The sequence below is a fragment of the Punica granatum genome, chromosome 3, assembly GCF_007655135.1.
Source record: "Punica granatum isolate Tunisia-2019 chromosome 3, ASM765513v2, whole genome shotgun sequence".
NCBI classification, from domain to species: Eukaryota; Viridiplantae; Streptophyta; class Magnoliopsida; order Myrtales; family Lythraceae; genus Punica; species Punica granatum.
The window spans coordinates 34,535,283-34,657,691 of NC_045129.1; the positions used below are offsets into that span (position 1 = coordinate 34,535,283).

At 37.0% G+C, this 122,409-nt stretch overlaps 13 protein-coding genes and 1 non-coding gene across 17 annotated transcripts; 6 read left to right on the forward strand and 8 right to left on the reverse strand.

Moving 5' to 3' along the window:
- Positions 1-10,637: 10,637 nt before the first annotated feature.
- On the reverse strand, positions 10,638-11,840 carry LOC116199217. The gene has a single exon (XM_031529501.1). It carries the CDS (start codon positions 11,788-11,790, stop codon positions 10,963-10,965), a length of 828 nt encoding a protein of 275 aa, XP_031385361.1. The 5' UTR covers positions 11,791-11,840; the 3' UTR covers positions 10,638-10,962.
- A 6,383-nt stretch (positions 11,841-18,223) lies between these two features.
- LOC116202060 (probable protein S-acyltransferase 7) lies at positions 18,224-21,599 on the forward strand. 2 transcript variants are annotated; one of them, XM_031533572.1, is made up of 6 exons: positions 18,224-18,370; positions 18,500-18,729; positions 19,188-19,370; positions 20,017-20,325; positions 20,410-20,643; positions 20,740-21,599. In XM_031533572.1, the coding sequence occupies exons 2-6, from the start codon at positions 18,625-18,627 to the stop codon at positions 21,184-21,186; spliced, it is 1,278 nt and encodes a 425-aa protein (XP_031389432.1). In that variant the 5' UTR covers positions 18,224-18,370; positions 18,500-18,624; the 3' UTR covers positions 21,187-21,599. The 2 variants fall into 2 exon arrangements, with proteins under 2 accessions (XP_031389432.1, XP_031389431.1); XM_031533571.1 differs by lacking the exon at positions 18,224-18,370 and having other exon boundaries at positions 18,377-18,729.
- Positions 21,600-23,868: 2,269 nt separating this feature from the next.
- On the reverse strand, positions 23,869-26,149 carry LOC116199070 (zinc finger protein GAI-ASSOCIATED FACTOR 1-like). The gene is made up of 3 exons (XM_031529364.1): positions 25,907-26,149; positions 25,010-25,406; positions 23,869-24,858 (listed from the first exon to the last, which is right to left on the reverse strand). Exons 1-3 carry the CDS (start codon positions 26,082-26,084, stop codon positions 24,057-24,059), a joined length of 1,377 nt encoding a protein of 458 aa, XP_031385224.1. The 5' UTR covers positions 26,085-26,149; the 3' UTR covers positions 23,869-24,056.
- A 2,751-nt stretch (positions 26,150-28,900) lies between these two features.
- On the reverse strand, positions 28,901-30,087 carry LOC116201482 (ethylene-responsive transcription factor LEP). The gene has a single exon (XM_031532732.1). The coding sequence runs from the start codon at positions 30,030-30,032 to the stop codon at positions 29,160-29,162; it is 873 nt and encodes a 290-aa protein (XP_031388592.1). The 5' UTR covers positions 30,033-30,087; the 3' UTR covers positions 28,901-29,159.
- Positions 30,088-41,474: 11,387 nt separating this feature from the next.
- Positions 41,475-42,665, reverse strand: LOC116198766 (40S ribosomal protein S27-2-like). Its single transcript, XM_031528998.1, has 4 exons — positions 42,505-42,665; positions 42,277-42,378; positions 41,898-41,926; positions 41,475-41,779 (listed from the first exon to the last, which is right to left on the reverse strand). Exons 1-4 carry the CDS (start codon positions 42,637-42,639, stop codon positions 41,653-41,655), a joined length of 393 nt encoding a protein of 130 aa, XP_031384858.1. The 5' UTR covers positions 42,640-42,665; the 3' UTR covers positions 41,475-41,652.
- Positions 42,666-42,879: 214 nt separating this feature from the next.
- Positions 42,880-45,090, forward strand: LOC116198574 (mediator-associated protein 2). Of its 2 annotated transcripts, none has more exons than XM_031528757.1 (5): positions 42,880-43,022; positions 43,191-43,353; positions 43,643-43,721; positions 43,910-43,993; positions 44,274-45,090. In XM_031528757.1, the coding sequence occupies exons 2-5, from the start codon at positions 43,219-43,221 to the stop codon at positions 44,684-44,686; spliced, it is 711 nt and encodes a 236-aa protein (XP_031384617.1). In that variant the 5' UTR covers positions 42,880-43,022; positions 43,191-43,218; the 3' UTR covers positions 44,687-45,090. The 2 variants fall into 2 exon arrangements, with proteins under 2 accessions (XP_031384617.1, XP_031384618.1); XM_031528758.1 differs by having other exon boundaries at positions 43,643-43,712.
- Positions 45,091-46,611: 1,521 nt separating this feature from the next.
- Positions 46,612-49,557, forward strand: LOC116200779 (sterol 14-demethylase). Its single transcript, XM_031531679.1, has 3 exons — positions 46,612-46,768; positions 47,138-47,628; positions 48,327-49,557. The coding sequence occupies exons 2-3, from the start codon at positions 47,155-47,157 to the stop codon at positions 49,323-49,325; spliced, it is 1,473 nt and encodes a 490-aa protein (XP_031387539.1). The 5' UTR covers positions 46,612-46,768; positions 47,138-47,154; the 3' UTR covers positions 49,326-49,557.
- Positions 49,558-51,370: 1,813 nt separating this feature from the next.
- On the reverse strand, positions 51,371-53,519 carry LOC116201489 (cytochrome b-c1 complex subunit Rieske-4, mitochondrial-like). Its single transcript, XM_031532739.1, has 2 exons — positions 53,221-53,519; positions 51,371-52,301 (listed from the first exon to the last, which is right to left on the reverse strand). The coding sequence occupies exons 1-2, from the start codon at positions 53,399-53,401 to the stop codon at positions 51,658-51,660; spliced, it is 825 nt and encodes a 274-aa protein (XP_031388599.1). The 5' UTR covers positions 53,402-53,519; the 3' UTR covers positions 51,371-51,657.
- A 90-nt stretch (positions 53,520-53,609) lies between these two features.
- On the forward strand, positions 53,610-53,682 carry TRNAK-UUU. Its single transcript has one exon. It is a non-coding gene; the product is annotated as a tRNA-Lys (tRNA).
- Positions 53,683-75,481: 21,799 nt separating this feature from the next.
- Positions 75,482-80,016, forward strand: LOC116200153 (E3 ubiquitin-protein ligase ORTHRUS 2). The gene is made up of 9 exons (XM_031530874.1): positions 75,482-76,241; positions 76,452-76,987; positions 77,642-77,767; positions 77,994-78,093; positions 78,168-78,229; positions 78,343-78,445; positions 78,589-78,727; positions 78,814-79,028; positions 79,314-80,016. The coding sequence occupies exons 1-9, from the start codon at positions 75,798-75,800 to the stop codon at positions 79,635-79,637; spliced, it is 2,049 nt and encodes a 682-aa protein (XP_031386734.1). The 5' UTR covers positions 75,482-75,797; the 3' UTR covers positions 79,638-80,016.
- A 1,021-nt stretch (positions 80,017-81,037) lies between these two features.
- LOC116200154 lies at positions 81,038-83,414 on the reverse strand. Its single transcript, XM_031530876.1, has 5 exons — positions 83,099-83,414; positions 82,121-82,484; positions 81,792-81,862; positions 81,519-81,617; positions 81,038-81,428 (listed from the first exon to the last, which is right to left on the reverse strand). The coding sequence occupies exons 1-5, from the start codon at positions 83,300-83,302 to the stop codon at positions 81,318-81,320; spliced, it is 849 nt and encodes a 282-aa protein (XP_031386736.1). The 5' UTR covers positions 83,303-83,414; the 3' UTR covers positions 81,038-81,317.
- A 4,880-nt stretch (positions 83,415-88,294) lies between these two features.
- Positions 88,295-91,522, reverse strand: LOC116201421 (ethylene-responsive transcription factor ERF113-like). Its single transcript, XM_031532663.1, has 2 exons — positions 91,081-91,522; positions 88,295-89,144 (listed from the first exon to the last, which is right to left on the reverse strand). Exons 1-2 carry the CDS (start codon positions 91,196-91,198, stop codon positions 88,588-88,590), a joined length of 675 nt encoding a protein of 224 aa, XP_031388523.1. The 5' UTR covers positions 91,199-91,522; the 3' UTR covers positions 88,295-88,587.
- Positions 91,523-101,382: 9,860 nt separating this feature from the next.
- Positions 101,383-106,008, forward strand: LOC116200799 (OVARIAN TUMOR DOMAIN-containing deubiquitinating enzyme 1). Its single transcript, XM_031531709.1, has 9 exons — positions 101,383-101,739; positions 102,058-102,311; positions 103,223-103,288; positions 103,380-103,463; positions 103,587-103,709; positions 104,370-104,422; positions 104,563-104,612; positions 104,686-104,786; positions 105,207-106,008. Exons 2-9 carry the CDS (start codon positions 102,144-102,146, stop codon positions 105,474-105,476), a joined length of 915 nt encoding a protein of 304 aa, XP_031387569.1. The 5' UTR covers positions 101,383-101,739; positions 102,058-102,143; the 3' UTR covers positions 105,477-106,008.
- Positions 106,009-106,558: 550 nt separating this feature from the next.
- On the reverse strand, positions 106,559-114,804 carry LOC116200798 (protein MEI2-like 4). 2 transcript variants are annotated; one of them, XM_031531708.1, is made up of 15 exons: positions 114,116-114,804; positions 113,477-113,724; positions 113,197-113,242; positions 111,238-111,573; positions 110,545-110,945; positions 110,309-110,467; positions 110,036-110,152; positions 109,802-109,950; positions 109,565-109,659; positions 109,098-109,481; positions 108,228-108,891; positions 108,058-108,142; positions 107,850-107,918; positions 107,591-107,770; positions 106,559-107,168 (listed from the first exon to the last, which is right to left on the reverse strand). In XM_031531708.1, exons 2-15 carry the CDS (start codon positions 113,552-113,554, stop codon positions 107,004-107,006), a joined length of 2,928 nt encoding a protein of 975 aa, XP_031387568.1. In that variant the 5' UTR covers positions 113,555-113,724; positions 114,116-114,804; the 3' UTR covers positions 106,559-107,003. The 2 variants fall into 2 exon arrangements, with proteins under 2 accessions (XP_031387568.1, XP_031387567.1); XM_031531707.1 differs by having other exon boundaries at positions 111,238-111,579; positions 114,116-114,802.
- Positions 114,805-122,409: the final 7,605 nt, after the last annotated feature.

Below are 122,409 nucleotides of genomic sequence, written 5' to 3' on the forward strand. Positions count from 1 at the left end.
TTAAAACTCTAAAAAATCACTTTTAGAAACATATAAGCAGACGCATATAGAAAATTTGCCTCTAGATAATTTCTTAGAAAGCAAAAGATTTAATTGCTTCTAAATCCAATCATATTTGCCCATATATATTATTTTAGAGATAAAAACAATTGTATATAAATTTAATTCTCATTTACCTTCAACTTAATAAACTTTATCTACAAAGTGAGTAGATAAATTGTTGAAATTTTGAAGGATTAATTTTACTTAAACATAGAAATTTATTTGATATGAATTAAAGGATATTCAAATTACTTTCTGCAAAAGTAGGAGATGTCTTTTATTTATTTATAGGTGTACATTATTTTTTGCAAATATGAAATTAAACAGAATAGTAAGCTAATAATTTTTTTGTGTATCTTACATCATCTATTATATATATATATATATATATTTATATATATTATTTTTTATATGAATTTTTGTTACAGAAATAATCTTGAAATTTACCATCCTGAGGAAAAAGAAAAGATTAACGAAATATATTGGGATGTTTGATTTACTTTTACATTTATATATTAATTATTTTATTAATTTAAAATAATTATATAAATAAAAAATTTACATATTTATATGGGCTTCGCACTTTATTACGAGATATAAATTGAATTTGTAATTTAATTCAAATATACACTTTTTTCGGTGGAATAATTCAAATATACACTTTACTATTAATTAACACTTATGTTATAGTACTAATTAGTTGTTTTTATTAATTGTTACTAATTTGTCTCTATAGATCTAAAATGTTACAGTTAAATGAAGCAATTTACTCATTGGAGTTTCCACAGATTGCTTGCAGAATGTTGAGCCTTGCGTGACGGCTTGCTCTAGGCTAAGGAGAAAGGCATCCAATCTCTCGAAGTAGAGTTGGATGCCAAGGTAATATGTGATCTTGTTATAGGACGTACTCATGATAATCTTGCTCTTATGCCGATTATTCTTGATTGCAGGACTCTGATCCAGCAATTTGCGAGCATCCGTATAAGCCATATCTGCTAGTTTCACGGGGCGCAACGGAAACGAAAAAGGAACAGAAATTCAAAATTTCCTACCCGTGAAACTAATTCCATGACCTACTAGAAGAATAAGAGTAAATAAAAGCGTACCTGGAATATTTAAAATTGTCGACCAAGCGTCCCACGCGTGACGCCTCTACCGGTGTCCACACCGACTTTGTCGACGAGTCTTCGAGATCGGCGGTGCTAGCGACCAACACTCGAAAGAAACACCGATGCAACACCCGAAATTTTTAAGACTAATGGACCTAATTTGAGTTGAACAATTCAACCCAAATTATATATATTTTATATGCACACATATATGCACGTACATATATATATTAGCATATATATATAATATGTGTGCGCTTTTATATATAAGCATATATATATAATATGTGAAAGTAATCTGCCCCTTTTTTTTATAAGCAACAGGGGAAGGAAGAAAACCAATTCTAGCCGATGTGGGACAAGGAAAATCAAGGCTCCAAGTGACATGTGTCCAAGTAAATGTCATTAAACCATTGGCCCATGTGTCACCGCATTAATCGTGCATCAATTTAGTCCATTTAATCTAATAAATCGGGTCTAATTAATCGACAAATTTAATCTCATTAAATATCCGATTAATTAGTCACATCCTAAATCATCTAATCTCTATTAGACGATTTTATTTGTTTCAAAATATCTCGTCAATTTAGTCGTAGTGTGTGACCCTGTAGGTTCCCAATTACGTTGATAGTAATATCAAAATCTCTATTTCAATATTACAAACAGTGAGCGGCATCTAGCAATGCATCACCGTTACTCAAGTAATCGGAAAGTCAATTTCTCGACGAACCTCGTGACCTATATTACCGTGTAATATAATCCATTGTCCCCTATATCTCTATTGAGCCCAAGGCATGGTCGATGACATCCTTGTATGGCTCAATATTTCTCTTTCTTGGTTTACCGGTTAAGTCTATCAGAACAAATGAGCTCGATATCGTTATATCGACTCATTTGGGTATGCATACACTTTTAGACTTAACCACCAAGTGGCCGTGAGATATCGCTCCCGTTTCGTAGGAGGGACAAATTCTATTTTGATCACTCACATTCCTCTCCATGCTCTGTGGTATACCCAATAACTGTCTTTATAACCATCCTGTTACAGTGGCGTTTGACAGTATCAAAGTATATGACATTACATGTAGGAATCTATGGTGACCTCAAGTCAAAGGACCATTACACTATAGTCACTTTGAGATATGCTAATGACAGTCACGTAACAACCCATGTAGCAATCTCATGGTGGGTCATTCCAATACACATTACTCTTAATGTATACATGTGGTGTGATTTGATATCTCCATATCCATGACCTATGAGACTTGGTCATCAATCAACACTCACACTAGTCTAACCGTATTATCGTTGTCCTAATTAACGATAATACTTTGACTATGGACATTTAGGAATAATGTTCATTAATTATAGGATCTCACAATCAAGTCACACTTGATGCCTATTGAACCTACTATTCCAAGGACATTATTGTGTAAAATCATATTTAGCGCAATCTACACAATAACAGATATGCCTCGTAATATAATGAAATAGATATCATATTACAGAACTGATTATAGATTGCCTCTAGGGCATACACCAATTCCCAACAATCTCCCACTTGCACTAGAGCCAATCTGGCATCTGTCTAATGCCAATAGATCTAGTGTGAGCCTCGTGCTTGCGCTGCACAAGAGGCTTCGTAAGTGGATCTGCGAGATTCTCATCTGTTGGTATTCTGCATATCTTCACATCTCCTCTGTCGATGATCTCGCGAATGAGATGGAAGCGTCTGAGTATATGTTTGGATCGCTGGTGAGACCTGGGTTCCTTAGCTTGCGCAATGGCTCCATTGTTGTCACAATAGAGATCCACTGGGTCTGCGATGCTAGGAACCACAACAAGTTCTGTCACGAACTTCTTGATCCAAACGGCCTCTTTTGCAGCGTTAGAGGCAGCAATATACTCGGCCTCTGTGGTAGAATCGGCTACTGTCTCCTGTTTGGAACTCTTCCAACTCACAGCACCTCCATTCAGGCAAAACACATACCCTGACTGCGATCTACTGTCGTCCTTATCGGTCTGGAAGCTAGCATCGGTGTAACCTCTTACAACGAGCTCTTCTTCGCTTCCATATACCAAAAACATCTCCTTAGTCCTTCGTAAGTACTTAAGGATGTTCTTTACTGCAATCCAGTGTCTTTCACCTGGATCTGATTGGTATCGACTCGTCATACTCAAAGCATACGAGACATCTGATCGAGTGCACAACATAGCATACATGATGGATCCAATAGCTGACGCATATGGAATCCTATTCATGCGGTCCCTCTCTTCTCGAGTAGAAGGACACTGAGCCTTCGAAAGGCTTATGCCATGTAACATAGGCAGCGACCCTTTCTTAGAATCCTGCATGCTAAATCGCCGAAGCACTTTATCTATGTATGCACTCTGACTTAAGCCAAGCAGTCTCCTGGATCTATCTCTATAGATCCTGATACCTAGCACGTAGGTAGCTTCGCCTAAGTCCTTCATAGAGAAACACCTTCCCAACCAAGTCTTCACAGACTGTAAGGAAGGAATGTCATTCCCGATCAGAAGTATGTCATCTACATATAACACCAGGAAGATTACTATGCTCCCACTAACCTTCTTGTAAACACAGGGTTCATCTTCATTCTTGATGAAGCCAAACTCTTTGATTGCATCATCAAAACGAAGATTCCAGCTCCTAGAAGCTTGCTTCAGCCCATAAATAGACCGTTGTAGCTTACAAACTTTTCTGGCACTATGTGGATCGACAAAACCCTCAGGTTGCGTCATATACACATCCTCGAGGAGATTCCCGTTCAGGAAAGCAGTTTTGACATCCATTTGCCAGATCTCATAATCATAATAAGCTGCAATTGCAAGCAAGATCCTGATGGATTTAAGCATAGCTACCGGGGAAAAGGTTTCGTCATAGTCAACACCATGAACTTGTCTGAAACCTTTTGCCACAAGTCGGCCCTTAAAGGTAATCACATTACCGTCCATGTCAATCTTCTTCTTGAAGACCCACTTACACCCAATGGGTTTTGCCCCTTCAGGTGGATCAACCAAAGTCCATACTTGGTTAGTGTACATGGACTCCATCTCAGATCTCATGGCCACCAGCCATTTCTCAGAGTCAGAGCCTATTACGGCTTCCGCATAGGTTGTAGGCTCATCATTATCTATGAGCAATACGTCATTGTCTTGAGTCACGAGAAATCCATATCTCTCGGGCTCATGACGTATCCTACTAGACCTACGAGGCTCATGTGTCACCTGTGTAGAAGATTGTGCCACAACAACTTGTGATACTTGTTCTGCAACATTGCCCGTCGATTGGTCAATGTCATTTTGTGGTAGAACTTCCCCAAGTTCTAATTTCCTCCCACTAGTTCCTTTGAAGAGAAACTCTTTCTCAAGGAATACCGCAGTTCGAGCGACAAACACTTTGCCCTCGATGGGATTATAGAAATAGTATCCTCGAGTTTCCTTAGGATACCCCACAAAGTAACATTTGTCCGATTTAGGGCCAAGCTTATCCGAAGATAATCTCTTCACATAAGCTTCGCAACCCCATATCTTTAGAAAAGACATCTTGGGACGCTTCCCATACCACATCTCATATGGTGTCCTTTCAACTGATTTCGACGGAGCATTGTTTAATATGAGAGCAGCTGTCTGTAGAGCATATCCCCAGAAGGAGTCAGGTAAGTTTGCATGACTCATCAAAGATCGAACCATATCTAATAAAGTTCGATTCCTCCTCTCAGCTACACCATTCCATTGTGGTGTTCCAGGTGGAGTCAGTTGAGATAAAATCCCACACTGTTTAAGATAGTCAGCGAACTCATAGCTCAAATATTCACCTCCTCGATCTGATCGAAGAACTTTAATGCTCTTACCCAACTGATTCTCCACTTCATTCTTAAATTCTTTAAACTTTTCAAAGGATTCAGATTTGTGTTTCATCAAAAACATATCCAAATCTACTGAAATCATCAGTAAATGTAATAAAGTAGAGATACCCACCTCTAGCAAGCTTGTTCACTGGTCCACATACATCGGTATGTATGAGAGCCAAAAGATCACTAGCTCGCTCACCTTTTCCGGTAAAAGGGGCCTTAGTCATTTTCCCCATTAAGCAAGGTTCGCATGTCTCGATCGATTCTAAATCAAACGAGTCCAGTAATCCATCCTTATGGAGTCTAGAGATGCGATTCTCGCTAATATGGCCTAAACGACAATGCCAGAGGTAAGTCGGGTTCGAATCATTAGATTTGAGCCGTTTGGTTTCCACATTATAAATAGGCGTATCTAGATCAAGAACATACAGACCATTACTTAAATGTGCACTGCCATAATATACATCATTCATGTACATAGAACAACACTTGTTCTTTATAGTGAAACAAAATCCCTTCTTGTCCAAACAAGAAACAGATATTATGTTTCTACTAATAGCAGGTACATAATAACAGTCGTTAAGATCTAATACAAGCCCAGTAGGTAAAACTAGGTGATAAGTCCCTACAGTTAATGTAGCAACTCTTGCTCCATTTCCAACTCGTAGGTCCACCTCGCCCTTTGTCAACGATCTACTGTCCTTTAGGTCCTGCATATTTCCACAAATATGAGCACCACATCCGGTATCTAATACCCAAGATGTAGAAGTAGTAGATACATTAATCTCTATAACATGGATACCTGAAGTGGAAGTCTCACTTCCCTTCTTCTTCTTCAACTCTTCCAAGTATATCTTACAATTCCGCTTCCAATGTCCAGTGTTGCCACAATGGAAGCAGTAATCATTCTTCGCCACCTTGGCTTTAGGCTTCAACGCACCCAAGTCAAAATTGGATGCACCTTTAGCCTTCTTGCCTTTGCTCTTGCTCTTGCCCTTTCTTTTGGTCCCTTGGACCATTAGAACGGACGTCCCCTTGCTGATATCATGCTCAGCTGTTCTCAACATGTTAAGCAGTTCAGGCAATGGTTTATTGTAGTCATTCATATTATAGCTCATAATGAACTGACTATAACTGCTGGGCAGCGACTGTAGGACTAAATCTGTGGCCAACTCTTGACCAAGAGGAAATCCCAGTCTTCCCAGAGTCTCAACGTACCCAATCATCTTGAGTACATGAAGACCCACCGGGCTACCCTCAGTCAACCTTGCTTGAAAAAGTGCTTTAGAGATCTCGAATCTCTCATGTCGGGCCTGCTCTTGATAGAGCTGCCTGAGATGCACGATCATATCGTACGCCTTCATGTTCTCGTGTTGCTTCTGAAGCTCCGAGTCCATGGTGACTAACATGAGACATCCGACGTTTACGGCATCATCATGATGCTTACTATAAGCATCTTTCTCAGCTTGGGGGGCATCGTCAGGCGGTGGCGCAAGAAGAGGTTGCTCTAAGACATATAGCTTCTTTTCTTGGGTGAGAACAATTCTCAAGTTTCGATACCAACCAAGGAAATTATTCCCTGACAGTTTGTCCTTATCAAGGACGGATCGCAAACAGAAAGTACTAGAAGTGCTCCCTGCCATGGTAACTACCATAGAAATATACAAAATAAGTATTATGACACAACAATATTTAATGAGGACTTTATAAATATTGCTCGCACTATTTATATCAAATCAATGACCCTCAACATTGATTCAGAGAATATCATTCTCATAGTAGCTCAAGATCCATATCTCACCAAGCTCTGAGTCAGCGAGGGCTGATTCACCCAGAACTGGCTATTTAGGTAGGGAACTCACTTTCCCAATTGCATTACATGCAACTCTTGATTAGTTGAGTGAATAACTCCTTATTCAAATCTATCTTATAGATCGATGCCCAACTACATGCCTCTGAACTCCTAATCCTATTAGGCTTGCTCAGTTAAGTCCGACCCACTGGTAAACACAACGTCTTACTAGGATAGATAAGGGCATCCTGCGAAGGCAAGGTCTACACACTCATCGATCTTGGTCTTGACGAGCGTTACACGGTGGAAGGATATGGACTTAATATTTTGAGGGATTTGATTAACATTTAATCGATCTCACTATACACTATTATGTAACTATTACATAATAGTCCATACGTATAACTATTATACTAACACAACTAGGACATAGTCCATGTCTAACAGTCATGCACCGCAAATATCAAACATAATCATACTAGTACCAAGCATAAAATCATATTTTATGCTATTATCTACTCAGATTCTAACTAGCTAGGCTTTGATACCAATTGCTAGTTTCACGGGGCGCAACGGAAACGAAAAAGGAACAGAAATTCAAAATTTCCTACCCGTGAAACTAATTCCATGACCTACTAGAAGAATAAGAGTAAATAAAAGCGTACCTGGAATATTTAAAATTGTCGACCAAGCGTCCCACGCGTGACGCCTCTACCGGTGTCCACACCGACTTTGTCGACGAGTCTTCGAGATCGGCGGTGCTAGCGACCAACACTCGAAAGAAACACCGATGCAACACCCGAAATTTTTAAGACTAATGGACCTAATTTGAGTTGAACAATTCAACCCAAATTATATATATTTTATATGCACACATATATGCACGTACATATATATATTAGCATATATATATAATATGTGTGCGCTTTTATATATAAGCATATATATATAATATGTGAAAGTAATCTGCCCCTTTTTTTTATAAGCAACAGGGGAAGGAAGAAAACCAATTCTAGCCGATGTGGGACAAGGAAAATCAAGGCTCCAAGTGACATGTGTCCAAGTAAATGTCATTAAACCATTGGCCCATGTGTCACCGCATTAATCGTGCATCAATTTAGTCCATTTAATCTAATAAATCGGGTCTAATTAATCGACAAATTTAATCTCATTAAATATCCGATTAATTAGTCACATCCTAAATCATCTAATCTCTATTAGACGATTTTATTTGTTTCAAAATATCTCGTCAATTTAGTCGTAGTGTGTGACCCTGTAGGTTCCCAATTACGTTGATAGTAATATCAAAATCTCTATTTCAATATTACAAACAGTGAGCGGCATCTAGCAATGCATCACCGTTACTCAAGTAATCGGAAAGTCAATTTCTCGACGAACCTCGTGACCTATATTACCGTGTAATATAATCCATTGTCCCCTATATCTCTATTGAGCCCAAGGCATGGTCGATGACATCCTTGTATGGCTCAATATTTCTCTTTCTTGGTTTACCGGTTAAGTCTATCAGAACAAATGAGCTCGATATCGTTATATCGACTCATTTGGGTATGCATACACTTTTAGACTTAACCACCAAGTGGCCGTGAGATATCGCTCCCGTTTCGTAGGAGGGACAAATTCTATTTTGATCACTCACATTCCTCTCCATGCTCTGTGGTATACCCAATAACTGTCTTTATAACCATCCTGTTACAGTGGCGTTTGACAGTATCAAAGTATATGACATTACATGTAGGAATCTATGGTGACCTCAAGTCAAAGGACCATTACACTATAGTCACTTTGAGATATGCTAATGACAGTCACGTAACAACCCATGTAGCAATCTCATGGTGGGTCATTCCAATACACATTACTCTTAATGTATACATGTGGTGTGATTTGATATCTCCATATCCATGACCTATGAGACTTGGTCATCAATCAACACTCACACTAGTCTAACCGTATTATCGTTGTCCTAATTAACGATAATACTTTGACTATGGACATTTAGGAATAATGTTCATTAATTATAGGATCTCACAATCAAGTCACACTTGATGCCTATTGAACCTACTATTCCAAGGACATTATTGTGTAAAATCATATTTAGCGCAATCTACACAATAACAGATATGCCTCGTAATATAATGAAATAGATATCATATTACAGAACTGATTATAGATTGCCTCTAGGGCATACACCAATTCCCAACAATATCTACCCCTACCGGGGTGTTAGACTTGCTCTATGCTGATGTAGTAGGATCGACTAAGGCTCGCATGATCTGTATGACTCGTTCTGAGGAGCATGATGTTGGGTAATTTTTAGTAATATTATCCCGTTACTACCAAAAAATTACTTTGACTGTACGATGCCATTGCCTTGACATTATAGAATTTCCAAGATAAGCCATTGTTGTGTTCTTTGAAATTTGAGGATGGTCATTACGGACTTTGACATCTTTTGTAGAGAAAGTACATCATCATGATGTATATTACATAAATTATTTCCAAAATTTTATTCAGTAGCCGGATCTCCAACACTATGTTATCTTTTTTGGATTGTATCGTACTCCAATTCATTTTATAGAAGACGGACTTTGTAAACAGTCAATTACGCATGCCTGGTGAGCTCGGGGCTCGTGAGTCCCCTACCTAGGTTTGTGTCACAAACCTAGATCCAGGTTCGTCAAACTAGGGGTCAAGAGCCCTTGATTCGTAGAGAGAGAAAGCTCGCCAACTCAAGGGTGGAGAGCCCGTGATTCTTGGTTTGACGAGCCCCCCGCCCGGGTTCATAACCTTAACGTGTACCCAGATTCATGCTCCTGAGCCTTAGGCGTGGCAGGAGAGGTCCTTTGGCTCGCCGAAGCTCTGGCGAACCAGAGAGGAAGATCAACAGTAGTTCATCCTTTTTTTTTAAATTTGATTTTATATTTTTGTAGAAAATATTTTAATAAATATATTTTAAATTCTACCAAAATGACGTCGTTTTTTTTTGTACGAACTTTTGTTTTTCTTTTGGGTGGAAAAAAAGGAGAAAAAGGAAAATGAAGAAAGACTCATTTAGTGTAGCGTTATACCAAATTGAAGTAACAATGACCAATCATTTAATGGCATTAGCATCTTTAGTCAACAGAATGTCGTTAAGAATTAAAATAATGTGACGAAAGACCAAATTGATGTACCCATGGGACCCATACGATGCGATTTTTTTTATTGAGGGATCTAACTAATGTAAGAAGGACCAATTTGATGCAATTTTGTAAATTGAGGGACCTAAATGATATAACAAGGACCAAATTGATGTAAATTAACAAACTCAAGGACCAAATTGATGTAAAAAATAAGTCAGAGACCAATTGACATAATTTTCGAACATCGGGATCAAATTGCCTATTTACTCAAATGAAAATTCTGATCAGGCCCTGACCCAATTAGGCAAATCTTATCGTCGGAAGTGGATATAATAAGAGTTTTACTGGCCAATTGGGACAGTCGATATTGACTCAGTCTATGTAGACCGCGTCTTGACGAGACAAATCCGATAAAAATTCTAATCGGGGTAAAAAAGTCGTAATATTCATGTTTGGGCCTTCTCGAATGCCCCGATAACTTCTTAATCACTTCCAAGTCCTTTTTTTTTTATCAAGTCTATTGATCTTGCAACCAAACAAAAGAAAAGTTCTGCCGATCTATCTACCTACATTGAAAGTTCATAACATTTTTGTGCTAATCAAAATCATTCAACCCCAAAAGTAACCTCAAAAGTATCCTGAAAGCTAAAGTCATTGCTGCAATTATATTTATCAACGATTAACCAACAAAAACTAAGTTCATCGTGACATATCATCGCCTAATTTGATACAACTGCAATACGACCTATATAGCACCAGAAAATTGAATAACACTGGAGATCAACTAAGACATGGAAACAACATCTGGCACCTATGCCGATCGACGTAAAAAAAACCATGTAAGAACTGCATATAAGACCTGTTACAGAGAGATTAAGTGCCGTACTAACTTTTCTAGTAACGCGATATTAATCTAGCTAGCAAGGTCCTCGATAAAGTGACAGTATGTAGATGCATGGCTCCGGCAGGCTGGCCGAATCGATCAGTCATCGTCTCTTTGGTTATCAGACCCTGAATTGGTTGTGCCCCCAAAGAGAGTATCCATAACCAGTGACCTCCATCTTGCTTGGATATTGTCGTGGAACATTTTCCGGCACGGGCGCCGGAGGGTACATCTCGTAACTATATATGTCCTGTCTATTACTTTGGGCATAGAAAACATTGTCATATGGAGCCGTTTGCTGGGACAGCATCAGCGGGAGCAGAGACACAGGCTGAGTATCAGCGATATCGATTCGAGGATATGATATATCCTTCGGTTTCGTCTGAATAACTTCTGGCGAGGAGAACCTAAGTTCATGAACCCTTGGCGTAGGTTCGACAGTGCGGAACTTCTGGTTGTCAGTCGCGCTGGTTTCAGTGGACGACTTTCCATTCACTTTGTACGAGAAGTTCAATACCCCATTGGCCCGCCCATCGCCCGTCTTAACCTGGTAGCTCAGGAACCTCCTGGCTCCGTGGAACTCCTCGACAAGGTCCCTTAACGGGACCCGGGTCTCACCGACCGTCCTATTTCCGAAGACGGTGCCCTCGCACCGGACCTCAAACCTAACAAATACATCTTCCGAGAGCTTCTCATCGGCTGGGGAGGACTTAAATGGCTCGAGGTTGAAGCTCATCGTGTGGTTCCAGTCCGGGTTCCGGTCCCCGACTCGGTCGACCAACGTCTTCTGGCGTTGAGGCTGGCAGCTGGTGTGTCTACCATTCGAGTTGGCGGGGTCGGAGAAGATGGAGACGGCGGCGTAGAGGGAGAGCTTCTGGAAGAAGTTGAAGGCTTTGAGGTCTCGGCAGGAGAGGACGGTGAGCTCTAAGTCTAAGGTGGAAGCCGCCATGAAAATGTGTTGTGGGCTGCTGAGACTCTTGATCAGGAAGGGAAGAGTGTATTCAATTGTATATATTATATTCTTTAGAAGGTTCCCAATTGAGATTTTTAACGGGAGACTCAATCAAAATAAATAAATAAATATATATATCTTTATCATTTTTTCTGTTATAAAAAAAAGTCACGAAACCTAGTACAAAAATTAAGATAGCAAAATAAAAGTGAAAGAGAAATGACACTAATGAGAAATGAATTCAAAATCTCTTAATTTTAATCCGCGATCTAACCTTCTTTATAATTAAAAAAAATAGATTTAGAAAAAGGATGTAGTGAAGGCATCACGACATCGACATGTAGTGCACTTCACTGTGTTGTGTTGTCAGTGGATATATTTTTTTTCGTGTCACCTTGTATTTAGAAATCCAATAAATTCCGACTAATTCAAGTTTAAAATAAAATTCTCTTGCTAGTGAGTTTTTTCGTCCATTATACTTCAATTCAGCTGGTAAATTTCAGTTGCAGTGCACATATGGGTTTCAGAACCTACTATAGAAGCATCTTGCGTACTCAAGGCCGAACAGACACCTTAATGGGGATTAGTTTTAGCTAATACGTCGAGGAAGCATCGCTGAAAAGAAAAAAAGCATTGGGAGGGGGGATAACGAGCGACAGAAAATCTCATCAATGACTATCTTATTTATAACCTCTGATGATTTTATAAGAAAAAGTGTGCTATTATACCGCACTCATTTTCTCAGTCGAATTTAATTAGGAGAAAGTGAATTGAACAAACATTATTGGTGGGGTAGGAGGGAGGGAATATCTATCACGCGTGCCTGAAATCTAAGGTACTTCACCTGCCCGGCCCCCCTTCATTTTTTCATGCCATGGGGGCACGTCCTACCGAATCAAATTTGAGGTCGCGGTCTAATTAGACATTGCGTACGTCAATTCCACAGGGGATGTCGAATGACTTTACCCATCGATTTCCGTCAATTTCATGCATGGTTGATGACCACATCTTCGGCCTTGTGGTATGGTGCAGATGGAGACAGTGAGAGAGATGCAGACCATGACGTCCGATGGAGGGCATGGGTATTAGAAGCGTCAAATGAGAAAAATTTAACGGGACGACCCTCTCCATAATGTACCATAAAAGCAGCGAATTGAATTTCGGGTTTCCAAGGACAGTTGATGTTCCATTTTCACAAGGCTAATGCGCACCGGGAGGGTTGGTAATGGAAAACGGGTGGAAAAATTAGGCTTGATTTTGATGAAGTTGACAACGAACGAATTTTAATTCATAAGTCAATTAGTCAAGTCAACGTGTGTGAATGGGGTTTTGCTAGTTAGGGGGTGGTTGTCCTGTCTAAGTCATTTGGTCTATTTTAAGGTTTTCATATTTCAAATAGAAATAGGGTTACGGTGCGTTTAATTTTAGAGTTGAGTTGAGTTTTGATTTTAATTGAATTGTAATGTTTGTATTGTTGAATTATGAGAAAAAATATGAAAAAGTAATGAATAGTTAAGAGAATTTAGTATTAAAAATTGAATTGAGTATAATAAAGTTGTATACAGATTTATGTATGGGCTCACCTTTTTTATTTTGAAGACTTGATTTTTATTGTGTAATGAGTAGAGTTAAAGTTAGAGTTAAAATTTTAAAATTTAATTGCGAAACCAAACGGAGCAGACTCTTCCACTATTTGACGCCATATAGTTCATAAGTGATACCGTCGTCACGTGAAGTTGGGGCCACCTTTGCTATTTCATTTTCGACTCCTTGTCATTCAACTTTGTTCGACGGGCACGTTATTGTTGTATTGGCTCACAGACTAAATATTCAATGAGTACTGCTCATTTATTCTGACTGATTTAATGACCAATCAAAATACATGTAAGTGAAAATTTGTGGAATCACTGCGAACCATTTTTACCACTAACATGTATTTTTATAGATGTCACACAACTATTTAATTAAATAATACTTACCGAATATTTATTCTGATTCACAACTATTTATTGTTTTTGCCGAATGTGTCAAGTATATCACAGCCATCTCACGATCCATTTGCTGAAAAAGCTACTTATCTCTAAGGATAATGTATCATAATGTCTATGAATGCCCACATACATGGAAAAAATTCGAGTTTCGCAATTTTGAACCGTTTTCATGCCTTTTGCCTCGTTTAATTTTCATTTACATGAATCAGGGCTAATATGCTGGGCTAGCTAAAAGAATAATATGAAACGATTTCCATCTCTGAGAAAGCAATCAATTATGCTAAAGTTACTTTTTATAAGCGTCCAAACCAGGGGACTGACTGGCAGTCTGGTGTCTTCCCCAATTTTGCTGGATAGATTGACAGCCTTCCCTGCCATAGGTTCTAATCCTATTTGTCGGCCTGGTTCCAGCAATGGTTTTGACTATCATTACACTTCAAGACTCCCCTGTTTTGTTCTGTTTAATGTTGTCGTCATCATCAGATAGTTGAAATCTACGTGGATATATAACTTGAGATCCTTTCATGATTTTTTGAGGTCAATGTGGAATGACATGGGGTTTTGATTGGAATACTAACGGTGTATTTAATTTCAGAGTTAAAATAATTTTAATTTTAATTATGAAATGAACAAATGAGATAGAGATTATAAATTTGATTTGAGAAACATATATTTTTATTGTATAATGTGTTGAATTAAAATTAAAATTAAAATTTTTATAATTTTAATTTTGAAACCAAATAGAGTGAGGAGATTGCTACATTTGTTTTTGTGCTTATTTGTTGGTGTTTTCGCAACCTTTATTTCCATGTAGCCTGCCAAGAAGACCCCTCTATCTTTTCTGATCATGTAATCTTTTCTTGAATGATTTTGCTTGTATTTGTTTTATGTTATGAATGAATGCTCTTGATTTTAAGAAAAAGAATACTACTTTTATAAGCGTCATCCGTCATGCCTTCAGTTTTTTTTTTTATTAATTTCATAATTGAACATATAAGCTCAACTATTAGTCTTCAGGGAGATATTCCGACTCAAGTTCCAGAAAGTCTGACATAGTTCTTTTTGTTTTTTTTTGTTTTTTCGTACATCTTAGTATTCGAAAATTCATTGGACCCCGATTAATCTAGTTCGGTCCATTGAGAGGGTAAAACTCTCACGATATAGATTTTATTTATTCACAAGATTTGAACACGAGACCTTACTTAAAGAGAATAGGTACCGAACCGCTTGAACCAATTCATATTAGTTGAACTGTAACATAATCATTTGAACTATAAGTTGAGAGAATTATGAGTCTAATAATGGTCACTAAAAGGAAAAAGAAAAAGAAAAAGAGGGATGCCTGAATTCTACTGACGAGAATCAAATACAAAACTCGTGGTTCAAGAAAATTAACAAAGAAATGATGCGAAGTCCCTATGAGACCTCTGATGGCAAGTGAGGTGGTTTTCTCCACCTACACTACCTACATTTTTTTTCTAATTTCCAATTTTTCTAATTTTTTTTTATTTGTGACGTTAAAAATGCCCCAATTTCGTTTTTGGAAAACACAATGTTACGTTGCACCAATTGGTTGAAACTAAGGAACTTGAGCTTTGGCTTGGCCATGACCAATTTATGAATTTCATAGTCCAATGCCGCGTGTAAAATTCGTATGCTTAAATTAGCTCGACTTTTTAATTAATTATTTATTTTGAATTTTAATATTTTGTAGTAATTTCTTGATTTGGTAGCGAGTGAGGTGATTATTCTCACCCGCTGGCCCACTTTTTTTTTTTTTGAAATTATAACATTTTTTAGTTAAGTATATAAAAAATGTATTTCAATCAATTGCAAATTTAAATAGGCTTTTCTTATTTGTGAAATGAGAAATGTCCTAAATTTATACCGATGAAACTCAAGGTTATCTACTCATTAGCTGAGACTAATCATCGCTTAGACTTTGATGTGGCCATGACCACTTAATGAATTTCAAAAGTCCTACATTACAAACAAGTTCGTCTACTTAAAATAAGTTGGACGACTTATTAATTTATTTATTTTAAATATTTTTGTGGTAATTTATTTAATTACTGTCAGCACTCCATTTTGGTCTACCAACGCTCAAAAGCTCTCAAGTAGGTCTCAACCAAGATCCCCACTATCTATCAGGCAAGTTCCCGTGCACTATTCACAGTCGGATCAATCGAGTCAACTAGAAGGCCCCAAGAGTGACTGTGCGCACCTGAATTTCGTCTCGTCAAGACCCGCACGCGTGGGCACTGATAGCAAGGCTTAGGAGTATTCACCTTTCCGTGGGACACGTGACGGATGCACGTGGGAATGAGTCGCTACTACCAGGTTTACAACCCGGAGGTTAAGGGCGATGAGTTGGGTCTAAGGATAAGGAATACACTTAGTTTACTAAGATATATGGTCTTGTAGAACCAGAAGTTTCGAGTTTGGGGGTGGTTCCGTTATCGCGCACATATATATGAGCCTATTTAACTCTTAAAGTATACATCTACAACTAGATGAGAATTATCGAAGTTATGCTTCTCTCTAGATGCAAGTGAGTTGATTAAATTTATACTTTGATTTTTCTTTCATTTTTATCGAATTTTTCCATGCATTCATAATGTGAGTTTCATGTCTCGAAAGATATTGTTATTCCTATACACAAGTTCTCGGAAAGTAAGTTCTTATATCACTAAACGCGAAGATTGTTTGTTTATTTTATTATATTTTTGTTTCACTTTTGATTCTCCAAGCTATTTTTCTTTTTAATTTTGAATTATATTTTTTTTTCAAATTGTTGGAACTATCACGTGCAACACACTGCCTTCACAACTAGTTATTATTAAGATCATGACTTTCTAATTAGAAATATTGATGCATTTTTGGACTCGCAACTGATATGGACCGAGCAAATTAACTAATGGACTGGGCCTTCGACATGGACATGAATCTGATAAACCAAGCCCACAAACTTCCCCTCTCTCTCTCTCTCTCTCTAAAAGCTCTCTCTTTCTCTATACCAGGACCATGCCGGAGCTCGCTCCTCCGCCATGTCTCAGCCCTCCTCTCCTCTACTCCGACGACATTATGGTGGCTGCACCATCAGCAGCAAAGCGCGGGTAAGAATTGCTAGTACCGCATTGTACCCAAAGATGTATCTATAGAACATAAGATATATATGATATTACCATTGTATGGGCCTCATGTAGCCAAGATATTGGAGCCCGGCCCAGGAGCGGTTCAATTTCGTGGGTTATTGCTTGGGCTTTCGTCAAATGTTATTTTCACGTGGAAGAAGAAAGATATAATTGTCCAATAAAAAAAGGAAAAAAGAAAAGGAAAGGAAATGAAAGAGCAGCCAAAAGTAAAAGGGCAAAAATGTAACAAACGAGATAGAATTATGACAAGAAGAGGAAAAAAAGAAAAAGAATAAAAGGTCGCGGTGGGTCCATCGTATAAAGAAGGGGGGAAGAAAGTCCAAAAGAGGGTCAAAAGTGAATTCCATTGACAGCGACGCATTTGACGAAAGAAGCTGTCTGTTTAGAGAAAAATATAAAACGAGTATTATTCATTTATTTTGAATTAGTAAAATTTAATTAAAATATTTATAAGTGAAAATTTATAAATTTATTGTGAGATTAATTTTTCATTTTTAGATATTTTTTTAGTGTTAGGCATCTAGATAAAATACTCACTCAAAATTTTTACAACCCGTTTGGTGTTAGGGTCTATTTTTAAAATTTTAACTCTAATTTTAATTCTACTTACTATACAATAAAAGTCAATAATACAATTACTACTTTTTTTAATTTTTTTTAATTTTTTTTAACCATTCAATTCAATTTTTAATACTAAATTTTCTCAATTATTCATTACTTTTTCACACCTTTTCTCATAATTCAACAATACAATCATTACAACCCAATTAAAATTAAAATTCAACTCTACTTAATTTTAAAATCAAACACATACTCGTTGACCTTTTGATTCTGATCTGACATGTTCCCTGCCAAATTAGAGGCAGCCTGATTTATTCTGAAAGAATATATAATTATTATTTTTTTATAAGTAAAAGGGATTGGGCGTAATTATATGAGCCGAAACTCTGCCTTAGAATGTTTAATTTGAACCATAGCTATACTAGGATTTGAGAGTCTAGGCTCGCTACTGCGACCTCAATGCAGTATCAGAGGAAACATCACTCATCCACAAGTTTATAGTCGTAGTAGTACTATCGCGAGCGGGTTCAACAGCGAATTAGAAATAATTTTGTAAAATCCTTTGTTATGAACTAACTAATCAGATTTTCATCATACATTATTATTTTTCTTAAATGTTAATAGTTATAAACAAATTAAGCTGGTTTTACACAAAATTAGCAATATATTTTTTTCTAAGAAATACTTGAATATGGGAAGCATTGCTTCTTTGTTGTTGATATGGTTTTCGTTGTTATTACTCATAGTTATCGTTGATATGCTTCTTTATGTATATATAGATATGGAATAGATTATAGATTATGGTTTTATATGGTTTTATGCTTTTTGGTTGGTTGTTATCGAGAAATTGGGTAATCTAATCGTTGGGGGGTAATCTTCTTCTTCTTCTTCTTCTTCGTCTCGCTCGTTCGTTCGTTCGTTCGTCCTTCTTCTTCTTCCCTCTCCTCCTTCCTCCCTCCGGTCATTTCATTGCATTTTTTACGTGTCACGCGCCTGCAGATCGGAGAGGTCGAAGGGCGGAGGGCCGTACGTAGCTCAGGATTTGGTCTCCGAGGCGTAGGATTATCGGCGGCGAGAGGAGGGCTGAGCGGAGGAGATCGGATGCGGTGAAGGCGCGGGGGAAAATGTACGCGCCTCCGCTGCCTCCCCAGCTCTCCGATTCCAACCGGCGTATCATCGAGGCAGACGCCCCCTCTTTGCGTGCCTACCAAGTCTGGAAAGGAAACAATGTATGCTATCGCCGTGATCCTTCTCTCCCCATTTCAACAATCTTGCTTCTCTTCTGTTCATCTCTGTCTCACCATGGCATTGGCGACGATGTTGCTCGTTCTGTCGTGTCATTCATTCTGCCACTCCCTCTGCATTTCGATTTTCCGCATGTCTTTCCTGATTGTTGGCTCAGCTTCAGCTCCCATGCTGTTTCAATGTCCGGTTTTCTTGTTTCTGACATCATGGAGAGTTGGCGTTGTTAACAAAGCCTCTGAGATTTTGAGTTTACCATGAGTTGCTTGCTTTTGTTCTGTAGTTTTAATGCTCCTTAACCATGCTGGTTTTAGTACTGCCAAAGCCGACTTTTACTTAGGTTCAATCATGACGAGATTTTAATGCTGATACTTTCGATGCATTATCATGACCTTACTATCGTTAACGACCAAAGACAGTTGAAATTTTTCCACGTCGATTGCAGAGGTTCTGCTTTGGAGGTCGAGTTATCTTTGGTCCGGATGCAAGGTCACTATTCCTGACCATCTCCCTCATTCTGGTTCCGGTGATTCTGTTCTGTGCCTTTGTTTCTCAAAGGCTCATCCGGGAGTTCCACCATCATTGGGGCAGTGTAATTGTAGCTATCTGTGTCATCTTCGCAGCATATGTAAGTTCCTACGACAGAACTGGGGGATTTGCGAAAATTTCGACCTCCCTAACTAGATTTTTCCAACTTTTCGTGTACCCTGAAGTAAATAAGCCTTAACATCGATGTAAGAGGAGTCGCAGGACGACACGCCGCTATCCATCGTTTAATTGTAAAAAAATATTTTTTTCTCGGAGTCTAACTGGACTATAGATAATCCTTTTGATTAAATGACACGCAGTGACATTATTAAGTACCGGAGTTCCTATGAAAAGCTTGACAAGATAACGAAGTAGCTGTTTAGTTTATGGAACATGCAGTTTTTGTTGCATTTTCTAATATTCTCAGGGGTTTGACTAAGAGATCCTTAGCGTAAAAAGGAAAAAGATGCGCCTTTTGGCTTATCTGAAGAGTTCATTTGGCCGGATTAAATTTTCCTATATCCTGGGATTTATGAATATCACTCTTAGAGATTTTTACACCAGGTAAAGTTGTTGCGTATGGATGCTAGTGTGAACCGACTTAAAATTTTTTAGTATCTGGAAAAAAGATATGATGCCATAGATCAACCTTCAATTCCTGTATCCTGCTCTTTGTTTTTGTTTGGAGTATAGATGATATCTCTCCATTCATTTTCATCATCATGCTGTCGACTTGTCAATGGCAGATTATCTTTCTCATCCTCCTTACATCTGGAAGAGATCCTGGAATTATTCCTCGTAATCGACACCCTCCGGACCCGGAAGATGAAACTGAAGGTTCCACCCTTTCTGCAGATTGGCCAAGTAGTCTTGGTGGAGCTCCAAGCTTACCACCCACAAAAGATGTTAGGATCAATGGCGTGACTGTTAAAGTCAAATATTGCCAAACATGCATGCTGTATCGTCCTCCTCGATGTTCTCACTGTTCTATATGCAATAACTGTGTCGAGCGCTTCGATCACCATTGCCCCTGGGTGGGTCAATGCATCGGAAAGGTCAGGTTCATCTTAGAAAATCTTTTCTGCACTGGTTTTATGTGTTCTTACTGCTATCCTAACAACGATTCGTTGTTCTTTCAGAGGAATTACAGATTCTTCTTTATGTTCATCTCTTCCACCACATTGCTCTGCCTGTATGTATTTGCCTTCTGCGTCGTTAACCTCACTAAGATAATGGGTGCCTACGACTGTGGTTTTTGGACGGCTCTCATAAAGTCTCCTGTCTCCGGGTTTCTTATATTATATACATTCATTGCTGCATGGTTTGTTGGAGGCCTTACTGGGTTTCATCTCTACCTGATCATTACAAATCAGGTACCATAATCTATATCTCTCCTTTTCAAGCCTCCGTTGCTCCCTTCGTTTCTCACTGCTCTTTCTCATAATACGAGCTTCTCATTTTCACTGCAGACAACCTACGAGAACTTTCGGTATCGATATGATCGAAAGATGAATCCTTTTAATCGTGGATGTCTGGGCAATATGATGGAGTTATTCTGCTCTAAAATTCCTCCTTCTAAAAATAACTTCAGGGCGAAAGTAAAGGTGGATCCATCTGAAGGCTACAATGGCTTGGTGTCTTATGGGCATGCAATGAGCCCTGAGTTACCAAAAACGAGCTTAGACTTGGAGATGGGCAAAAGGCAAGCTGTCGCTGCTGAGGACTTGGAAGATATACAGAGCCAAATCGAAAGTGTTGGTAGACTCGAGAGGTGTGGAACTCAGCCTCCTCACATGAACTGGGACCCAAAGGAACAGTGGGAGATCACACCCGATATGAGGATGCTAGCTGCAGAGTTTGGAATGCAATTTGGAACAAGCCCATCCGGGATTCAGAAAATCAATGGGGTCCGCTAAAATCCGGTACGTCTCTTGAAGCTCTGATCTTTGGCAGGAGGATCTTGTTCTGATCTGGAAGCCCTGGTGAACTTCAACCTGTTTGTTTGGAAATTATATCCCAACAGTATAGAACTCGGAAAGAAAACCCCCGTCAATCGTAAGGATATGATCTGACTCTTCTTTTTGCTTTAAGCTTAGCTTAGAAATCGAAGGGCGAAATGCACATAAAACTGCTTCAACAGAAACTTGCTAGCTTTCTAGTTTTATAGGGTTCTTGTTGGATATTGATGGTTGTCAATCTTGTTGAAAAATATGTTAGCATCTTACAATCTGTCGAAATCTGGAGCTCCCATAGTAAGAACGTAGATCAAATCTTCTTTTTTTTCCTAATCGGTGATGTATTTACATGAATGCAACAATCCTTCGAGTAATGACGGATTGGAGCTCTTTGTCTTTCTACCTAATTTTTCCTTCCATTAATGGATTTTGGTTCTTTGGAGATTCTAAGGAAAGGCTCGTACGCTTTATAACAGACATCTATAAATTGGATGATGACTAGTCACATGGTTCACCTTTTTGAGCTTAAATGAGGAACTCGATGATAAATACGGGAAGGGAAGGTCGCCTTCTTTACGTCTGAACCGATCTCAATCTGAAACTATCTATCTTTCCATTAGAAATCACTCTTCTTATGGATTTTCCCATTTTTCAACCATTAGAGTATCTGCTTTGTGCATGTCAAATCAAGTTTTTTAGATGATGATGATGATGAGATTGCTCAATGCCGCTTGAAGCGTGACTGAGTGTCAATCGATTTGGAATCATCCTACAGAAAACCTACAAGTTAAAGTCTCTAAACTGAATCCCGGGTTCGATGTGTTAAATATGCTGTTTATGTTCATGGACTAAAACTACCACTATGGTAATATTCTCAAACCTTAAGAGTTCAGGAGTTTCAAATGAGAAATTAAAGAGTCAGTAAAGTCTGATTCCGGACTCCACGACTGTGCGTTATGGCCCGATGTCTGATAACAAGCGAGCCGTGGCCCGCATAGCTATACGACATCTGCAGCAAGGGAAGTCCTGATATGATTTCATGCCAAGGGATTGCTAAGCAACAATAAGAGACACTAATGCAAGTCTAACCCTTTAAAGATAGAAGCTTGTAGCCAATCAAAATCCATTCTTTGAAAGGAGTAAGCCTCGGCTCTCCATCTCGGGCCCCGGGCGCTTCGGCCTCCCCGAGCTGATTTGCATTGTGTCATAGTGCCATGCTACAGGGTCGCAGAAGAGAAGGGACCGGAAGCCTTTGAGGGAGATCAGTGGCTACTCCTTTCGTCCCCTTGAAAGCTCTCCATGCAATTCATTTTCTTCCTTTGGCCTGGCAAAGTGAACACAAGCACTCATGGAGTTTATATAGCTGAAAAGAGGAGCCGCGTACGAATATCCAATCACGCTTGTCTCCTTATCTATCCATTCCCACGCGTCTATTGTCTCCGAGAATCCCCGAACAGCATCGCCAGATCAGGAATTCTCGACATATCACATGACTACGTACTCCACTGATAACGGAGGGCAGTGAAATGCTGTGATCCGTTATTAGCGTGTGAGTTACGTAGAGCGCTGCAGTGTCTCTCGATGACTTTCCCCGACGTATGGACCACGTGGGGTTGAAGCTGTAGAAATGGATTTGGCGCGATCAGAAAGGAATTTCGAGCTGAATGTCAACTCTATACTTGTCAATTGTTCACCTCCCGCCTATGGGGAATATGGAACAATCATATGGACTCTTCGCTTATTGCAAAGGCCAGGATAATGCGTTACTTTTCATGGATTTTTATTCTCTAATCCTAACATGGATCCTGCAGGAAGCCATGATACCGGGAAAATCTTTAAATGATCTTTCTTACCATGATATGATGGCGAAGAATAGGAGGGCTTCACAGCCGTCATACTTCATCGGCCCACCACATTTCAGATAGAATTACTTGAGAATTGCTTCGTCAGATAGGAAGATTTTCCGAAATCCGTTATTATTGGCATATTGTTTTAATTGTTTGACAGACTTAGGTAAGAGCATGTATAGCGGGAAGATCCATTGTGAATTCATGTAAGAACAAGTCGGCCCGCGCAGATTTGAAGGGTCATCTACCGGAGTGTGATTAGGGGATCAAATGATGCATATTAGGGATGATTTTCTATCGAAGTTGCAGCGCACTTGGAGTTGGCCCTATGGATGACTTTGGATGAGTTTACCAGGCGGCTTAGAGAACCTTATTCCTTCACCATTAGCGAAAACCGATCTACTTTCGACCCCGTGCTGTGATCGCGATCTTTCCTGATCATGACATGGAATATATTCCTAAGCAATTAATCGTTGGGCACATTAGCAAGATCAGTTTCAACCTCAGCCCACAGGACTCGTAAACCATTGAATTTAAAGAGTATTTACTCCATAATAGGCCGCCTAATTTTTCCGTAATAAGGTGGAATCGACCAGAAAGCTGGTAAGGAACTTTCAAGGTGATTTCGGCAGTCTTATGCTTCCGATTCGTTCCTAGAGTATCAGGCATCCACAGAGTGGGCTCCTGTAAGAGAGAGAGGTTTTTTTTCCAGGTTCTTGCCTGGCATATGAGAATATCATGAGCCGAGAGATGTGTGAGCAGTACGCTAAACTACGCAGGGTGCCGGCCAAATAAGTTCGGTTCAACCCACTCAGGACAATCCTACTGTCACTGGCCACATGAGTTAATTTGGGAATCAACAAATGGTTCAAGAAACACCGTAAAATGAAAGTATCAGAAGAAAAGAGAACAGAGATTTCGGAAAAATGTTCGGTTTTTTAAATCCTAAAACTAGGATACTGACTGACTGGTTGCCTATCAGTCTCACCAGCCTGAGTGGAAGCTCTCCAGGTTTTGCTGATCATCATGAAAGCTTCTCTTTGTCCCGACACCGCCTACACCGCCTCTTGCATTCATCCCATCAGGATCAACCCCCAGAAAGTCGACCGTCATCTTCTCCCCTTCTCCCATGAAAATCTCCCCACCTCCACCCTGTAGAAGTCCGTTGCCTGCCAGGGATTCTGCATTTGAGGGCAAAAGGCCGACTCCAATCTGTTGGTGATGGATGGGAATCGAGCTCTCAGTATCCATCGTCTTATGGAAACCGTTGCTGTTGTTATCACTGTTATTATCCGCCATTACTGCCTCTGTGTTATTGGTAGAGTAACCGGAGAACCCCTTGAGGAGTATCGGGGCAATTGCGTTATCGCTGATCTTCGCGCCCATCTCTGCTGCCTTCTGGAGCAGAGCTGTCGCTGAAGTGTACACAGAAGTGATGCTGAGCGAAGCGTTGCCAAAGGCCTTCTGAGCTCTGTGACTGAAAGGATCTAACGAACTGGGCATCATCATGAGACCCGTGGGGTTTAAAGATAACGGTGGCGTCATTAGAGGATTGTTATTGTTGCCGAAGAGGTTCGTGAACGTGTTCGGGGCAGCATCGGCAGTGGTGGTGGAGGAATCGGCGGTGGTCAATGACGAGGTGAAGAGCTCCTGCGTTTGGCTTTGTGGGATTCCTCCAGCACCAGCGGAGGCAGCAAGGTGACTCCGTTGGCTCATCATCATCATCTTGTTGTTCTCTTCAGTCAGCGCATCACAGAAGGCTCTGTGCGTTACGAAGCTGTCCTTTCTGTTCGTCGACATGAACACAGAAAGGCGATAGTACATAAACAAAAGCACGAAATGAAAGTAAGAAAATAAATTCGTTTTCCAATATTTACATACAGCATTGAATTCCACTCATTCGCATGTGACTGAAAGTTGGTAGATCTTATCTTTACCTCGAGAAAATAGTGCCACAGTCGCAACGGTATTCCCTAGTCCCGCAAATCTTAGTGTGGGCCTTCCAGTCCGACTGCACCGCATACCTTTTTGAGCATTTGTCACACTTCCACTTCTTTTCCCCGTGCTTCCTGCAGAAGTGTTTCTTGATGCCCGTAAGATCACCCAGGGCCCGGGATGGGTCGTGGTGGACGCAGCTGGGCTCAGGGCAGATGTAGACTCGCTTCTTCGGCTGCATGCTCGGCCTTTGCTTCAGCTTCCAGGGCAGGTTGTGGCCTCTCCTGTGGAGCTGAAGGTTCTGGTCTCTTTGGAACCCCTTGAGGCACACCTCGCAAATGTACCGGTTCGTCGCCATTAGGGTCCTAGGAGACAGTGCCACGACTTCCGCATCTGGGTCTGAGAATTACCCGTTCAGGATAATTAGCAAGGTATACGTTTGGCATTTTGAATATAAATTTGCAGCCAGAACATGGAAAGAGAGTTTGAACATGCACAAAGAGGTCCGAGTTCTGATCATTCAAATAGTTATAATTATCCCAATAACTATATCGACGTACAATCCAGCCTGCAATGGCAAGTACAAATCCACGTTCAGCCAGTTAATTATCCCGATAACTATTTGACAATAGCAATGGCAAGTAAATTACGCTTCTTTCCTTGATAATCAAGTAACTTATTCGGTATTAGTCCTGAATCTAAGGTTACCGTGAAAAATAGTACTCTTACATGAAACATAAAAATTTTACATGAGTTACACAACTGACTGGGAAGTAACCACAACCCAAATGCAGAGAACCAACATGGTAACGCACGGACTATGTTACTACCATTTTGATTACTTGTATGTGAAGTTGATTAAATTACGAAACACGGACAGAGCGGATTGAACTCCTTGCCTGGGTTTCCAGGGAGGTTCCTCTTCTTCCTCGAAGGTGGAGGGGCAGGAGTTGAGGCATGATCAGTAGCAGCTTCAGTCACGCTTGTGTTAGTGGGGCTGCCATTGGATGACTGTGAAGCAACCACTGTGCTCTGAAACTGTTCATCATCTTCAAAGTCCTGAACATAGTTTGACATTTTCAAATATGATATTCTCTCCTGATCAGACCTACTTCTCTCCTGTAGGGATGTCTGGGGGCTTTAATCTATGCATGGAACAGACAAATATTTAATTCTCAGCGTGCAGACAAAAGGAAGAAGGAATTCCAATACTCCAAGCCCAATAAAAAACCAAAAATCACCATGTGTGACGCAATTATCAAATTACACTGTCAGTGAATGGGCTTTACTTGCAATGTAAGAATTAAAAATTCACTGAAATTAAGTAATAGTTAGAAGTCAACCTCAAAGTAAAAATTAATTTCAGCCAACAAGTTTAGAATACCGCTCGATCTCATTGAATAAAAAGTAGCTTGTCAAAACAAAGAGGGCAAATCACAAATTAATTATGTTGGTGAACATTAAAAATACCCATTTATGAAAACAACATATTGTATATGATATATATATATATATATATGATAAATTGTCTCATCAGAATTGGACCTCAAGGATTTGGGTCTGTTTGTCCTATTTGTTTGGTGAGAAGTAGGAGTCAGCTCATTAAGAGTTAGGAGTTTCATATTTAAAGCTTCATTCTTCCGTGGACACACACAGACACTCTTTTTGGTGAAAACTATGCTTGCTAGGGTTTTCTTCATCGTTAATACGGACGGAGTCAAAACTCGAGATTCGATCTAAGAAACTTTCTTAAGAAGCACATCATCGTAATTCCTTCTCCGCAGCTTCAGCGCGAGCACTAGAGAAGTCCCATGGTACTGCCGTTGGAGATTATGGAATCTTATATGTCTCAGTTCACGATCTTCCATCAGAAAGTTAGAGGGATGAGAGTGTCCCCCATATTACAAACCGATGGACGTCTGTTTTTACCAATTTGACTGGCTTATCTTGACGCGGCATTAGACTGCCGAGAATCAAATAGACATGTTCCTAGCTTGTAACTAGCTAAGGATGTTGAGAGCATTCAATCATCAATATCAATATATCTATCTAATTGGGGTGATCATTTTGAAAATGTATTGAGAATTAAGACATGGCCCCACATGATAGTAAATTCCATTTCTTGTGTTGTTGTTCACTACAGAACCCTTTGAACCAATTAATATACGACTTTGTGAGGGGGAATTTGCCGTTTGGGTGAGGAAACGTTAATGGGGAGTTGGGAGATGACATGAAATGTTGAGGTACTGACAAAGAAGAAGAGGACACAAAAGGGAATGCCATTGAAGAGATCCGTACGAAGAGACAAAGAAGTAGCCCCCCATCCTTCCATCATTTTTTTTTAAAAAAAAATAATTATGAATTATCATTTTTATTTCTTTTTTAGGATAAAATTAATTAATTAATTAAAGTTTGTTTTTGTTGCAACTGCTTCTTCCTTCGTGATCTCATCAAGACCTTTGGATACCCAACAAAGAGTGGATACATGTGTTTGTATGTGCACTCCTTGTCTTCTAGTTCCACTGGCATTTGAATGAGTTCATCTTCTTCATTTTACGTGTACGACAACGTCAATCATAATGATAATCATGGAAAGGAAAACATATGATATTCAAGTTCTAGAATTAATTGGTTCCGCATCAGGTAATTCTGGCAATGTAGTCTCGTAAATATATCAAATTGATGGACGCGTCGTCCTTTGATCTAGCATGCTCGAGATTCTCTATAATTATTCATGGTGTTATCTTTATACGGAAATTGTCTCCATAAGAATGAAATGTTCTAGCTTTGTGTCTAAATGAAATTTTTAGGCATACACTCACTTTGAAATATCATGTCAAGATATTTAAAAAGGATCTTGGTATTTTCTCTTGCACTTTTGCTTGCTTTATAATTTGATAAATAAATATATCAAAAGATAAAAAGTATATAAACTAAAGGGTTAATTTAAAATATATATTATACATACTTTACTCTCTTTCCTAAATATAGTCAAAAATGAAAACTGTTATGAATTAATACAAGTATTTTTAAAATTGTTTTGCATAAATATAGTCAAAAATGAAAACTGTTATGAATTAAAACAAGTGTTTTTAAAATTGTTTTGCATAGTCATTTTTAAGGCAACTTTCTTTAATTTTTCCATTAATTTTTTTAAAAAAATTTTAAAAAGAAAGATTAATTACAGAAGCACAAAATCGAGAAATTGAAAAGAAGAAAATAAATAAAGATGAACATATTTTAGAAGGAGTTAGGAGATGTGGTGGATGACCCTCGCCCACCACTTTTAAGTGATAAATACATAAATCACACTATATCTACTAAGATTAAGTGGCTAACTATCTAATAAAAAATTTAATCTTTTATATCTTGTGACACCTTAAAATCTCACAACTACCACATCGGAATTTGGTAATTTGCTATAAGAGGGGAAATGAGCATAAAATCTCGGCGATGTCAAGCCTGAATTCAACCATTATCACCTTGTTGGTTTATTGTATGTAAGATTGAAAATGTGTGTTTGATACATGCAAGTAAATTGTTTGTACATTTTTCTAGTAAATTATTTAAATCTAAATAATTTACTTTCTTGTTACATAATTTACTTGAGTTATAGGTGAATTGCTTGTACTTTTTTCTAGTAAATTATTTAAATCTAAATAATTTACTTGCTTGTTACACAATTTACTTGAGTTATAGGTAAATTGCTTGAAATTTCTTCAGTAAATACGTGTATGTACCATGCATTTTAGGTGCAAGTATCCTAGAATTTTTTTTTTGGTTATATATAGGAAACAAAGTAAAGTATAGGTTTTTCAAATAAAATTAACCCTAAAACAAATATTATTTTTCCAAGTTGATTATCATTTGACTTTGATCATCAATAGAAAAAGAAGGGGAGGGGAGGAGCTCTCTCCAATATTCCTGGTGGCTTTATATTCTCCAATTCCATAGCAAATTTACATACATCGCATAAAGAGTTCTTTCCCTCTTGCTAAATATATATTTTTAAAAAAAAAAACCACACCGCAAAAGAAAAAAACGAAATACACTTCAAATGGGCCCCGCTGCTCTCGCCTAGGCTCAGCACATTTCATGAGAACCATAAAAACCAAAAGGGCCCAAGTTCAAGGCCCAGCCCGTAGCCCAAACTCAGAAGTAGTACGCGGACGGTGAGCCCAAATCAAACCCATCCATGGCCGTATTCCCGAAGATCGGATTATGCTGGACGAACTCATTCTGATCGAAGTCCATGTACTGCCCATTGCAGCCCATACCCACGCCATTTACGCCCTGCCCCTGTAGCCCAAATAGGCCCATATCATTGTCCCACCCACCAGGGCCAAGACCAGAGCCCGAGTCAGGCCCTGCGAAGCCCGAAGAGCAGAAAGTCGACATATCAGGCGGCAGAGGCGGAAGCTCGGTGTCATCGTACGTAGGAAGGCGGGGCTCGCTGCCACTATCCGTGAAGGATGTGATGGAGGACGGGTATGTGCAAGACCCGAACTCCGCAGCCCCACTACACCAGCTGTCCGAGACGGGTAGCCCCGTGCTGTTCTGCCCGCCCTCGGTTCCGACACTGCCGCCCTGATGGGAGAAAACAATCTGATTGGCAGGCACGTGGTTCTGGTGCTGCGGCACGGCAGACATGAAGAACGCCGACATGTCATTCTGTTCTTCGTCGGGGGAGATGATGGATGTTACGGAGGAACCTGGGGGCATGTCTGAGTAGACAAAGTTGGTGCGGGCCTTGGGGCCGCGCATGGACCGGGCTGCCCGGTCATAAGCCAAGGCAGCCTCCTCAGCCGTGTCAAAGGTCCCGAGCCAGTGGCGCTCCTTCGTGGAAGGGTCCCGTATCTCAGCGGCATACCGGCCCCACGGCCGCCTCCTCACCCCCAAGAACCTCACGGGAGCCACCCCACCGGCAGCCGGATCGTCTTGTTGGCTCGGTGGGGGTGGCTGCTGTTGCTTTCTTCTGGCCTTTGATGGCGAGGCAGTGTTCACTGAGTTGCCAATGAACTCCATTTGACTGAATAATAATAACAATAATAATAATAATAATAATAATTACTTAAAAATAGAAAAGTTTTAGGGAGAGAGAATTAAGTGATAAGAGTGAAGTGTTGATTATGGACTTTAGGGTGTTGCATGGTTTGGGTTTAAATAGGGAGGTGGTCTATTATACTATTTAAGAGGATTTTCCGTAATTTACAATAATTTCCCCTTACAAGTTGTAAATTGCATTCAAAGCCCTTAATTTTATCATTATGATCGACGTGTGTAGTAATGATTCGGGTAAGCAATCTCGGAAATTGATATTTAAATAAGAGGGGAAATGATTAATTTTGGAAACCAGGAAAGCGATGAAGAATTATTAACAAAGATTAATTTTGGAGGAGTTTAACACAATTTCAACCCCTCGCACTCTTTTTCTTTTCTTTCTTTTTTTTTTCCTTCGATGATAGAGGTACATCAGCCCTGCAAGGGACAAGGAACTGGGAAAATATAAACGGGTACTAGAAATTCTTATTAAAATAACAAAATTTATAGAGAGCGTTTACTTAATATTCTAGGAAAATTATATAAAATTTTGAAAATTGTGTATAAAATATGATATCATCGTATTAATAAATTAAAACGAAAGCATTCAATAAAGTTTCATTTATAAATTTCATTTTTTATATCATATGCTATGTTATAAAATTTACATAATTCTAACAATTTTCTTTTTGCTTACTTTTAATTATTATTTCATTATTTCCAAATTATTCTTTTATAATTTTTAAGATAGAATCTATTTTTAGAAAAAAAAATTCAATTACATTATCAATGCACATTTATTGTTATCATAAATTAAGTTTACTATATGTATAGATCAATGCCTCAACAAAGTATTTAATTAACTCTTTTTACGATACTTATATGATAGAATGTAATGGGTAGATTTGGTATGCCTTAGTCAAATCTCTGTTAAAAGAGTTGAATGCATTCCTAACTACCTTAAAAAGAATGCACTCATTATACCCTATAAATCAGTTTAGGAAATTTACTCATAAAAAATCAGTTTTCAAAATTTTGAATGTAATGGACTCTATCATAAAAGAGGAGGGGAACTAACGTGGGTCGGTTCAAGCAGTTGGCGTTTATTCCGCTTAAGCAAAGTCTCGGGGTCGAGTCCTTATTAATACAAAAAATCCACGCTATAATAGCTTTACCTCTTAGTGGGTCGACTCAACTCGACTTGATTAGTCGATTTCGGATACCATGGTTCACACTGGGAAAAAAAGGGGAAAAAAAGGAACTATTGCAATTGTATAGTAGCCACGCTCTACTGGCTCTAACAAATAAAGAAGACAAATATATGTATGTATAGTTGTGCATATATAATTAGGAACTTAAGCTTTTTATATAGATGAGGCATGATGATATCTTATGATTGGTCTTCTCTCTTCGAAGAGACTTTCTAGATCTTGAATGTCCCCTTTCCTCGATGGATTTTCTCATCAATCATACAACTCCTCTTATATTTGGCAAAGTTTACTTCCTAATAATCACTGCACTAACATATATAAATATATATACATATATATTCTTTATTTTCAGTGAGACCACGAGATATCCTCAGCTTATTAATTGTAACTAATCCTTACTTAGCTATTGTTGATTCGTGTGACAAAACATTTCCGGTGGCTTCAAAACCCTATCTTGTTCATAGTATTTTGTCTATATGAAACACAATTTACCCACTGCACCTCTTCTCGTGATTTATATTTTTCAAATCTAAAGTTGGTCCATAACTCACATGCATGTGACCTTCACAGAAGGGAAGAGTGTGTATATAAGTTTCATGATGTTATCTTGATTAATTAGGGTTCCAATCATGAACTTTACATAAACAAATATGTCTCTGATATAATTAATAAGCTATGGGGAAGATTATATGATCGACTCCTTGCATGCGGACTTGCAGCCTTTTGGACGATCACCAGAAGATTCAGAAGGCCAAAAGGTCCTTATCGTGAAACAGCCGATCATCAGCTGCTCATTCATATAATTAATTGATTAATGTACATGTTTTTCTCTATATATATATATGATTGCTAAATTAAATTTTATGATGATCACGAGACCAATCATCAGTCCCATATTGTCAGGACGGAATGATCAGGACTCTTATCTAAATTTCTGTCAGAAAGAATCAGTACCACCCATCATCCCACAATCATGGGTATATACCTATATCTATCTCTCTTTAAAATTTATAGCTTTTTCATATATATATATATATATATATATATATATACGTATATACATACGTGAAAGATCCGTGCTTTGCACAAAATTAAATCGAATTTATGCTTGAAAAGATCATCCATATTAAGTCAGAAAGTTCTTTTCAAATTCATTTTAAAGTCATTTTAATTCTTTTAAAAATGATATGATCACATTCTATAAATAATTTATAGTGTGATTAGTTTTAATTTAATAGATGAAAATATATACATTTTTTTCGGTTACAATAGAGGCTCACGAGCCTAGTACATTGAAATATAAATCCTAATAGCTAACAAAAAAATATCTCACTAAATATCAAACCTAGAATACTTTGATTACCGAGCAAGAACGTGCCGTAATATACTATACCCTACACCTTTTAATTAAATATATGAAGCTGTAAACTTAACAAAGAAAGAAAAAGAAAAAATATAATAGGGAAACGTGTGAAGAGAGAGTAGAGAAAGAATGATGGGAGGGGGAGTTACTTGATAGTTAAAAGTGGTATATAACTTATAAGTGATCGACCGAAAAAGAAATCTAAGATTACCGAAAAAAAGTGCTATATAAATTTAGAAATTTGTCTTTATTTGCTTCTTTTTTTTTTTTTGGGATGTACAAATAAGAGACGAAGCTCGAGGGAAAGTAAAAAGAACGCAAACACAAGAACTACAATAAGCAGAATTGGGATATGGTGCCCCAATGTCGTCACCAAAGAGCGTCAAATTAGTACTGGCCAGAGGTTAGAGAGGAAATGAGATCCTAATGGCAATTGTAGTACCATTCGAGCCATCCAATCTGCGAAGCGCTCTCTAATTTCATGTAGGTGTACTGAATCTTCACGAGCCATCCTCTATGAAAGACCGCCTTTGAAGCATCCTCTATGATTAACTGCATATATTAATCTAGTAGCTGGTGATTACTTATGTTATTATTTCAGATCTGGCATTTTCGAGAACCGGTCGTTACACCTATTTCAATCCTTTTTTATTTTTGTAATATAGAAGATATAGATAGATATAGGTATATGGAAAAAAAATGAGTAAATATATATACACACATATATATACATGTATATCTCCGTAACACATCATGTGGCAAGCCCAACTCAGAACAAGCTTCCCCTAAAGGGAATTAGTCTTGTGCTCAATAATTCCATGACTTTGCATAATCATGTTACCTCATGATACATATTTGTAAGTTTGAATAGATCATAATAGAGAAAATGAATGGACTCATAATATATATATATATATATATATATATAATACGATGTTAAGCTTTTATTACCGGGAAGCGACCATGGAGAATTAATGAAAGATTTTATAACGATCAAACATGGGAAAGAGGGGAAGAATTCTTCCGGTCCTCCTATTATATGGTATCCATTCAGTATGAAAATTTAGAAAATTTAGGTGAAAGATAAAGAGAGTGCATACTTAGACACATAAAAAGATGATGTGATAGTTTTCTTCGCTTCTTGATGTCTCAAATTCGAATCTGATTACGGGGTAATGGAAATAAATTCATATTATATTATAACTAGTAGGTCTTTATGAAAATTAGTAGGGAATTTATATGAATATATATTTTATGGAGTACATGCATTGTTCCATCTTCATAAAAGTTCATGCTGGGCCACATATATTAGGATATGTAAATTTATATATTTGTGTGTGGGACATATAGAGACTAGAGAGAGAGAGAGAGAGAGAGACCTTTTGAGTTGATGAAAAACACACACACATACACACTTGAGGGGAATATCATTATCTCAGCCATGTGCATCCATTTTTGATCCATTATATATTTATATAATCATATGTTCCACACAAATCCATCTCATCTTTCAAACCCAAAGGGATTGCTTTCTTGTCATTTTTAATTCCTAAATAATTATTAATTTACGGCTCTTTCCCTCATCTTTTTCTAGTTAACATATACTTTCGGTAAACTTAGGATCTTCCCCAAGCTTTCCTCATATTTTCAATTGAATGCAATAGTTTAGAATACTCTAAATTTTTTCGCACTAGGTTAAGATCCTATAGGACGTGGTAAGTGCGCATCTATGCCGAATCTAGCATGCATGTATGTTACCTAGGTCTAGTAAGACAGTTTCTAGAATTACTATACCGGCCTTTCAAACAAATCTTGAAGTCAGTATTACAAAGACTAAACCAAACTACGTAATCAAGCACGGAGAGATAGAGAGAGAGAGAGAGAGAGAGAGAGGTAGAGGTGTACCACTAATGAAACGAAAGAACAAAGAAAATTACATGATCGTGTTGGGTTGCATGTGAGAAAGGGACACATAGGCAAAAGCCTTTTTCGAAGAAAACAATCACCCATGGCCATGGCCAAAACTACAATAAAAAGAAGGTCCTATACATATAAAATATAGTATTAAATATAGCTACCAAAGTAATAAAAGTGAAACCCAGCGTGCAAAGGGTGCAATTTGACTCAATATGGACACAATAATTTATGCATTTCAGCTTCATATATGATACATATAAATATTGCAATAAAATAATTCGATAAGAATCTTTCTATTTCGCTCTGAAAAATGTGGATGCAAAGGAACATATATATATATATATAGAGAGAGAGAGATGAAATGACATTCATCTTATTGAAACGCATATACTTATAAGATTCTGTGTCAATACATATTTAAATTATTGATGTTGTAACGATACACACTTAAATTAATATATCTTTCGTAACCAAATATATATATATATATATATCTTGGAAACACATCTAATTTAACAAGTGGGATATGATGGACTAAGACCATGACCCGGATATATTTGAAAGGAAAAGTATAAATCATGAAGAAAATCGTTTATTTTAATTATGCTTAATCAATTCGTAGTGAAAAGTTATACGAATAATATGGACATATATGAGGTCATTTATTGCATATGTAACGCATGGTAAAATTCATGTAATCCAATGAATTTACTTCAAACTTTTATAAATTCTGCATATAAATTATAAGGTAGGAGAATACTCGGCACAAAATATAACAATATCTGATTTTACGTTATCGAAAAATTTCATACTTAGGTTTCATTTTGGTACACGGGAATAGAATGGAATGAAAAACTCATCATTTCACTTCATTTGCTTATATGATGACACTTTCATGAGTTAGAATTATTATTTTATTTGGAAAGCATTTTTCATTTAACTTGATGGAATGATCATTTCTTCAAAAAAATTAAGGAATGTTCATTGCATAATTTCTACTAAGCTTTATGAGAATCATATATTATCTGTTTAGTTTATATATCTAAAGATATAGTGTATAAAATAATATCTTAAAAAATGAGTTCATCCAATTAAATACATTTCATATTCTCTAATTCAACATAAAAATCACTATTTTTCTCTTAATTTAATCACATATTACTATACGACATTCATTTAATTCATTTTCATTACATTTCTGTATACCAAAACGGGGCCTTACAATAATTAATTAATTACTCTCCATGCCACGGCTTTCATGTACCAGCACGTGAAAAATAGTAGAAATCGATAATTACATTTTCCATTTGAATCACGAAAAGTACATATATGAAAACCTTATAGAAGAAGATCCCCCAATATACAGTTTTTTTTTTTAGGTAAAAGATGGTCTTCAATCAATTGATAAATTATACAACAACTTAATGTAGAAAATGGCATGTGAGTAAACTATTGAATTCAACATGTACGTTGGAAAGCTAGCCAAAGGAAACCTGCCGCTTGGTGATCCCTAACCCAACTCGGATTTCGAAAATAGGGCTGTAGAGGGAAATTGGGAAAAACGAAGCTTTTTAATTATCAATGTCAATAATATCATTAGGCTTTTAACTTTAGTACTGAAGAAATCAATTAAAATAATTAACCGATTAATTAATTAATTAATTAGTTTACAAGTAGATGGGGAAGAATAATAATTTGACGTTTGAAGGGTAGTGAGATTCTGATAAGGACATTTGACCAGGGATTTGGATCGTACCGCCTAATCTATTGACCCAAATTACACTTATATATTGTCGCTTCGATTTGAGTGTGATCGAGGAGGAACAGTCAAGACGTAGGTAATTAAGTAGTTTTAAATACTAATTAATTATCTTTATAATTTTTGGCCAACTCTTATAATATAGTTTATGGTTAATCGCTTAGAAAAGCACGATCTTTGCAATTTTTCCTAAATATAGCATGACTTTCGGAAAATAGTACAGAAAAACACGACATTTGTATTTTTTCCTAATTATAGCACGGCTTTTGGGGAGTAGTATAGAAATGCACCACATTTGCATTTTTTCAAAAATATAGTACAATCTTTAAAAAATAGCACAGAAACGTACGGTTTTCTTTTTAATGTACTTTAATCGTAACTAAACTTGAAAGTTGCGTCTTTCTATGTTATTTTTTAAAAGTTGTGCTATATTTAGAAAAAAAAAATGTAAAAGTCTTGCCATTCTATGCTACTCTCCAAAGGTCATGCTAAATTTAGGAAAAAATACAAAGGCCGTGCATTTCTGTGTTATTTTTAAAGATCGTGCTATATTTAAGAAAAAGTGTAAAATTCATGCTTCTTTAGATGATTAATCCTTTAATTTATGACCATCTCCCTTACAGAAAAGGTTTATGAACACCTTTAATTATTTCTCCATCTCCAGCTTGTTATTCGACATCCAATGGTGAAAATTAATTCGTAATGCTTCTCGTATCTACTTATCGTGCATTGCAGGCACTGGTTACGGAATTTGTGCGCTACGTTCTTTCATTCTCGATTTTACAACAACGCCTATCAATTTTTATGCATATTGATGTTGTTATATCTTTTCTTGTACGTTTTGGTTCCTGCATCTTATTAAGCCTCAACTTGCTCATGAAAAAAAAATTTGTTTTTTGTTCTATCATATGTCCTGTAATATATTTTTAGCCCGACTTATCTTGTATATTTACGATGGTGTTTGGTTTAACAAAATTTGAATCCCTAATATATCATTAAGTATTCTGACTTCAAGGAAGACTGGTATCTTTAGCTGATACATCACATATGAAATTCTTTTGCCCACTGTGTTTGAGAGTTTTTTAGGGAGAGAAAGGAGAGGGGAGGAGCGGAGAGAAAATGAGGGGAAATGAATTTCCTTGTTTGAGAGTAGTTAGCAAAAATAAATGAGAGGAGAGGAGTGAAAAGAGAAAATAAAATTTTAAAAGATTTTAGAAAAATTATTATAAAAATTTTAGAAAAACCATTATAAAGAAAGTTATGTAGAGGAGGGAATAAAAAATACGTAAGTTCCTTCAAATTCCTCTAATTTAGAGTTGGAGGACTATGAGATTCTTTAACAATGGAAGGAGACTGTTTCCCTTCAAATCTCTCATTTTCCCTCCCCTCTCTCTTAAATAAATTTCCCAAATAAGGGAACACTCTCTCTCCAAATCCTCTCTATTTTTCTCCCTTCAAATCCAACTCCCAAATGCAATGTAATAACAATGGAATGGAATCGACCAAAAACTTTTTATATGAAATGTTATTTTCGTCTCATTTCTTCATACCATCAAACATTCAATAAATTTCCCGATGGCTTTTCAATTTTTGTCTGATCTGGCCAAATAAATTTCGATATATATATATATATATATATTTCTGTGTATATCGAGAATTGTGATCGAAACATGGCACTTTGGATGATTACGAGGCTATTCTAATAATCAGCCATATAATAATCATTAGCTGCCTTAAATCGAGAAGGAGAAAAAACATTCCTATATATGGTAGGGATTTATAGGGCAATTTCAAGCTCTCTTCAAATATTACAAACTATATAAAAAGAACAAACAAAAACAGAAGGAAATATTGCCAAAAACACTTTCCTATGAAATTCCATCCATGTGGCAACCATATAGAACCTCGAGATAGGGCTGTCGGACGCTACATATCCTACACTCATAGGGACCAAAATCTTTTTTTTTTTTCCTGGGTAATGGGGACCAAAATCTAAAGTGATCTCGCTTCACTTCAATTGACTATGATTTTTTTTTTCTGTTGAACTAATATCACCATTCACGTAAACATTCTAGAAATTTACGATACAAGTCACTTTGATCATATAAGTCGGGCAGGTAGCAAAATAAGGAATATATTCTTTTATATGTATTTTGAGATAACTCAAACTTTCGTCCAAAACATGACTTGAGTCTTTATTAAAGTCATGCTTGTTGACCATTGTGCTAAATGCAAAATATTCAAATTGGATCTCTTTCCCCTCAGGCAGATTCATTGGAGTTTTTATTAATTTCTATATTGCGAAGAAAAAGACCGAAATTTCATCCTTGTCATATGGGATTCTATTGAATAAACCTTTTAATCCCCGCTAGTCTTCGTGTACAATGCAGGACCTTTTATTATCGCTCTTACATATGCCATGTACATGACCTTAAACACCTACTTTCGATGGTTGATCACGAGCATTTTTTTTTTCTCTTTACTATTTCAGCCTTAACATTATTAGTAACCATAAGGAGGGATGATCCTTCCTCTCTCAGACATGGATCGGACATGGAGAAATTACATGATGTGCATCCCACAACGGTCAAAATATGATCCTCGCATGGTGTGAGCTTACATATGGTACCTAAGAGCATGTGTCCCCTGCCATGATCAGTCTCATTTGAACTTATAATGAAATAAAGATTCAATAGTAAAATTTAAATTAATAGGTTACAATGATAGACGATCAATATTTTTTTTTTCCGACGTGGGACAAAATTTAATTCTCAACACACGGCATAACTTTTTGCCGCAGGATAATACTAGTGGAGAACAAAAATCCATTGCATCATTGTATGGTCAAATCTTTCAAGAAGTCAAAATAAAATATAATAAGAATAGTATACACGTCCATGCAAAGTTGGTATTTTGGGAGTGATGCTCCTAACATATATAGTAGCATTAAGAAAGCTATTAATTAGGGGCTTCATGGAATCGAAGAGTTGGCTGGATCACAAATAGGGGTCAACACTGTCAAAGTTAATTACTCAAAAAAATGAAATTATAAATTCATTATAATTTTATGACTAATATTTTTAATCTGTTTGTCTTCGTGAATCCCATGAATCACCATTTCCAAAACACCACACGTTTGACAGATTTAAGAAAAGAGAGAAAGTCAAAGGCAACTTCCGTGTTCCATCGGACAAACTCAATGAGATCAGAGAGAGAGAGAGAGAGAGAGAGATGCAGTGCCATGACACACCTTGTTTGTAAATCAAGTGATTTTTTTTTTATATTTGATTTTTGTTAGTCGATTTCATTTGCTCATCTATTAGATCTTCTTTAGGCTTTTTTTTTTTTGGTCATGTAAAAATTGAACAAATAAGATGCCATAGATAATTTCCTTTCTTTGTGTATATCCGTAAAATGGTTCGACATAACAATGATCCTAAACCTTGCTATCAACGGGGCAATAGTATGCAAGGATCGGGCGAAGTATAAGTCCTCTCCCTCCTAGTAGTACGAAACACGAGTCAGTAATCCTATACAAAAGATGTAGCCACCTTAATAATCAACGGCACCTACATTGTGTGTGTGTGTGTGTGTAAATATATATCGAATGGCTAATCCTTTCTTAATTCGATAGGCTACACCGGCACATAATATTGAGAATCGAAGGCCTTCAGATAGAGATTTGGGCCATGGACAATCACAACAAACTTGGACAAGCCCATTGGGCAGCCTCCATTAACTCGTTTAATCTTACCCAATGGTCACCTGCCGACTTCATGTTAAAACCTCTATTTTCGTTTCCAAAGCCAGGCATAGCTCAATTGATAACACCCTAGTATTTCAAGCACTAAGAAGTTGAAATGTCCTTCAAGATTTAGGGGCAAATGAAGGGGGAATCTTACTAAAAGGAGTACTCTCGACTATAAATGTACGGATAAATGGTGTGCCTTCGATACATCATTGAGGTTGTCATGACAAACTCAAATTCTTGAATCCTTAAATAGTAATAGCTCAAATCGAACATTTTGCGACAAAATTCGAATCCATATAATTACACTCCATTGGAATTGCTACGCCGATTTGCCCTGACCCTTTTCTAGCTATCAAAAGAATCATCTACTCTTGTTTTCATAAAAGAAAATGAGTCCCGCGATATTACATTCAATTCCGTAAGTAGGATGCATCATAAAGGAAACAGCAGAAAGGGTATCAGAGGTAATATCCCAATACAAAATTCTAGGATCACTGCTAAATTTTCAAGTCGCCCAAAGAGCGAAACCTTTTAGAAATGACAATATTTCATGCTCGTGCAAAAAAGTTTGTACTGACAACATTTCACACAAAAAGAACATTTCGTACCAATAATGTCTGATACGAAACATTATTCTTTTAATACGAAATTTTTTCACTGCCACAAAACTTGTGCCAAAAGTTAATCACTTCTACAAAACGATGTTCTCCAAATACAAAAAGTTCTCACTCAGATGACTGAACAATCAGCCACGAGATCCTGGAATTTTTGCTTTTCCTTGACAGACCGCAAATAATAAAATTTACGCAAAACAAGGGATCAGTTCTTGGTATGAAACTCAGCCCCGATACTGAACCCCAACTCACTTCAGATCAAGCAGTAATCAAACCAATCTCTAACATAAAGCCACATCACCACAAGCATGATATCACAAGCCTACTTTCATAATCATAGCATGCCATACTTGCCTAAGCTCTTCTCCACAGATAAAATTCAGATCATGCCAAGGCCAAAACAGCACTGCCATGTTTCCGATATGCAACACTTGGCAAGTTCAGAAAATGCATGTTCCCAACAGAGCTCTAGTATCTATCTAACAGCACTGGCATGGTATCCGACATGCCACACTCAGCAAGTAAAGAAAATACATGTTCCAACAGAGCTCTAGTATCTATCTATGTTCTAACAGTGCTCTAGCATCTATCTACCAAAGAACACGCCAGTCACAACATTTGCAGCAACAAAAGATATCAAACCTTAAAAAACCCACTTTTCTTAGATAAGAAACTGCTGCCGTTAGTACAATGATGCACAGAAAGGACAAAAGGATGCACGAATCATAACATATGGTGCATGTAAGTGCTTGTACAAGAAAGGAAAACACACTGAAGCAGGAAACACAGCAAGGAAGACAATCCAACCAAAATTAAAGAGAAAACACCATTCATTAAATTAAATTAAAGGTAAAAGACAAAGACAGTATTACATGATTTAAGGTTCAAAAGCTTGTACCAGAAAAGTCGCTACTAAACCCAAAACAAACTCTACTAACAATTTTTGTGTTCTAGATAAGATTAAGAAGTGTAACCATAGCATCAACACAACTAGTCGCCCTTCTTCCTAAAGGAGCATCCTTCCGTGAGCCTCGCGCGCCCACCAGTGGGCTGGCACAGCACAGTTTGGCAATTCCCACACACAACGACTGTTTGCGAATGGCTAAACACCGTTGTTCTGCAATTCAATACATAAACATGTCACTAACCCCTCGCAACACCCACCTAAACCCAAAAAGTTCAACCAAATCGACTCGTGTAATTAATAATTAAGTGGAAATTTTAGCATGACTTACATGTTGAAGCAACCTTGGCATTTGACATCCTGCGGAAATTACATGCCGGATAGTTAGAAGGATCGAATCAATCGACACAAACAGACAACAGAACCCATTAGATTCAAAGAAAATTCATGGCAATACAGGCGATTTTCGTACAAAATTGCAAAACTTTAAAATATATAATCAAAACTAATGGGGAAAAAAAACTCAAACTTTGTATCATAATAACAAAAATCAATGAAGCCTGTCCTCCCATGGCCTTCTCGATAGTCAGAAATAATCGTTAACTTTATCCCACTACCACGCAATCAGAATTTCATACTAGACGACCCATCAACAACTGAACGATATTTTCCTCAAACCAAAACGGACAAAAACGATTCCCAGTACTCACCATGAAGAAGGAGTTAGGGGACTGCACCAACCGCTTGAGTTTGTGCTTCCTCTTCTCGAGCTCGGCCGGAGGGTTGAGCAAATCGATATCGTTCTGGAGAACCTGAGAAGCGAAGAACAACGAGGCGGAACCACACAAAATCAGATTTTCCGGCGAAGAAGCAAAGAAGAAAGAGAGGAGATCATCGGAGTTCATCGATTGAGCTTAGAGAAAGGCTAGATCATCTACCATTTCCAACGAAGAGTGGATTCCACCGAGATCGCAAACACTACAGATATCTCCGGTGAAGTCCGAGAGTCGGCGCGGGAGAGCTTCCGGGGGCGAGAGTGGCAGATGGTGCGAGAAGAGTGGAATGACACGCATTTTAAATGGTTCGAGGAACACATCTCAGCCGTTGGATCTGAGGGAACGGGCGATCGTGACCCTTCGTTCATAACCTTCTCGCGGCGTCTAGGGCAACTTTAGACAGGGTTGAAATCGTCATTTGACGCCCTGCAAGGGCCCAATGGGCTTAGATCTCTCATCGAGATGGTCAGATGGGCCGGACCGGCCCGGCCCATCAGGTAAGCCAGAAGGGAAGTAAAGCGGGAATCAGCTCCGCCGACGTCAGAGGCTACCCGAGGGAAGCTTTTGTCGCAGAGAGCAGAAGCCATAGGACGAAAGGGGCGGGAATCAAAGCCGGAGGACTCGGTCGGCCGTCGCGGCTGAAGGGGAACACCGACTCCGTTTCGCTCCTTCGAGTTCAGGTATCGACGTTATACACTGTTGCTAATTTACCCTGAAGACGGGTGCGTTTGGTTTTCGGTGAAATTGGTGGAGTGGGTTTTGCGAGGGAGGTGATCGATGAATTGCCTGAGTGGAGTAACTAGCTTGTTGAACTGAAAAGGTTCTGACTTTAATTTTAACTTTTAAAGGTTTCTGAGCTGTTGGACCATTGAGGCAATGGAGGGTGGAGTTGCTGCTGCGGGAGGCTACCAGCCTCCAGCTGGATTTGTAGAGGATCAAAGGGAACCTTTGCTTGATTTGAAACTAACGGACTCCACCGAGCTTTGGCTCATTCAGTGGCCTCGCAATACAGTTAGTTCGCCGTCCATTTCATGCTTTTCAACTATCTGATTAAACGTATTTTATGGCTATTTAAGTAAAAGCAGATGGTGTTATATCTGTTCTTCTGGAATGTCGATGTGATCAGTTAGTTGATTGCTCTTGAAGAAACCTCTGGGTTATAGTGCAAGGATGGAATGTTGGGGTGTGGCTTAGGGGCAGTCGTTTGTGAAATATCTCGTATAATTTTTGTATTAGATGCCATAGTTGTTTGTATATTTTGTTGTTAGTCAACCTTATATTTGTATTTTGGTTGGTGCAGCCTCCTGACTTTAATGGACAAGAAGTAACGCTCAAGCTTAACCATGACGGAAAGTTAGGAAGTTTTGAGGGTTCGTCTGGTAATTGTAACATCTATTCCAGCATATCAGACTTGAGAACTACATGAGGCTTGAATTGGTTGATATTGCATTTTAGAACTTGTGTTTGCTGTGAAAAATCTTGCATAAATGTAAGGGATCTGGTGTATATCATAAAGGATTTGCCTTCTCTATTGATTCTTACTAGGTGACGTTACTCTCTGTGACAGGCAAAGAATATGATGTGGTTAGCTATTCCGCTCAGGAGCCTGATGCAACTGTTTTCCTATCATCTTCTTCCGGTTCAAAAATTGGTATGTTTAGATGGCTCAACTAGTTTATCACATCCATTTCTTGTTATTGTAAGTTAAATTTACGTTGATATGTGATACCAAAAGGAGATTTAAAATGTCAATTGTGATGGAGCTGTTCAGCAGGAAGTAGCTAAACTCAATGCGTTGGAATTTTGAACCGCAGAGAGCTCTCTGTTTTGCTCTCTCATGTTTGTTGGAAATTGGCACATCCGAGTGACGTGTCTTTTATCGGGGTACATTATTTACAAACTTTTGATGTGCTACTTCTTCTTATTGGCAGTGGGGAAGATTTCACGGCGAGTTTCCCTCGTCCACTACCCAGACCCTACAGAGCTCGAGAAGCTCGATCCCAGTAATCTGAAACAACTGTACCAGAAACCTGATGGGACCTCCATGGCAAATACTTCCCACCAGTTCCCCACTCCAACTCAGAGCACAAAGTTGAGGGGCTCACGAACGTCGAGCAAGTATGCGGCCTCCTCCCACGGCAGTCGGCAAAGAGGGGCCAGCCTCGAAGCTGGAGAGGCATCAAGGTCACGGAAACGGGCCGGCGAGTCTTCTGGCCCCAGGGACCATGTCCACAGTGGAGTAACTTCGGAACATTCTCGGGGCCATAACTCAGCTGTTTCATCAGGGTCCATGGGGAATTCTCATCAGAAATCACCTAAGAAGAAGAAGAAGAGTGAAGAGTAAAACCTCTTCGGAGAAGAAGACTCAATCCCTCCCTCATTAGGGATGTCCATGGGTTTCGGTAAACAGGTTTTAACCCTACCTGGACCCTAATGGGTAATAAAAGGGTTTTGCCCGTTGAATTATGGGAAGGGTTTTGGGATTTTTAGTCAAAATCTACAGGGTGAAGTGGTTTGATTTTTTGCATGAAAACCCGTGCCAAACCCGTTGAGTTTAAAATTACTAAAGTACCCCCGTTAAGGAGCTTGTAGAGGATTCAGTTGTTGGGGTTTTAATGGAGTGAATTGTTTGAATTTATTTTGGATTGTGTTGGAGAAATTGGTGTGTTGTTTGAGAAGGGGAAACCTAGGAGATAGTGAATTTCATCATTTTTCAACTCAAAAATAAAATTTATCATTTGTTGGTCATGTATTTTGCATTTTAGTAGGTCAAGCGAAGAGACCACGAATTGAGAAAATACCAGTTGAAAATCCTACGTGGAAGGCAGGAAGGCTCTCGTCGCATGACCAAGTACACGGACTCTTCTTAATTGTACAAATCCGAAGAGGCTAACTTAATTAATAATCTATATATGGATAGGCTTAGAGATAGGGAAATGGGAGGACATATAAACAATCCCAATAATAATTTAATCGAGTCCAGAATTTTTGGTTGGCATCACGTTAAACTTTGTTGAACTTCTTGTTATTTTTCTTTCTTCTTTTTTCTTGAACTTATGTAATTATTTGTCTTTTGATCCATCGCTCTCGGCTAAGTCAAGCAGTGGATACCAACAAAGTAGCAATTGAGAAATGTGAACTGGGGACGAAAACTGGCGTACTATCGTATTTGTGCTATTTCTTTGGTCAATATAGATTTGATGTATTATGGTTGAACGGGGTTGTGAGCCACGTGATGTGTGAGTGCATTCTTGCACTCAATCCCCTACTTATTTCACAAGAATCTATTCATTCACGTTCTTCGACACATGGGTGCCCAATTGATATAGATAAAATTAAATTCATCTACTTTTTATCTTGAAACTCATTTAATTTAATCGATGTTTTTATTCAATAAATCCATGTGCTTTTACTATGGATATGAATGCTTTAATGGCAAAAGAGTTCTCGGTGAAAACTCGTTAAGTTATTGGAAAGGGTTTGAGATATTTATCATAAATTCTTAGCGCGGTTAAGATAGGTTTGTGACAAACTCTCCATAAAGGGTTTGGATTTGGGAAGAATCAAGCCGTTCCAAACCATGCCTGCGAACATTCCTGTCCCTCAATACGGGGGAGAGATCGAAAGCAATGTCTTATTAGTTTCCGAGGTGCTTGTGTGTTGCTGAAACATTATGCCAGCTGAAAATTTTCGCTGGGTTGTCTATGATTATAGTTTCCTTTGGTATATTTTTGACATTACTCGAAGAATATGAAAGATGCCTCGTACCATACAGAGCTCATCCGAAGGTGCAGTTGACGACCGGGGACTTCGTCCTCCTTGAATTGTCATCAATGAGTGCGCATTTCTCGGGCAACATTGATACATTGTTGTTAATGACAAGTAGGCTTGTATTTTTACATTTATGATATTTATTTTATTTTTAACATATATTTTTTAATTTATTTAATTTTTAACACGACTCGAGTTCGATCCGTCTCCCAGTTTGCAATTTTTAATGGAGGAGGGACTCCCTTCCTCTTCTACATGGCGACCCAACTTGTCACGTGCCAGAAGTCCCACCTCCAATCACAGCCCGCCACGTCAACGACAAAACCACCCTGGACTAGTCCCACTGTTTTCCGGATCCAACGAGCCCAGCCGCCTATTATCCCGTCCGAAAACCAAACAGCCCCGTGACCCGATTCCCATTTCATAACCCGAGCCGAGTTGGCTCCGATTCTTCCCCCGGCTCGGCTCGGCTCGGCTCACCGCTGGGCTATAAAATCTCCCGACAATCGACAGTCTCGCACGCACTTCACTCGCTCAGCAGGAATATCATAGGCAGAACTGATGAAGACGCCCTTGTCCTCTGCCTAGAAGGAGGAATCCTCTCGATCTCTCATCCCTCTCCGCCTCCTCGCTCGTGGATTTGAATCCTTTTCAGGTTCGACCCTTAGTCTCTCCTCTAATTGCTCAATTTCAGTCTTCAGATCGATGCTTCTGCTCGTGCCTCGATGATTCCTAGGTGGTACAGTACGATTCACGACCAGCTCAAGCTTGCTTTTGCTCTCTGTTTGAATGCCGTCGGGCTAAGCCTAGGATTATTGAATTGAACTCTTCTACATTTGGATTTTGCAATGTATTATGCATCCTGGCCTTAAATCTGGTCGATTATCCGCATACGAGTCTGCACGTGCTGAAATTTTCGATCCGAAGCTGAACGGGTCGGGGATGTGTTCGTGCTTGTTTCGTTTCTGAATTTTCAATAATTTTGAAGCTGATTCTCGTCTGCTGTTTCGGATGCTTGATTCAGTTGTTTGAGCTTCGGACATGGTGGTTCCAATGGACACGGACAACAAATTCTTCAATGTCGGTCTCCTCCTCGTGGCCACGCTCATAGCGGCCAAGCTGATCTCGGCATTGATATTGCCGAGATCTAGGAAGCGCCTCCCTCCGGTTGTCAGCACATTGCCGGTGGTTGGCGGGCTACTGCGTTTCTTGAAAGGCCCCATTGTGATGCTGAGGGAAGAGTACCCGAAGCTCGGGAGCGTGTTCACCTTGAACCTGTTGAACAAGAAGATAACGTTCTTGATCGGTCCTGAGGTGTCAGCGCACTTCTTTAAGGCCAGTGAGTCTGACCTCAGCCAGCAAGAAGTGTACCAGTTTAATGTGCCGACTTTTGGACCTGGAGTGGTGTTTGATGTGGATTACACGATAAGGCAAGAGCAGTTCAGGTTCTTCACAGAAGCCCTGAGGGTGACTAAGTTGAAGGGTTACGTCGATCAGATGGTCATGGAAGCGGAGGTAACTTTGCCCTTTCCTCGGGATATAGAACGCTCCTACTAACCATGTCACGTGCAATTAAGAAATGTTTTTGACATGTGTGGAGTATGAAGAATTCTCTTTGATATGCTTTGTGAATCCCTTTAAAACCTGGAACCAACTCTGATCACAAAAACCAGAAATAAGGATTTGAATTGACCTGTAAAAATTTCTACCGTTTCATATCGATTACTATCAATCAGTTTGCGTAGCAGTGGTGCATACTGATGGAGTTTCAGGATGCACACAATAGCGAATTGCATATTCTGAATCTGGAGAAAGCAATTCACGGCTAGTAACTTACGTTGCATTTGGTTTGTAAGTAACATTTTAAAATCAGATTTTGATTTTGAAAAAGAATGGTATAAATGGTTATGAAAGGGGTTCACTCTTTATGTGATTTTGATTTTGAAAATGAGTGATATAAATGGGGCCATCTTTGACTTTGTATGAGTTATTTTGTTTTGTTGTGGGTAAAATTTTGTTTTGTTGTGGGTAGAATTAAGTTAAAGTAAGATTTTAAAATTCAACTCTGAATCCAAACAGGGCAATACCTGATATTTAGATTCCAGTTCATATTTAATGCATATTGCATTCATTGTAGTTTTCTTTTTTTTTCTTTTTTCATGACTCTTGCTAAGTATGGTGTTTCCTCTTGCTCACAATGTGGTGCTTTGCAGGATTATTTCTCAAAATGGGGAGATAGCGGTGAGGTGGACCTCAAGTATGAATTGGAGCATCTGATCATCCTCACTGCGAGTAGATGCCTCCTCGGCCGTGAGGTTCGTGAGAAGCTCTTTGATGATGTCTCTGCCCTATTTCATGATCTCGACAATGGGATGCTCCCTATCAGTGTTATCTTCCCATATCTCCCGATCCCAGCTCACCGCCGCCGCGACCAAGCCCGGAAGAAGCTTGCTGCCATTTTTGCGAGCATCATATCCTCCCGGAAGCTCGCGGCCAAGTCAGAGGATGACATGTTGCAGAGCTTCATCGACTCCAAGTACAAAGATGGCCGCCCCACCACTGAAGCTGAGGTCACCGGACTGCTCATCGCTGCTCTTTTTGCAGGGCAGCACACAAGCTCCATAACCTCCACGTGGACAGGGGCCTATCTGTTGAGCAACAAGAAGTACTTAACTGAGGTGCTGGACGAGCAGAAGAACCTAATGGGGAAGCACGGGGATAAAGTCGATCACGATATCTTGTCTGAAATGGACGTTCTCTACCGGTGCATCAAGGAAGCCCTTAGACTCCACCCCCCTCTGATCATGCTCCTGAGGAGCTCTCACAGTGATTTCAGTGTAACGACCCGAGACGGCAAAGAGTATGATATCCCGAAGGGCCACATCGTTGCCACCTCACCTGCTTTTGCAAACAGACTTCCACACATCTACAAGGATCCCGATACTTACGATCCCAACAGGTTTGCAGCAGGCAGAGAGGAGGACAAGCTGGCGGGTGCCTTCTCTTACATCTCCTTCGGAGGCGGAAGGCATGGGTGTCTCGGGGAGCCATTCGCCTACTTGCAAATCAAGGCCATATGGAGCCGCCTCCTGAGGAACTTTGAGCTTGAGCTCATCTCACCCTTCCCCGAGATCGACTGGAACGCGATGGTGGTGGGCGTGAAAGGTAAGGTCATGGTGAGGTACAAGAGGCAGCAGCTGCCCGTCAATTAAGGTCGGTCTATTATGTAACTTGACAGTATCCTTGTTTCTTATTCGGCGAGGAGCCTCGAATTCCTCGCACTCGGGCCTCTCTCTCTCTCTCTCTGTTTTTTTTCTCGATTGTTAGAAGGGGCATTAAGCTTTTAGTAGTCGCCCATGTCTTTGACTATCTCGTGTATGTTTTCTGGACCATGATGTGCTTAGTTTCTTCGTCTTCTAATGCTACGAGTACTTCTTTGATGTTGTTTTTCTGCTAAATTACGACTTTTGGGACACCATTTTAGTCACACTAATAATGGTAGTTTTTTGTCATCAAATCGACCTAATTTTACCAGTTCCAATGTATAAATTGGTCCGGCCATCAACTTTATTAGTGGAACTATATCAAAATGCTGAGATGGTGGCTGATGTAAGTGACGGAGTCCTGAAACTGATAAGGGACGACAGTGTGAAACATTATTTTTAAAATATAATAAAAATAGTTCAAAAGAAAAAAGAAAAACAATGAGGAACAGAGTGCTCCTCGCCGGCATCAGGCCACCGGCCCCATCAGACTGTTAAATGATGTTAGATGTTTGAAGTGAATTTATACGTTGATCTAAACAAAACTATCAGAAGAGGAAGTGAGAATTTATTTGGGCATGGAGGAGTGGAGTTAAATAATTATATTTATTGGAAATTGTATTGATTGTATCATTGAATTATTGGAAATTGTATCATTGAATTATGAAAAAATAATAATAAATAGTTTAGAGAAAGTAATGATTAAGTTGTTAAATTATGTAAAAATAATGAATAGTTGAGAGAATTTAATATTAAAAATTGAGTTAAATTGTTAAAAAATTAAAAAAAAAAGAAGTCATAATTATGTTATTAAATTGAAAATAAATAGAATTAAGTATAATAATGTTTTAAAAAAAAAACTTTAACGCTAAACATAGCCTAAATTTTGAGATTGCACTGAAATTATCTACGGCTTTTATATTGATCGAAATTATCCCTAATAATATTGACGTAAGAACATGTCAGGCGCCAAGTCACGTGCTCTGCCTGCCAGCCGTGTATTATAATTATTAGCTCCCCACGTTGCATGTACCAAAATAGAGAGAGAGAGAGAGAGAGAGGGGAGCCGATCAGCCACTTCTGAGCCGACCCTGAGCTTTAGACACACTAAGATAAAAGTAAAAAAAAAAAACTCCAAAAGGGAACGGTGTTTTCCAACCGTCAAATCCGTAACATTCATACACGAGGGGGTGGCATTTCTCGCTGAAGCGCTCTCATTATGATCCTTCGATCGATCTCTATTTAGAGTAGATAGGCAATTTGCTCCCTGATTTTTAACAATTGCATCAATTTGATCCTTAATTTATTTTTTTGTATCAATTCGATCCCTGATTTTTCATGATTGCATTAATTTGATCACCGTTACGTCATTTAGATCCTTCACTTTGCAAAAGGACCTAAATGATGCAACGAGAACTAAATTGATGCAATTATAAAAAGTCAATGACCAGATTGATTAAATTAGGAACCAAATTAATGCAATCATGAAAAATCAAGAACCAAATTACCTATTTACCCCTCTATTTATGTATGGCGCTTGGAGGTGGCCGGGGATGCAATAGCCTGAGCCAGTCGGGACGAACTGTAGAACTGTACTACGTATGACATTCTATGATTTTTATCTCCTCAATGGCCCGTCAGCAAACTAATGGAATGGCCTTCCTGTTCCATCTGAACTTACCAAATAGTAATCCTCGCTCTGTTTGTTACTTTTCTCATCTGCGGCCCCTTTTTCATTAGCTTTCAAGCAACTCCAACCGGAGTTCCACGGGAATGAACCCAGGGAAAGGGGGGAGGAACCCACGATGATGCTTTAGCCAGCAGATCGCTAATCTCCTTCCATAAGGTTGCATCTTATTGCCGATCACGCACTCTCCACAAAAACCATTGCAGTGTAGAACTTGCAGAACTGAAAATGCTGCATTTCTAGATTCGTCAAGCCCAAGACACCATACTCAGAATAAGTATCCGAGCACAACTTCACAGCAAGTACATTCACGAAACTGGTCTCTTTTATTTTTCGGATGAATAAATTGAGGCAAAGGGTAAAACACAAACAATCCAGGAGTATTATTCAGAATCACAAAATGCTACCCGGAACTGGCAGCATACCTAACCTCATCAAAAAGGAGACAGTCGATTTGCAGATAACAGTTAACCAGACTCAATTTTGCTGCCTTATATGAAAGACAAGTACGCATAAATCCTGCAGTGACAATACTGCTGTATGCTACATTAGGAAAACAAAATTGCTTCACAACAATTTCTTCAGCAAAAGGTCTCACCCAACCAGCAACTTGTTTTCCTCCAAAAAGCTGTAAGTGGGCACCTCCAAGTTGTACGGTGCAGGACCCTTACGGATCCTGCCGGAGATGTCGTAGTGAGACCCGTGGCATGGGCAAAACCAGCCACCAAAGTCACCAGCATTAGGCAACGGGATGCAACCCAAATGAGTGCAGACTCCAATCACAACAAGCCATTCGGGGTTCTTAACCCTAGCAGCATCTTCTTGTGGGTCCCGAAGCAAGCCCAAGTCAACACTGTTAGCAAGCTTAATGTCTTCTTCCGTTCGACGCCTGATGAACACCGGCTTTCCACGCCACTTGACTGTGACAGTGGTCCCGGGCTCTATGCTCGAGAGGTCGACCTCAAGGGAAGCGAGAGCAAGCACATCCTTACTGGCAGACATGCTGAGGACAAGCTTAAGGATCAGAAGACGGACCAAGGAGGCATACACAAACCTTCCACCCGACAGCACAAAGTAGGCAAAAGCTCGCTTGCTAGGGTCACCAGGTGGGAATCGCTCATGGTTGTACTCGTCATACACGATTTTTGAAGTGGGGTTCTTCACAGCTGCCACAGTGGCAGGAAGGTCCGAGATGAGTCCGATGTCATGTGATGGCGCTATAGCCTCTGAGGAGAAACCTGAAAGATCAAAACAGTACCCCTACCATTCATCAACACCATCACCAATAAAAACTCAGCAGTATCAGTAGAAGAAATACTGTAGCCTCTGCAGGTGTTCCCGATAGGCTTATTCTATAACAGACACGAGTAGACAGATTGATCTAGCAAAACTTTTTGTTTTCCTCCAACTAATTTAGGCCACGAACTAAATGATCCAAGGCCAGCTGCAAGCAACATGGGAGCTTATCAAACCCAAATGAAGATCTTGACAGCGCCCCAGAGAACCAGTTATCCAATGAGAAATCCAACACATGAAAGGTCACAAAATCCCCAGAACTCCAGGAGGCAAAGCTATCCCATGCATCTAGTGCAACACAGGACAATCGCTGCGAGTCTGCCACCCCAGCATTCAAAAGATCGACAGGGCAAACAAAAGATGAGATAAAAAAAATTTGCCGAGACCAACGTAAAACAGCTATTAGATGATCCTACCGAGCATAGAAACAACTACGGCTCAGTTACCCCATTCTAGCAAATCGTCACGAAAACGAAACATCTATCTATCTATCACAGTAGTAAATCTAGCCCCAAATTAAGATCACCTTTCCAGGTATATATCATCTTCGTGATAATCGTTTTCCATCAGACAACATAAACTTTTCACAGAATATATCATCTGCTCGTAAGAGACTGTTCCGTCAGAACATTACTATTGATCCAAAAAAAACACGTCCATAGCCGAGAGTTAAGAACAACATTGCCGCTACTCAGAGTAAATTAAGAGCATTTGCAATTGATCAATTACCCTGCACTGCAAAACAATGACAAAGGAATGACTTTTCAACCACAAGGCGTTTCTCGGATGGGACCCATCAGTAACGGATCAACCACAGTTTAGCCTAAGCGTGAGGGATGAAGAGAGACAGGGGGCAGTGACCTCTGATCGGGAACCGGAGCTCCGGGTTCCAATAGAGGAGAGCATTCGTGGACGAGCTGGATCTGGAAGAAGAGATATCGGAGCCCAGGTCATGGCCCCGGGATGAGGCAAAGGCGGCGGAGATAGGCCGCGAGGAATTGAAGGTCAGAGAAGAGAGCCTCCTCCCTGCGATCCTCAGCATCGTCGTCCCCTTCTCTGTCGGTCGCTCCTGCTCGTCTTCGTCTACCTCGTGATGGGTCTCGTTAGGGTTTCAGAGAGCGCAGGACCGTTCTTTCCTCTTCCTGTTCTTCTGCTCAGAATCGTTCAGTTCAGAACATCGAAAGCTGGGCGCAGAAATTGACCATACAGTAACACAAATATAATTTTTAATAGAGACAATAGTACGCCAAGCCGTCTTAGCTCAGCCGGTAGAGCGCATGGCTTTTAACCATGTGGTCGTGGGTTCGATTCCCACAGACGGCGATTTTATTATGTTTTCTTATATTTTCAACTTCTTTATTTTTTAAAAAATATATTTATACATTTTTTTATCAGTATATAATTTTTTTAAACTATGACAATTTTCATGTCAAAAAGCTATATTTTTTGCATGCTTTTATGTTTTTAATTGTGAAATAGTTCGTCTCAATATCATACCGGAATACATATTCATAACTTTCGGACTTTCGAGAACATAAGATGTTGGACAAATGTTTACGTATAATTGAGATGCATTGTCAAGGGTTTAACCAAATTTTATCTTAATCAACATTGACTAAGGCCAGTGTTCTGCATTAGTCCAAGTCGAAGATTGACCAATAATTCTGACAATTTCCACTCCATATATTTATTTTTCACGTCAAAGTCTTTTACATTTCTGCAATTTGGATTTCCAAAATCACAAAACGATAGATTACCAAATATAATTGAAATGCGAGGCTAGTATCTTGCCGACGTTGAATGGGTTGATATGTATATATATATATATAACTCAAGTTTAAATATCGTAGATAAATGTCTCAACTTGAGTGAGAAAATTTAAATTACAGTACGTTGTGAATTAATATATGCAGTTCAACGATGGATAAACCTATTAGCTCGCTAAAGAAAATAATCATTTTTTGCAAATCCAATGAGATGATGATCTCCAAAGCAATTAATGTTTTTTTCACGCGTTAGAGAATACTTCGGCTGAACAAAAATGCTCGGTCAAATTGTGCCAAAATAATATAACTCATTTCTTAAAAACTTTTAATAAATGAGCCAAAATAATGCTCGGTCAAACTGTGCCGAAATAATATAATTTCTTTGGCCTTTTGATTTTTTTCTTTCCTACTCATTATTCTTTTATGTATTTCATTATTTCATTTTTCTAATTATCACTCATGGGATATATTATTAATCTAAGTCACCCATGTTGTAAAGCGAGAAACTTCCACCTCGTTTAATAAAATAAATAAGGCCATGCGGAAAAATAATAGTTGTTCAAAACGTCAAGTTATCGTACCATGCCTATACTTTGATTGGATCAATTTATATCGAAAAATATATATTTTTTGCTCAATATATAGAAAATATATCTTTTATATATAAATTAACCATGTATATACAGATGTATCATCCAAACATATCATCATTAAACGTATTTTAAAGGGCGTCCCAAGTGGATCAATGGATGGCATGTGACGCATCTCACAGATGTCAGTCCATCCCATCTTTGTGCCTCCTCCCTTTTTTTTTTTCTTTTTTTTCCACTTTCCCCTTTTCTCCTGTGACATATAAAATAATAGAAAAAATAAAGTCATTAAATTGAGATTTGAAGTGAAGTGACTGCTGAAATTTGACTACCTTTTTTTTAATTACGCCATATAACCTAACAATGGATTATTAACTCTAACTTAAACGTAATTATTTACCTAAAATATCACAACGTTGACGTGTTAATTTCACATCTGCCCGACGCTAACTTTTCGTCCAAAATTGACGAAATTGCACACGTGGCACGTTAATTTTGTAACACAATGTTACATGTTACAAAATTAACGTGCCACTTGTGCAATTCCGTCAATTTTGGACGGAAAGTTAGCGTCGGGCTAGATGTGAAACCAATACATCAACGTTGTGATAGCTCAGGTAAAAAATTAAGTTTAGACTAGAACTAATAATTTCTTCAAACGTTAGATTATATTGCGCAATTATCCCTTTTTTTTCTTCCTCAACAATTTCGATATGAACGAAGTCACGAAGGACAATATAAAAAAGGGTTGTGTTTGATATTATAGTTGAATTTTGGTTTTAATTGGTTTGTAATGATTGTGTTGTTGAATTATGAAAAAAAATGTGAAAAAGTAATAAATAGTTGAGATAAAATAATAATTAAGTAATGATTGTGTCGTTAAATTGTGAAAAAAGTAATGAATAGTTGAGATAATTTAATATTAAAATTTGAATTGAATGGCTAACAAAATTGAAGGAAAATGAAAAAAGTAATAATTGTGTTGTTGAATTGAAAATAAATGGAGTTGAGTTGAGTTGAGTTAAAAGAAATTTTAAAGCCAAACATGAGTCTTTACAAATACGGGGTTATGAAAAAAGGTATGTTTTAGAAAACGTCGGTTGTGTTTTGTTTTAGAGTTGAGTTTTTGTTTTAATTGGTTTGTAATGATTATGTTGTTAAATTACGAGAAAAAATGTGAAAAAATAATGAATAGTTGAGAGAAAGTAATGATTGTGTTATTGAATTGTGAAAAAAAGTAATAAATAGTTTATAGAAAATAATGATTATGTTCTTGAATTGTGGTAAAAGTAATGAATAATTTAGAGAATTTAGTATTAAAAATTGAATTGATTGATTAAAAAATTGAAGAAAAATGGAAAAGTAATGATTGTGTTGTTGAATTGAAGATAAATGGAGTAGAGTTAAAAAAAAATTTGAAATCAAACGGGTAATTTTTCTTATTTTAATAACATTTTAAGATACTTCTGTAAAATGAGGGCATATTCATACATGAGAGATCTATGTGAGTATTAATATTAATATTTATCTCTATCTAGAAAAAGTTTGATATTTAAAATTTGTCGCAAGTCGACCAATTTCTCAATGAGGCCATGTAATTTCTAAGCAAACGGATGTAATGAAATAATTTGATAGCCGGAAGTTGCGTTATAACCAATGTTAAGTAGATCAAAATGTTACTCAAACTGTGTATAGAAAAGTACATCGATGTTGTTTTCTATATAGCACAATCTATCTACTAGGACGTCGCGTTATAACCAATGTTAAGTAGTTTAAAATGTTACCCAAATTGTAAAGTACATCGATGTTTTTCATATAGCATGATTTATTTATCATCATGGAGAATGGTTTAATAGTTCCAAACTTACTCCAATATAATTTAGCGAAAGAAAAACTTACTTCAATGTGATTTAGAGACCCCTAAGTCTCAAGTTCGATTACCCTCGAGGATATATGTTAAGGTGAACTATTTGGCTTGGGCTTTTGGTCATTTTTTACTTCTGTAAACTATATTAGGTCCATGGTTGTACTACACTGACGGAACCAGTACTTATACTGATTGTTCGGTTCGTCCGATATGTTCGCGGTTGAACATGAGAGCCTGAATATTACGTAGCAGAGGACGACAATGTTACCATCAATACTGTCCACCCAATTATTCATAAAAAAAATAACACAATCCATCTAGCTTGTCGATTTCCACAAATTTTTAGTTTTCTACTATGTTCAGGAAATGGTAGTGGAAAAATAAATTGTTATTTTCGACAATATACTCTATATACATACATACATATATATATATATATATATTTGATTGAATGCTCTATAAATAAATTATGAATACGTTTACACATACGTCTTCTATTTCAGACATTGATTGTGCTCGTGAATATCATGATATGTTGTATATATATTTATTTGTAGAATCAACAAGTTAGGAGCCCATGGGAGGAGCTATATGTAATTATGCAAACTACGATTTTGATCCATCCACCACCGTTCAGGAGTGATAATTATTGGCACAATAATGATTATTTTCAATAATATGCTCTATGTAATAATTCATCTAACATGATAAGAGCTCATGGTGATTTATTTGGTACTTTCATTTCAAATATTTCATATTTCATATTATATATCGCGAATAACAAAAATATTAAATATTTAAATTAAAATATTAAATACTTAAACATCAAATGTGTCACCGTTACTCATTTTGTGTCAGAATTTTTGTGAATGCATTTTGATATTGAGAAAAATGTAAAAAGATAAGTATTATAGATTCCACTGAATAATTTAATAGGCACTAGATAGAGGCTTACATATCATAATACATTTTATTATGAGTTATTCTCACCTAATATTATTTTCTTCATTATAGACATTATAGCTTTTGACTTCTTCATTTTAGCATGTGATATTAAAATTCCAAGAAATGTATATTTTTCAGAAAGGACTTAGGATTATCCCCATACACTTTCTAGCTTCGAACCAACGGTGACGTGGAACGGTGAGTTGAGTGACAAGACAGGATATTCATAAAGAAATCATACTTTTTAAAGGTGTTGTCTTTCTTGTCGTTATGTCATATAGTGATTTTCACTTTTTTATATTATAAAATATAACTAGTACTTATCCAAAAATATAACCAGTCGATAGATGATCAAAGAAAAATATTTACACATATGGCATATAAATAAATGTAGATAGAAAGAATATGTATATTCAAAACCATATATTTGACCAAGTAAACATAATAAACACAATGAGCTATAATGAGGCATTGTATAAGTGTTAGGGTATTGGAAAATTATAATGGAAAAAATTAGGTATTGTATTGGCACATTAAATTTTAAAAATATTGCATATTTTGAGGAAATCTTATTAATTATAAAAAAATATATTTTAAAATTTTAATCATATATTATTACATAAATATGAACAAATAGCTAAAATAAGTTGAATATGAGACAAACAAAATATTATAAATGTTCATTAAAATGAAATTGAAATATCAATTCAATTCAATATCGAGCTGAGAGTTTCGTATTTTAATTTTATGTGCATTCTCTTTTTCCTTATCAATTTTTATTAATAGATAGATTTATAATTTCGAAATATCGCATATTAAACATTACACTTTCCCCTCTTAACTAATAATGTTTTTTGGGACTCGAAATTATAATTAATTAAAACTACTTATCACTCAATATTTTTAAAGCATCGCGCTGAAGCCAAAAAAACTAAGAATGAAAATTATAAAGCAACATAAATAAATGGGAAATAGGCTATGCTCTTTCCACATCTTCGAAGAATGGCTAACAGACAAGAGAGTTCGTGATTCGCGAGGGCACTCAGCATAAACAATTAAACGTGTGTCGCCTTCCCCATAAATCTTGTCTTACAACCACTAACGCTTTGTTTGATTTTGAAATTAGATAGGTAATCAATTTTACTTTATTTTGTGAAATGAAAAAACTAAAAAGCAATTATTGTTTATTTTGATGAATATATAAATGTGTAAGAAAAAAAATATAATATATATAAATATGAAAGTAGACATATGATTTATATTAAAAAAATTAATTATAACAATAGTTAGAAAAAAATATGAGTGATAAATTATTATCAAATGAGATAAAAAGATAAATCAATAATAATTATAGCGTTGAATTTGGAGAAAAATAAAGTTGTGCTAGGTAGAATAATGATTTTATTTAAGAACAAATGCAAGCTAACCTATCTTTGAATATAAGTGCTTGTCATTCAAAATAATACCATAGCTTATTATTTTCATCATCTACGTTCAAATCCATGGGTCGCACGGGCTTATTTTTTAATAATTACATTTCACAATTATTAAAAATAAATTTATTTTTTATAATTAGAAGAATTAAGAATTTCAAATGATAATCTTAAAATATTAAGCATTGTTAATACATGATACATTCTTATGATCAACAATTTTTTATAATTTATGCATATGCATAAATAATTATTTTCTTAGCCATAAATATTCTAATATCTATTTTTTATTAAGTTAATTTGTTGTTTAAGGATTATTACAGGTTTTTTTAGGCGAAAAAGAATTCAACATATGGACTCTCCCCAGCGACATTGCCTGGGGGTTATAGAAACATATTGTTACACTAGTCTAGTCCTTTGCGCATGTTGCTTGATCGCAGCCCAACTCGATGCTCTTCCTCGACGATATATGACTTGTCAAAAATTTTTCTTCCTGTATGACTATAAGTTTATTAAATTAGTTTCTGCTAATTTTTTTAGATTAATAGTATTACATAATGTTCTCTTGAATGCTGCATAAAGTGATCATATATAGAATTTTCAAAAACACAAATTTACAGGAAGCACAAACTATGAATTTGCTATATTTTAAGTGTTTTTTAATTCCAAAAATTAAATTTTTTTGGAGAAGTACGAAAGTTAAAATTAATTATTCCTAATTTTTAATATTACATAAACTGAAACACGTTTATTATTATTCGAGTGAGTTTTATTATACGTATAAATATTTGTATTTATAAAACGTTTGCTATACTATAAGCATTTTTTAGTTTTGAAAATCGAATTATTTTTTAAATATTTAATTACATTAACATAATAGCATTTATTACTATTCAAGTGAATTTTTACTTATATAAATAGATTCTTGGTACAAATGGGGTACCTTCTTTTCTTTTTTTGGCTAACAGGATTAGAGATATTTAGACTTGACCTGACTAATCTCATTGAGCCCATGGACACCCTGTAGACTCACGGAATGGATAATCAATTGGAGACTGTGCAAAGTGATTCCAAATTAAGGAATTCAAACTTAGGTGGAGAGTATGGTAGACTACTCACACAATTCCCAAATCAAATCCTCTTGAGGTTAAAAGGACGAAATCACTATCCACTTCATAAATCAGTATATATATATAAAGTAGAATTGGAGCATTTAATGAAGTGCTTTAATAAAAATGTAAATGTAAACTAATTTGGTTATATAAATATATACAATGAGTAATTGCACTTATGGTTTAAAAAGTTTCGGAGACGTTAATTATTGATCTAAAATGTTTTTTCTGTTACTTATTGGTCCACGAAGTTTTAAAACCATTTCAATGCAGCGCATTCTGTCATCTCTGCCTTAACGCCGTTAGCTATTGCTGACATGCCATGTAAAGTGTCACTTTTGTCACGTGGAACCAATCATAGTGCGTCTGTTATTAATGAAGATACGAAATCTGAAAATTTCAAATAAAAAATACAGGAAGTAATAATAAAAAAATCTTTTTTTTGAAAAAAGATGCTATCTTTCCTCTCTCTCTCTCTCACTTCTTCCCTCCTTTCCTATCTATCTCGTCTCTCTCTTCTCTCTCTCCCCTCTTTCCCCTCTCTCGTCTCTCTCTTTACTCAAAGTGAGAAACAAGAAGACTCAATAAAACCCAACAAAAATCAATAGCGGAGATGGAGATCAAGAGAGAGTTCCGGTGAATCAAGATCTCCTCTCCTTCGATTCTTAATCTTCTTCTCCGAGCTGAATTTTCAAATTCTAAACACTCATACTTGAATTCAATCATATTAGCGTCCGATTCATTCGATCTATCGCGAGGAAAAAAAAAAGATTGAAACTCAAATCCTCATATGAGAAAAGATTGAAACTGATATAATGCACATTTGTTCCTATTTAATTTTGAATTCCCAACTTAAAAAAAAAAAGAAGATTCAACTGAGAAAGGGAGAGAGAGGAGAGCATTGATCTGTAGACCTTGCTTTGAAAATGTAAACTAGAGAATGAAACGGGCGACTAGAAGCCCATTCGATTCCCCCATTCCTAATGAGACCGAACACTTATCGTCGCTGTCTGTCTATCTGCAGGGGAGAACTCCGAAGTGGCGGTGTAGCTGGAAGGAACGGTAGGGTGAGAGACCGGGCGATGGGAGGGGTAGGGGAGGGTAAGGGTGTCGGGATGGTGACCGGGGGGGCATCATGACCACTGGGGAGAGGGAGCTACTGGAGGGGGAGGAGGAGGAGGCATGGACAACGGAGGCAGCAGAGATGGGGTTGGGCAGGGGGCTAGACTTGGAGCGGTCGGCTGAGGCAAAGAAACTGACCTGACGGACCTTGGGGTCGATCACAGGGTGGGGGTTTTTGCGAGTAAAGGGAGAGAAACGAGAGAGAGAGGGGAGATTGAACAAAGAGACGTGATAGATAGGAGAGATAGAGAGAGTGAGGAGGGAGAAGTGAGATAGATTAGAGAATGTATTTTTTTCAAAAGAAGTTTTTTTATTTTCTTTATTTCTTTATTTTATGTATTTTTTACTTGAAATTTTCATATTTTATATATTCATTGATGACGTAGAACACTATAATTGGCTCAACATGACAAAAGTGACACATATACTCCGCCTCAACAATTGCCGATGGTATCAAGTCAGAGATGACGAAATGCACTGCATTGAAATAGTTTTGAAACTTCGTGTACCAATTAGTAACAGAAAAATTTTTTTGAACCAAGGAGTAATATTTTGAAACTTTTTAGACCCTAGGTGCAATTAACCTATATAAACACATATAAAAGTTTACAATTCGCAGGTACAATATTATACCTATAAGTATAATGGTTCTTATTAATGCTCTGTATGGCAGAATATATTATAATAAAGTATTATAATTAACATTGGAGATTTAAAAATTAATTAAAAATTATTAAAGGTTATTTTTATAAATTATATGAAACTTTATTCTTTACCAAAAAATTAACAAGTTATTTAAGTGTTGTTTGCTATATGCGGTATTTTATTTAAAACTATAATAATAAAATGAGATAATAAAAATTACTAGTATAAAATGAAGTAAAAAATTACATGAATGGACTAACCTTTTTATTGGATTAAAGTATCAAATATTCTTAAAATTAATATTACATAGCTGTATGTTTTATCTTTATAGAAGTTAATAGGATGATGAAAAGATAAAAATATATAACATCAAAATCATAAAACTAATATATTGCTTGACAAATATTGATGTATTTAGCATCTATCTATAGCTATATATAAGTAAAATTGACTCCCACAAACATCTATATCTATATATATAAGTAATATTGACTCCCGAAAACATTTAAAGGGTTACGGTTAATAAGGTTAGAATTGTCAAATTGCTTCATTTATTAATATTTTTTGTAATTTTTTAAAATTCGAAAAAAAAAACAAAAAGGAGTTTATCTATTTTCATTATTGATATAATTGGAGAATCATATTTTGATTATTGAATTCATATATCCATACTCTCTATACATAGTAGAATATACTATTTAATGTGTATAAGAGCAAGCTCCTGCAAATTAATATAATGTAGAAAATTGTTAATCAAGAAGTGATAAATACAAAAATCGCTTTCTAGATAGAATCAAATGTAATACATAGATTAATATATATATATATATATATAGAGAGAGAGAGAGAGAGAGAATTCATCTAATATTTTTAATATAAATGACAATGCATAATATCATAAATACGACAAATTTAAATGTTCAAAGTAATATAATCTGAAAATTTAATAATTAAGAACTGATAAATGTAAAAATCGCTTTCTAAATAGAAGTCAATCCGATATGTAGATTAATATATATATATATGATCCAGCTAAAAGTTTTTTTTTTATAAATGACAATGCATAATTTCATAAATATAACAAACAAATTAATATTATTCAAATTATCAATATAATAATTCATTAATTAAATGACTTGAAAGCAGGTTTGATTTGCAAAAATATGAATAAATGATTGATTTGAGTTTCAAACTAATCATTTATTTTTATTAAATAGAAATGTTGTTAAAATGTGATCAACAATTCGCATAAAAATGATAATATTTATATGATAATGAACATGTGCAATGCACGGGATAAAATACTAGTTAAAATGTAACATTCGTGCATCGCATTGACTAGTTTTATATGAATGGGGAATTTAATTTGATCATTTTCTCTCCCTTTATTTTCCTATTAATATTCTTTTGTCCATTTGCCTTTTTTCTTCGTTTATGGTGAAATCGTAATCCAATAAGATATTGTCATACTTAAGAAAATTTTGGATTTTCAAGAACATAGAAATTTATGCGCAGACATAATTAAAATGGGAAATTGCATTTTCGCTAATATTGAATGGTTCAATACAACGAATATTAGCGTCTTATATATATATATATATAAATTCCGAGGAAAACCAATTTGGAGTACTTATTATATGCCTATCCAACATACTAGAAAAATGAGGCCCATGCGATTTACAATGACATGAGTTCTGACTAATCTATGGCTATGGTTCTCGTATCAAAATCTATAGTTGAACGGATAAGTCCGATCGAGCAATATCAACAAGCTATATATATGAGTATGCATGAGCTTGTTCTAGATACAATTCACAGCGTTTCTTGGAGAGATTTATAATGTTTTCTTCTAGGATAAATGAAGATTATTATAATATCAAATTACTCAATGTAATTGTTAGTAAGAAATTTACTTCAAGTAGCAAACTTATTTTGGCGCCATGTCCTCTCCTTTATCATTATGTATATATTGTACCGGTGAGCTGCGCTACTCTCGTACTGAAAAAGAAGATAATCGGAAAAGTGCTCATATTTTGAAAGGATCGTTAGACTATACGAAATAATTTAAAATGAATCATGACATTGTAAGTTACAAAAAGAGGATTTGATCAATCACATGTATGCTCTTTTTATATATATATATATATATATATAAGTAATCAAATATATGCTCTTGTATATAAGTAATAGTTGATATTTAGGGTTAGTTTGTTTTGGGGAAAGTGTTTACATGAAAGTAAAGTCCTCATTTTCTTACACTTGATAACACAAAAATCATTGGTCAACAGGAAAATACTTTCCCTTTGATCGGAAATACGAGGCAAAATTTTGGAAAATAAATTCCTTTTAAAGATAAGAAAAATCATTTTTCTCGCTTATACTCTCTTTCTCTTTCTTCACCTTACACCTTTTCCTTCCTCTCACTTTCGTTTCTAGCTTTACTTTTCAATATACACGACCAAATATATATAGGAAAATTCCGAGAATTCATTTTCCGTGGAGTTTATTTTTTGTAAGAACATATTTTCTTTGAAACAAATGGAGTGTTAGGTGTACTTTAAATGGTATTCAATAGAGGTATAATTATTTTTTGTTGAAGGAATTTCTATTTTGTGCATTTCTTATTATTTTTCTATCTTTTTTTATAAATTAACTTGGTAATTTTTTATTATTATTTAAAGTTGGGAGTAGATTATAGGAAAGTTGAGAGAGGTAGTTACTCCATCTAGGAGTGAGGAGGGCCACATCCAAGGATAATAATTATTTCAAAACTCTATTTTTTTTTAGATTTAATTATTGATTTGTTCTCTAATATATTTAAGATATTTCTGTAAATTCCTTAAGGATATTCTTGTAAATTCAAGTGTTGGGAGCCTTTCCATTTATTATAATTAGAGTTTGGACCTGCCCTATCCGCGGTGGCGCACAATAAAAAAAATAGAAAAATCAAACAGGGGAATGGGAAGAGGCCTCCATGTGCACGAGGGAGGGGAGATCGTAAAAATGAAAGTGCAAGGGGAGTGAAGATACTACATGAGGAGAAAGTAGAAAAAGAAGAAAGAATAGAGAGGAGAGAGAAAAAGGCAGTTGATATTTAATTTATTATTTTAACCCTTATTATGAGGTCTATTATTTTTAAGCGGTTCGATCGAGGATAATTTAGGCAATTCATTAAGGTAACTGTCAAAGGGGACACCAAGTTCTCCCATTATATATATAGTGCAGATATAGATATAGATATACATAAATCGTAATTTTAACACCTTAATTTTATATATCCAAATAATAACTTAGATGTCAAAAAATATAAATTTTGGTAATCTAAATGTTACGTTAAGCATTTCAACCAACATTGAAGGGATTAATTTTGAGCATCTTGCTAACAAAAAAGTTTGAATTTGAGTGAGAAAGACCGATTTGGCGTATTTTGAAAAGCATGAAATTTTCATCTTATTGATTGAATTTGCAGAGATTACTGGTTATTAATTATCACATGTCCATGTATGACTATCAAGAACAATTGACAATAGTACAAAGTTAACGGACTTTGTATTAATCATCACATGTCCATGTATGACTATCAAGAACAATTGACAATATTACCAAGTTAACGGACTTTTCCAAAGCCTGTATTCCATTGCATTCTTGGGAATTATCATGACATATGGCTGTTGATAATCAATTTATCACTTTTCCAAAGCCTGTTTCAATAAGTAGGAGCAAAGACACTTTTGGTCATTAATTTCTATGGATTTTGCCATTCCATTCTAAACTTATATTTTGTCATTCTTATCCTCAATGTTTTGTATTTTTTATCGTTTCAATAGTCCATTTTTTTTTACAAAAAAAGACATTTTTGTCCAAAAATTAATTTTTAATAATCGATTTCCCCCATATAATTGGATGAGAAATATCTTTTATGACAAAAAATGGACAGCCAAACCAACAAAATAAGAATGCGAATCATCGAGGACAATGATGACAAAAAATAAATTTAGAAAGAAAAAGCAAAATGGCCAGAGATTGAGGACTAAAGATATATATTTTTTTACTAGATATTTATCATTTTATAGTTGCATGAATAAAAGAAATGCTCAACTGTAAGACTCCCGTCAAAACCTAGCAGAGTATGAGGAAAAAGAAAATGTATTTTTTCTAGTACATCATATGAGCCAAATAGAATATAATATTAGCACTTGCGCTTTGCGCGGATGATAATATAATGTTACTTGGTTTTTAGAACTGCGCATTGCACGAACTCTATAAATAAAAATTTAGGGTAGAAAATTCCATTTATTTATAATATAAGGAATTGAATTCAATAATAGTTATCAATGCGGATATTATAGCAACAAACATATATAACATACAAAATTTATTTTACACTATAAAAATTTAATACAATATGAAAATACTTAACGTAATTTAATGTTCTTCATTATTTTCACTTTTACGTGCTATTTTACGTTTACTTTTTACATATTTGACGATATTTTTGTTCTTAGAAAAGCACCATATGAATCCTTTTAAATCCTATGAAGATTACATGAATCATATTATAATAAAAAAATATAGGTAACTTTAAAAGTGAACATTTTTTTAGATTTATATATTAATTATAATGACAATACATGTATAGAATTATATAAAATGAAACATTGCGTTATATTCAGTAATATAAAAAATTCAAATGAACTAACGAACACATAATTTTTTTATACATCTAAACAAATATACAATCACTTGTCTACAAATAATTATTTAAAACAATTACCAATTTCCATATATATGTATATGTAAATGTATAGATATTTCTAGAACATATATATTTTATTTTATTATTTGAAAAATATTTTATTAATGTAAATTAATTGTATATATTTTCAATTATGTCACTGCACTTGTATTCAAGTTTATATAAAAACTTATGAATTAAAAATTTGCATTATATTTCAGTAATATAAAAAAATTGAATAAACTAACAGACATAGACTTTTTTGTATGTCTTAACAAATATACGATCACTTGTCTATCAATAATTATTTAAACAATTACCAAAGTAGATTTTCATACGTATATATATTTCCAGAATATATATGTTTATTTTACTATTTATTTATTTGATAAATATTTCGTTAATGTGAATTAATTATATATATTTGCAATTAGACCACTATTTAAAGCACTTGTATTCAAGTTTATATATATAGATTGTATATATTTACAATTAGATCATTATTTAATGCACTTTTATTCAAATTCATATAAAAGTTTATGAATTAAATAATTGCATTGTATTTCACTACTATCAAAAATTCAAATAAAGAAACAAAATATATATATCCAAAACGTATGTATTTTATTTATTTATTTATGTATTTATTTGATAAATATTTTGTTAGCATGAATTAATTATATATATATATATTTACAATTAGGCTACTGTTTAATGCACTTGCAATCAAGTTTATATATGAGTAGTTTATTGGAGCTGTGCATTGTACATATTTCATAAAGAAAGTTTTATTATAAAAAATTAAATATGAAAGCAATAATTGTTACGAACGTATAGTTTATACTAACATGTAAATTTTTATATTATATAAATTTTAATACAATAAAATCAAACTTGTGACATAAGAATATATATCAAATATATAACAAAAATTCTATGAGTAAATAATTCACATAATATATATATCATTGCAATTATCAAATTAATTTTTTTAGAAAATCAATTAGTTTTAATACTTTTAGATAAAATCATCAGTTTAATTTGATGACATAGTAATACTTTTATTACGTATCAAAACTTTTAAACTTCATCATTTGCTTAGATAATGACTTACGTTTTATAAATTTGAATACTTTTAGGTAAAATGACCTATCTACCTATATAAGAATTGAGATTTTGTAAGAATAACTATGAGTGTGTTTGGATTGAGAGTTGAGTTGAGTTGAGTTTTGGTTTAATTGGTTTGTAATGATTGTATTGTTGAATTATGAGAAAAAGTGTGAAAAAGTAATAAATAATTGAGAGAAAATAATGATTAAATAATGATTGTGTTGTTGAATTGTGAAAAAGTAATGAATAGTTGAGAGAATTTAATATAAAAAATTGAATTGAATGGTTAAAAATATTTAAAAAATAAAAAAAGTAATGATTGTGATGTTGAATTAAAGAAAAGTGAAGTTGAGTTGAGTTAAACATTATTCCGAAAACAAACACACCCTATAATTCTTTTAAATTAATTTTAAGTTTATATAATTATAAATGATTCTTTACTCTCTTAAAATTATGGATATATTTATTTATTAGTGCAATTATTAAAATATACTTCTTTAAATATTTTTTTTTATATTCATACATTATTATTAATTATAATATCAACGATTATCATTTAATTTCTATATAGTATCTATATATTTGTATATAAATTTGACAAGGCTCACCACCAAAGGTGATGATCTGGTTTGGTAACCCCGAGGTCTCAGGTTCAAATTTTCTCAATGTAATTGCATCAAAACAATTCCTAGAAGTGTGTTCTTCTCTTCGACTCAGGAGACACCGATTTTTGTGAACTATATTAAGTCTTTAGTGATGTTACGTTGACGGGGTTAGTGCTTGCGTTAGTTATTCAGTTCATCTGATATGTTCGCAGTTGAACACGAGTTTTAACATTGCATGGTAGGGGGTATCAAGGTTGTTATCACTTCTGCCCGCCTTATCACCTAAAAAAAATGACAAACCCTAATCAATAGGGGTAAAATGGTAAAACCATTACTAATTCCTACATTAACATGCCATATAGAAATTAAATGATAATAGTTAATATTTTAATTAATAACAATATATGAATATATAAAATATTCAAAGAAATATGAATTAATATTTCAGTTAATTACTATCATATCGTTAATGAGTAAATATATTCATTATTTTAAAATTTTAGATAATCTTCTATATAAATTTAAATTAATTTAACAAATTTTAAGAATTATAGCTGATCTTATAAAAGTTTAACTAAGTAAATCAATCATCCAAGTGATTGGGTCATTTTATTTAATACTGTTCAAATTTATAAAACTTAATATATGAAATATAAGTTATAATAAAGTACAAGCGAATAATGAAACTTGATATTATTCTTTCATAAATAAAAACTATAGATTTTATCTAAAAGTATTCAAATTCTGAATTAATTTTCTTATAAATTAAATTGATAATTGCAATAATGTATATATTACATGAATTTCTTATTAAAAACTTATGATACGTCTTTGATATATATTTTTCTATTACAAGTATGAATTTACCGCATTAAAATTTAGGGTAAATTGCACCGATGGTCCAAAATGTTTTACAAATGTTTTATGATGGTCCAAAAAGTTTTTTTCGCTACATGATGGTACAAGATGTTTCAAAGTTGTTTCATGACGGTACAAACCGTCAACTCGAGCTGACGCCGTTAACATTTTGCTGTCGTGGCGCGTCCTATGTGCCACTTTTGTTACGTGGAACCAATTATAGTGCGCCACGTCATTTAAGACAAAATAAAATTTTAAAAAGTCCAAAAAATACAAAAAATAATTAAAAAATACAAAAAAAGAGTAAAAAGGGTAAATTGCACCGGTGGTCCAAAATGTTTTACAAATGTTTCTTGATGGTCCAAAAAGTTTTTTTCGCTATATGATGGTACAAAATGTTTCAAAGTTGTTTCATGACGGTACAAACCGTCAACTCGAGCTGACGCCATTAACATTTTGCTGACGTGGCGCGTCCTATGTGTCACTTTTGTTACGTGGAACCAATCATAGTGTACCACGTCATTTAAGATAAAATAAAATTTTAAAAAGTTCAAAAAAAACAAAAAAAATTAAAAAAATACAAAAAAAAGAGTAAAATTTTTTTTCAAAAAAATAAAAATTTTAAAATTTTGAAAAATTTAAAATTATTTTTAAAAACATTTAAAATTTTTTCAAAATATACAAAAAATACAAAAAAGAGAGTAAAAATTTAGAAAAAAATAAAAAAATTATTTTAAAATTTCGAAAATTTTAAAATTATATTTAAAAAATTTAATTTTTTAAAAATTTTTAAATAATTTTTTATTTTTAAAAATAATTTAAAATAATTTTATAAAAATTAAAATATAATATTAAAATTATTTAAAATTTAAAATTTAAATTTTAAATTAAAAGTTTAAAATTATTTTTACAAGTTTTTAAAATTTAAAATTATTTTTAAAAGTTTTAAAATTTTAAAATTTTTAGAATTATTTAAAATTTTTAGGCCACGTCAGCAAGCAGGTGACACGTAGTAGCTACGTCAGCGTCGGCTTGACGGCGTCAAGCTCGAGTTGAAGGTTTGTACCATCATGAAACAATTTTGAAACATTTTGTACCATCATGTAGCGAAAAAAACTTTTTTGGACCATCATGAAACATGATGGTACAAAATGTTTCAAAGTTGTTTTATGATGGTACAAACCGTCAACTCGAGCTGACGCCGTTAACATTTTGCTGACGTGGCGCGTCCTATGTGTCACTTTTGTTACGTGGAACCAATCATAGTGCGTTACGTCATTTAAGACAAAATAAAATTTATAAAAAGTCCAAAAAAATACAAAAAATAATAAAAAATACAAAAAAAGAGTAAAAATTAAATAAAAAAATAAAAAAATTATTTTAAAATTTTGAAAAATTTAAAATTTTATTTAAAATTTTAATTTTTTAAAAATTGTTAAATAATTTTTTATTTTTAAAAATAATTTTAAATAATTTTATAAATATTAAAATTTAATATTAAAATTATTTTAAATTTTAAATTTTAATTTTAAATTAAAAGTTTAAAATTATTTTTAAAAGTTTTTAAAATTTAAAATTATTTTTAAAAGTTTTTAAAATTTAAAATTATTTTTAAAAGTTTTAAAATTTTTAAATTTTTCGAATTATTTAAAATTTTTCGACCACGTCAGCAAGGAGGTGACACGTAGTAGCCACGTCAGCGTCGGCTTGACGGTGTCAAGCTCGAGTTGAAGGTTTGTACCATCATGAAACAACTTTGAAACATTTTGTATCATCATGTAGAGAAAAAACTTTTTGGACCATCATGAAACATTTGTAAAACATTTTGGACCACCGGTGCAATTTACCCTAAAATTTATACAATATAGAAAATATATTTTTATATGTTAATATAAACTATAAATTAAAGTACTCGAATTTTGAATTAATTTTCTCAGATATCAAATTGCTGAGTGCAATGATTTATATATTACATGAATTTCTTATTTAAGTAATTTTGTTATATCTTTGATATATTCTTCTATTATAATTCTAAATTTTACCGAATTAAAATCTATACAATATAAAAATAATTTTTTCACATATTAATATAAACTATAAATTAAAGTACTCAAATTTTGAATTAATTTTCTGGAAAATTAAATTGATAATTGCAATAATGTACATATTACATGAATTCTTCATTTAAGAACTTTTGATATATCTTTGATATATATTCTTCTATTACAAGTCTGAATTTTTCGCACAAAAACTTACATAATATAAAAAATAAACTTATTACATGTTAATATAAACTATAAATTCACATCTAAACTTTCATAGTAAATTTTTTCATAAAATCCATGCAATGCACGAATCCAGCAAACTAGTATTAGCATATGAATCAGTAAGGGATTTATATATATATATATATATATATATATATAGTAAAGAAACCAAAAAGTTGAATCAAAACACCAAACCAGATTAAATCGACCAAAAAAGCACCAAACCTGTAGAACCGGTTCTAATTTGATGCGGCTTTTAGCCAAAATTCGATTCAATTAATGACTTCTTATATTAAAATTAGTTAACCACAGTTCACTGAACTGAACCATTTTAATTAAATTTATAATTAAAAATTTTAAAAATACTGAAATAACTAAACTAAAATGACTAAAATAACATTTTTAAGAAATAAATTAAAAAATTAAACAAGAAAATGCTAAAGTCCACTGAAATTGACATTAATTTGTGGTTCGACTCGTAAAAATTGTGTCCAATTGAGCAAAGACCATTTAATTTAATTTGATTTTAATATTGAAAAAACTCTATTAATCAAAACATTTATATTTTGTTCATTTTTACAACTAAGGTATGTCTTGCTCTTTTTTTTCCCCTCTCGATTATATGGTATGCTCAAATTTTGGTATGCGCGGCTTTACGAATTAGGGCGCGCCAGAAACATTTGCCATTTTTATTTTCCGAAATTCTCTATAAAAAAGGCACTCGAGTCATCGCATTCTATTTGTGCCTTTTCCATTCAGACTCTGAGCGATCTCGGTGTCTAGACTGCACTTTCGCATCATTCGATTTCGGTCGAATTACCAAAATCTACCATAATGCATATTCGGGCAAGTAGGACGGCTTCTCGCACTGGCAAGAAGCACAATCTTTGAGAATTGTTGTCGTTCTAATGATGGGTAAGAAAATCGAATACTACTCTTATGTAATTTCTCTTGAAGCTCTTCAAGGTTTATCATACAAAGCATTGCAATTTTTTTTAGGATAAATTATTTTTTCGATTATAAGAGGCATAAAGACATAATATAAAGAATTAAAAATTCTAAAGATGTGAATAGTTTTACCTAGGCATCGAATGAGAAATCTCCTGATCATCAGCAAAAGCATAAATCACTGTACAATTCTCTTACTGATGGCATAAATCATTTTAATTGTCATCAAGCGGTTTGCACTTCGCATATTTATTTTGATATTGATAAAATAAATCAAACAAATATGCTTTCAACACTTTAATTAAAAGTCTTGTCGATGTGACATCTTTGTTCATTGCGTATGCCTAGTCCGTCCATACGGAATGGTACTATGGCTAGTTCGCATTAAAGACCTCTTGAATCTTCGTTTCTTTCTTCTTGGCCTAAAGAAAAGATATTTGTGACTCAATCTGTCCTCCGGCGAAAATCTCGATGCCCGTTCACCGGAGATGCAGATATCTCATACCGTAACTGCTTCAAACGCAATTTTCCTCTGGAAAGATTAAAAAAAAAAAATCTACCATTTACTCACTTCATTACCGTAACGATTAGATCCAACTTTTGAAGAAATTAAAAAACGAAAGCAAAAACAATCACATTCCACCTCGAGAACTCATCTGACAAGTCCAAAAAGATTATTATTATTATTATTATTATTTTTTTACTGAGCAAAACTCTCACATATTAACGCACTCAAATAAAATTTGTTCCACAAAAATTTCACCATTTACTCATCTCCAAGTTGTCCATATTTGATCCCAACTCATGACAGAAATTGAAGACAAACGAAAACTTGAAAAATTCACAGCCCACCAATAAAATCTATTTGGTAAGTTAAAATATGAGAAAAACCTTTGTTCCTTCTTAAGAAGAACTCCAATATTAAATAGTCGATTTTTTTTAATGGAACTGCTTTTGTTTGGATGTGGCATATTTACCATGTGCAAACAAAAGCGGTTTCATAAAGAAAACTATTTACTCATCTCAAGTTTGTGATAAATTATACAAATTAAATTTAATTCATTTAAGGAAAATTAAATTAAAGAAAAACCCAAAAAATTCACAATTCACCAATAAAACTCTGATGATAAGCCAAAAAAAGAGAAAATTTTATTTTTTTATGGAGAAAAATCCCAATAATAAATTATGGATTTTTTATGAAAACAAAAGCAGTTCCATAGAATGGAACAAACAAAATTTATCACGTCCAACCAAAAGCAGTTCCATAAAAATCCACCATTTACTCATCTCAATATGTGACAAATTTACACATATTAAATCTAATTCATGATATAAATTTAAAATAAAAAACTCGATTCACAACCTACTAATAAAACCCATTTAATTAGTCAAAAAATGAGGAACTTTGTTTTTATGGAGAAAAACCCCAATATTAAATGGTGGATGTCTTATGAAACTGCTTTTGTCTGTATGTGGCTTATTTACCACTCCAAACAAAAGCAGTTTCAGAAATCCACCATTTACTTTTGTTATCTTTGTGATAAATTACGCATTGAAAACTCACTCGTGATAGAAATTTGAAATAAATAAAACTTGAAAAATTCACAATTAACTAATAAAACTCATTTGGTAAGTAAAATGAGAAAAAAAATGTTTTATATGGAGAAAAACCCCAATATTAAATGATGAATTTTGTTTTATGGAACCATTTTTGTTAGGATGTGACACATTTACCGTGTCCAAACAATAGGCGTTTCCCCAAAAATCCTGTATTTGCTCATCTCATATACGTAATAAATTGCCCAACTCATGACAGAAATTTAAAATAAAGAAAAATTTGGATTTTTTTTTCAATTGCGTTTGTTCAGATGTTGCATATTAAGCCCAAAAATAAGAAATAAAACCATTTTACATTTTCAGGGGGCCAAAACCTCCATATTTACATGGTGACTTTTTTTTTTCATGAAACTATTTTTGTTTGGCAGTGCAAAATTTACCACATCCAAACAAAAGCAATTCCATAAAAATCCATCTTTTAATTACTCATTTCATATCTATGATAAGTTACACTATAATTAAATCCAACTCATGACAGGAATTGAAAACAAAAAAGAACCCAAAAAAATTACAACCCACCAAAAAAAAGAAAACCCATTTGGTAAGTCCAGGAATGAAAAGAAAATAAAATAAAATAAAAACTTTTCTTCTCTTTTCAATTTGAGGTTGTTGGATCCGAATGAGAGACCTAAAACAAAATCTCGGATTAAATGGCAGGTAACTAATGACTTGTTTATTTTTAGGGTTAAAATCACAAAAATTTTAACTTTAATTTTAACTCAACACAATACACAACAAAAAATATATATTTTATAAGGGGGCGTTTAGTTTCAGAGTTAAAATAATTTTGATTTTGATTTTGATTTTGATTTTGATTGTGGAAAAAGACAAATGAGATGGTATTATAAATTTGACTTGGGAAACGTGTGTTTTTGTTGTGTAGTGGGTAGAGTTAAAATCAAAATCATGATTCTAAAATAATTTTATCAAACCAAACAGGCCCTAAGTAAAAAATTTTAACTTTAACTTTAACTTAACACACTACATAACATTTATCATTTTTCACAATCAAAATCAAAGTTATTTTAACTCTAAAACCAAGCGCATCGTAAATAGTAAAGGTGAAAATTTTAGGTCAGATTTCACCATTAATTTGGCAATTCTGTCGGTAATGTAAAATCATTAAAAAAAAAAAAGCAGGGCAATCGCTAACTTGCAGTAGATAAATCATAAATAGGATTTCGATTTCCCCAATTAAAAATTGAATTTTGATTTAATAAAAGTAGGGAAAATGGTGAGCAGAATTTGCCATTCATGGCGTGAAAAGAAAATTCCCGCAAGTGGGAAAAATTTCAAATTGTTGTCTTCTTCCCCCACAAAAATTTATCCATTTCTGCATCGCCCCGCCCAATATAAATACACCCCCTCCCCTTTCCCCCAACTCCACTCCACAGGATCCCATCTCCTCCGCCCCCCCACCAATCCCTGCCGGAGAGAGACACCGAGAACCAGGAAGACCCAGAGGAGGACGAAGGAGGAGGAGGAAGACGATTGGATTGAAGCGTTTGTGGAGAGGAGAGGAAGAAGAGAAGCGGGCAGGGCAAAAAAGAGGATTTTTTATTATTTTTATTATTATTATTCTTTCCGAAAAATTGTCTGTCAGCTTTTGATTTGCTCATTCCCCTTAATTCGCTCGTCGTCTGTCAAGCCTTCGGTTCAAAAATCAAACCCCCTTCTCTCTCTCTCTCTTCTTTCTCTCTCCTCCCTTCTCTCTCTCTATTTTCTTGCTTTGCTTCTCTGGGGGTGTGTGTGAGAGTAGGAGTGTGGTGGGTCTGTTCGGTTTCTCTCTCTCGGTCTGGGGCTTATCGTACGCACGCTATGGCGCACGTTAGCCAGCTCCCCTGCGACGGTGACGGCATTTGCATGGTCTGCAAGGAGAACCCCTCCGCCGAGGAGACCCTCACCTGCAAGACCTGCGCCACCCCATGGCACGTCGGGTGCCTCGCCGCCTCCTCCCGCCCCCCCACCATGGCGGACGCTGCCAGTTGGGAGTGCCCCGACTGCAACTGTGTCGACCCTGTCCCCGTCTCCGCCGCCCCCGGCGGCTCCTCCGACCTCTTGGCGGCGATCCGTGCGATCGAGGCCGACTCCTCGCTCTCCGAGCAGGAGAAGGCCCGGCGGCGCCAGGAGCTCCTTTGTGGTGGCGCGGGCCCGTCCAGCTCCGGCTTCGACCCGAAGAGGACCGTCAACGATGTGCTCGACATCATTGACGGGAGCTTGAACTGCTCCTTCTGTATGCAGTTGCCTGAGCGTCCCGTAACGGTAAAGTCGCCCCCCCATTATCGTTCATATCACTCCGCCATTACTCCTCTCTGTGATGTAGTCCATTGGATTTACCGTTCCTTTACGCCTTCCCCACTCTTCCCTTTGATCATTGAAGCTTCTGCAGGTTGTGTTAATATCCATTTGAACTATTATGACTCCATAGTTCTTGTTGGGTACTGATTGGAACTCTTGTGTTATTGTTTTCAGACTCCATGTGGCCACAACTTCTGTCTGCGATGCTTCCAGAAATGGGTCGGGCAGGGGAAGCGGACCTGCGCGAATTGCAGGAACGAGATTCCAGCCAAGATGGCTTCTCAGCCAAGGATCAACTCAGCCCTTGTAATGGCCATCAGGATGGCTAAGATGGCAAAGTCCAACAATGCTGGCTCGGCTCATGGGAGGCCTCAGCATTTTATCCACAACCAGAACCGACCTGACAAGGCCTTCACCACTGAGAGGGCTAAGAGGGCAGGGAAGGCTAATGCCTGCAGTGGGAAGATCTTTGTCACTGCCCCGCCTGACCACTTCGGACCTATAACTGCTGAGTACGACCCGGAGAGGAACCAGGGGGTCCTTGTTGGGGAGACTTGGGAGGATAGGATGGAATGCAGGCAGTGGGGAGCTCATCTTCCCCACGTTGCCGGGATTGCTGGGCAGTCGTCTTATGGGGCACAGTCTGTGTGCCTCTCAGGAGGGTATCAGGATGATGAGGATCACGGGGAGTGGTTCCTCTACACTGGCAGGTAATGCCCCTTGATAGACTTGTTATTGTTGCTGTTGTGTTACTAATCTTTATACAATCATATGTTCTGGTCTGCTTCTGGTTTCTGACAACATATCCCTCTGTATAAGTAGTAGGGAAATATCGTATGCTAGAATGTAGGTGAATTTGCAGTGTACTTCTGTTGTTCTCGTAAAAGAAAATTGACGATTTGGTGTTATGATGGGATTTTTCATTCTGTTAAAGAGCTGCATTTTTATAGTGTCTCGTTTCATTTAAGAGTATGCTTGATTACACATAACAACAAGAGTTCCGTTATTCGTTTGGTTATTTCTAACAAAGGTATGAGAATTTTCTATTTTTGTACGTTGTCATGTTTCGGTTTATATTAATAGCCCAGTTCTCGATAATGACGTCTGCACACAGTTTAATTGCTTTGAAACTAGCTGCACTGATATGTAATCCTGAATAGCAGTTACTTCTAGCCCGTTTATGCAGATGAATTGTAAATTTACTGTATCTGTGATGGCATTCTACCTTGACTATGATTGTTAATAGTGAAATATTTGGAAACTGTTACATGAAAGCACACTTGAGCTTTACTAGTTACTAAATATTCATGCTGACTTCCCTTCTTTGATATTCCACTAATAGAGTTTAGCTGATCCTTTTGCAGTGGCGGAAGGGACCTAACTGGCAATAGGCGAACAAACTCAGAGCAATCTTCTGAGCAGAAGTTTGAAAAGCTGAATGAAGCTCTTCGTGTCAGTTGCAAGAAAGGGTATCCTGTTCGAGTGGTCAGGTGAGTTTGCATCCGCCAATCTAATAATTGCTGGCAAATTGACTGGATAGTGCTATGAATTCCACGACAGTAATTGCCTAAATCTTTTCTATATTTGGCAAAAGGATTCTATATCAATCACATTGAAAGTTGAAAATCATACTGAATAATTCGCTGCATTTAATATATCATTTTGTTGATTCTTCAGTCGGTGATTACTCTATCCGTTGTTTCATTTTACTGGTAGGTCACACAAGGAGAAGCGCTCTTCCTATGCTGCTGAAGCTGGGGTTCGATATGATGGGGTATATAGGATTGAGAAATGCTGGCGTAAAGTTGGAGTCCAAGTAAGAAATTGATTTCATGAATTGCCTTTGATAATTTGAGGTCTCTTTTACTGATGAAAATACTCCTTCCTTAGGGCTTTATGGTGTGCAGATATCTCTTTGTCCGCTGCGATAATGACCCAGCTCCATGGGCAAGGTCTGTTGTTTCTTGTTATGCTTTCTTCTTTCCCATTTCTCTCCTTTATCCTGTTTATCCTGGATACTGAATCAAATTTAAATTTTGTTATTGCCTTGTTTTTTGATGCACAGTGATGAACATGGAGATCGGCCTAGGCCTATGCCTGTTGTTAAGGAGCTGAATAATGCAATTGATATCACTGAGAGGAAAGGATCTCCTGCTTGGGACTATGATGTAATATTCTCTTACCTTTCTAATCAATTTCTTCTTGCATATTGCTTTCAGAGGCTCTACTGTTTTCATTTCAGTATGGATTAATCTTCTCAGTGAACATTTCTCCTTGTGCACGCTAAAATGTTGTGTATTGGGGTTCTTAGGAAGAGAAGGCCTGCTGGATGTGGAAGAAACCCCCGCCTATCAGTAAGAAGAAGACTTCTACTGGAGTTGATAGTTCAGCAACTGGGAAGGTTAAACGCCGACCAAGAAATATGTCAATTAAGGACAGATTGCTGAAAGGTTTGATTGCTCTTTTTCTTTTTTCCTTTCATCCCATTGATATGAAACATATCTGAAATTAAATGTCTGGTCATTTGAATGTGCAGAATTTAGCTGTCAAATCTGTAGGAAGGTGATGAGTTTTCCAATCACTACCCCTTGTGCTCACAATTTCTGCAAGGCTTGTTTGGAGGGTGCCTTTGCAGGTAAAAGTATCATGAGACAGAGGGGTCGTGAGGGAAGGTCCCTGCGGACGCAGAAGAACATCATGAAATGCCCCGCTTGTACTATTGACATTGCTGACTTCCTTCAAAATCCTCAAGTAATATGTTGAGATTTGTTTTGTATCTATTTCTTTCGTTCCTCAAGTATATAGAGTCATAGACAAGTAATGGAAGCAATCCTACTGTGTATGGAGCTTGAGGATTAAAGTGGTGTCTCTGTTGAGAATTTCTTATTTGCATTTAGGAGCAGCAAGGATGAGAATAATTTGCTCAGTTTTTGTCTGATGGTTATGTTCAAATGTATGAGGTTTCATATTCTTTAGAAAGCGGAAGTCAATTGCTAGTCAAGTCATACCTGATGAGCCTTTTACATCTGATGACAGGTCAATAGAGAATTAATGGACGTGATAGAGACCCTCCAACGCAAATGTGAGGAGGAAGAAAACTCAGAGTCGGAAGAGGAAGGTGAAAGAGCTACAGAGAATCCTGGAGCCGCACCCGAGGATGCTGATGATGATAGCACGGAGGAGATTGAGAACCCTGAGAAGGCTGAGAACAAAAAGACGGAGGACACTGGTGCTGAGACCAATTTAAAGTCCAACCAGAAGGGCAGGAGTTGTGATGACATCAAGGCCGCTGCTGTGGTGGATGCCGGGGTGGCTGCAAACCGTGGGAAGAGGGTCAAAGTGGCAGCTGCTGCGATGTGATTGAGAATCCTTGATTTCGAGCTGGCGCCGAGTAGCTGAGGGAGGACATCTTTTGTTTCCTGTTTCCTTGTTGCATGGTAGATTTTTGGTTCTTGTAGAACTACAGCTTCTAGGTCTTTTGGGGAGTCCTAGAGATAGGGACTCACAGAATATGCCCAGTTGCAGAGTTGATATATCGTCATTCTGCTCTTTGCATATTTTGCTGCTTAGTCGATAGTTTATTAGTCATCATGCTGCATAGTAGCGGACCACAGGTAAATCTCTTTGCATTTATAGGGTAATCGGGTTTACCTTATTTTGTGAAGGATTTGCACTAGGAAGACATCATTGCTTCTCAGAAAAGAGAGCTAATACAATCCTTTTGTTGTGTTCTCTGGCATATCTGTTCTCTGCTGCTGAATGGATTTCTCTCTGTATGTATTATTAGTATTGCTGGATGGAGTTGTGTCCCAACTCATATTGAGATTGACCATTCGAATCAATCAGGGCTAGCACCTTTGTCCTGTTCGAGGGTGCCATGCTTGAGCCAGAGCTTTAGATTGTGGACATCCAGTCTGCAATCTCCAGGGATGGGGTAAGAGTACTCAACTCATAACTCTTCTGCTATTCATCATTTGAAATTGCAAATGAACGAGTATTGAGCCTCTCCATCAACATGTAGGAAATGAGTCCGTGGAAATGTGATACGGAGTAGTTTGATTCGAATCTTCGGGTCGATCTTTCCACTCGCATGGCCCTTGTCGAACCTTCTCTTTCTTACCCCTCCAAGAAATGTCCGCTCTTCTTCCTACTTATATTACCAGAGGTCTTGACAAGTCAATCCGCGACTTCTGGTGGGGAATCTGGCAACCATGAGAATGGAAGTCGTCGTCTCTACTTCAGATCTCGGGTTTCCATCACTTACCTGAAACATTCGAGGGGTTTTGGCAATTCGTGGGCTTTAACAAGTCTTTGATATCTCGACTTCCTTGGCATTGTTAAGAACAAGACTAGGGTGGAAACTTCTTTCCATCGAATAGGCCTTCCTTGTTACTTTCTTCTTCAGTACGAGGCCTTTCTTTCTTTCTGTTCAACCATCCGTATCAGATGCTCAACTTTCAGCACAGTAGCTCGAAAGGTATTCGAAAGGCATCCGTCTCAGGGTTTGCAATGGTCAATAGCATCAGTAATTGGATCTTCAGTCCATGGATCTCATATTGAAATGTTTTAAAAGCTCCTCCTCCTCCAGGCATTTCCTGGCTCGAGCTTATAAACCGAAGCAACTACACCCAGAATATTGACATTCCGAAAATCGCCAATTCAATGCAAACACTGCATATTCTGAATCTTCCTTTGGTAAAAAATAAAACATTCACTTATCCCCCCCAAAAAAAAAGAAAAGAAAAAAGTAACATTCTGTCTACACTGTAGAAAAAAGCAGAAGTGCTTCACTCCATTGCAACTTTTACCTATCTGAAGCAAAGTTTCAGAATAGCAAAAATTTTACAAACTTGAACTCCCGCTCTGATAAGTCTTATTTAACAGTGGAAAAGAACTGAAATATATGCTAATGTCAGTATATACAAGATAAGGTATAACTGCTTAACCTCCCTCCCTCCCGTTCTCTCTCTGTTGTGCTTACAATACACACTCTATCGCTTCATATCGGGTCAAAACTAGAAGAAGATGTCACCTCTTTCCTTAGCTCATATTCTGATTCAATTTCTGCTCCTCGAGCTTCTCGATCAGAGCCTTCTTCTCATCTTCGGGGAGGGAATTGAAAGTGAAGACAGATTTATCACCAATATCATCCTATATACGAGAGTCACGTTCGGGCAAGGAAATTCCAAGAGTAAATCTCAAATCACATTAAATCCAAAATTTGACTAAACTAGAATTTACCTTTATAGGCTGAGTGAACTTTCTCCCGGCAAATATCACAAAAAGAGCCATCCACGAGCCAAGCAGAAGGCTTTTCAATCCGCTGTCCATCAAACCAGTCTGGCAAATTCAATTTCGTAAGAGGGAATTTCTCAAAAGCCATTTCTCAACTGTTTAATAAAATAATCCCAACTGTGGTATAGTAAATTTTGGGTATATTTCCAACAGCGAAACAAAGAAGGTTTTTTTTTTTTTGCTGAGTTGAAAAAGAAAGAAGTTTAAATGAGAGTATACCAAATGCCCCAGAAGAACTGTCGGTATTATGAAGGTAAGTATGCCAGCTTCCAGCTTCCCATAACAAAGGCCTGCATTGAGGAAAAACAGCTCTACTTGAAAAGGAATATTCAGGAAAGCCCGAAAGAGTAACTTCTCCGAGATGGAGAAATTTTAAATAACAACTTCAGAGGCAAAGAAAGCATTCCAGAACAAACATGAGTGATGAGTCGACAATCAATATGGAAAAAAAGAGATAAGGTTTTCACATGTGATATCAGTCTGAAAATTAGCTTTAAACATGTGAAAACAGATAATTTAGGTTGTAATTCAATCAACATAGTAGTTACCTTCCTTGAAGACAAGTCCCGTCAAAGCAGCGAAGAGAGGACCAACAAACCAAACAGCCATTGGGTTCTCAACAACATACTGTACTAAGCCCTCACCCGCAGGTTGGGCAAGGAAAGTGTAAGCCGCCAAAGACCCGATCACACCGAGGGCCCAAAAGGCTTGAAGGGTGCGTTTGATCTCAGTCACATAGATGTGAATCAACAGTAATGATAATCCCAATCCGCCAGCTCCGACGGAATAGAAGAGATCAAGGTTCTGACCGAGCTGCTCGCCGAACCAAGAGTTCTCGGGTAAGAAGGCAGTGGAAGAAGCGATCACGAATGACGAAGCAGCTGTTACTAGCCCCGATCTGTACAATATCACCTGATAGACATCAATGCATTATTGATGAAATTGGGCAAGACCAATTAGGATTTGAAGATCATGCAGACTATAAAACTGTAATCTTCTCAAAGCTAAAATCTTCATATCATTGAGATAGCGCCTGAAAAGCCCGAATGATCCCGGACAGACCATGTCAACTAAATTACGCGACTTTTTCTCTCTGCTCGAACACAGAAGCTGCCATCAACAACCACTCCAAATATTCAAATCTCATATTACGATCGGGATACTACCCACCGTCGGCAAGTCCAAGATTGGAAACAGTATTTTCTGCTGAACGCCCCAGTGAACCATTCAATAGGGAGATAACATGAATAAGATTTTCAAGCATCTGATCCATTTCCTGCTATACTTGAACCCTGCTTTGGCCCCCAAGGATCAAATTTAGCTCAAATCGATCCGTGGTCCGCGGATACTGCAGCCGTGCATCGAACTAGACAACAGTTTTTAACTATCGTAAAATTTTCATTTCACATAGATTGCCCAAGAAATCATAAGCATCAACGAGCTTTGAACAATATCAAGTCACGTCTTTCATGATACACACACACACATATATTCCGCCATTAGAGATATGGGACACAGTCGTTTACCTCTTTAACGTCGGAAGGGTCGACGGTCCAGGGGCCATAGACGCCCTGATAGACAGTCCGCGAGGTGTCGCCGAGGGCCTTGCACTGTACGGACGGCAGGGTCCGAAGCTTAGAGCTCCCAGCGAAGGTTCTGCCTCCGAGCTTTGCTCTCGAAGTCACGGAGAGGGGGACAAGAGAGCAGGATACCACAGCTGCCGAATCCATGGATGGAAGAGCTACCTGTGTCAGAGTTTCGTGCCGGAAAGGCCGGATAGCTGCTTTGTTAGGGAACCCCTGGTAGTATCTGTACGAGAGAGCGAGTAGGGACGAGTTTTTATTTCATTCTCTTTTTTGGTACTCGCGGAAGAAGGAATTGGGCTCGTGGAATATCTGGTTCTAGAGAAGGCCCAGAATTTATGTGGGCGCGAAAGCCCATGTTCTTCAAAATTTGCATTTTAACATTATTTCATTAGACAGTAAGTACCTAACCATTTCCTTGTATCACGTGACAAGTCAAAATCATAAGTTCTTCGCTATTTAGATATTGATAACATATTTATATATGTGTATGAGATACTTACTCTTTTTTTAAAATCTTTAAAGGTTTTTTTTTTTATATATGTTATCTTCATATTCTATTGTTTTGATCGTATTGTAACTTTTCATTCCTTATTTAAAGACCACGAGTCTAATTTTCTCGTCATTTATCAATAACAATCCGAACATTCTCGTATTTGTAGTTTTCGATCTTTTTTCCTTAATTTTTATCTTCTGGATCAAAACAACGTTACATGAAGAGTACTTGTGATATCACATATCGCTTACACAAAATTGAAGAGTACTGTAGTTTTTTTCCTCAATTATAAATATAAATGTACATATATTCTAGTGAAGTAACTATCACATAATTCTTTAATATCGTGCTTTATAATCCCAAAAAATAGCAGTCTATATATTTCTCATATTTATAATGTCTTATCCTAACTTTTGAAAAATCTCACATTTTTGTAAAATTTACCAGTCAAATGGGCCACTCATCGGGATAACCTTGCCCACAAAATGAATTTTCACAACTCGTTGTCCATTGCGATTATCGCATCACGTAGAAGTCGTAATCCTTGTCTGACAGCAGTTAATATTCACACTAGCCGGTTCTGTTAATCGATCGCCCCTGGGACAACGCTATATTCCTCGAATAATTTGATGCTCGGACAAAATATTGTTTCACAACAGGGCAAGGGCAAGACACCAGTCTCAAATCAGCGTCGCAAAACATATGTACATGCAAATTTTAAAAGGAGGAAAATAGGTTTTGGTATTATTAGGAGTCCACACGTCTCTGGAATAATTATAAATGTCCAAGGGGTCCTGTGGGCAACCAAAACATCTTTAATTAGTGGAAAATGATGCAACCTCCTAAAAGTTATGCATAAACGTCAACTCACCGCTTTGGTATATGATCAGATAAATGCTCGTGCTTCTGATTGGATTTTACACCTCGTGAACCATATTATCCCGGCGATAAAAGCGCTTCAAAGCACGATAAGAAAAAGGCATAGACTGATTGGATGTTACAAACTACACTGTACAGTTACACATTATAAAAGAAAACGGAATTAATAAAAATTAGGGTTAATTGCGTTCTTAGTTCTAACCTAAATTTAATTTTTTATCTGAGATATTCCAACGTTGGCGTGTTGATTTCACATATAGCCCGACGCTAAATTTCCGTCCAAAATTGACATAATTGCACACGTGGCACGTTAATTTTGTAACACATGTAAGCAACGTTACAAAATTAACGTGCCACGTGTGCAATTCTGTCAATTTTGGACGGAAAAGTTAGCGTCGGGCTAGATGTGAAACCAACACGTTAACGTTGTGATATCTTATATAAAAAAATAAAGTTTGGATTAGAATTAAGAATTTCTTTAAACGTAAGAATATATGACATAATTATTTTTAAAAATTATAGAAGTGGGATGACAATCTATTATGATTAACCAAGATAGTCAACCCATATTATCCGACATAAGCTAATTCGACTTTTCCGAATCGATCCTCGTATTAAGTAGTAATCCCCCCAACATCTTTGACTCTTTAGTTTTTAAATTAATCCTAATCGAAGACAACGTGACAAGGCAAGGCAAGGCAAGGCCAAGGAGGCAAAGCAATAAGATAGAGCGGCGGTGCATGCGGCGTACAATTTCTTCTCAACCTCCATGATTTCGACCTCTCTCTGTCTCGGCAGAGCCGCAAATTTTGACCCGCTATGCCGAAAGCCGTTGCTCGTAACGAAGGCGGTCCCCCACTTCAGGGTACCACGAATCCTCGCTGCTCCCGGTGCACCGTACACCCGCCAGCTCTATTACAATTTGCACGTCTTATTATTAGATTGGAAACTACTTATCAATCCAGTCCGCCACATTACTCGTACTACTTTACTGATGGGCATATTAGCAAAAAAAGTGGCCGGACCGCCGAATGTCTGTCGCTAGCAAATTGCCCATGATTATTGGTCAAAATTATCAATCGTGTCACCGTGGCATTGTGTCTATCTGTCACATGACTTTGACAATTTTATGTACAAAATTAGCATTGCTCCTATAGAAAAGAGCACTAATGAGTATTGTTTATTTCGATTTAGGGTAATTGGATTAAAGATATGGACATTCTTATTTATATGTTCAACATGATTGATGTGGTGGACCGAGTGAATGTTGTATTTTATTCCTCAGATCATTCTCTTGCCCCTGGCATCAATCCTCCCTGTCTTTTTTTTTTTTGTCCTTTTTAAGTAAAACTCCGCCCTTTCTCTTCTGCTTTATTAAGCATGCGGTGGGTCCCATTTGTAATGCAAAGGGAAGGGGATTGATTTTGTGCGCCGGGAGTACAATAATCACTTTCCGTCATTTCAGTTGTGGTGGTCATGTCACGCTTGGCATCGGACTCCGTGGACACGTCAGAGTTCACGCGCGCTGACGTGGCGCCGGGGCTCTCTCAGTGGTTCGGGTTCAGTGTAAATAAGCTGTAAAGTATGGGAAGAGAGAGAGAGAGAGAGAGAGAGAGGGGAAGGAAGAGAAGCTTCTTGCTTTTTCTTTCTCTTCTCTTTTGTCGGTACGTGAATGTCCCCTTTTCTTTCCCTTTTTTTTTTTTTTTTGTAAAATAAAATCTCTGTCGTTTTATCACTTTAGTTCTGAACCGTGCAAACCCGACACCAATCTAAAATGTAATCTAAATCTAATGCCTTTTATGGGGCTTTATTAATACTTGTGGGATTTGACTTTGTTGGCCCACGCAGTTTGCTTTCTTGGGCAATCGGGGTAGGCCCACTTCCAGTTCTCTTCTGCATGCGCATTTTGTCAGTCTAGTCTAGTGTGTCTACATAGAATGTCTCGTGAATAAAATTACGAGGCGTTACGCAGTTGATGAATAATGCTAGTATGGTGGATTGACTTTACTTACAGTATAAGAGTCTGGAACTGATTGCAAACACTTCGGATCAGCGTAGCCAACATCCGAAATTGAATATAAGAGTCTGGAACTGATTGCAAACACTTCGGGTCAGCGTAGCCAACATCCGAAATTGAATATAAGAGTCAATTTCGGTCAATAAGTTTGGGATACTTTACGCGGTTTCAGTGAAATATATCTATTATATCAAGTGACAGCAAATAAGATTAACTGGAAAAGGTCTAATTGGAGGGTAATCATACGATCGGTTGGGAGTGCTAAATATCAGGGATTTTTCTTTTGATATGTAATGGGACAAGAGACGTTCAAATCGTAATCATTTGAAATATATGCATGTCTACACATGCATATGAAAAGTATCGACATCGGACTATAATTGACTAAGATAGGCGCATATGATCCTGCACGTACTATTCGTTGGGTGCGTCCTGAACTAATTAACAATATCATGATGCGAAAAAACAATGCATATCTTTTGTGCATGCATGAAGTGATATTGAGACTTTTATGGCCATGAAATTATAAAATCGGAATGAATAAGGAAAGGGGGCAAGGCGTGGGATGGGAAAAGCAACTATGGATGTAAAGATATGTGCATGATGATGATTTGGGAGCTCTTGGAAATTAAGTAAGGTACGTGCGTGTGTTGATCGAATCATTTCATCCCTAATCATTTGAAAGATCGCAATCAAATTATATAGTAGGCTTAACTTTGGTGAACCCACTTTTCTCATTTGCAAACAAGCATGCATGAAACAGGTCCTCTTAATTTAATTTAACTTGATTTATTTTCTAGAAGTTAACTATAATTAATTGATTGATTAATTAATCGATTAGTCAAAATATATAGTACTTTACTTTTTTCAAATTCATCTCTTGTGTGCGAGCATAGAAGTAAATATATAGGATTGAAAATGAAACGTTGTAGGATTCATCAAATTTGTACTTTTTGAAACGTTGTAGGATTCATCAAATTTGTACTTTTTGAAGTGCTGCAGCGACGGCACTTAATTTGATTGTGTTTCTGAGGGCAATTTATTAACATGAATGCAATAGAAAAACTAGCGATCTAAAAATCGTAAGCTTTTGATCAAAACAAGATATAGTGTATTGGCGCATGCTTTCGCCCGATGACTCAGATATCGCGAATTCAATATCTAATGAAATTATCCGTACTCTTTTATTAATTATTTAGAATTTATATTTTATTGTACTAGATCTTGAGTCTCTTTTATAACGAAAAAAATTATAATTTTAGATTTTGGCCCCATTTCCACCAAAAAAAAATCATAAAACTTACAAAGTTTGTAACCAGTTCGTCGAAATATTTACAATTTATGTACCAATCAATTATTTTTTTCTTTTTTTGTTTATATAGTTTTAGCCAAAGAGATATATACCATTTGAACTTTATAACCCTTTATTAATCATCTCTTTCTGTTTTTTCTTTTCTTTTTCTTTTGGTGGTTTTTTCAAAGGAGGCTCCTGTATTAACCAACAATCGAATGTTCTTCATTATTATGCATCATGTGCTAGGAGAATCAAGAGAAAGAATATCAAGTTTTACGGATATATTGAAAGGGCAGACCTATTATGTCCATATGTAAAAACAGTTTTAGTTCGATGAAATGATTTTTCATACGAATTTAATAATTAGCTTGATATACTTATACTAAACATATATATGTTTATAAAAAGTGTAACGTATAAATCTGCATTAATTAATTAAATACTTCTTTCATGTTCGGGAACTAAATAATTTTTAGATAATCTGATCACAGAAGAATTTCTCCTGTCATCCGAGAAACCTAATAGGGGTTTCAATTTCACACGATGACACTCTCATGATCTCATTACCTAGAAATTTCGGCACCAGCCATAACAAAAAAATCAAAATCAAAATCAAAATCAAAACAAGCCCTTAGCTTGATAAAAACCAAGCTAACTTTTAGCAACCGTCATGCATACACGAAGAATTATTAAATCTATCCCAGTAAAAACATTAGGTTTTAATGTTTGGGGCCCTAACGATCACCTTACTGGTTCCTTGGGTCAAACTCCTTCCCTTGCCGTTGAAAGTCCGAGCTAGAGGAAGTCGACATCGATGGAGACGAACTCGACTGTGAATAACCAAAACCACTTTGGTGATAAAAATAGGGATCTTGAGGGCTCAACAAGCTTGACATAAGGAGAGGAAATTCTGTGTCATTGCTCGAGAGGATCTGCGCGTACTGGATCAAGTCCGGGTAATATGTCGACTGCTGATCATGGGACATCATCGGAGGTGGCGGCTGCTGAGGAGGTGGAGGCGGAGGGGGGTTGTTGACTTGTCCACGGAGATTAACGTTGCTACTACTGCCCATGAAACGCGCGAACTCATGGGGTTGGTGTTGAACTCGCTCGGGGAAGTTGAGCTTCGCCTTGGTGCCTTTGAACCTCAGAGCTGCATTATCATATGCAATGGCTGCATCCTCGGCTGTGTCGAACGTCCCCAGCCAAACTCGAGCTGCTTTCTTTGGGTCTCGAATCTCGGCCGCCCATTTTCCCCAAGGTCTTTGCCTCACACCTCTATAATGCCTTCTCCTAGTATTCTCTATATCCAAAGGGCAGATAAACGCCAAAATCATGAAAGTTTTTATCAGCATGTTTATATATAGAATAATCATTTTCCCTAACAAGCATGATTTAATTTTAACTTCGACAACATTATTTATACATGGATGTCTCAAGCATGTTTTCCACAAGGAAAGCTTCTGATATAATTACATGAATGAAAAAAAGAAGAAGAAGTCCATATACATATTACATTCTATATATCAATATGGCAAAGCAATATGGGGAAGTGCCACATGGTCTCAAAGGACAATATTAATTGTGGTTGGATGCATGCATTCATGTATGCAGATAGTATATGTACACACACACATATATATCCTTGATCTGTCTGATAATATCATACCTACCGGGTCTCTCTTTCATGATTTTTTACGTAAATATATAGCAGAGGTGTCTCGCGCCCATACATCCATATGGGAAAAAAAGAATAATTCTCATTATTTTTAGCCTAAATAGTTGGCTAGCTAGCTAGCTAGTGAGCTAGAGAACCAAGAGAAATATTGACCAGGAATTGGTCAATAATTAAAATAAACGATGCTATGAACTTCGTGGGCACAATCTGATCTCTAAATATATCTACCTAGGAGGAGGAACTAAAAAGGAAAGAATAGGAGGAGGAACTCAACATGAAGCAAAATAATTTTCTTTCTTGTAGCTAATTCTAAGTCAAAATTACTCTTAAATTGAAATTAATTACAGTTTAATAAATTGAGAACACCTCGTAATATCACTTAAAAAAAAGGGGGGAGAAATCTAGTTCACCTCACACTAGTTCTAGCTGGCTAATTATTAGCTAGTTCAATAGGCATTGGTCCCTCTCCAAGGCATGAGAAAGTCATGCACAATCAAGTCATACGTTACCAAATTTCGAACATCAATCTTAGACTATGTTGATAAAATAAGAAAGTAATTGGATTCGTGGCAAAGACCTTAGCATAAGCATCTGAACATTCCCTTGCATATATGATAAAATGTGAGCTATTATATAGTTTCTAGGAGATTCTTAAGAGTATCGTACCAGACAATATTCGAGAGTAAAGACATATGCACGATCCATATGCACCGATGACGATAATTTACGTATGTATGCAAATCACAGCTGAATCAATCTATATATGGCTCTTCGGTATCGAGAAAATGACAAACCAACCAATAGAATATGGACGATATAACTGGCCAGAAATTATGGGTGAAGGTCAAAAGGCTGACCAAAATAGAATTTTGATAGCTCACGGAATCCTTTTTTTTTTTTTTTTCCTTTGCTGCTAAGAACAAGAGATTGGCACATGCAAGCAAAGCTGCTTGTCCGGTAGGTAAAGATCAGTGACAGGAGATCTGGACAAAGTAGGAATTAATATTCGATTAAAACAAGTGTAGTGTGAAAAACCATGAACACTTGTCAGATCATCCATCAGATTAGGATTGGAGTGTTCCTCTTCTCTTTTTCCTTCTATCTTTCCTCCTTTTCTTTTCTTTTTCTTAAAAAAGAAAAGGAAATTAATGCTTCCTAGCTAGAAAGTGGGAGGGGGCCAGGTTTGAAATTGAAAGCTTGATACAATCAATCGACTTCTTCTTTTGAAAGCTATAATATGATCTCCATCCTTGTCCACCACCCTCCATGAGCAAATTGAATATATTTAACATGATATCGTTCGGATCGCATCGCGTCTAACATTTCATCCCGTAAATCGAGACGTGCTGAAAGATTTAAGATGGGAAAATAATTAAATTGAAAATCTATGAACACCCTTACGAGAGAAAGAGGGTTTTGGGGTTAATTTAATTGGAGAAAGAAGTGCTCCTATTAGTCTCACTCTCCATACTTATCTAACTATATATATCTGTCTAGCTAGGTGAAGTGCAATTATAGTGTCGATCGATCATGGCGTTTCAATGATCTAGCATTTACCTACCTTGATCAGGAGTCGACTGAGGTGCAGGCTCCTCTTTGACGGCTTCGGGTGCAGGTTGCTGCGGCCTATGGCCATCGTGGTGGCTCGTTCCTATGACTCGAGAGAGAGCCGAGACCATGGCTGAAACGTCGGTTTCGGACAAGGAAGACTCGTAGCTGGCGAAGTCGTCCTCCTCCTTCTCCTCCTCTTTCGATGCTTCACCAGGAAGTGGCCTCTTCCCATGTCTTCGATCCACTTTAACTTCTTATTATCGATTTCTTCGATGGGCTTTAGGGCTCTATAAGTAGAGAAGATCGTGATTAAGACCGAAGGGGACAAGAGAAAGAGAGAAAGAGAGATAGAGATATGTATGTATGTTTGAGGAAGGTTTGGACAGAGTAAGCAAAAGGAGGAAAGGGAGTGATTGTGGGGAGGAGGAGGAATATAGCGAGAGTAGGGTTGGCATTTAGGCAAAGTTGAGGGCATTTATTTATTTGATGAGGAAAAGAAAAGGGAAAAAAAAGCAATTTATTTTCTTTCTTTTTTATGACATTTTTGGCAAAAAAAAATCATGAAAAAGTGAGCTCAACATATCTTCTTAGGAAAAATTCAAAGACTTAAAAAAGAGAAGATTTATTTTTGGAAGTGGGCATGAAGATGGCATGGCTTAGGTAATTTTGAAGAACCAATATACATATAGGCGTATGTGCTGTACTTTTTTTTTTGTGTGGGGAGATAGCGGAGAGGAGTGAATTGAAACGAGAAGAGTCCCTCAGAAAATAATTAGATAAAAAATTTCTTGGTTATTGTAAAATATTCACGTTGTGAGAGTTTTATCCATTGATGGTTCGATCCGGTTCAATTGGATTAGTTTGGGTCAAATTAAGTTTTCGAATATCAGGGTTCACACCAAAAAAAAAATTTCTCAATTACTTTAACTTCAGGTTAAAATCGAGAGTTACTGCACTAAGATATTCTCTCTACATATACCCAGACACATATATCTAGTCATACATCTAGCTAGTTTACGATATAGAGGACTTTAATACTCTTTTTCACTCGAATGCATTATGTTCTTAATTGTCAACTTGTCTGGATAAACCGGCCTAAATGCATGCATGGGGGCTTGACGATGGAACTTTGAGTTTTGTCGCGGAAGATTCGCTAGTACAGGTTAAATATAGTATTGTATAAATATATATGTGGAGATCGACTAAGTGTTGTTTAAGCCAAAATTAAAGATATATTCCCTTTTTCTCTCTATTGATCCTACTTTTTTTTTTTCCTTTTATGTGTACCTTAATATTCAGAAATTCATCGCCTTTGATTAATTCAATTTGAGTTGGATCGGCCCACTAAGAAGGTAAAATTCTCATAATATGAATTTTTTTCATTCACAAAACTCGAATTCGAGACCTTATTTAAGTCGAATAAGCGTCGAATCGCTTAAATCAATATATGTAACTAATAAATATATCACTGATCAAAAACCCAAAAACTGCAAAAGAGATCTCCATATGCAAGGTTGCACACCAAAATTTTTGCATTATTACTATGGGGAAATTAACTGAATATATATAAGTTAAATACAACCTTAAAAAAGTTAATTTATTATAATCCCTTTTGTGTTCTTGGTTTACCAAGGTGAACTTGTGAAAGTATTTGATCAATCTTGGTGAGCTACTTCCCATAGACGCTATAATATTGGACACACAATGTAAAGTTTCATGTATTACTCCTCAGTGAACCGACTAGACTCAAAACAAAAATTAGGTGGAGTACTCAATTGGATTTCTAGGTATCAAGTGGAACATATTGAAAAATGTAGAGTTTGATCATTTAGTTAATTAATCTCAAAGACTTTTGCATGCATCGCCTGATAAAAGAACTAGCTAATTAAGATTTGATTACCAACTGAGTAATCATGTTAGATTAGTTGAGGTTTACACAAATAGGCTTAAATCCAAAAAACCACCCCCCAAAAAAAAAAGTCAAACAGTCAAACAATTATTTAAAAGCAACATCATTTTCTAGTTTGCATCCCTAGTTGATTATATATAAAAGCAGCATATATGTATATTATATTGTATTTGGTATTTGTAACTTCTTAAAAAAAAAAAGGTATTTCCCACGCACACGCATATATACGTCTATATATATATATATGTGTGTGTGTGTGTGTGTCCAACCTAGTTCAATGACGAAGTATTGCTGAGGGGGAAAGGAAAGTAAACGGATGAACTTGTTATTCTGTAAATTACGTAATTAGTAAATTAATTAGAAGAAAGGTACAATGTTAGTCAAAGAGACTCAATTAATTATTAAATTCCATCCCCCGAAAAAAATTAATTTAACCATTAATTTAATCCCTGAAAAATATTAGTTTATCCATGATGACTTCACCTCCATTCCTCTCAAAATAGAAGAAAGAGACGGACACTTCCTAAACGGTTACTGTATTTTTCAAATGAAAATGATGATAATAGATCTAAAGATACTTTTCTTGGGTATTTTCTCCTTTATACTAAAACGAAGAAAAGAAGTCATAATAAACAATTATATATTATAAGTATTCCATATTTTCGTCAAAATATACAATATACATATATATATATATATATATATATATATTAGAAGTCACCATGATGGTTTTGCTATGTGGAAAACTCTTTTTTGGTTTTAATAAAGCAAGCAAAAACAAAACCTAATTTTCCAAGAAAAAACCTAATAAATCTCCTTTAAAAGTGGATACAGATGACATATCTAATTATTAAAAAAGCTAGAAAAACTCTATTTTCTTGTCTTGAAAAGTTCAGAAAAAATTACTAAAAATTAAAAGTGATCATGTGTGATTTAAGATATATGGTAAATGTTTCCTATTTTCTCTCTATATAAGTGGTAAATATTTTCTATTTTCTCCAACAATTATATAGTAAAGGGCACTGCATAGGATAAAAGTTATGATATCTGAAACTTCTTTATTATGTCTTTAACAAAACATATAACGGTATCTTGATAATTATAGAGAACAGTCTCTTTTTAAAAGTAAATATAAATAATTTAAGTATTTCATATTTTCACCATTAATAATATGGTAATTGGTAAACATCACCATGACAAAGGTCGTGATATCTCGAAAACATATTTCTGATTTTAATAAAAAGATGCAAAAAAAAAACCTATTTTTTCACCGAAATAAAAACTGATAAATCTCCTTTAAAAGTGGATAAAGATCACATAATTGATAAAGTAGCTCGTGACACTCTATTTTCTTGTTTTGAAACATTAAGAAAAGATTACTAAAAAGTAAAAGTAATAATACGCGATTAGTATATAGGGTAATTGTTTCCTATTTTCTCTCCATATAAGGTACATATTTTCTATTTTCTCCAATTATATGTTAAAGAGCACGGCATACGGTAAAGGTTATGCTATCTCGAATCCTTTTATTTTGTCATTAATAAAACATATGACGGTATCTTGATAATCATAGCGAACAGTCTCTTTTCAAAAGTAAATACAGGGATATAAAGATAACTGTACAAAGTAAAAAGGACCCACACAAATGATGCTTTTTCTAATTATGCTCGACCATTGATACGAAACATCGGAAGAGGACAAAATAGCACGTCCATTTCTAAGCCATATATATAGAGTCGATTCGGATCCACAAATATCGTCCATATATGTGTATGTATATATATATATATATACCTAGTGAAAGAGATGTGGAGAGAGAGGCGGATCAGAAGACCCCAATATCATTGTCCACTCTAAATCAGACACATTTCTTCAATAACGATCGATCAATTCCTTCACTTCCAAAATTAAGTGCGGAATTTTTTTGGCCCCAAAATCAGTGGGCTATAGTGAACCTACTAGGGTCCACTTCTAATTACCCAATCTCTAACCTCAGCAGAAGGCAAACCAAACAGAATTAGTCCATTCTCTAACTCTAGAATATTGATACGCCCCTTCCTTCCCCCGCAGAAAATTGATAACAGAATAGACCTTACTGAGACTATGTTGCTGCCCACATCGATGATCGACTTCGGCAACTTAACCAGCTTCCTACCATTCATTACTTCCGATTCATGAAACTTCAATTTACAGTAATCAGCCATGAGCATCTGACTCCAGGTTTTTTGTGAGAAGATACCTGGAGAGACTGAGGTGTTACGCTGAACCTGAACACTCTGAGAAGAACCTGCTAGTTACGTGTGACCCTCCATTCATCCCAGAATCGACCCCTCTTGATTCTCCAACCACTGCACCAATAGCTTGAACAATCCTATCAGCCTCAGTTGAATCCGCAAGCTCAATACGTACTGCTTCGGCAAAAATCTCAGACATCCTCTTCAATGCTTCAGTTCCCATCATATCCCAGTCCTCTCTGATCAATTCTTCGTGGTCGAATGGCTATGTATGTGTGCGTGTATGCTTATACACGTGCATGTGTATGCATATGTAAGTGTACGTGAAAATTCGGATTGAATGGTTCGACTCAAATAGGTTCATTAGTCTAATAATTCTAAGTGTTGTACCGGTATTTCCTTCGAGTGTTGATCGCTAGTACTGCCGATCTCGAAAACCGATCGACAAAGTCAGTGTAGATACTTGTAGAAGCGACACGCTTGGGGTGCTCGATTTACGATTTTAAATATTTTAAGTACACTTTATCTACTTTTATTTTTCTAGTAGGTTTTGAGATTTAATTTCACAAGTAGAAAATTTTGAATTTATCCTTTTTCTACCTTTTTGTAGACCCCATGAAACTAACAATTAGAATCACGTGAATTACTCATAAATTCCTAGCACGAATCGATGAATCTGAGCTACAAACACATCTCCGATCAAGAGATAGACGAAGATGGTTTCCCGCCCAGAAACTCCTATTAAGTATGGGATTTTACTTTGTCAGACATGCGTACATACATGTATATGTGTGTGTATGCATGTATGTACGTGTTCATGCGCAGCATTGAACTGTCTACGTCGCCCGACATATGTTTTTGTTGATAAACATGGATCGTCTTTGTGTCTATCTTCCTCTTCTCCAACTTGCTAAGGACAGTTATCTGATTTTATTAGATATGACGGGGATGCGGCGAAAACATATGATTTTGTGGGACGTACCTTTATATTTATGTCTTTATGTGATCTCTGTAATGTGATTAACTAATACAGTTGGACGCTCCATGATCATATTAGGTGGCAGGCGCTACTGTATCTATATTCTGACCATACGTACACGCACATAAATTCTTGTAAATATCTCTACATGCATGTGTGAGGCGAGTGCTTGTATTTGTTTGCCCCAAAACAGAAGTTTATCCTTAACTGAACAGTTCGATCGGATGAATCGCATGGTAACAATGAACCGTGGCCCTAAACATAACCCGAAACTATAGGTGAACGATCCATGCCTTTCATAAACACCACAAGGTCCTATCCCATGATATACGAGAACCAGCATACGGGTTCCATGCTAAGTCATGTATGTGTGTGTGTGCGCGCGCGCATATATATATATATATATAATATGTACGGTACATTCTTATAAAAAATGTATATATGTATATATTGTGCTATATGCACCCATAAGAAAAGACAGAGAACACGTGCTTAAGATGATAAGGCATGCAGAAGATCGAATCACACCCAAATCTAGGGTCCACGAGAAGTTTCTTCCAACGTCCACTCAAAACAATATCCTCCCCCGTCCAAACAAAGCAAGAAGAAATCCTCCGAACTCCAAGAGATTTGACCTGGCGATTAAAGTGCGTCTATGTTTGCATTTGATTTCGAATTCGAATCCTCTTGGAGTTATCGGAGCGTTTTTGGCGTGATTACCCGCTATGTATCCCGTCGGAGTTCACAGAGCCCCATAAATTAATCGAACGAATCCTGAACACTCCGAGTTAGAAAAAAAAAAAGAAAAAAAGAAAGATATCCTCCGATCAGATCGGCCGCATGTCTGTTTAGATCATACGATGTCAGAACTGAAAACATATATTAATTAGCTTATTTATAATAAGAAGATGTATCTAGATCGCTATGTCGGATTTATTCCATAGTCCTCGTAACATTCTACGCAAGCATACGAAATAGGTAAAATCTGTCTACACGAATCAAGCGGTGAATCGATATATTCTCCTGTAAGTTCACAGTAAATCAAAGTTAGATTTTTATATAGAAAATTGCACCGTTCGACTGCGAACCAACTTTATATTTACATATATATATATACTTCTCCTATCGAGCCTCCTTAAATGGAGGAATTTACGGAGATTAATCGGAGCGTATCACATCGCAGATTATCGGTAATGAAATAATAATAAATTTATTAAATAATAAAAGACGTATTATTTTATAAGAAACTTATTATTTAAATATTTATTAATAATAAGAAATATGTTATTTTATATATTATTTTAATATAATAAAACTCATATTAAATAATAGGTTATTTTTGTTAAATAGTTAAAAAATTATTTTTTTCCGATCCTCGGTAAATTCATCTAACAAACAAACCCATCCCCCAAACACACATACATACATATATGTACATATGTCATGCGTGACCTTGCAGATCTCTTCTACTCCTCCTTTCTGTTTGTCTTCAGGCTCAGAGCCAAAATCCATCAGTTCAGTTGGATATATGCATGTAAATATATTATATATTAACATGTGCAGCATTGAATAGTTTTTTGTCTTTCTATATGATGAGGATTTATTGTTATTGGTCCAAATTCAGAACCTCGTTCATTTTTTATTTTTTATTTACTATCGATGGTGTCCGACGCCGTAACAATCGACTAGTTCATCGGATAATGTATTGTACAGCCTGGGACTCACCATTAAATCCCAGATATCGACCCCCTAGAAAATCAAACCCTGAATCTAATCTTTATTGTCAGCTTATCAATGGATTCAACCTATTGTTTGTGACAACCTCGTTCATTGCTTTATTATAAAAGTGAGAATGTAGGGACAGACACTTATAACTTATGTATGCACATATATGTACTTATGCCAGCGAAACCTGGACTATGTGTTTATCAAAAAGAAAAAAAAATTGACTATGTGAAGGGCCCCGACCGCCGAATCGTTCTCCACCCTTCGTCTCTGATCCTGGGCACATGATCCCTTGATCTCATGGAGAAGATTGCTTTAGCAGATGCAGACCCCTCTACTTTTCCCTTGTAAAATGGTAATCCTTCTACTTTCTGTTGGAGATCAATTTAGTCCTTATAGTATGAACTTTGGACTTCATTTTGTCCATTCCTTGACACTTGCATATTTAGTTGTCTATGTGATGCCCCATCATGTTCTCTCGAAATCCAATATTATTCAAAGTTAATGTCAGGATTAACCATAAAAAGAGTGGTGCAACTAATATACTACTTTTTACATGTACACGGATTTTATCTACAATGCATGGATTCAAAATTTACTGAAAACAATCGCTTAGATAAGGCTGAACAAGAACTAAATTCAATCAATAGATTATGGATATCCCACGATCTCAACGAAGTAACTGAATGCCTAGGTTTTCTAGAGAATAAAATATTGTACCAGGACTAAATTAGTCTCAAGACGAAAGTACAGGGAGTGAATTGGACAATTTCCCTTCCCCATTTGTCTTACTGGAATGCTCAAAATTCTGTTTGGCCGTACAATATATGTCACGTCTTACCTCATGAGTGATTGGCCCTTCAAATGGGGCCCATATTTTTAAAAATATATCCCTCAAAATCGATGATGACCGTTTGATTTCGTTATTCATTATTTTTTTCAACTATTCAACGATACAATAAGTACTTTTTTTTAATTATTTATTATTTTTCATGTTTTTTTTCATAATTTAATATTACAATAATTACAAATCAATTAAAATTAAAATTTCAACTCTAAAACCAAACACACTGTGAGTTTGCATTCTCAATCGACTTTTATAATTCATGGGGTTCAATGCGGTCTATCGATCTCAACCATATGAAGTTTCGACCTCGGACGGATGTCTTGATTTGTGTAGCACAAAGACCATGGGTGATCGACTGGAACGGTAATTTATCGATTGGTGTTGCACTGCCGCTCAGGATTGGGGCTGAGGCTCAGAGTTGAGTTCCATAAGATATCATGAGACACTACAGCAAAAGGAGATTGTTGAAATTGTAAACTTACCCAGACACAGAATTTCAATCCATGACTCTGAGGATAGCGGAAATTGTAACTCACTCGTGTACAGATATTGAAATAGACTACTCGTTTGAATTGTCACCGGGAAGTATAGTCTACCGTAGACAAAAGTGTCGAATCGGTGTACCTACGGGATAAAAGAGAGAGCATATCTATATATGTTTTCAAAAATAATGGCTAGTTGCATTAACCATGATAATAATGGCAACATGTCGTTGTAGTGGAGAAAGGGCCGAATCCACATTATATGGGCTTCACATTGTAAGGCCATATATCGGTCTTCCTATCATTCCATGAGAGTCCATCTTAAAAGGATGCATGATTTACGCTATCGAATGTGACTTGGCGCAGGGAACATGTGGTCGAGAAGCTGTGTTCACGTGCTCCCTGCCATTGGAATCGCATTTTCGCCGCCTCGATACCTTCCGAACCAAGCAATAAGAAGGCGAGGTCATTTGGATTATCTGGTGCACTGGATATGATCAGTCGATGTGAAGATGATCGAAGGAGTGCACCTAACAGTCGCTCATTCCTGCAGCTTAAAACGTCCCAGTGCACAAAGCCAAATCCTCAACATACCAAAGAGGGACTACTTGGTAATGTACCTCATTTACTTGCCTGCCGGCTTAAGTTTTGGAGTCGAAGATGCGCACAAGACCAATTTCCTCTTACGCTTCCCGTGCTTAAAGCAAGGATATACTAGCAGTGGTTACCTCGGGTTTAGGATTTAAGTAAAGATGTGGGAGCAAGAATAACAACTGATACCGGTAATCTCACGAGCTTTTGTATTCACTTAAGCATATATAATCTAAAAATCAGCAGAAGAAGCTGTTTAGTGTTTACCATACCGAGGCTCAGTAAGGTAGTGCATATGACAAGGGAACGAACAAAGCCATGGAATCCAGAGGAAGATAAATTATCGGCTAGTTAGAGTCGATCGCAAGACAATGAACCTATGACGGTTTTGACGATGTGCATTTAAAAAGTGTGTTAATCACATTTCATCAGCAGAACAGTAAGTTACGTTCAGTACTTGGATCGATTCCCATCGAACCACGATCATATTTTCATGTCTCGAATTAGCAAACAGAACTGAGAAGACCCGTTACTATATTTGGAATAGCAATTCCCGCCAGGAGCCAGGGCGCAACAGATCGAAGAACCAAACTATGCACGGGACGGAGATTGGAGGATTCTGAGATGATAACTCCTTGACCTCAGCAGAGCAGAAGGATCTGAATATAGCGTAGGAGACAGAATTTGTTCAATTTGATTTACTTCGTTTCATGAAAACAAAGAGATTGTTTTGTAAGTCATTTCGTAGTACCGAGGGGGCATTAGTCGTTAGATTACGTTAGGTTGCCGTGACAAAATACGATGCTGAGCTGTTGTGGTAGAACACGAGAACTTAGGATCTTATCCCGGGTTTCTGAAGGATCACAATCCCGTCTTAGATGAATACGTGTGACAGGAATAAGTCGGTCGGATTGGATGCACGTAGTATTTATTACTAATAACAGTCTAAGCTAAACGCGGTTACCTGAGCCGGGCCAAATCATGAGATATAGTGTGGCCTATGGCCAAATGATGTGGCTCTGTTCAAGCTAATTTTGGCCAAGGTAGGGAGGCATCCTGGCTCCCGGAGTCTCGATAAAAGACACTTTGCTCAAAGCGAGCTAGATTGCCTCGATGTATGGCTCGATCCCTGTGCACGTACCTGAAATCATATGCCGAGCTTCTCGGCGATCGGAGGTAACTGTTGATTATTATTAAGCTTCAAAGAGGATAATCACTTCAAGTTCACGCTGAATATATGGTATCAATTGCAAGGTAATTAATAAGCATTATCCTTATTTCTCGATAAATATCTGAATCGGTCTTATATATGCAAAACTGATAGGGCCAGTTCATTCTTAAAATGGCCCCTCCAAAGGTGAAGTTCCTAGCTAATTAATAATCAATTTAGATTTTGAATAGGCAGAATTGCTAGTTCCAATAATTCTACAGTAAAACACGAGCTTGAGCAATGACTTTCATAATTTTGGACCGTCGAAAATGTCTAATAGTAAAATATAGAGAGAGAGAGAGAGAGAGAAGTGGAAACGGATTGGGGAGCCCTAATAAGTCGAAAGTCCGAATCCCCAGAAAGAAAGAAAGAAAGAAAGAACGAACAGCAGCCGAAAGAGAGAGAGAGAGAGAGAGAGCAGACGAACGAAGGAAATCAAAAGAACGGAAAGAAGGGAAGAGAAGAGAGTCCACTCCTTCTCCTTCTCCCTCTCCCTCTCCCACCAGCGAAAGCCTTTCTTCAAAATCTCGACGAAGAAGACGATCAGAAGCCTTCCTTCCAAATCTCGCAATCCTTCACTTCACTCTCTCTTTCCCTCAGTGTAATGAGTCACCCTGCGTTCAATCGGCGAGAGAATTGAAGCTCGGCGAACCGCTTCAGCTCCGATCAGCTGTCTCCCCGCTCACTCGGAGGTAAGAGAGTTGACAGCCTCTACGCTTTGGGCTTGGCCTGATCGGAAATTGCTCTGGTAGAGTATTCTTGTCTTCATTCGTTTCGCATTGCGTGTTTCCAATGGAGTTCTCCGAAGAGCAGCTGCTCGATCGCGGTTCCGCTATTCTAGGTGCACATAATTGGAAGGTTTTAACTGCGAATGATTCTCATGCACTCGCTCGATCCGAGCTGAATCGAGCTCGCCGCGTATGCTCTGCTGGATTTGGACTGCCCTGCCTTTCCGTGAAGTTGAATTACGGCAACTTGATGTGTGATTCGGATTTTCTTGCTTTCCACAGACACTGCGTTTTCGAGCGGCTTGTGAATTGGATTGAGACTCAGCGCTTTGGTTGTGAGCTTGCTTGTCCTACGGAGGCTGGACGCAATGCAGAACAACGAAGAGCATGTCGTGGATGGGGAAGCAGAGTCTGCCTCATCAGCTCCGCAGCCTGAATTCAGCGATTGGGCATATTATGCGGATGAGGACACTATGAAGCAGCCGAACGAGATCCCTGCTTCGGAATCAGAGAAGATCCCTTTCGTCGGAGACAAGGCAAGTGCAACCTCTCTCCCTCTGTAGGACAGTCATATCGCATTATCGCATCACCCGGCCAAGGCGACCCTTGTCCGGAAAAGCTCACCTTTTTTGTTCTTATATTTTGGGTTCATATTCCACCAGTCATAGATGAATCCTGTTCGAGGAGTTTCCTTTGTCCTAATCAGCTGGATTGCGTTTAGTCTGCTTGTATTACATTCCGTATTCATAAAAGTGCTGCATACTAATTGCCTCAGTCAACTCTCGACATGCTTTTCTGAAGCAAGTGCCACATTCATTAGCATTCTTCGTCATTAGTTTGCTTTGCTCATGGATTGGATTTGAGCTGAAAGTTCTTTGTATGGCAGCTCTTGCTCTATTTTCTTTGAATTGCATTCTTCATGCTGTCACTGTGGCTTCATTCTTTGTGTTGTGTGTGCAGTTGTCCATCTTCTTCATGGGTTGAAATAATTTAGGATACGATATGCATATATAGCAACAGTGACAACAATAATATTGTCCATCGTCTTCATGGGTTGAAATAATTTAGGATCTGATATGCATATATAGCGACAGTGACAACAATAATATCGGGTACTTGGCCACGTAGATATTGCTGTCATTCAGTTTTTTATTGATTTGCATCTTACAGTAAACCAGAAGAATTAACTTGTCTTCTACTTTAGTAATTGCCCATTCAAATTTGACATTCATTTTGCTTTGATTAGTTTTCAGGGCAGTTGTATTGTTCAGGACTCATGCCGGAGTTTCTCCCAGACTTGAACTGCGCCATAATACAAGCTTAAACTACGCATCGTTTTCTTTGCATATTTTCAATGATTGCCTTATGAAATTCATGCTTATTTATTTAACATCCTTTTTCTCATACACGTGGATGATCAGACAAGTTGGATTATCTTTATATGCAGGAGCCTCTGTCTGCTTTAGCGGCTGAATACCAATCAGGAAGCCCAATTTTGCTCGAGAAGATTAAGGTTTTCATCGATATTCTTTTATTATTTATGTAATCCCTGGATGTATATTTCTCTTTCGTAGAATGAACATTCTACTGCTCTCGAATCGCAGTTGCTTGGGGAAAAATTTGCTGCCATTAGACGAACACGAGGAGATGGGAATTGCTTCTTTCGCAGCTTTATGTTTTCTTACCTTGTAAGTCATAGTACATATACATCTACTTAGATTTGATTTTTATGATAGGTATCCAACTACTGAGAATTTTAAGGGAGCTTCCAATTCTGCTAGTGATTGAAACTTTTTATGTTTCTGAAATAGGAGCATATTCTGGAAACACAAGACAAAGCTGAGGTTGACCGTATCACAGCTAATGTTGAAGAGTGTAGAAGAACACTTCAGGGCTTAGGATACATAGACTTTACCTTTGAGGATTTTTTTGCGGTAATTCATTCATTGAGATTCTTTTATATTTGTTGGTTTCTTTTTGGGAGGAACATAATGTTGTTTCTAGAATTCAATTATCTGAGGAAATTTCTTTTTCTTCATTATCTTGTACAAACACTGGAATCTCAGACTTTCTTACATTACTATCTTCACAATCTACTAGATAGGATTGCAGTTGCTTCAATGTCCATGTTGGCCTTCCCAAGCATGCTTTTTTCCCAACATACGGAGCACTACGATAGGCTTTTCTTCGGCTGTTAATAACAAACTCTTTGTTAGAAGCGAATGTGCTTTTGTTGAATCTGTCACTGCTGCAATCAAGGGGAATTGCTTGCTAATTACAAGATACAATTGTTAATCTTGTGATTTTACTTGCATTGAAATTGATATTTTCTTATGAATTATCTCATTGTTTTGGAATTAGTTGTATAGCAGTGGGCTTAACTTTCTATTGACAAAGATAGTTTTATCAAGTGCCAAATCTGAAGATTTAAATACGAGTGATTATCGTCATATATATATATATATATTTATGCAAAGTTAACTCCTTTTAAATTGACTATGACCCTTAAATTTTTCATTCAAAATGTATTCCTGATGTCAAATTCCCTACAGCAATCTGCTTTGTGACTCTATTTTAATCTAAAACTTCTTCAGCTATTCCTGGAGCAGTTGGAAAGTGTTCTTCAAGGACATGAAACTTCGATAAGGTGGTATTAATTTGTTCTTTAGCATTCTAATTCTATTGAATATAATAACAATATGGTAGTGAATTACATGCCTTTATATTTGTATAAGATAATTAGATTTTTTTGCTATTCTAACAACTGCCTCTCTTTGATTGGTTCAGTCACGATGATCTGCTACAGAGGAGCCGAGACCCCTCAGTCTCTGACTATGGTGAGTTCTCTTGACCTGAAGTATTAAGAGCACTTCAACTTTGAATTGTTATTCATGAATTTTGGTCGTTCAGTTGTAATGTTCTTCAGATTTGTTACCACTGGTGAAATACGCAAGCGGTCGGAATTTTTTGAACCTTTCATTATGGGATTAGCAAGTTCGACAGTGGAGCAGGTTTGTCTGATTCTATCATCCAACTGTTCTGTTCATTAGCAAGCTCTTTTATTCAAACAAATCATCGTTATCCATCTCTGCTGATAAATTGCTAATTACAGCAGCAAACTATGTGCAAGTATTTAGTTACTAAAGTTGATTATCTGTGACCTTGTTAAGGCATCAAATAAAATCGCCTCAATAGCTTTCTGTACTTTGTTGGATTGCTAAAAGGTATTAGTTGGTTTGTTTGTACGAAAATTTGGATTGCTAAAAGGTATTAGTTGGTTTGTTTGTACGAAATTTGGATTGCTAAAAGGTATTAGTTGGTTTGTTTATACGAAAGATTGGATGTTTGATCATCATCCCGTTTAGATGCTGTGATTGCTTCAATAGCCATCCTAAACTCTGCTCATCTGCACTCATTCTATTGTGGCACAGTTTTGCAAGTCTTCGGTTGAGCCGATGGGAGAAGAGAGCGATCATGTGCATATTACAGCACTCTCTGATGCATTGGGCGTGCCAATTCGTGTGGTATATCTGGACCGCAGCTCATGTGACAACGGTGGTGTCAATGTAAATCACCACGATTTCGTGCCAAGTTCTGGCGATTCTTCTGGCAGCAGCTCGTCTAGCAGTTCTAAGACTACGGAGCCCTTCATTGTCTTGCTGTATCGTCCGGGTCATTATGATATTCTCTACCCGAAGTGAGACTCGCTAAGCACTTCTTCCAAAGGTTGGTACCAGTTTCTCCTGTGGATTAAAGTGGATGCCAGCGGGTCGCGTTGGTTGCAAGTACATGATGGTTGCAGAAACTTTGCTCATCTGTGCTTGTGAGGTGTATTTGATGCTTTCAACAATCGGGTCGGGGTCATTCGTGGTTACTCTCTCCAAAAGAACCAAAAAGAAGAAAAGAAAATCAATCTCTTCGCATCAACTTTACCTGTGTTTCACTTCCTTGCTTCGTCAGTTGCATTTACTGAAAGTACTCTTCATGATACTGATAATGAATCAACCCCTTCTTCTTTGTCATTTTGCGAGGCAGTTTTCTTTGGGAATCTTATGCCCTGTTTGGTAGGATCGAAATAGAATGGATAGGGACGGAATATCATGTTTATTACAATATCCCAAGTGTGTATTTTCTTTGTATCCACCTGACATAATTTTTGTTTGTGGTATATCTTATGAATTGCATCTCTTTAATAGAGAGGCCCGACAATATAGGATCGAGGATATTGGTCGACTGGACTTTCTGTAACTGCTACAGTCAAACGCTGTGTCATATCTGTGATATGAAGTTGTCTTAGAACGAGCATTCGGTCTTGGTGGCATTGGGTAAGTAATGTTTTTCGGTTGAGGATGGAGTCTTCTTGGGTTCACGCGTGAAGGAAGCAGATTCCAAACTCATGCAACTTCTATGAGTTGATGCAGTTATAGCCGATGCAGCCCACAGGGTCGAGCTACATCATAAAGTGCGGGACAGTCGATGTGCATATGCATATGCATGCCACACGAACTAGATTTGTACGTCGAATGAGTGAGATCAAAATTGGATGGGAAATAACCCCAATTTTGGGTCAATTTGTTTAGCATTGAATAAGGATTTTAACCAGTGGGGCAAGAGTTCATGTTGGAAAGAAAGGAGCTACTAATGGCTCCATACATGCTCATTCCGTCAAGCGGGACTCACAAAAGGGCTCCATTGAATCCGGTTTGCGCAATAGTTTCTCAAGCAAGGGATTAGAAAGAAGAAGAAGATTAAATCTCTGAAACAGTAAAAGAACAATATCGTCTGACGCCAAAATCAAAATTTTTTCAGAACTCACTGTCTAATATATGTCAGGTATTACAGATGACCAAAAAAATAAGAGACCAATTGATAATCTGAAGTGCCCAGAAAAACAAATACAGAGGGTTGGCGTTGAAGTTCCTCTAGTAAACAAACCCTCATATACATTCTTATATGTTGATGAAAATTGTTATATTCATATATTCACTCCCAAGGACCACCCAAAATTTGGAAGCTCTACAAGCTGCTCCATCGGAATTCACGATTCCGTGAGTTAAAAAGGGCGATATCCCGAAGAAAACCGGATATCACCTCGGGGCATATGATAAGCTAAAGGACGACAACTCTACTGTTTGCATAAAAAAGAAAAAAGAAACCTTTCCATTTTAATGTTTCTTCTCAATATTATAAGAATCGAGCCCGGAGAAAATTACTCGTGCAGTCTTTGCTCAGTCTCTGTCCTTCGTGGGACCCGCTAATGCATCTCCTCCGCTAGAATAGTCGCCTCCTCCAGTGGCTGAACTCGGTGGGCTTCCCTGGTGGTTATCCTCAAGGAAGCTGCTCCGAACTTTCCCGGGTCTAGAGCGGACATTAACCCCCATAGGAAATGGTACCTGCAAATTCAAGGATTTCATCATCAGTTTCCTTCCCATCCTTTAACTTTCTTTGTTTGGCCGTAATCCTGCATTTTTTGGATTGGAATTGCCCAAGAAAGACCTTGATTTATATGGCAATTAATTCTCTGCCATTTTCATTTCTCTGCATGATACGTGGCATTTCAATGCTACCTTTCTTGATGGAACTTAGGCTTAAAAATAAGCATTCCGGCAATGAAGCATAGAGAAGGGGGAGACAGAGAGATCGAGTAGTGGTTTTCTGGCCCATCAAGAGTGTGAAAAAATCAGCAGCTCCTTAAATCAATCATTGATCAGGAAGGAGAATGGCCCTTCTTGGTATTTTCAGGAGATTTAAGAACAATGAAATAAACATTCTTGCTTTTTATCAGTAGTAATAGAATATCATTATTTGATCATACCTGATCACCGGCATTGGGCCCTTCAGTATTAAAGAGAATGGGTCGGCATCGTTTATCCTCATTCATCAAACTCGAGTTCTGAAAATGAGCAATCAGAGCAGCTTTTCCCTGTATACGAGCATATGCAAGAGACGCCACCTTTTCGCTATTGAACTTTTCCCATTTTTTCCCGTTAAATGCCTGTCACAAATCAAAGTTCCTTTCACTATATGTATCCTGGTACTTCCAGTTAAATCTTTTGACAGCAGAGAACACGGACCTTATAAAATGGAACAATTTGGCTCGGGCCAGTCATGTTGATAAATGCATACCCGACATTGCATTTGTTCTGCATCAGACAACAAAAACCAGTTGTTTATAGCATAGAACCACTGATCGTATAAACAGTGAAATCTTATTAAGCTTTTTTTTTTTTCCCAGTCTACAGTACTGGAAGGAATTTCGAGAAAGAGAGGGCAGTCATTCACCTTAAAGTCAATGGGCAAATAAATGAAATCATATGTCCCACGGTGGTGCTCATCAATTGCAGCTAAAAGCATCTTCGAAGTATACCTGTAATTTCATTGTCATCACAAGTAAAAACCACTATACGCTTGAAGGAATTTAAATTCAGGTATAAAGAAAGAGCAATACGCACTTGTTAGGAATGTTTTTTATCATAAGGGTAGTCCTATTATCTTCCCCTCGAATTATACGCTCAATATCAAGCTCATACTGCTTCTTGTCAGCCTGATTAGAACCACCTTCATTCCTGCGGCTTCTAATACGTTCATTTGGTGGATCAAAGGAACCCACAGAAGGCATCATTGGACCTCTCCCCGGGAACATCATGCCCCTATGATGAGGGGATTGGAGCCCCACTACTTTCGAGGGAGGAACCGGTAGCTCCATACAGTTGCCATTGACATTAGGGAAGATGTTATGAGGAACCAACTCCATAGAATGGAGCGAGTTCTTTGAGATTCTCATGGTCCCTAGAGATCCTGGGTGCAAAATAGAAGTCTCTGGAGATCCTACTGCATAGGATTGTTGTTGCCTCTCCCAAATGGTAGGATTCACGGTCGGTGCCGATCCAATGTGGTGGTTCTGTGCATGTGTGGGCAAGACTGAGTTGCGCAACTGCGGTGGGGCCCCAGGAAGGCCTTGGAGTCTTGCTGAGGGATGGGAGGTGTGAATCCCGTTCACAAAAGATGGAGAGTTCGGCCATATCATGGAAGGGGGTTGAGAGCGATAAGAGTTGCTGCCCCACATGTAACGGTGGCCAAGAAGAGGAGAGCTCCCACTACCAGCAGATCCAAAAACTGGCGCTCCAATAGAGAGAAGAGAATTGAATTAGCTCATTAAAGAAGAGACATTTCAAGAAAGGCGGGTTTCATCAGCAACCATTGGTTCCACCTTTACATCTAGCTCGAAATCTCATATGTATAGCTTAAATTCTCATAAATCACTCTTTCTGGAAATAGACAGAACAAAGTTTCATATAGCCATTGAGTTAATCAGTTACCACCTTGATCCAGTGAGTGTCCATTCGAGTCTACTCTCTGTAGCTGCCTGCCATCAATTGTTTCAGGAGGTCTGGGGTTGAAGTTTGTCCCCATGAGAGTCGGAGAATTGCAGTGGTTGCCATGAACTAAACCATCCTGATAATCTGGAAGTGAGTGAGGATGAAGGTTTGTTGGTTCCCGGATATCAAACTTCATTTGACCCTGCAAGTGACCCGATTCAGGGAGACCCGATTGCTTGCCAAGTGATTCAACTCTCAATAGTGAAGGCAAGCCATTAGGAACACTAGAAGAGATCCCATGATGAAGCGCACTTTGCATAAATGGAATTTGCATTGAAGATTGCATGCCAACAGCGGATCCATTACCCATCCCGAGTGAACTACGTCCTGCAAACTTTCTATTATTAGATAATTGTTTGCGATTGATATGATATATTTCCATGAAACATCTTTTAAGAATATAGCAATACCAGGGAAACCAGGGGCTGAATGATTTGACGGGCTACTTTGCTGCATAAACAGAATCTGTTCATCTTGCTTCAACTCGGGAGCGGACTGTAACAAACTGCCATGAGGATAACATGAAGGAAACAGTCAGGGGATGTGAAATGTGAAAGAATCATAAAACATCCTTCAGAACCCCTATCCTTTCAGACAAAGATAGGGTAAACGTGGAAAAAAGATGATGGATAAAAAATTGATATTACTCTTTCATTCCTCCAGGATGGATCGGTTCAACTTTAATCTGCTTCCCAGCAATACCACTTCTGTCCAAGGCATGAAAAGCAGCTTCTGCATGTCTATTATCATAAAACTCAATAGACCTCTGATGATTTCTATATGGGATATTTCGAATCTGCAACCAAAGAAGAGTATTTGAACTTTCACAGACCCAAGAAGCACCTCATAAAAGAAACAGACTGAACAAGAGACAAGTTTACCTCTTTGATATCTCCATAAACGCCAAAAATATGATGAAGTTCATCATTTGAAATGCCATGATCAACATTAGAAGCAATGAGCGTTCCCTGACTGATATCCCGCTGTGAAGGGTTGTCCTGATACAAAACAATCATCTGTCAAGCCTTAAACTTTTTACAGCATTATATCATTTACACTGCAAAATAACATATGCATGATGAGCAATAAAGAGTAGCTCCTGTATAAGACAGGAAATACTGGACAAAATTAAATGCGATGATGAAGCAGCTTACATTTGAATTCGAGTAATGTATGTCAAGTTTCCTGCCCATTATCAGTCTGTTCTGCAGATATTCCATGGCTTTTCGGGCTGCTCTTATATCATAATAGGATACCACAATGAACCCCCGGTGCTTGCATGCTGTGTAAAGGCGGCAGACATCTCCATATTGCTGCTCATGAAAATGAAGATTCTCAGAGATTAGGCATTGAATCATATAACACCCATTAAACAGCAAGTAGAAACTACCTCAAAAAGAGTGCGCAGCTCTGAATCTTCGGTATCGCTGATAATATTTCTCACAAATAGAGTCCTAGAAGGACTGCGTCCAGAAGAATGCTCCCCTGCTATTGAACCATTAGACCCAGACTTTATATACTTTTGTTTCGCTGAGGTTTCAGATTCTCCTAAATCCATTCCCCCCACATTGCTAAAAAAGTCCAGCTCTTCTGCATCATCGCTAGTAGGCTGCGCAGCAAAATCAAGCCCTTCTGTAACTCCAGAGAGCAAGTCATCATCATCAGGAAGGAGGTTGCCGATGGTCTGCGCTTCAATTTCTTTAAGTGATGCAAATTTGTCTTCTTCCTCAAGGCCAGGGGCAACATTACGAACAGAATGGTCAAAAAGGGCATTGTTTGATGATAATTTCACTGCATAATGAAACAGACTCTAGGTTAAACAAGAGTCAAAAGTAAAGATGCATGTTCGCTACATACAGCTATTAGTTTATTCAGTCTAGAAGCCAAATTTACAATCAATTATGTTCATTTATGCAGATCAAGAAAGTTCAGGAAAACTTGCAATTTGAAACAAGCACAGGTATGAGATAACATAAACCAGTTCTGTATGTTCTTAAAAAGAGAGGGGTAAAACCATGCACTTAAGTAAGGAAACTGCAGTGGCCAAAAAAAAAAAAACAAATGGAAACTGTGAGACGCTTACATTTCCTGCTGAACAGCTCTGGCAATGAGCTTGAGAAGAGACTGTTCTCGTACTGAGGGCGCACGGTGTTAACTGTGTTACTTTGTGCATAAAATGATGCCTGTAAAGCATTCAAACTGGATATTGATCCTGAATTGTGGTCTAAGGATCTCAAAAAAGCCAAAGATTGTCCTCCTGCTAAGTCATTCCCATTCTGTAAAGCATGCTGATCCAAACTAAGGCCCCTTTCCTGATCCTGCAATAAGAATGGCTCAGTATGGTCCACATACTTTGCCGTTTGAGAGTCCACCGCGCCAAACTTCTGCAGGGGTGGTGAAGCATATGCCTTGCCGCCAGCTGTTCCTGAAAAGCGAGATCTAACTAGATTAAACAGCCAAAAAAAAAGTCATTATCAAATCATAAATCTAAGAGGCAGACGCAAAATCCAGTATCCGAGGGAAATAAAACTTATTTAAAGGATGCCGATGCACAAACTATATCTCTACTGTTAAACTAAGGAAGGAAATCCTAGAGAGGAGCAATGGGCTAAAAATCACTCATTACATGCCAATAAAAAGAAAAAAAGAAGAGATCACTTTTCTGACGAACTGATTCAAACCAGTAACTTTAAGAATCTAATGAAACGCAAGATAGATGACAGTCGCGTAATCCTAGCAACTAATAGTTGGCAACATCTTGGTGCCATGCCATTCATTGGTACTTTGTGACTCTCAAGGAGCATTAAGTTTCTGAAGAGTGACAACAAAATCCCCCATTCATAGACAAATCATTGATGATCATTACAAATATATCCGTGTTATAACCTTCCAAATGGGGCCTGAGCAATGAAATGAATTTCATTCCTCCATTTAGAGCATATATATCAAATTCAATCCTGCATATCTGGCTTGCTACAATCTGGTTAGCGAATTTAAGCATTAACCATGTACAAATCACAAGATCAACATTTTATGAGAGACGAGTTTGCCCTCCTGAGGCCAGCATATGCTAAAGGCGTCCTTTAGAAAGTTGTCCTTGATTTTTATAAACTTTGTTTCATAGATTAATGAAGGCGCAGAAAATAGCAAGATGTCATTTAGCTTCCTAATCTTTCTCTGCGAACAACTTCTTATATTTCAAGCTGTCAAATAATCCCTTGGCATTAGAGATTCCTATGCTGTAAAATCCAGTGGTACAAAGCCTATTCAAGCCACTCGTAGTGCCGTCATTCCACCCTTCACTATCTTCCTTTCTACTAATAACATGCTTTATGTAGATGTGTCGTAGTTTAAGGCAGTTCAGGATGTTGGTGTAACTTAAAGAGTAATTTGACGTCTTGGATTATGGAGTGGAGAGCAAACTAAAAATTATTCTCTCATCAATACCCACAGCTGTAGTCAACGACGCATTTCTCGTCATGCTAATGTTTTCACAATTATATTAGTAGACCCTTCATGAAGGCCATCTAAAAAGCTAAAGAAACCTAAGCACACTTCTCTTCGCCGCTTATTCATTATTGCAGAAATCCAACTGACTTTGAAATCGAGATACTCCTTATAATATCCAATACTTAACCCAGATTGCACTACTATCCCCTTTAAGAAATTTCCCCGAATAATAGAATCACTACCCCAATACATCCAGATAATACAAAAGATAGTTTGAGTATTAATAATTAGAAGGCCATTAATTTCCTGGATGATGGGTTGTGAGCTACGAAAAGAATTAAACCCTCTCCAATTAATGGGCTAAGCTCAATGAATTTGCTTACGTCATTTTTGCCCTTCTTACGATCATATTCTCACCAAGGCCCAGATAAACATGGCGACCTGAATAAATTCCAAAACATAGTTCTTTCTCGAGCTCTGCAAGACGAAGTGTGGCAAGGAAAGAAAATACAAAATTCACTGACACAACACAACAGCATGCTTTTTTTATCTGTCAGCATGGGAATCAAGTTATAAGATCCAAGTCACTGACCATATTGATCAGGTAAAGCCGCTGACTTGCAAGATGGGACCTGACCCTGTAAGAACAGAGATGGGAATCAGAAACAGCAAAAAAATAAAATAAAAAAAAGGCAGATTAAGGAACTAACATGATTGGATTCTCAACAATAAAATTAATTAATAACTGCAACTGAAAAAAGAAAAAAGTAACCGAAAAGTAATCAAGCTATAACTGTATCCATAATCATAAGTATAACTCATGACGAACTTCAGTCAAAGAAGCTTGCAAGACAACAATGTTAAGCAAGTACCTCATTGCGGAAACAGGCATCCTCTGAGATGTGAGATGGCGAGGACAACCCCTTCAAGTCCATAAGTGGGGTTGGCATGGCAAAGTGCACAATCTACAGTTCCAGGAGAATTTAATGAGAAGAATCCATCACCAGCCCGGACAAATTGCACGAAGCTTTGTAGATTTCACAAATCCATCTTCATAAGCAACTCTGAACTGCATTCGTCGTGCAATTCAACAAGTATCCGTCACGAGAGCTACCTTTATCTTCACCACAAGTAGAAAAAGAAGAGTTATAATTAGTAGTCACAGTGATCATACTTCATGACTGAGCACACGGTTCCGCCTATTATGCAGCGATAAGAAGTAATTATAGGCAATCATTTCGACGCCATACCCATGTGCGAGCTAAATTCCACTGTTACACCTACCCCATGAACAATAAAGCTTCCCAGAAAAGACTGTTAGAGCACAGATCAGCAAGATCGCTCGCAGAAACGAAGAAAACGCAGCAAGTAAGGCGCAGAAACATCTTTCAGAGCCAAAATTCAGCTCAATTTTGAAGCAGACAGAACTCGGCAGCTCGGGAATTCAAAATTCTGCCACCGATCGCACAGTACACCTGACCCACCAGAAAATTGAAGTAGAAAGAACCAACCTTAGGACCCGAGCAGAGGCAGGGAAGCTGTCAAGCACAGACGGGAGCAGAGCAGCAACAATTCAGCTCCGAAAAGGCGGGCGAGGCCGGTGCAGGAAGGGGGCGGAGGAGGGAAGGAGGGAGAGTGGAATTGAAGCGGCAGTAGGGGGATGAATTACGGGAGAAGGCAACGAAGGGGTGGGGGAGGAAGAGAGGCTTCAGCAGCGGATCGTCGTATCGGTGCGCGGTGGCTGTGGCGTGCAAGATCCTCCAAAGGCTAACCTCCGATTCCTCTCTTCCCTGCATTGCACGTCAACCTCCATTTCCTGCTTCCTTCAACGACATGATTTTCCCAAAAATTCCTCCACAAATTCCTCCCTCCCACCGCAAAGCATCTTCTTGAACCTCGGCTGCCTGTCGCTTTAGCTGCGCCGGAGCTCGGGGAGCAGCCGCCGGAACCCGCGGAAACTCCGGCGAGATTCGGAGACTCGCCGGAAGAGAAAGAGGGAAGAAGAGCTGCCTTCTTCGTCCTCTCTATTTCTCTCTCTATCTCTATCTCTCTCTCTCTGTGGCGATCGATTTGAACAAACGGAGAAAACGCTCTGACGGAGGAAAGGACCCGAGACAGAAGGCAGCAGCAGCTCAGCTCTCTCTCCCTACAAACACGAGAGAGAGGGGGAGAGAGAGAGGGGGGGAAGGTCTTCTATTCCCGCCGTTAACTGCTTGACGGCGTTAGGCGGAGGTCTCTCAGTAAGGTGAGAGGCAGTCTTTGCGCAGTTGGGTTCGCTCTGTCTGAAACTCCACGCTGGCATGGACAGAGAGAGAGAGAGATTAGGCGGTTAGTTAATTGGGCTTTTCCCGTCTAGGAAATGACCATCACGCCCTTACCCAACCAGAATGTATACTCATTAATCAATTAATTACTACTGCCACTATCCACTATCGATCCTACGCATTAAAATGGACCTTCATAGGACTTGTTTCTCCGTAACGCTCACCGAGTGCTGAATAATGGAGCAACCGCAACTCATCATCGAACCTAACTCGGACGATTTGTAACTATGCCTAGACAAGAGATTCATTAACTGAAATCGTTTTCAAATGGGTTTGTGATGCAACTGCTTCAGAACTAACGAAATGATCAAATTCGAGATGGAGCATTCCGAAATCGATCGAATTATCCCCTGAGGTCAGATAATTCGATCTCAATGCACCCCAACTGAGTACTCGGCCTCAATGCATAATCAGTTTTAAGATGCACGGTGGAGTTTATAAGGGACTTTACTAATATTGTTCTTAGCTGGTTTTGGATCCGATTGCTCCCGATTTGACAATGCATATGCATTAAAATGGATCCTAATTGGAAATGTTTTATGATCATGCTCACCATGTACCTACAAAGAGTATTAGACAACATATCAATCGAAGGGAAGCTCACATCAATTATGTCGCAGAGTTATTAATCCAAAGTTCAAGTTTAGGATTTAACTTCAAACGAACGTAACGAGTAAGTCGTTCTCAATTGGATTGAGATCTGACTACCCCAGAGCAAAAGGAGCGATAGGGTTTGAGACGGGAGCGCGTCGTGACCCTTCGGATCAGAAACGGGAAATTTTTGTAATGATTGATGCCCCGTTGCAAAGACCCATTTCAAGGGGAAGTTATGGTTAAATGTCCAAAAACATGCCATTGATGTTTAGGTAAGGCAGGAAGGTGGTTTAGGTAATATGACGGAAATGGCCAAGCCTTTGCCTTTGGGGTGTCATTTGGGGAGAGAGAGAGAGAGAGAGAGAGAAGGCCGCTTTTAATTTGGGGGGTGGTGTGGGCCTTGAGATACGTGCGGTGTTTCATCTGTTTGGGAGATCAGATAAGTTCTCTCCCATTGGCTGAGGGGGGCTATGATTCCCTGCGAACAAGTACACTGCTGCATCGGGAATTCGGTTCAGGTAGGAACTGCCGGTGACACGTGTCGAATTTCTATTGGTCCTGGAAGCGGGAAAGGCCTGCACCTGATCAGGTTCCGAATTTTGGGAGGAGATTTTTTTATGTGGCTGCTAGAAATCAAAGAGGGATATCGTGCTACTGTTACGCCTCGGTGACAGGTGGAACGTGACCCCGTTCCGGTAAGTAGCTTAGCAGCTGGAGTACCAAGACGGTCGGACCACGGTGGGTTCGTAATGGGGCTCCATCTCGCCGGGGTTGGACTGGCCTTACGAGTCGTAATGCGCACACATGTAGTTAGAGGACTGGATCTTGTTACTATCCGTTGATATCAATGCACGAAGATTGCTCTATTAGTGATTGTACAATAAGAATTTCAAACTCAAATTCTTCGGTTTTGAAGATCTGCTACGTTGATGTCTCCAACAAAGATAAAACTCCAATACTATGTTGAAGATCTACTATGTTAATCAAATCAAATCAAATAGAAATTAATTTCCGTCGGGAGGCTAATGAATCAGATCATATAAACTACATAGAATCCTGCAGCTTGGAATGGGTCTTGAACAATGAGATACATGGAATCCTGCAGGTCTGGCAGTGTGCCAAGCAATGAGCCGATCATGGTATTTGTTTCACATACATAAGCAACATGAGAAAAAGAGGAATGACAGCAGTACAATTACTTTCATCTTCTTCTTTTTTTTTAAAAAAAAAGAGATTTTAATGCCTTGTTTGGTTCGTGAGTATAATTTTAAAATCACAATTTTAACCTAATTCTATCAACAATAAAACAAAATAACTCATAAAAAATCAAAGAGTGAGCCCTATTTATACAATTTTTTTTTACAACAAAACAATATAATTCATACAAAGTCAAATGGTGGACTCCATTTACACCACTCTTTTTTAAAATTAAAATCTGATTTTAAAATTTTACTATGAAAGCAAACGCAGTTTATAAGTTTGATTTTCAGTAATATGACTATGGTATTCTTTATATACAGTTTTTTCCATTTTCCTTTTCCAGTTCACAAAACTCTCTTATTGACGAAAAAAAATGAAGTGTGGTAAATGAAATACACATATAACATTATAAGCTCAAGTAAGTGTCTAATTACCATTTTCCATTTTGAGTCCGATAACAAAATGAATGATCAATTCAGCCAAAAAAAAACAAACAAAAAGAATGATATAATCAAACAGTTATAAAAGGTCGGAGTAGATCCTTTCAAAAGGCCCGACCGAACGGCCGGTTCTGTCTTTTTTTAGTTTGTTGTTTTACTTTTTTGTAATAGATAATATGACTTTATACTGCAGATTGTTCTTATGCAAAAAGTATCAAAAGAACGCATTTTGTAATATTTTTCCTCCATCATATACTTAACACAATACAACCACTTCATTCATATCTTGGAATTAATAGTGCGTTGTTGGAAGCTTCTTAAAAGTGCATTTTCAAAATACTCCAAATAATAATAAGGTATCGTAACCGAATAGGAATAATAATAATAATAATAATAATAATAATAATCTCATTAAAAAGTAAATTAATTACTGTTTAATAGGTGTAGAGTATAATGTCTATAATAAGTTCCATATAAGACATCTCACCGACAATCATCTAATACACTACAACTTGTTGCTCCGAGATTGGTCTCTATAAATTCCTCATTGTAAACACCATCCTAAGAGAAATATAATCCATTTATACCTGGATTGATAATCTAGAGTTTTTTTTTTTGGTGAAACTACCGATATGTTCAACCTATTAGTTGATACTAATCTTATATGATCATCAACTTGGCCTAGTATTGTCAATATTTTTAGTGCAATTCAAAAAGATATGTGTACTTGGGTACACATCTAATCTTAATATTACATATTCTCTAGTGGAAATCCATCCATCTAATTTTTACATTCCTCGTAGCTATAGCTAAATAGCTTAAGGCCTTGTTTGACAAATAAAATTTTTTTTAAGTTTACTCCACTTTAACCCTACTTATCTTCAATTCAACAAAATAATTATTACTTTTCTTTTTTTCTTCAATTTTTTTATCATAACTACTATTCAATTTAATTTTTAATACTAAATTCTCTCAACCATTCGTTATTTTTTTTCACAATTCAACGATACAATCATTACTTTCTCTCAACCATTCATTATTTTTTTTTTCACTTTTTTCCATAATTTAACAACACGATCATTACAATCCCAAATAAATATAATTATTTGGAGTTGGAATGGAGCCGAAACAAAGCCTAAACTTCGAAATTGGTTACATAAATGGAATATTTGATTCAGATACGTTAAAGCCTCACCTTACTCAGTGTTATAATCATCTTTATTTTCTTTTGGTTATTTCATTTAAAAGGAAAAGAATTATAAGTTACGTTTTTCGATTGAAAAACACTATTTTATAGATGGTATATAGATCGGCTCTAAGCCTCCAACCCCTTTCATCCAAGTGAGAGGGAAAAAATAAAAAGAACTCCACTGAAACACGTTAAGTGTTGCAATAAGGCATAGTGATACTATTTCAATGTATCTGAATAAATATCACCTACCAAAAAATGGAGTAGAATTAGCCTCGGGAAAAAGGGGATTCGATCGCTCTGTTTGGTTTCAGAGTCGTGGTTTAAAATTTTAACTTTAACTTTAACTTAATACACTACACAACAAAACATACTTTTCCAAAGTCAAACTGATGGGCCCCATATATTATTCAATATACAATCACATACACTACCCAATACACTACACAACAAAACTGGTAGGGTCTACAGGGCCTACATTTTTTTTTTGTCTTTTTTCATAATCAAAATTAAAGTTACAAATTCAAAACTTTAACTCTGAAATCAAACGCACTGGATGTATTTCACTCTCAACTTAAAACTAAGAACTTGATATTCGTTTTTCAAGTGGTACGGTATTCCTCACAACAAGAGGGCAGGGGGGGAAAAAAAAGTATATCCTCTCGGATTCAGCAAAAGAATTTAAAAAGAAGTGGAATATCCTATCAGGTATAGCAAGACTTTGAGTGGAATATCCTTATACGTGGCTTGATTTTTCAATTTTCCGTAGTGAATAATGGAAAGTGCTACGTAAGAACTAACAGAACTAATCTTCGAGAATTGTCGGATTTAATTTACGAAAAATTTAAGTTAATTCTGTTAATGAAAACTGAAAAGTATTTTTTTAGAAAATGACGGAACTTATTATTTATCAGTCCTTTTTTTATTTTATGAATACTATCAAAAGATTTGCTCGTGAATTCCTCTCATGGGGTCTCGTGCGATGGCCGTTCTCATTGGTTACTGGAGGTTTCGTTAGCTTCTTGAACTGAATATGATCAAATCTTCTAGATCTCATTGTTTTCTTAACGAGTCCAACTAAGCCCAACTGGCCTTACGGAACTCGAAGTCGAGGTGGGACAGCAAGATATATTGTCTGAATGATACCTAACACGTGTATAATAACACGCTTGGACAAAAAAAATATTGGGAAAACGAAAAAAAATATATCATTAAAATAATAGCAATGATTAATATAGCAAAAGACTTGATAGTTAATCATCAAATTCATAGTGACAAAAAATATTTAATTTTGTTGCCGCGTGATATCTCACAAGTGTCATTTAACCTATGAACCAACGGAGCATAATCATTAAATAATCAAGTGAATTAATTATTACAGAATTATTCAAAGGCCAAAAAGTTCCAAAAATATAATTGCCGATATGCATGTATTACATATGATTAATCCTATGATGGACTTGCAAAAATAAATAATCTTAGTATTTATTTTCGAATGGAATTAGCCTCACAGAATTGTTCGATTTCACTGGTATTTTTGAAACAGGGGGCGGAGGTGTCGATGCATCGCTTTCAGGTTATCAAGTTCAATCGGACCAGATTTTGATCGAACCAATTGCTGCATTCGTCGTGACGTTGATTTGAGGTCGAACACGACCTTAGTATCGTGACTCTCGTGAGGGTGCAGCTGACTTGGTTTTGGACTATAATTTGGGCCGGATAATTAGATCTCACGATTTGACAATGCCTGGGCCCATATATGGATAAATCTCTTCTGCATTTATTTATAGCCAATTATTGATATCGAACAATGTGTTCAAAATGCATCTTTTAGCACAATTGCGATATTGTAGAATATATGGACCGTAATTGATGGTAATAGGCATGAACAGTGTAATCATGTTATTCTCAATCTTAGTGATTACATTTTGCAACTGTCATGGCCAAGCCTCCTAGGCCGCCCTGTTTCTTCTCTACATGGAGTGCTCTCGAGGTTGCGTCGCATCAGCTGAGACCAGCACGGCGATGTTGGAATCGTCCACTAAACCTCCAAACCTCCTGACGGTGGCATACCAGTGCACAGGCAGCCTTGCGGTCTGAGCCTGGTCAGAGATCGGTGGGTCCTGCTGATACTCCTTGGGCAAGTAGAAGTGGACCATGAAGAAGGCATTTCATAACGGCCCGCAGCTAGCATTGCCCCTGCAAGAAACTCTGGATCTCGTACTCGCTTTGGCTGTGAACGACCTCCTACCGAGGGCACCCGAGTCGCTTGCTGTCATCCGGCACACCGTGAAAATGTGGCAGTTGTCTCTCCAGCAGCAGCAGGTTGTTCTACTTCGGTTTCAGCTACTATCGAACAGACAGTGCAAACTAGCTTGGGGTGAAAACATGTGGGTTCTGGTGGATTTTTTCAAAATATTTCGGTCCCTCAATATTTTTAGAACAAAAGAACCGTCCAGGAGTATGAAAAACCGCCCGCTCATGTTTTCGGTTTTTCAGGTACCGAAAGTGGAAAAATTGTGAGACAAATTGAAAATTCTTTTTAAAAAGTGATCAAGAATCGCGAAAAAAATAGATCGATAATTTTCTTTTTTTTCACACAAATGAATTAACATGTATAATAATACTACGACGTAATTATTTCTCAAAAAATTGAATAATCTATCAACGATTTTAGTGTAAATATATATAAATATGTATATATATATATATAAATTTTCGGGTGAGTAGGAGTACCGTCGGGATTTCCGATCAGTTCTTGTTATTTTGGGGTGGATTTTTCATGCCTTTAAAAATCACCCATAAGGACTTTTTTTTTAGGTTTTTTGAGTTTGGTTTTTTTGGTTAAGGTAGGTTCATTTTTTCGTGTTTTTGATTTTTGGGATTTTTCTAACTCCCCTAGTGCAAACACGAGGAAGTAGCAGCTAGCCCCCTGTCCATTCCCCGATTGAGCCTATCGGTCAGCAGCAGGTTGTTCTACTTTGTGATATTAAATTACCATTAATCTTAATATATATCTAATAGTATATTGTTATAAAACTTTTCCCCCACTCTGCCTTTTACACCCGTAAGCTCTCTCCCTGTCTCCCTCCCCAGCGCCTCCCCTAGCTTCCTGTTTTCTCCAGCCGGCGCGTGTGGCTCGTCGGCTGCCTACCCACAATTCCGATGAGAGGATCTCACTGTCCTCCTCACTGGTGACCGTTCCTTTCTCTTCCGCCGCTGCGTCGGTGGCTTTTGCCCAAACGACTATGTTCGCTTCCTTCCCCTTTTTTCAAAATCTCCGGCGGTGTCCTTCCTATGCCAATCCCCTTAGCAAAATCGAAACCCATGAAGTCTTTCCAATGGTAAATCATCATGACAGTGCTCCGCTCCATGTCCCCTTTTTTGCTCAATTTCAGTTGGAGCCGAGTCCTAATTGAAGCCAAGCATGATTTCTCACTATTTGAAGAAAATAAATGATTGTCCCCTGATTAATTAAGATAATTAAATTAGGTATTTCAATTAGGAATTAGGATGCTGGGATTATTCCCCCCCTGATGTTTGTTAACTTGTTCAAACAGTATTCGTCCTCTATTTTTTATTGTTTGGTGAAATGGGAGTCTGCACCAACCCCCCCCCCCCCCCCCCCCCCCCCCCCTCTCTTTTCTTCTTCTTTTGTTAATGTCAATTTCTTATTTTTAAAATTATTTCCTAAAATCCGTAATGAATAAATTAATTGTTAGCTGAAAAATTTGCCTGAAAACGTACCCTAGGATGAACTTTGCTCCGTTTAAATAAATTGGATGGTGAAGTGCAAATTTTTAAAGGTCAGAGGGTACTCTGCCTCTATTCTCGAATGTTGAGGGCATACCGTACTATACTCTTTAATATTTACATTTTCACATAGCTATGGCTAGGTAAGCTTGAACTTCGAAAATCATCACATGAAAGGAATATTTGATTTGTATATGTTAAAGCCTCGCTGTGCGCGGAGTTATAATCATATTTATATTTCTTTTAGTTATCAATAATACTTATCCCGGAGAACCCGTTATTGGTGTAGTTTTCAAATTCCAAAA

Bases quoted from the DNA above. Each gene is read 5' to 3' on its own strand.
- LOC116198574 (XM_031528757.1), top strand. From the start codon at position 43,219: ATGGAGGGTGGAGTTGCTGCTGCGGGAGGCTACCAGCCTCCAGCTGGA. The intron at 43,354-43,642 runs GTTAGTTCGCCG...TGGTTGGTGCAG, and splicing joins TTCAGTGGCCTCGCAATACA to CCTCCTGACTTTAATGGACA. The intron at 43,722-43,909 runs GTAATTGTAACA...TCTCTGTGACAG, and splicing joins AAGTTTTGAGGGTTCGTCTG to GCAAAGAATATGATGTGGTT.
- LOC116201421 (XM_031532663.1), bottom strand. From the start codon at position 91,198: ATGGTCTCGGCTCTCTCTCGAGTCATAGGAACGAGCCACCACGATGGC. The intron at 89,145-91,080 runs GTAGGTAAATGC...CTTTGGATATAG, and splicing joins TCAGTCGACTCCTGATCAAG to AGAATACTAGGAGAAGGCAT.
- LOC116199217 (XM_031529501.1), bottom strand. From the start codon at position 11,790: ATGGCGGCTTCCACCTTAGACTTAGAGCTCACCGTCCTCTCCTGCCGA.
- LOC116198766 (XM_031528998.1), bottom strand. From the start codon at position 42,639: ATGCGTGTCATTCCACTCTTCTCGCACCATCTGCCACTCTCGCCCCCG. The intron at 42,379-42,504 runs GTAGATGATCTA...TTCGCTTCTCAG, and splicing joins TCCACTCTTCGTTGGAAATG to GTTCTCCAGAACGATATCGA. The intron at 41,927-42,276 runs GTGAGTACTGGG...TAATTTCCGCAG, and splicing joins CCCCTAACTCCTTCTTCATG to GATGTCAAATGCCAAGGTTG.
- LOC116199070 (XM_031529364.1), bottom strand. From the start codon at position 26,084: ATGTCAAACTATGTTCAGGACTTTGAAGATGATGAACAGTTTCAGAGC. The intron at 25,407-25,906 runs GCAAGGAGTTCA...GGTAATTCTCAG, and splicing joins GAACCTCCCTGGAAACCCAG to ACCCAGATGCGGAAGTCGTG. The intron at 24,859-25,009 runs GTAAAGATAAGA...GTCGACGAACAG, and splicing joins TGTGGCACTATTTTCTCGAG to AAAGGACAGCTTCGTAACGC.
- LOC116200799 (XM_031531709.1), top strand. From the start codon at position 102,144: ATGCAGAACAACGAAGAGCATGTCGTGGATGGGGAAGCAGAGTCTGCC. The intron at 103,464-103,586 runs GTAAGTCATAGT...TTTCTGAAATAG, and splicing joins GCTTTATGTTTTCTTACCTT to GAGCATATTCTGGAAACACA. The intron at 104,423-104,562 runs GTGGTATTAATT...TGATTGGTTCAG, and splicing joins GGACATGAAACTTCGATAAG to TCACGATGATCTGCTACAGA.
- LOC116201482 (XM_031532732.1), bottom strand. From the start codon at position 30,032: ATGGAGTTCATTGGCAACTCAGTGAACACTGCCTCGCCATCAAAGGCC.
- LOC116201489 (XM_031532739.1), bottom strand. From the start codon at position 53,401: ATGCTGAGGATCGCAGGGAGGAGGCTCTCTTCTCTGACCTTCAATTCC. The intron at 52,302-53,220 runs GTCACTGCCCCC...TTGATCTTTCAG, and splicing joins GCTCCGGTTCCCGATCAGAG to GTTTCTCCTCAGAGGCTATA.
- LOC116200154 (XM_031530876.1), bottom strand. From the start codon at position 83,302: ATGGATTCGGCAGCTGTGGTATCCTGCTCTCTTGTCCCCCTCTCCGTG. The intron at 81,618-81,791 runs GTATACTCTCAT...TGAATTTGCCAG, and splicing joins CAGTTCTTCTGGGGCATTTG to ACTGGTTTGATGGACAGCGG. The intron at 81,429-81,518 runs GTAAATTCTAGT...TCTCGTATATAG, and splicing joins AGTTCACTCAGCCTATAAAG to GATGATATTGGTGATAAATC.
- LOC116200153 (XM_031530874.1), top strand. From the start codon at position 75,798: ATGGCGCACGTTAGCCAGCTCCCCTGCGACGGTGACGGCATTTGCATG. The intron at 78,094-78,167 runs GTAAGAAATTGA...CTCCTTCCTTAG, and splicing joins GGCGTAAAGTTGGAGTCCAA to GGCTTTATGGTGTGCAGATA. The intron at 78,728-78,813 runs GTTTGATTGCTC...TTGAATGTGCAG, and splicing joins TAAGGACAGATTGCTGAAAG to AATTTAGCTGTCAAATCTGT.
- LOC116200798 (XM_031531707.1), bottom strand. From the start codon at position 113,554: ATGCCAACCCCACTTATGGACTTGAAGGGGTTGTCCTCGCCATCTCAC. The intron at 109,660-109,801 runs GTAATATCAATT...TCCTCATGGCAG, and splicing joins CATCCTGGAGGAATGAAAGA to TTTGTTACAGTCCGCTCCCG. The intron at 109,482-109,564 runs GTATTGCTATAT...GAAAGTTTGCAG, and splicing joins TTCAGCCCCTGGTTTCCCTG to GACGTAGTTCACTCGGGATG.
- LOC116202060 (XM_031533572.1), top strand. From the start codon at position 18,625: ATGTACGCGCCTCCGCTGCCTCCCCAGCTCTCCGATTCCAACCGGCGT. The intron at 18,730-19,187 runs GTATGCTATCGC...CGTCGATTGCAG, and splicing joins AAGTCTGGAAAGGAAACAAT to AGGTTCTGCTTTGGAGGTCG. The intron at 19,371-20,016 runs GTAAGTTCCTAC...TGTCAATGGCAG, and splicing joins GTGTCATCTTCGCAGCATAT to ATTATCTTTCTCATCCTCCT.
- LOC116200779 (XM_031531679.1), top strand. From the start codon at position 47,155: ATGGTGGTTCCAATGGACACGGACAACAAATTCTTCAATGTCGGTCTC. The intron at 47,629-48,326 runs GTAACTTTGCCC...GGTGCTTTGCAG, and splicing joins AGATGGTCATGGAAGCGGAG to GATTATTTCTCAAAATGGGG.